The 144,179-nt window shown below is 38.5% G+C and overlaps 2 protein-coding genes across 3 annotated transcripts; one reads left to right on the top strand and one right to left on the bottom strand.

Moving 5' to 3' along the window:
* The first annotated feature begins 32,985 nt into the window (after positions 1–32,985).
* On the top strand, positions 32,986–122,964 carry FBXO11 (F-box protein 11). Of its 2 annotated transcripts, none has more exons than XM_084901000.1 (23): positions 32,986–33,999; positions 96,966–97,093; positions 97,227–97,308; positions 99,293–99,434; positions 100,983–101,112; positions 102,441–102,524; positions 102,601–102,733; positions 104,103–104,209; positions 104,292–104,403; positions 104,488–104,594; positions 104,678–104,815; positions 110,802–111,019; positions 112,622–112,707; positions 113,585–113,679; positions 114,675–114,797; positions 114,885–114,970; positions 115,853–115,929; positions 116,020–116,163; positions 118,879–118,989; positions 120,624–120,731; positions 120,848–120,956; positions 121,406–121,504; positions 121,617–122,964. In XM_084901000.1, exons 1-23 carry the CDS (start codon positions 33,777–33,779, stop codon positions 121,744–121,746), a joined length of 2,772 nt encoding a protein of 923 aa, XP_084757126.1. In that variant the 5' UTR covers positions 32,986–33,776; the 3' UTR covers positions 121,747–122,964. The 2 variants fall into 2 exon arrangements, with proteins under 2 accessions (XP_084757126.1, XP_084757125.1); XM_084900999.1 differs by having other exon boundaries at positions 99,290–99,434.
* On the bottom strand, positions 122,930–143,636 carry MSH6 (mutS homolog 6). Its single transcript, XM_084900992.1, has 10 exons — positions 143,243–143,636; positions 136,503–136,702; positions 132,345–132,511; positions 127,505–130,043; positions 125,811–126,079; positions 124,547–124,664; positions 124,031–124,120; positions 123,523–123,677; positions 123,224–123,423; positions 122,930–123,103 (listed from the first exon to the last, which is right to left on the bottom strand). The coding sequence occupies exons 1-10, from the start codon at positions 143,485–143,487 to the stop codon at positions 123,022–123,024; spliced, it is 4,065 nt and encodes a 1,354-aa protein (XP_084757118.1). The 5' UTR covers positions 143,488–143,636; the 3' UTR covers positions 122,930–123,021.
* Positions 143,637–144,179: the final 543 nt, after the last annotated feature.

Raw genomic sequence — 144,179 nt, 5'->3', positions numbered from 1 at the left:
CAATACCCAGGAATACTAACAAATATGATGAAATAAAAGATTCAAAATAATACACACATTTTCTTTATTCAATATTATTCATGTCCACCTGAAAATGTTTATTATCCACACAAAACTATAGACTCAAATCTGTTTACAATCATTAGCATTTTCCCATAAGCTTTTACTAATATCAACCTTAGATTCCAAGGAAACTAAGTCACTGAGTCTATCCCTGCTATTTGCCTCGCTCTACTCCCATATTTTAATGTATTCCAAAGCCAATTATAATTTTTAGTGGATAATTTTGTTAATTCTCCATTCTACTGAGCCTTGGAGCAGGTAATGCAACTTTGGAACAAAAGGTAGTCTTACTTTTTAGCATTGTATGGATTGTACAGAAAAGGTTAAAGGACGTGTATAAGCTTTATTACAGCAGTGAGAGAAAAGCTTTTCAGAAAAGGAGATAGAGAAAAATACAATTCATTATGAATGAACCTTGAAAACATGTTAAGTGGATGAAACAAACACAAAAGGCCACATTTTTCATGATTCTATTTGCATGAATGTCAAGAGTAGGCAAATCCGTAGAAACAGAAGATAGGTTCATGGTTGCCAGTAGCTAAGGAAAGGGGGCTGGGCAGTGACTGCAAATGGGTATGGAGATTCTTTTTGGGGTGATGAAAATGTTTTGGAATTAGATAGTGGTGATAATTGTATAACTTTGTGAATGAACTAAAAACTACTGAATTATATGTTTTAAAGGGGTAAGTTTATAATATATTAATTAAATCTCCATTAACAAAAGAAGAAAAAGAAAAAATATGACTCAGAAAAGATTTATCACAATTATGCCTAAACAACTTATTTGGCAATTAATTTGAGGACATAGTCTTGAGATTTTTTTTTTTGTATGTATGTATAGTTCTATGATATTTAAGCTGTCCCCAACTCCAACAGAAATCTTTTTATTGGTTTTTCCACTTACAAAAACAATACATATATGTGAGGTTTTTTAATTCTGAAAATACAAGAGGACATAAAGAATAAATACCACCCACCCTCGCCAGTTTAGCTCAGTGGATAGAGTGTCAGCCTGAAGACTAAAGGGTCCCAGGTTTGATTCCTATCAAGGGCACATGCCAGGCTCAATCCCCAGTAAGGGGCATGCAGAAGGCAGCTAATTAATGATTCTCTCTCATCATTGATGTTTCAATCTCTCCCTTACTCTCCGATATCAATAAAAATATTTTTAAAAATAAATAAAAAAATAAACACCTCCCAAAGAGGATCGCTATTACATTTTGGTCTATATTTTTCCAGATTATTTTCTGGTGCATATCCAACAGGGAAAATATTTTTAAAGTATATTAATGTGTTTTCCTCTTTTATAATTCCTTGTATGTCACTACCCCTCATTCTGTATGAAGCATACTTTTTTCTTAAATCTTTAGCATTCTTTTTTAAAATATATATATATATTATTGATTTTTTACAGAGAGGAAGAGAGAGGGATAAAGAGTTAGAAACATCGATCAGAGTTATATGCCTTTGACTGGAATCGAACCTGGGACCTTTCAGTCTGCAGGCCGACACTCTATCCATTGAGCCAAACTGGTTTCATCAACCTTTAGCATTCTTACAGCAGAAATACAAATAGTGGAAAGAGCCAATATTTGGTTTTTACTTCTAAAATAAGATTTTTTTTATTTCTTTAAATACTTTTTTTACTGATTTCAGAGAGAGGATGATGGGAGAGGGAAAGAGAGATAGAAACATCAATGATGAGAGAGAATCATCAATCAGCTGCCCTCCCCCTCCCCCCGAGGATCTAGCCCGAAACCCAGGTATGTGCACTAAGCAGGAATCCAACTGTGACTTCCTGGTTCATAGGTCAAAGATCAACCACTGAGCCACACTAGTTGGGCCTAAAATAAGATTTTTGAATAGACATTAAGAGTTTTGAAAGCCCAACCTTGAAAATAGAGAAAAAGATATTTCAATGACTTTATTTCTCATTAACAAAAGAAGATATAGAGCCAGTCAACTAAATCACAGAGTTTTGCTAAAAGCCAGGAGTAGAGAAGTCACAGGATGAGAGAAGTGTACTTGAGGAGAGCATGGGGCTGAGAGTAAGAGAGGGAACTTTCACTCAGAGGATTATTGGGGGGTGGGGGCGACACACAAGGAAATTGGGCGAAGGGAAGCAGATGTCAGATAGGTGTATTCTGAACCACTACTCTCTGGACAGAGTTCCCAGAGGATGAAGCATACTGAATAGTTGGAGGGGCGATCTGAAGGCAAGGGAGCCTTTGCTCTGCCTCCCAAAAGAGACCTAGAAGGAGACTGTGCTCAAGGAGATCCCCCCCTAAGATGTGTTGGGTGTTGAGCAATAGCAGAACAATAGTAGCATGTGACTAGATAGACTAGGCAGAACAGCAATCCCAAACTGGTCTTGGCTCCCCTGTAACATAGAGAAAAAAAACCTCCGGGGGAAATCCAAAAATTAGATAAGCATTAGTTGGGGGGAGCAGCTAGTGTACATTGACCAGACCAGCTACCTGCAGTGGAAACCCACCCCCACCCAATGTCATGAGGAGAGTGAGTATCCCCATGCATAAGACACTACCTTGGGAAGGAGGAGGGTAGGGGAGAAGTCAGCCTTGGTAGGAAACTGAACTTTGAATTTATTAATATTTACCTGTGAGAGATCATTTGAAATCGAAATAGACTGTTAAATCACTAAAGACTATTTAATCTGGAGGTCACTGAGATAACTTAATTTATATAGAAAGTAAAAGAAGAAAGAATGAGGCCACATGCTCTTGCTTTTCAAGAGAGCAGTATCCTCATTAGATCTTATGATTCTAATAAAATTTAAAAAATAAAAACGTATAAATATTTTTAGCATACACACTTTTGTAACCTGATGTTTTTCACTTTACAATGCTGAGGGGGGGCAGGCTCTGAGGGGCTTAAATTTTCTTTCCCCCAACTAGGCTATAAATTTCTCAAGGACAAAGACAGTATTTTCTATTTCTTTGTATCTACTTCACTGCTGAACACAAAGCAGACACTCCATGCCATTGCCACCTAAAACATTTCTAATTCTCTCCCTATGCACTTGCAAAATAAATATATGTAAATTAATTTAGGATTAATTTCCAGGTGGCTATTTCCTAAAGAGAGACTATCCAGGTGCCCTTGAAGCCCAGAAGCCACCATTATCCTGACCCCAGGAGCCTTCACTTCTTATTTACACTTGAATTTTCCAATCTGCTGCCCACAGTTAATCCACAGAAATGGGCACTTCTTTCTTACACCTACACTTCTTTGCACCTATCCCAGAGCTTACCCCACTTCAGCTTCTCCCACCCCTTGTCAATGGCTCATGTTAAATTATTTCAGAACTGATTACATCCCTCTCCTACCTCCTGCCCCAACTTGATGCATAAAAATACTTAACAAATCCAGGATGTGAATATGTTGTCTTTCTACCTAGCCATGCTGCTGGTGGTTCAGAATTCATGCCCCAGGACTTGGCCTTTTCTTACTACCAATGACTTAATAAACTCTTTCCTTTAAAAAGAGACTTTCCACCCTGGTTGGTGTGGCTCAGTTGGTTGGGTGTCATCCTATGCACCAAAGGATTGCCACTTGGATTCCATCCCTGGCACAATCCTGGGTTGTGACTCAGTCACCTGTGGGGGGCATGCAGGAGGTGGCCACTGGATATCTCTCTCCCTCCCTCCCTCTCCCTCTTCCACTCTTACTCCCTCTCCCTCTCCCTCTCCCACTCCCACTCCCATTCACCCTCTCCCTTCCTCTATATCTCTGAAGAACCAATAAAAATGTTTAAAAAATAAAAAGAGAGACTTTCAACACTGAAAGTTAAAATTTTTTGTTTAATAAAATGTACATGAAATCACTAGGAAGAGAATGCAAAATGATCAATGTTTAATTACAATCTAATTGAACAAGTAATTCAGTTTAGATATCTCAGGATGAGATCAGGCTTTCTTCACGTTTCCCTCCATACACAACCTTCCTGCAAAAATCCATTGCTACATCACCCACAGCTTCACTCAACCCCCACCGCCAGCTCCTTGTGCAGCAGCCAGACGGAAGTCAATGATCTCCCAGTAAATACTTGTTTTTAAAGAACAACTGAAAGATTTTTACTTAGCTGGTTTGTGACTGTTCCCTAAACACAAGTGGGAAAAGGTTATTTAGAGACAGGAAAACAATAAGGGCATTTTTCATTCTAACAGTGATTAAAGATCGTTAATTCTTTCTACTTCACCAATTAGCAGGTCTTACGGGTCTTGATTGCAAACAAACAAATAAAAGTAAGGATTTTCTCCACACACCAATAGTCTTAACTTGGCATAAACAAGCTGTGAGGCCAGGACACCATCAGACAAGGCATTGCACTTTTATTCCTCACCAGGAGACTTAGGTATCGTGCTGTGTGGTAGGATGTAATATGGTTCTAGAGCCTCAGCAAAGCCCACAGCTTTCCTCCAGTGGTTCCAGATTCTCAAACAAGCATGATCCTAAATATTTCTGTGGGTTTTAAATCCAATTTCAAATTGAGTATCTATCATTCACTATTTTAAACAGATCTCTGATAAATATCTTCTTGAAAAGTAAGGAGTATTTTTTTTTATGTTGAACTATTCATTCACTTAGGAAACATTTCATGAGTATTTGTTATGTGAGAGGAGCTGTGCTAGGCACTAGTATACAAAAATTAATCCATTTCAGTTTAGTAGGGAAAACAAATATATCAAACAAGTCCTTGTTCCACACTGTAGTAAGTGCAATCGTAGATGTTTGCTGGCCTGGAGGAAGGAGGACTCAGAGCACCCAGGTAAATGTTGCAGGAAAGGGTTTTGTGTGTGTGTGTGTGTGTGTGTGTGTGTGTGTGTGTGTTTAATATATTTTTCACAGAGAGGAAGAGAGAGGGATAGAGAGTTAGAAACATTGATGAGAGAGAAACATTGACCAGCTGCCAAGGTACCACAACCAAGGTACATGCCCTTGACTGGAATCGAACCTGGGATCCTTCAGTCCACAGGCTGATGCTCTATCCACTGAGCCAAACCAGTTTCAGCTGCAGGAAAGGTTTTATGGAAGAGGTCCTTGCGCTGATGTTTTCATTCATGCACTATGCTACAAATACTGCGTGCTCTATGTAGCAGGCATTAAGTACTGGGAATACAGTAGTGAACAAAACAGATGAAAATCCCCTGATTCCTGACCTTACTATTCTTATATAGAAAATAATAAAGATAAGTAAATACATGACATCTATGTTAGTGAAAACTGCTATCTTAAATAAGAAAACTTAAACAAATGCAAATTTGAAATTGTAAATGACAAGGTCATGGAGATCTCACTGAGAAGGTGACTTTAAATATCTAAAGAAAGCGTGAAAACAGCCCTGGGGATACAATGGGACGGTAAGGCAGAAGTAACAGCATGCACAAAAGCCCCGAAGTAGACAAGTCTGTGGAGCGGTTCAGAAAGGGCAAGGTCAATTCCCCCAGAATAGAATGGGTGAGAGGAAGAGTATTGGTAAATGAGTTGAAGAGGCAATTCGATGATGAGGGCAGACTTTGGACAGAAAGTCATTGAAAGGTTCTGAGTGAGGAGTGACATGATCTGAAAAGATGACACTGCATCATATGTTCACAAAGACAAGGCCAGTTGGGAAGTCATTATCATGGTCCAGATGAAAGATAGTTCTTTTGGACCAACGTGGTGAGAAATAGTCAAATTCTGGGTATATTTTGAAGATTGAGCCAGCATAACTTGCTGACAGACTGGATATGAAATGTGAGCCAAACAAATCAGAAAAGCACCAAACTGTTTTGATGTTTGTTTTTTTGCCTCATCAACTATAAGGATAGAGTTGCCATGAACTGATACGGGACATACTGGATCTATCTAGGGCAGTGTTTCCCAAACTTTTGACATATGTGTACCCCTTCTATAATTTTCATAACGCTCAGTACCCCTCATACTCATGAGAACATAGAATTAGGCGCAGCTAAGCATGGTGCAGTGCATATCCCCACCAAACTCTTCCCGTACCCCTGAGGGTATGCGTACCACACTTTGGGAAACACTGATCTAGGGGATAGATCTAGAGTTCAACTTTGAAGACCTTAGGTTTGAGATTGTTATGATATATAATTAGAGATATCAAATAGACAGTTGTACTATTAAATCTGGGGTTAAGGGCAGAGTAGTGGAGACATAAATTTGGGCACCATCAATATATAGATTAAATTTAACCGCACTTAGAAAAAATAACCTAGAAAGAATGGGGATAAAAGAGAAAGTAAAGAAAGAAAATAAAAGCATTCCGATAGAGGGGAAAACATATGTGATGACAAGAAGGAAAGGACAGAAATTAGTTAAGCTAGAACAGGAGTTGGCAAACTTTTCTGTAAAAATAAATGTTTCAGACTTTGTGGGTCTTACTGTCCCTGTCACAACTACTCATTCTGCCATCATAGCATGAGAGCAGCCATAGACAACACTAAAATGAGAGTGGCTGTGTTAAAATGAAAACTTATTTGTGGATACTGAGAGTTGAATTTAACATAATTTTCACATATCACAAATATCATTCATCTTTTGATTCTTCTCACCCACTTAAATATGCAAAACCCGTCTTAACTCACAAGCCGTACAAAAACTAGCATCAGGCCAGATTTACTAGTAGTCCATAGACTACTGTTTGTCCACTTCTGAGCTAGAATATAAGGTACAGCCAGTGGAAAATGAAATTGCAGAAGTAGTCAAAGTTAATGTCATGGATTAGAAATATTAGGTATAAAATGACTGTTATATGGTATGCACTCAATAAACTGTAGAAATCATCATATATATATATATATATATATATATATATATATATATATATATATATATATATTACTGATTTTTTACAGAGAGGAAGGGAGAGAGATAGAGAGCTAGAAACATCGATGAGAGAGAAACATTGACCAGCTGCCTCTTGCACACCCCCTACCAGTGATGTGCCCGCAACCAATGTACATGCCGCTGACCGGAATCAAACCTGGGACCTCTCAGTCTGCAGACCGATGCTCTACCACTGAGCCAAACTGGCTTTGGCAGTAGAAATCATTATTGATTTGATGGGTCCTATATAGAGAACCAGCAGACAACTTTAAGGAAGTGATATATATAATCAAAATTAAGACCTAAATCACAGGATTTAACAATAGCTACAACAAGATAAGAAAGAGGATAAATGCGGCCTTAACAGCCTTGATGATAGGTATTACAGAAATGCACACCTGGATAGCAAGATGTAATGATACTTAAATTTTACAAAATATATGGAAAATCATTGTCAGCATGACTTATTTGCAGTCTATGAATTATGACTTTAAACCATTAATAAAAAAAATTTGCTTCTGAGCAAATGAACCATATTTCTCTGATATCAGGCTTCTTTAATTATATGCAAGTTTATCAGACAGAGATAAACCAATGTCTGAACTTAAAGTGTTCCCATCCCACTCAGAATTACCAGGCAGAATGTAAGCTGTGTAGTCAAGTGAACTACCAATCTTTTCCATCAAACCACCTTCCTACTAGCAGGACAGAAGGTCAGGTTTGCTTGTTCTCCTGCTGCTTACTAGCTGGATGAACTTAGCCCAAGCCTCACTCTTCTCTTCTATAAAATGGAAGTAATAATATATTCACCCATTTGAAAGCTAATGAACAAACTGTTTACCTTTTGGTTCCTTTCAGGTATCATTTAAAAAAAATAAAATAAAAAACTGCCCCAGTGACCTAGCCTGCAAGATTCTCTAATTACCATTATTTTAAAATAAATTTTATTCTATTGCATTGTAAATGTAAGATATGCTCATTGTAGAAAATATGTAAAATACTGAAAAAGAGAAATAAAGTCATATGATGTAGATAAATCCCAAGAATATAACTATTACAATTTTGAAGTAATGCCCTGGCAGGGTGGCTCAGTTAATTAGAGTGTCATCCAGGACACACAAAAAATTGTGGATTTGATTCCTGGCCAGGGAACATACCTAGGTTGCAGGTTCAATCCCCCAGTCAGGGCACATACCAGAGGCAACTGATCGATGTCTCTCTCTCTCTCTCTCTCTCTCTCTCTCTCTCTCTCTCTCTCTCTCTCATCAAAACATTTTTTAAATGAAACCAAATAAACTAAAGAACAACCATCATTCAGAACTACCTGAAGTAGCTGAATAGAAATCCTACAGCTAAGGATATATAAGGATATAAAGCCATATCAAAACAGAGTTAGCAGGCAGGAGCCATATCTGAATCTCTATCAACCAGGCTCACATTGTCCCCTGCCCTGGTGATTCCCTGAGACCTGGCCCCACCAACTAGCAGGTTCACTCACGCTGTCTCCATTGGCTTTTCCATACAAATGGCCTCTCTTGAGTTATACTTTAGACTTGCCTAAAATCTCTCAAAAAAAAGTAGCATCTGGCCTCAGCATGTCCTATGTCACTTGCTATGTGGCCCCAGGCCTGTCGCTAATGGCAGCCAGCCTTAGTTCTCAGCTTGGCCTCTCCTGGGCACCTCCAAGCCCAGCACAAGTAGCAACCATCTGTGGAATGCTTTATAGCTCATGCTACGTGTCCTCAGGCAGAACACAAGCAGAGGCTGACCTTGTCCTGAACCTCCCAGGAGGCCCCAAAGCCAGTGCACCCAGTGGACAGCTTCAGACCACATTAAAGTACCACCCAACCATCTTCATAGGTGGACTCAGTGGGCACCAGAGCCCTGAGCAGTGAATCCTGCTCCATGGGGTGGGCTCCTGCACAACTGGTCCTCCACAGTTGCAGTCAGTCAGTCATTTCAACAAATCAGTCTAGGGATAAATCCCTCCTATTTATGTGCCAACAACAATCAAGGCTCAACCACAATAGGAGGGTATACACAGCCCACATAGGAGGACACACCTGGAATGCCCAGCTACGGTGAACTGGGAGGCTATGCCCATGGACCCTACAGGATACTTACTACATTAGGCCACTCTACCAAGCCCAAGAAATGTGGCACTCTATTTAGTAGTTCATAGAAACAAACACAGGGACGTTGCCAAAACAAGGAGACAAAGAAACATGCCACAAATTAAAGAAATGGAAGCAAGCAAACTATTGAATACAGAGTTCAAAACAATGATTATAAGGTTACTCAAGGATCTTAATGAGAGCTTCAAGGGACTTAATGAGTAACAAGGGACTTAGTGAGACTTTCAAGGATCTTAGTAAGAATGTCAAAGACATGAAAAAGGACCTGTCAGAAATTAATGTAATATTGTATGTCAACTATAATGGAAAAAAATGTTTAATGATTTAAATAAATAAAATTCTGAAATATTTTTGTCTTTGTATAATTATTATTATATTGTAAATTTCCAAACTTTTTAGTACCACAAAATTTCAACTCTCAGCCTGCCGTGAAAATAACCTTAAAACACTAGAATACATTAATATTATGTGACAGAAATTCCTCTTCAGTACACAAAACAAAACTTCATAGTCCACCAACAATATATGATTAAGACTCTTGAGGATGTGCTTCAGAACTGTTTGCTGAATACTTAAAAATAAAAATCAGCGTTCCATTTTTAAAGAACAGCTGGCTGTGACTCCTCTGCAGTTTTGAATTTGTGGCCCCTTCTGATTCTTAGCAGTAATTAATTTACTGGAAAGATTTTATGAGACTGAATTAACAATGCAAACATGCAGTTGTATGACAAAAGTCTGTTTTATTATTCTTCATGTCTCTATATTTTTTAAATCCTAACTATATTTCAAAGAGGTTGTTAGATACAGATCAAATTGTATTACATGGCAACTATAAAGCTCCTTTTAAGCCATAATAAAAACATTCTCAAGAATCATCTTACAGCCTACAAATGAACTTTAAGGAATATTTGACATGATAAAAAGTCCAGTCTAACATGGAGTCCCTTAAAAATTATTTAGAAAGGAACTAGAGCTATGATTATAAATTAACACATGGCTATTGAGCATTTCCTGGCTATTGCTTCAGTTCTCATATTTCTGTCTTGCCCTTCACAATATTATTGTTGTGATGGGGGAAAGTTACACATTGTTAATGATTTCTGCGCCTGTTGTTTTGCCCACATTCTCCAGAAAGCCCTTTCCAGACTGTTCTTTGTATTCAGGCTTTCTATGTCCACTTCAAGTGAAAGCTGGGCATTTGCCAGTGACTTCAGTGTCAGTGTCAATGTCAGGGTCCAGAACCATTCGGTGAAAGGCAGTTTGGTACCGAAGAAAGAGCACTCTACTAAGGTTCTGGATTCTAACTCTGACCCTACCACTTAGTTTTGTGTGCATTGGCTATTTACTTAAACCAGATGAGCGTTCATTTCCTTAACTGTAAAATGAGGATAATAACTGCCCTGCCTATTGCTCAGGATTGTCGTGAAGAATACATAAAATACTGCGAGTGAAAGTGCTTTAAAAAAAAAAAAAATACTAGCCCTGACTGATTTGGTTCAGTGGATAGAGCGTCGGCATATGGACTGGAAGGTCCCAGGTTCAATTCCGGTCAAGGGCATGTACCTTGGTAGTGTGCACATCCCCAGTGGGGGGTGTACAGGAGGCAGCTGATTGATGTTTCTCCCTCACTGATGTTTCTAACTCTACCCCTTTCCCTTCCTCTCTATAAAAATCAATAAAATATATTTTAAATAAATGTTGATTTTTTTTAATTGTGCTAAAATATACATATAAAATTTAACATTTTAAGTGTGCAGTTAAGTGGCATTAGGTACATTTACAGTGTTGTGCAATCATCACCACCATTTATCTCCAGATTGTATTTATCTTTACAAACTGAAACTCTAACCATTAAACAATAACTCCCCATTCTTCCCTCTCCCCAACCTCTGGCAACCACCATTCTATTTTCTGTCTTTATAAATTTGACTACTCTAAGAACCTCATATAAGTCAATCATACAATATTTATCCTTTTGTGTCTGGCTCATTTCATTTAGCATAATATTTTCAAGATTCATCCATGTTGTAACATATATCAAAAACTCCTTTCTTTTTAATATTGAATAATTTTCCATTGTATATATATTTTGTTTAATATCTAGTAATCTGTTAGGGGACATTTGGGTTGTTTCCCCCTGTTGGCCATTGTGAATAATACCGCTATGAGCATTGATGTATAAATATCTGTTTGAGGTCCTGCTTTCAATTCTTTTTTTTTTTTTTTTAATATATTTTTATTGATTTTAGAGAGAAAGGGAGAGAGAAAGATGGAAACATCAATGATGAGAGAGAATCATTGACAGATTGCTTCCTGCATGCCCCCAACTGGGGACCAAGCCTGCAACCCAAGTGTGTGCCCTTGATCAGAATCAAACCCAGGACCCTTCAGTCTACAGGCCAATGCTCTATCTACTGAGCCAAAGAAGATAGGGCCAATTTTTTTGGATAGACTCCAAGTAGTGGAATTCCTGGAACATACAGTAATTGTATGTTTAATTTTTTTAGGAACTTCCAAACTATTTTCCACAAAGGCTGAATCATTTTATATTCCTATCAACACAAGGATTCTAAATTCTTCCACATCTTCACCAATACTTATTTTATTTTATTTTTCATATATATACATATAGATGTATATATGTGCTACGCTATGATTGTGAAATAGTATCTCATTGTGGTTTTGATTTGCATTTTCTTAACAATTAGTGATGCTGAGCATCTTTCATGTGCCTATTGGATTTCTGTTTTCTTCTTTGGAGAAATGTCTAGTCAAGTGCTTTGCCCAGTTTTTAATTGGGTTGTTTGAGTTTTTTGTTGTTTTTCATTTGTAGGTGTTCTTTATATATTCTAGATGTTAATCCCTTCAGAGATATGTAAATATTTTCTCCCATTCCATGAGTTGCCAAATATTTTTATTTTTATTCATGTACTAGATCTTATTAAAAAATACATATGCTCAATTTCTACCATGGAACTTTAGGAACTGAGAACACTTTCCCAACGAGAATTCCTCTATAATAACATAACATCATAGTTTAAAGACCAGATTTTAATTGATAGTTTTTCCCTTCCTATTTAAGTACTAAAAAAAAAAAAAAGTATTTTAAACTACCCCTACACACAGCCTGACTCAGTAATGTATTTAATTTAGCAGCAAGTTGTGATTTTCTTTACCTACTTACACAGTATTTAGGTAGAACAACAGATTTGACAACAGAAAGCCTAAAGCTCTATATGCCTGAGGAAAGAATATAGAAACACTTTTTTAAAAAATATATATTTTATTGATTTTTTTTACAGAGAGGAATGGAGAAGGAGAGAGAAAGTTAGAAACATCGATGAAAGAGAAACATCAATCAGCTGCCTCCTGCACACCCCGTACTGGGGATGTGCCTGCAACCAAAGTACATGCCCTTGACTGAAATGGAATCTGGGACCCTTGAGTCCTCAGGCCAACACTCTATCCACTGAGCCAAACCAGTTAGGGCAAGACACTTTTTAAAAATAACACTTCCTGCCTGGCCTGTCTACCCACAAATCAGGAGACCACAGTTCGATTCCTGGTCAGGGCACATGTTGGAGTTGTGGGCTTGATCCCCATCTTTGTTAGGAGGCAGGCTATCAATGATGCTTCTCTCTCATCATTGATGTTTCTTCTCTCCCTTCCTCTCTCTGAAATCAACAAAAGCATGTAAAAATATTTATTTTAAGAAGTGGAAAGAAAAAGAAAGTCCTCTTACTAAATCCAGTAAGCACTTGAGTGTTGGGTGTATATAAGCAGAGGGCAGAAGCACCAAGGTAGTCCTGAGTGTACAGGAGAATGGGCAAAAAAAAAATCTGGTTTGCATGATTAAAAGAGGACTATACTCATTTTCATATTAATGTTTGCACTTCTTGGTGCTTATATTGCTCTAAAATGTAAGCATTCCAAAAATCTCTGCTTCTCAAATATGCTCCCCAAGTTTATGTTCCCAAAGTTATACTTAGTACCTTATACCTAGGTTAGGAATATGATCCTCACCCATTGGAAGATTTATTCTGTATTACTCAAGTGAACCTTTGCCTGGAAGAAGATAAATCTCCAGTTTCTGAAACATTGGTCAATAAATATATATTGGTCCCACATGGACTTAACAGATATGAAAGAACATATGGTTTTCTAAAAAATTCATTGTCCCATATTTGTTCCCTCTTCTTAAATCCAAAGCGTTTTAGCCCTGGTCTGTGTAGCTCAATTTATTGAGCCCTCCCCTGTGCACAGAAAGGTTGCTGGTTCAATTCCCAGTCAGGGCACATTCCTAGGTTGTGGGCTCAGTCCCCCAATAGGGGGCATGCAGAAGGCAGTCAATCGATGTTTCCCTTACTCTCTCTTCCTCTCTCTCTAAAAGAAATCAATTAAACACCTTTAAAAATTAAAATCCAACGTGTCTTAAGGCATAAAAAGGGTTGGGAAGCAACCTGTCCAACTGTCAGGTCTCTTTGTATTAACAACATTAAGGAGACAGCATGGTAGAACAGAGTTCAATAAGAAGACCTGTGAATGGAGGCCTAGGTGCTACTCTTAGATCTACCACTAATTAGATGTATAATTTTAGATAAATCACTTAACCTCTCTAGACCTCTCTCATCTCTAATTGCTCTATGTAGTCCATGGGTTATTGTGAAGATCAAAAGAAATCATAAATGTAGAAGCACTTTAAAAAATGTAGCACATGCATGTTATAAGGTATTATTAATACACTATAGGCCCAGTGCATGGATTCATGCACCAGTGGGGTCTCTCAGCCTGGCCTGTACCCTCTCGCAATCTGGGACTCCTGGGGGATTCAGAGAGCCAGTTTCAGCCCAATCCCCGCAGGCCGAGCCAAGGGACCCCACCAGTGCACAAATCTGTGCACCAGGCCTCTAGTATGCATATAAGATCTTTGGTTAATCTCTTCCCATTCTCCTCCCTCTACCCTTCCCTCTGAGATTCATCAGTTTGTTTCATGTTTCCATGCCTGTGGTTTCCGCCCCTGCATTGAGTATTTGCCCCCTGGTGGTCAGTGCACATCATAGCTACTGGCCAGTCAGCTGGTCAGCGAGTCAGCTTATCAGCTGGTTGCTTAGGCATAGATAGATAGATAGATAGATAGATAGATAGATAGATAGATAGAGATAGATAGATAGATAGATATAGATATATAGATATATATAGATATATATAGATATATATAGATATATATAGATATATATAGATAAATATATTAGAGGCCCAGTGCACAAAATTTGTGCACAGGGGAAGGGTCTCCTCAGCTTAGCCTGCACCCTCTCTAATCTGGGACCCCTTGGGGGATGTCCAACTGCCAGTTTAGACCCGATCCTGGAAATCGGGCCTAATCCAGCAATCAGACATCCCTCTCACAATCCTGGACCACTGGCTTCTAAATGCTCACCTGCCTGCCTACTTGATCACCCCTCACTGCCCCCCCTGCTGACCTGGTCGCCCCTAACTACCCCCTTGCTGGCCTGATCACCCCTAACTGCCTCAGCCTGCCAAACTTATCACCTCTGACTGCCCCCCACACTGGCTTAGTTGCCCCTCACTGCCCCCCCACCCCTTACTGGCCTGGTTGCTACACACAGCCTGCTGCTCAGTAGTTTGGTCATCCCTCATTAACACCCCTGCCGGCCAAGTCGCCCTACACAGCCTGCTGCTTGGTTGTTTGGTCACCCCTCACTAACCCCTTGTGGGCCTGGTCATACCACAGCCTGCTGTTGGTCGTTTGGTCACCCCTCACTAACCCCTCTGCCAGCCTAGTCACCCCACGCAGCCTGTTCAGTCATCCATTTAGTTGCTATGGTCGCTTAGGCTTTTGTATAGATAGACTAGTGGCCCAGTGCACGAAATTCATGCACAGGGGGGTTCCCTCAGCCCAGCCTGCACCTTCTCCAATCGGGGACCTCTTAGGCTAAGTTCACCCACAGGAATCAGGCCTAAACCTGCAGTCGGACATCCCTCTCACAATTTGATACCACTGACTCCTAACTGCACACCTGCCTGCCGCCTGATCACCCCTAACTGCCCTCCCCTGCCAGCCTGATTGCTCCTAACTGCTTGCCTAGTTGTAGGCAGCCATCTTGTGAAGGCATGAGGGTTAAATTGAATATTACCTCTTTATTATATAGGATGCTGGAGGCCCAGTGCATGAATTTGTGCACAGGTGGGGTCTAGCTAGCCCACCCTGATGAGGGCCAATTGAGGGTGGGGCCAGCTGGAGGGAGGGGCTACAGGAGATTGGGGGGCTGGTCGGGGCCCTGATCAGGCTGGTTGGCCACTGCAGTGAGTGTCATAATAATCGGTCATTCCAGCACTCCATCGTTCCAATTACTTAGCTTTTATATATATATATATATATATATTAGAGGCCCAGTGCATGAAAATTCATGCACTGAAGGTGGGGGGGTCCCTCAGCCCAGCCTTCCCCTTCTCATAGTCCAGGATCCCTCAGGGGCAGGAGGCAACCCGGCAATCAGGGTAAGCGAGGTCCCATCAGACCTCTACTGCTGCCACTACCAGCATTACAATCCTCAGCCATCCCTGGGCGGCTGGGCGGCTGACATCTGAGGCTTGCCTGCACCTTGGGCATTGGCTGCGCAGCTGCCATCCAAGGCTTGCTTATACCTTGGGCCAGCCCTGGGTGGCTGGTGGGCTGAGGAGACTGGGGGACTCTGAAGGTGGGCGAGCCTGGCCTTGCTGAGTGCCTGCCGCCCCGACGGGGCTGAGGAGACTGGGCCCCATGGCTGTGGGCGCCACCATCTTTGAGGTTGTGGCAGTCAATTAGCATATTCCTTCCTTACTGGCTGCGGGTGCTTCCATCTTTGAGAGTGTGGCAGTCAATTAGCATATGCCCTCCTTATTGGCTCTGGGTGCCACCATCTTTGCAATGGCGTGAGGGTCAATTAGCATATCCCCTCTTTATTAGGTAGGAGATAGATAGATGATAGGTAGGTAGGTAGATAGATAGATAGATAGATAGATTTTCTGGCTCTGACTCAAATTAAACATCAAATTTGACTTCCCAAGCCACTCTGGGTCAACAGTGGAGATGCCATTTAAAATAATGTTAGAGCAGCTTAATTTAAACATGGGAGTGAGATGCACTAGGATAGTTAAATGAAACAACAGAAGATCCTCAAATAAGGAATTGTGGTCTATGGTAGGAAATAATTTTTTTGTTTGGCACTACAAACATTTTAGAAAAGCATTGTATAATTTTTAAAAATTAATCCTTACTCAAGGATGGAAGGTATTTTTTCCATTGGTTTTTTTTTTTTTCCAGAAAGAGTGGAAGTGGAGAGAGAGAAACATTGATGTGAAAGAGACACATAGATTGGTTCCCCCACACACCCCAACCTGGGACAGGGATCAAAACTGCAACTCAGGTACACACCCTAGACTGAGACTCAAACCCCAGACCCTTCGGTTCACAGGCCAGTGCTCTAACTGCTGAGCCACGCTGGCCAGAGAAGCATTGGATAATTTTGCTAAACATCACATATGGGGCTCAGACATATCTGAATATTTTACCCAAGACAGGAACCACGTGTGTTCATGGTTGTGTTGACTCTGCCCCTGCCACAAACCAGTGACCAAAAAAGCCATCATCTCTTTAGCAAGAATAAATGAGATCAAGTAACAACCCTTTCAAAAAAGACCTTAGGAGTATTTTGAAATAACTGGTCATCCATAATAAGGATGTTCTATAGAGAATTCTGTTTATAGCCCCAACCACTCTTATTCAATATAAATATTGGGCTTTAAGACTATTTGTGAAGAGAGAAAGTTTAAGATCCCCTGTCTTCTATCTGATGGGAACATATAGCTTCATATTTTCTTTGCATCCAATCTCCAAACAAGAAAATGTAAAGGGTGAAGGGATTAAGATAATTATTTAGACAATGGTCCAGATAACCAACTAACAATTATTTTTTATTTAAATTTTTTATAGTTGACACCATTGCAGATGGTCCCCTATTTTCTCCCCCTTTGCCCACCTCTACCCAGTCCCCACTCCCTCAACAATTATTTTGTTTTGTCTAAACTATTCATATATTCCTATCCCAAAGTTCTTTGTCTGTTTGAATTAATTATGTATTAGCTCAAATCTCCCCATGAAGCAACATTTTCTGACTCTTGAAAAAATTTATCTCCAGTAAAGTATATTTATACCACATTCTTCAATTCTGACACTTTTTACTGTAGGATTGACTAAAAACATGGTAACCACTTTTTTAGGGGGGGAAAAAAGACTCTCAAGTTAATTCCAATCTCAGAAACATTGAAGGGGTAGGGGGGTGATGAAGGAGTATGCCTGAGAATTGAGAAAATGCTAAAATTAGCATTTTAAAAGTGTACTTCAGAATTAAGAAAGTTATTATCATTCTTATGGGATGCTGAGGGAATGACAAAGTCAGAAAAAGTTGGACATGTGAGTAATTATGAGGGAATAGTACGGTGATTCTCAGTTCTGGTCATAAAGACACAACATGAGAAATTAGGACTTAGCAGAGAGGACACCAAGAGTGGAGAAAGGGGTCTTGGCAGCAGTCAGAGGTCATTCTGCAATGGAGCATAAAGACATATTACATCAGGAAACTTGCCTATAGCTATCTGCACTTCCAAATAATCCTAAATAACCAGAAACCCATAAGAAGTTATTAAGATGAGCCCTCACTTCTAGAACTTCTTCCCTTAGTTTATTGTCAAAACCTAACAACCAGCCCAGATTTCATGGCTCAGTGTTGAGTGCCCGCCTATGAACCAGGAGGTCACAGTTCAATTCCCATGACCAGGTTGTGGACTTGATCCCCAATGTAGGGTGTGCAGGAGGCAACCAATCAATGATTCTCGCTCATCCTTGATGTTTCTATCTCTCTCTCCTTCTCCCTTCCTCTCTGAAGTCAATAAAAATATATGTTTTTTAAAAACACACACACAAAAAAAACCTTAACAACCAGGCAAAGCACAAGACCTTTCAGTTAGCCTTTTTGAGAAACAAGGCTGAGTGTTGTGCCTCCTGGAACATTTAAAATTATATTTAATAGCATTTCAGTATAATGTTAAAATATTTTTAATTTAATTGTGAAGAAATGCAAAATGTTTTGAGACTAAAATACCAGAGGGTAGAGTCATTAGGTGTTACTGTGTTTACCCAATAATTGGCTCCTTTCCTATACTGGATGAATGTCTGTTTCAGAAAGGGAAAATAAATTAAACAGAAAACAAATTCCCTACATAAAGGTCATATGAGCTCTTTGTAATGAGGAATGAAGTATTACAGTAACTTTACTGAGCAACTGGTATTTTAATTCAGGTGATTTGCTTCATTCTGTAAATGCCAATAACTAGCATTTGTAAGTCTGAACTATTATAATGGTCACTTGCAAGCAATAATCGCATCCCGATTCTCTGACTTGAAAAAAACAACATAAAAATTGTAAAAACTATGTGACTCAATAGGGAAAATAAATATAAATATCCTCTAACAGTTTGGGACTAAGAACAGTGTTTTAAGACAGAGACTAGAAAAGAAAAAGAGGCAGTCAGGGCCTTCTTGGCAGTTCTGATTCTGTCTTCAGCACTTCTAGCACTTCTGAAGTCTACATGGGTATAAACTGCTACAAAACATATTTGATTTGTGTTTCTATTCCTCATTCTTAACTCTTTCTTTCTAGGTAAAAGAAACACTTTGGTTTTTACCTGTTCTATTTCCTAAGCCCTGGGTAAGAATATAGCAAATAGGTAGCCAAAGGAATTGCCTCCTTCATTCATTGAGCTCCTATTATGTGCCAGACACTGTGCTGGGCACCATAGAACCAAAGATGACTGAGGTCTAGCCCCTACTCTTCTCAAGGGGATCAGGGATCGGGACCAGACAAGTAAGCAAATCATTAGGCTACTGGGTATTGGTTACAGATAAGGAGTACCTAACAGCATTACTTAAGTCAGCCTGTGGTATGTGCCTTGGGGTGGGAGGTGGTGCAACAATGGTGTTCTGGAAGGCCTTCCTGGAAAGGAAGCACAGAATTCAAAGTCAAACCAATGAGTAGCAATTAGCCAGTTGAAATGCAGCAAAGGAATGCGGAAGAGACTTTTTGGCAGAAGGGACAGAAATAAAACTGGCAGAAATTGGTGAGTCATTAGATAGGGGCTGAGTCAAAAAAAGAAAGAGGAATATCATAGATGATCAGGTAAAAACTTCAAAGGAGCAGGCAGAGCAATCAAGAGGGGGGATGGAGGGAGGTGGTTTTTGTTAAACCTCACCCAAGGATATTTTTCCATTGATTTTCAGAGAGAGTAGAAGGGAGAAGGAGAGACAGAGAAAGAGAAACATCGATGTGAGAGGACAAATCGATTGGTTGCTTCCCACTGGGAATTGGGCCTGCAACTGAGGTACATTCCCTTAACCTGGAATCTGTGGGTCTGAGCAAAACAGGCCAGGGCTCAAGATCAAGTGTTTTATTTTTGTTTGTTTGTTTTTTAATATATTTTTATTGATTTCAGAAAGGAAGGGAGAGGGAGAAAGAGATCAAAACATCAATGATAAGAGAGAATCATTGATTGGTTGTCTTTTGCATACCCTCAAGTGGAGATCAAGCCCAAAACCCAGGCGTGTGCCCTTGACTGGATTTGAACCCAGGACCTTTCAGTCCTCAGGCCGATGCTCTATCCATTGACCAAACTGGCTAGGGCTCAAAATCAGGTTTTAATCAGATCTTTCTTCTGTCAACTCTGCTTTGGGAAATGCCCCCTCTCCTTGTTAATTGGTCCCTCTGTCCTGACTTCTACCTTGGCTTCAGTCAAGGACAGGCCAATAACTAACCTTATCCTTCTGTCTGGGTTTGACTCTTTATCAAGTCACCATCTTTCTAGCTTCCTTCCCGCTCTCCATCCCTGACATTATTCCTCTGAAACCTCTTTATTCAGTACATTTTACTGCTTGTTTGGCTGTTGTTCCAGATGCCTAACATGCAGTTAAATTAAACTTGGCTTTATGCTTATTGATCTTTCTTTGCTAGAAAGAATACACTTACTCAAAATAAGTACTAAGTTGTTTTTTTTGTTTTTTGTTTTTATTTCCAAAGAAATAGCTAAGAGCCCAGGGCTAAGGGCCAAGAAAGCCAATGATAATGATAATAGCTATGAAAATAGACTTTTTCTTGTTGGTTTTCTCCTCATCGTCCTAGTCCTGTCTTCTCTTCTCCATAGTACCTTCATTTTCATTTGAGGAATCCACCCCACCCCATGCAACCATGTGCTCCCAGAGAAGCTAACTTCCTGCTGGTTAGTGTAAGCCAAGCATCACATTCCATCTTCTCATGCAGCACTTTTGGTTCCAGGACAGACATGTGATTTAAGCAAATAAATATAAGGATACTTGCTGGACTGTAGGACCAGGTCATTCTCTCTTAGGTGTGGATGAGGGAACAGGTACTTTTTGGAGTTGCTGGCAGCCATCCTGTGATCATGAGAGTTGCCAGTTTTGTTTTGTTTTGTTTTTATAAAGCTGGTGTTGCAGAAGGCAGAGTGGAAAGATGGAAAGAAACTGAACCCTTAGTGATTGAAGATTTAGAGAAACAATCCTTAATTATATAAAACTAACCAAAAACCTGCCCTACCCCAGGCTTGAACTTTCAAATGTCATGAACCAGTACATTCTCTTAACGTTTAAACCAGTTTGAATTGTGCTATATTTGTTACTTGCAACTTAAAATATTTTATGGTATATAGCTACTATTTATTGAGAGCCTACTATGTGTCAGGCATTGTAAAGAGTGTTCTACAAAGACTAATTCTCACAACCATATTTTTTTCTTTTTTAATTTTGGTAAAGTATACTTAATATAAAATTTCTTATTTTAACATTTTAAGGGTACAATTCAATGGCACAATGTTTTGCAAACACTACTTATTTCTAATCACAACCATATTTTGAGATGGGTATGAATATCCTCATTTTATCAAAAAGGAAGCTGATTTTCAGAAGGGTACATTACCCAAATCAGACCACCAATTAGTGAGATTTAAACCCAAGTCTATCAGATTGTAAAGCCCAGGTTTTTTCTACTTCATTATAGTGCTAAGTTAAATTATCAAGCAAGGAAACAGGAAATATTGGTCAAATTACCAGCCCAAATTAAGACTTTGGGAGTGCAGATCCAGCAAACAGGAAACCAGGCAAGGAACAAAAAGTGATCAGAATCCCAAAGGTAGGACCCTAGAGATTGGAATCAAAAGGGATAAGGGAAACCACTTAGGTTCAAGAAGTAGGGTTTGAAAGAGGCTCATCAGTGGAGATGCAAGAATATCTGGCTGTATTTGTACACCCTACCTTGGATTATAGGCAAACAGTTCTTGCCGTGGCAACTTACTTATCCAAAGGATTCTGGCCTGAAGACTAATAGCAAACTATATTTTAAAACAAAAGTACCCTCAATTTTGTGTTAAGCATTCATTAAAGTAAGTCACATAATAAAGTTGATCCATATCAAGAGGGAGAGACATCCTATGGTGGGGCCTGGTCCTTTAAATGAGGTCTTTAATGACTGGGAAACTCTATTGCCTTCTTGTTAGAACAAGATGGATTCCAAGTAGGGTTCCCTAAAAAAAATTACAAGCTTCTATGCTAAAAGCTACCCACCTTTGATGAGTATCTCTTGTTTACATTTTAACTAAGGGTTTTTAACTAGGGCTATTAGAACTCTACAGGGTGTTTAATCTGTTGATCTGTTGTTTTAAAAAGTCTGACTCCTTTCATTTGTGTTCCTAGGTAAGTAGTGGCTTGGAGGGTTTTACTTACATAAAAAGATCAGTTCCCTAATTTTCAATTTCCGTAAGTGAATTTCTACTGTGTCAGAGGCTGTCTTGAAGTAGAGGATGGGAAGTTATGAAAATGGATTAAGGACTCCTCATTGTTTTCACACCCCAAAATCTGGACCTCCATACGAAGGTCCTTTCTCCAACTGTGTAGTGAACAAAATATTAATATTTTCTCAACAAATTTTAATATATAAATCTAAGTGCTGACCTTAATGATTCATTACACACTGAATAGAAATAAGTCAGGAGCAGGAGCTGCATAGAGCCAATGTCTTTTGACCTGGTTGACACATGTATGAGGTTTATCACCCTTCTTGCTCTTGAATTCAGGGGAGTGAATGTCTATCATATGTGTGGACAGTATGGTTGGCTATATAGTTTTTTGGAAAATAAAATATAGAAAACTGAAAATGTTTTCTTCTTAAAAATATGTTTGAGTTGTGTGTGTGTGTGTGTGTGTGTGTGTGTGTGTGTGTGTGTGTTTTAATAGACTTTCTTTAGAGCAATTTTAGGTTCACAGCAAAACTGAGCACAAAATACAGATATTTCCCATGTATGTCCCTCTACATGCCTAGCCTCCCCCGTTATCAACATTCCCCACCAGAGTGATACATTTGTTACAATTGATGAACTTACATTGACATCATTATCACCCCAAGTCCATAGTTGACATACATTAGAGTTCACTCTTGATATTATACATTCTTTGGGTTTGGACAAATGTATCATGACGTTACTCCACCATTATGATATCCTACAGTATAGTTTGACTCCCCTAAAAATCCTATTCATTCCTCCTTCCTCCCTAATACTTGGCAACCACTGATCCTTGTCATAGTTTTGCTTTTTCCAGAATGTCAGATAGTTGGTTTCATATAGTATTCAGCCTTTTGAGATTGGCTTTTACTTAGTAATATGCATTTAAATTTCCTCTGTGTCTTTTTGTAACTTGATAGCTCAATCCTTTTTAGTGCTAAATAATATTCCATTATTACTTATTTATCACACTTTACTTACTCATTTGCCTACTGAAGGACATTTTGGTTGCTTCCAGATTTTGGCAGTGAATAAAGCTGATGTAAACATATGTGTGCAGGTTTTTGCATGAAAATAAGTTTTCAACTCCTTTGGGTAAATACCAAGAAGTGTGATTGCTGCATTATATAGTAAGAATATGTTTAGTTTTGTAAGAAATCTCCAAACTGTCTTTCAAAAATGGCTGTACAATTTTACATGCCCACCAGCAATGAATGAGAGTTCCTGTTGCTCCACATCCTTACTAGTGTTTGGTGGTGTCAGTGTTCTGAATTTTGGCCATTCTAATAGATGTGTTTGTACGTCTCCTTATCTGTTTGGGTTTTACCCTTAGCCTCCTCCCTCACCCACCATCCCTTGCAATAGCTTATCTTTTCAGAAGGAGCCATGGAATTTGAGAGCTGTGTGGTGGATGGCACAAATTAAACAACATAAGATTAATAATAGAGTGAAAAGCAGTAACCTGGCATCCCTTCAGACCAATATTCTTTGAGTAGCTGGGGCAAAGAGAAATTCATTTTCTATTAATATAAAATGTATAGCTCTTTATAGTTAAAATAAAGAGTTTATTACATGCATTGAATATAACAATATTTCCACTTATTTGGAACTGTCTTTTATTTTACATTTTTCACATCACTTATAATTTGAACAGCAATAGTTAGTCACCAAACATAGAAGTAAATTACAACTATAAAATCTTACTCCAAATATATTTATAAGGTATTTTTCTAGTTTATATCTGATAAAAAAAAAATATTAAAAAAAACAAACACAAAAAACAGTGCTAACTTTTTTTTTAAAGTTCTTGTTCTTTCTTCATTTTTCTTTTGGGAGTATCTGAGCTAGACAACCTCTTTTGAAACACTCATGGCTTTAAAATGTAGAAAATAAGTATAGGTCCCTTAAAAACGATGTTAGAAATTTGAAGTAAAATTCCAAACTCAAGTCCTACTCTCAGTCCTTCTCCCAACTGGAGAACCCCAGTACCATTTTATGAGTAAGCAAGCAAATGTCCAAAGTTAAAGTTAAGCTTGAGTCAAGGCTAGGTAGAGGTCAGGAGGTCTAAGTGAGGCCTCTGACTTTCCAACCCCAAATCTAAATCCTGTGACCCTCTCAAGTGTGCCAAAAGAGAGAAGAGGAAGAGTGGAGATAAGAACAAGACTCATGTACAGCTGAAACCGGTTTGGCTCAGTGAATAGAGTGTTGGCCTGTGGACTGCAGGGTCCCGGATTCAATTCCGGTTAAGGGCATGTACCTTGGTTGCAGGCACATCCCCAGTAGGGGATGTGCAAGAGGCAGCTGATCGGTGTTTCTAACTCTCTATCCCTCTCTCTTCCTCTCTGTAAAAAAATCAATAAAATATTTTTTTTTTTTTAAAGAAAGCCTATCGTATTTTCTGGCGTATAAGATGACCCCTAATTTTACAGTTAAAACATAGGTTTAGGCCTATGTTCGCTGTATAAGACTACCCCCCACTTTCGAGGCAACACCAGTTCTTTTTTTAATAGACCGCCTCTCTGACTCTGGCCAATCTGAGCAGGCTTTTTACTAGAACTCAGTGTCGTCTTATACGCCAGAAAATACGGTACTTAACTTTCATATAGTTGGTTTCATATAGTATTGGGGAAAAAAAGACTCATGTACAGAGGTAGTAATAGCTGAGCATAAGTCCACCTATCTTACCAGGTACCAGGATAAGGTTGGCCTGACAGATCCATAGAATTGGGAACAAAGAGAGGAGGAGGAAGATAAAGTTTCCTTACCAGAAGTAGCCTACCCCCATTTCCCTATCCTCACGTACCTCTCCATTTGCTTACAACATGGAGAGAATATGTGCAAAACAGCCTGCTGCTCCTAAGGGTAGAAAATTAAAAGTAGGCATTGAGCCTGTAAGAAATGAAAATTGAGTCTTTCAATGTCATGATCTCTCTCTAGTGAAGTGTTCGCAGTGTCTCATACCAGACTAGTCACTTCTATGAGGACGATCTAATAGGAAAGTAAATATAGACAGAAACTTGGGTGGATATTTCCTCCTTCATGAACTCTGGCAGAAATGCAGGTAGAGAAACTGAACAACCCCCCACATACCCCATCATTTATTTTCTCTGTTAACAACTGGACTTAGTAATCAAAACATTGTTCAGCCCAGGTTGTCCAACTAGGAGAGGTTAGCAAATCCCTGTTATTATCCTGCTCCTCACTAACTTCCTAGGACCACTAGATGCACAGTTTAGGTGGTCCTCTAAGACTTTCTGTAATGGGTCATAGCAGGTCATTTATCAGCTTAACTTCAAGGCCACACTGCAACTTAGACCGAAGTGAACTCCCTAGTTTATTTCCCATATGAAAGCATGCCTAGTTATATTGTCCAAAATTGGTCAACAGAGATTACTCTTTTAAAAGTCCAAATAAGCCCTGACTGGTTTGGCTTGGTGGATAGAGCGTCAGCCTGAGGACTGAGAGGTCCCAGATTCAATTCTGGTCAAGGGCATGTATCTTGTTTGTGGGCACATCCCCAGTAGGAGGTGTGCAGGAGGCAGCTGGTCGATGTTTCTCTATCATCAATGTTTCTAACTCTCTCTCTCCATTCCTCTCTGTAAAAAATCGATTTTATATATATATATATATATATATATATATATATATATATATATATATATATATATATATATATATATTTTAAGTCCAAATAAAACAATACAGAATGGCTGAAAATGGAACAAGGTGAAGCCCTTCCCGTTGTTAAAGCCCTTTCCACATCCAAAATGAATTTCTCTTTGTTCTATACACTTAACTCCAAAGACCTTGAAGTTCAATTACTATTCTCCCTGATTTATTGACCTTGCCAGTTCCTGTAGGAGGATTCTCCCTCAAATGCCTTGTGGCTTGGGTTCCTTCAGCAACCATTGCACCTTGAGCCTTCTTCCATTACATGGGGTGCAGCACTTCAGTACCTTCAAAACTGAAGTAATCCACTTAATTCTCTCTTATCATAAATGTAGAAGCAACTATGACCCCTGCAGTAACAGCATTTCGCAAACAAAATTATGTTCATAGAGCCCAGTATATAGACCCTGGTTGCTGTTTCCTATTCGTATGCAACAGACTCGGTGTTATCTGGGGCAAGGGGAATAATACACAGGGAAAAGGTGAAGAGCAAACATCTTTTCTGTTTGTTTCAGCCTTGCCAGGATGCCTATTATAAGATGTTTTCCAACAATGTGAATTTAAATTCAGTTGGGATAAATTTCCCATCAAGAGGCTAACCCTGGGCATAACTTTTAATAAGGACGTAGTTGACTTCCTACAAAACATCTTCCTCCTTGTCCCCCACCAAAAACTCATTTTTTCTAGGGACCCGTATTTCCTCTGTCCGGCTGACCACATTTGAAGCTACAAAGGCAATCCTGATTGGTCTAGGAGGAATCCCTTCACTTTGGCCAGAGATTAATTTAAGAATGGGCGTAAGGCCCAATTAGGTACAGAGAGACATGCGGGGTTTTCAGTGGTAGTATCTCCAGTCTAGATTACACCCAAATCTTCCTTCTTTCTCTTGGTATCTTTCCCATGTTTTGAACACTTCTATTTCCATTTCCCTTTTGAGTCTGGTGTTTCTGGCCTGGAAGCCAGCCCAGTGTTAAAATGAGCCTGGTCTCTGTCAAGTCATATAGCTCCCTTTTCCATGTGTGAACACAGCACCCCACATTTAGATGAGGCAGCTCTTCAGCCCATGCTTATATCCTTGCAGCTGATCTCCTCTGGGTATTTGTCCATCTCCAGCAGGGTCTGAAAACTTTTTTTTAATATCATAATGATTTAATTTAAAAATGATGTGATGACAATCAAAGACTTTGGACAAACTAGGGCAAATATATGATCAATCGGTACAATGATAGAGAAAATAAAAAGAGCTAGAAAGAAATTTTATTTTTTACTGTTCACTGAAAGTGCTTTTTAAAAACTTTTATTGTTGACACTATCCCCATTCCCCATCCCCCTTTGCCCACCTCCACCCAGCCTCAGTTCACCTTCCCTTTGGCCATCACCACACTGTTGTCTGTGTCTATGGGTTATGCATATATGTTGTTTGGTTAATTTCTTCACCTTCTTTCATCCAGACCCCCCTTCTCCTCCCCTCCGACTGCTGTCAGTCTGTTCCAGGTATCCATGCCTCCGTTTGTATTTTGTTCATCGGTTTATTTTGTTCACTAAATTCAAAGCTGCTGTCCCTCTTTCCTCCTCTAAAACTCCTTAGGTCTATTAACCTTGCTTCCAAGATCCTCTTTCCTGAAATGTATCTTAGCTGAATTATCACTCAACAGATTCCTGAATCTGAAGCTTCTGAATTATCACTCAACAGATTCCTGAATCTGAAGTTTCTAGTGATGCTTCCAAAAGCCATAATCTTAGGATCATAGAGGGGTCTAATATGTCTTCCATGTGCTTCACCCTAAACCCCACTGCCTTTAGATTTCAGATTCTTCAGTGCTTGAGTAACTTGTGCTACTTTGTGTATTACTTACTGCCATTTTTTTTTTAATCTCCTCCTGTTCTACTGCTTTCTGTCATTCCTATTTCTTTCAAGGAGAACCACGTGAGTTTTTGAATTTTAACCTGCTACTTAAATGCACTTAATTTTTCTATAACAGATAAACCTCCAACAGATGTCTTTTTTCTTTCTTTACTTCTCATTCTTTCTTCCTCAGCCTATATATTTGTTTCCTGACCTATGCCTTAGACTCTCTCTTGAGAGGCTCCCATAGTGGAAAAAACATCACCTGCCACAAGATCTTCAGTTCGAATACAGAGGAAAGCAAAAGTAAGTTTTAAGTATCCACTTTCATTGGGTGTTGGTTAAATGACCAGCCATCATCACCAAAAAGATAAATCATGAGAAAAGACATGAAGTAATAATAAGATAAATAATAATACATTAATTAATTAATAACATAAGAATAAACTGTTTCGTGTACTCACAACTGTAAGTCTACTTTTGCCCATCCTGTATTGCTGAGCACAGGCCTTCTCCCATCAATTCCAGCACATGCCTGATCTCTACCTATTGTCCTGCTTGATTCTTTCCTTTAGGACTGTCTTCCCTATACCTTTTCAACATTTTTCAAATACCTTTCATTTCCTAGGCATTTTTCCTTATAACAAAAGCCATACCTGCTTCCTTACATATAATGTCTGTGTGACCTCATTAATCATCAAGTAAGGCCTGAAATAATACCAACAGCAATAACAATATGGCTAACAGTTTACTGAGTGCCTGCTATGCACCAAGCACTGTTTTAAGCATTTTATAAGTATTAATTTACTTAATCGTCACAAAATCCCATTAAATTATTACCCTCATTTTATAGATACAGAAACTGAAGCACAGAGAGATTATGTAATTTGCTCAAAGTCAGGCAGCCAATAAGTGGCAGAATTCCTTTGGTCCTCCACTCTGATATCTGCCCATACTTCTGTTCACCTACCAGTTTTCCACAATATAACACGGTGCGTTTTTTTGTTTTGTTTTGTTTTTTGTGTTTGTTTGTTTGTTTTTGGTTTGGCCTAGTCTCCTCAAAATGTTTGAAAATTGGGTTCTATTTAAAAAAATAAATAAAATAGCCCTAGCTGGTTTGGCTCAGTGGATAGAGCATCAACCTGTGGTTCGGGTTCAATTCCGGTCAAGGGCTTGTACTCAGCATGTACCTCGGTTGCAGGCTCCCCCCCAGCCCTGTTGGCTATTTGTGGGAGCAGCCAATGTCTCTCTCACATCAATGTTTCTCTCTGTGTGTCTCTCCCCTTCCCTTCCACTCTCTCTAAAAATCAATGGAAAAATATCTTCAGGTAAGGTTTAACAAAAATAAGTAAGCAAAAATGAAGATTTACAGATACCACAGCCCATCTTATATCTTGAATATAATTAATTTATTTTAATAGTGCTATCTCTCTATTATTCTACAGGGACTGGTATTAAAGTTCAATTCTATAATTCTTTAAAGATAACCTCTATTATGAGTATCATTGGACTGTATGCTTACCAGGTTTCCCCCCATATACATTAGATTTAAATCCTTAGTTCCACGTTAATTTTCACTGCCTAACTGATAAAATATTACCCGAGCATGTACTAAAGAATGAATTTTTGCAGCTTAGTGAGATAAGCCATTCATACTCTAACAAGGATATTTTAAACCGAACTGGTTATTCCTGCAGGAAAACCATATTCAGATCAAACTAATTTCCTAAATGACATAAAAGGAGTGAGCAGCTTTGAGGTGTCTTATGTAACTGAGTGCTGACAGCTTGGGACTAGATGATGGAATGACAGTGAAAGGGAAGCTGAATCTTTGAAATAGTAAAAATTATCATTTAAAAATCACAGTAAATATCACCTGCCAGGTATTAAAATGATTAAAGGGCTTATTTTTTCCACACTCCTATTGTGATAGGTTTTATAAACAAATAATTTTAAGTACACTAACCTGTTAAGCACCAGTAATTAGTTGAGAAAAACAAACACAAATGTTCTTGAAGAGAGAGCAGACCCTAAGGGAATTTAGTCCTCTGAAATTATGCAAAGTGTATACTGAAATCATTCTGAGAGACTCCTACCCCAAAGAAAAATCCCCTTTGTTTTCTCTCACACATAGATTCTATGACAGCTAATTGACAGGAATATTTGCTAACACAGGTGGACCTGCGATGGGTAAAACCATCTGGAATATTTTGGGTTTTCACTAGAAAAAATAAGTCTATAATTCTTGTGAATAGAGAAGATACTGGATTGGCAGGCAGTTAACTAGGTAGTTAAGGGATTTGGTTTTGTCATCTCAGCTTTTTGAATTTTAGTTTCCTACTCTAGCCAATACAGAATGATCTCCAAGGCCTGTTCTAACAACTCCTAAGTTCCACAATTTTAAGTTAATATGGCTTTGAACACTTTTGCATAAAGAAAATTCTAACATTTAATCTCGTAAGATACAATAAGAATATGTAGAAACCAGTTATATGAAGTTAGGATTATATATATATAAAACCCTAATATATGTATGCAAATTGTCCCCTTAGGAATTAGACCAGGAAACCGGGGGTTTGATCACTCACTATGACATGCACTGACCAGCTTGGGGCAATGTGGAATGAAAGAAGGCCCTAGCCAGCAGCCAGTAGCCGGGGAAGGAAGGCCCTGGCTAACAGCCAGAAGGTCCCAATCAGCCAGGTCTAGGGACACTACCCGTGCACAAATTTTATGCCCTGAGCCTCTAGTATTTAATATTTCCCAATAGATGTTCCATTATTGTTAAACTAGTCTCTTGAGCACCCCAAGAAAGGGAGCAGAGCAAATGCCATCACAAGAATGAAGAGGATAAGGTAAAGAATGCTCCTGACATAGTACTAGAGAAAAACCCATCTCTTGTAGCCCTGAGGAATGATGGAAAGAAGAATATGGGACAGGGAAGAGGTATCAGAGCCAGTGTTTACTTTCTGTCCTTTCTCAGGGTGAAAACTAGAATTGGAGGTATACAGTTAAAGTATTCACATAGAAATGGGGTATGGTTGTGAGAGGTTGAATCCTCAATGAACTCTTTCAGCTTGACAGCATGCTCTGCATGATGTAGGGAGGATGATGCAACATTGATGGAGAAAGGTGGCTCGATAGGAGTCCAGGGCAAGGCTCCTAGTTCATCAAGGACTACATGTGTTGTTGGGGAATCCAGAAGTTCCCCTGTGTCTCACTGGAAGAGAGAGTGGCACAGTGAAAATCAATGGACCTGCCAAGACCTGTGGTCAGTACAGAGGCTGCAGTGTATAGGGCAAAAGAACCGGTCTGACATCTGTAAAGGGCAGAAATGACTAGTTTTACTTTAGGGGCAAGCAGTCTTGCTTTCAGACCATACCAATCACTCCATATAACTGGACAACACAAGGGCTGGCCCTTCCCTGATGCCATATAACTTTCCCATCCCTCAAGTCTGCTACCAATCCACTAGTCATTGTGTGAATTAGAAAAAAGCACTCACTTTCTGAAGACACTTTTCTTCCATTAGGAAACTGTCTTTATTGGTTTTATTGGAATAAGGTATCTTACTACTGCATGCCAAAGAAGTGTCATAATAACTTAGAAATCTAAGGTGCCAGAGATGTGAAAGACACTCCATTTATACCTCATATAGCAACCTTTGATCCCATACATATCTTGGAATGCGAGGAAGGTAGGAAAATACAATCTAAAAGACTCAGCATTTATGTTAAAAAAAAAAAAAAAGATAATGTGAGGACTTAAGGTTAAAAATTACAGAAAATACAGTTTTCTTTGTACTTGAATAAAGTAAATCGGTCATACCAAAATATGAACTCTTTATGACAAAGATTTTGCCTTTTATTTTATTTTTTGGTATTTCCCAGAGCATCTTAAATAGTAATACACCAAAAGTAACCAACAAGTGCTTATTGGATAAAAAAATAAATTTTACAAATTCACTTATATGTATAATCTTCCTCTTCCCCCTATATTTATTTGAACCAAATCTAAAATTGTACCCATTTGTACCTGGTTAACAACCATAAAAACCCAGAGTTCTTCAGTTGTTGTTTCCTAACAGCCCTCCTTTTCAAATATATATTTTTTTAAAGGAAACTTAGATTTAAGTGGCCTCCATCTTCAGGACCAAAGAGAAATCATCTGAAAAATTACAGAATTTTTTTTTAAAATTAGAAACAGGATTATATACTCCAAAAATAAGTCCTTATTAAAGGTGGAGGCCCCCTAATATCCCTAGGTCAAGTAATTTGCCTAGCATCACATATCAAATCAGGGATTCAAACACCCTACCCAATACTGATTCACACTTCCTTGCCCTTCTCCTCCCTCCCAAAATACACTTTCTCCCTCTCTGCCTTACGTTATCTTACTTTGTAACCGCTTAATTATCTCAGAGACAACAACTGATCAAATTCACATGAGAGAGACATCACCCAAAGATCTGAAAACCAGAGCCAGGTGAACTGCCCGTTTTACCACATTCATAAATAATGATAAACAAAAGAGAAAACAGATCATTGAGAAAGAGTACTTTTGTCAGTCATCACAACAACAACTAGGGAATAAAAATGAGTTTTCCTTAGGGAAAAAGATCATACTGATGGGACCAGATACAGATACAAAGTATAATTCCTCGTGGCTTTTTTAAAAAAAATTTCCTTTGAGTTTGGGGGCTCAAAAGATTTTTTTTTAAACCACATCAACACATAATCTACACACCTTTTCTCACCTAGTCCCCCGGAACATTACGTAGACCACGTTTCCAAAAAGTAAACTGACCCAAGGTCTAACTGTTCATCAAAACCTTTTCAAGACACAGACGACTCCTGTTAAGACTCCCAAACTTCGGTCTCCATGCTCAAACTGGATCTCCGAGGTTTGTAACCAGCCTCAGCTCGGCTAAAGGGCACAGACTCTCTAGCGCTCCCTATAGCTCAGACTTTGAACCTACCTACCACGGAAAACCCAAGTTACCCAAAATCGGCTCCTTCGCTCCACTTTTTATCCCCCCCCCCCCCGCCCCCGACTTAAAAAAATCGGGTGAAGGTGGGGAGGGGGGGGGGAGGAAAAGAAAGCCGAAACGCCGAACCCAAGGATTAATCACTTCTCCCCATTACATCAGCAGCCCCCGCCCTTTCCTCCGAGAACCTCCTCTCCTAGAATCATCGCTATGCACTAGCGCTCCCTTCGTCCACCCCCTGCTCTATTATATGCCCCATACCTCCCCATTATCACCCGCCCCACCACACTCCCTCTTTCCTCCCTCCCTCAAGGAGGGGGGTGGGGGGGAAGAGGAGGAAACCCGAGAGAGGAAGCCGGGCGTTGAAGGAAGGGACTTGGCGATAAGAGCGGCCTCCCCATTGGCCCGGAGGTTGTGTGGGCGCGCCCCATTGGCTCCCTTGGCCGGAATCCCCGCCCCTCTCCTCCCCGCCCATCCGCCCCTCCCCCCGCCGGCCCGTGGCCCTCCCCCGCGGTCCTGGCCAGCCCCGCGACGGGGAGGGACCGACTGGGCGAGTGGAGGCTCCGGCGGTGTCAATGGCTCCTCCTGCCACGGAGCAGCAGCAGAAGCCGCGGCGACGGGGCTGAGGAGGAGGAGGAGGAGGAGGAGGAGGAAGGTTCCTTTAAGGAGGAGGAACGACGCCGCCTCTTTTTTCCCCCTATCTCCTCCTTTCATACTCATTTCCCTTCGCCGAGGAGAGAAGGGGGGGAGGAGAGAGAAGAGGCCGAAGAAAGAGAAAAATTCCTCTCAGAAATCTCTCTGAGGGGGTAGCGGGGGGAGGAAGAGAGAAAAAAAGCCGGGCGCCCCCTGCTCCCTCCCTCCCTCCCTCCTCCTCTCCCTCTCCTTCCCCCTTCCTCACCCGCCCGCCCACTGCCCCCGCCGCCCAAGACGCCGCTCGGGAGTCGGCGGGCCCCGGGTCTGTCTCCTCTGCCGCCGCCGCGCTTCGCCTCCGAGCCGCAGGCGGGCGGACGCCCTTTCTTTCTCTCTCGCTCTGCCTGCCTCTCCGTCTCCGTCCCTCGCGGCCGCCCCGCCCGGCGGCCTCGGCCTTCCCCGCGCGTCAGGCCCGCCCGCCCGCCGGCCTCGCTCGGTCTCCGTCTCCGTCTCCGTCTCCGCGGGGCCTTTCTCTGTCTTCGGGGGCTCGCTCGGCCCCTCCGCCCTCACCGCCTCCCCTGCCCCTCGCTCCCTCTCCTTCCTCCCCTCCTCCCCACCCCCTCCTCCGGCCCGGGAGCTCGCTGTGCGTGTGCGTGTGTGTCCCTCCGCCGACGCCGCCACCTCAGCCCGGCAAATGAACTCCGTCCGAGCCGCCAACCGGAGACCCAGGCGAGTGTCGCGGCCGCGCCCGGTGCAGCCCCAGCAGCAGCAGCAGCCCCCGCAGCAGCCGCCGCCGCCGCAGCCGCCCCAGCAGCAGCCGCCGCCGCAGCAGCAGCCCCCGCCGCCGCCGCAGCAGCAGCCTCCACCGCCGCCGCCGCCGCCGCCGCCCCAGGAGCGGAACAACGCCGGCGAGAGGGGTAAGGCCGCCCGGCGCCCGGCCGTTGGGGAGCCGCGGGGAGGGAGGCCGGGCGAGCGGGCTGGGCCGGCCGGGGGACGGACGCCCCGGGGTGGGACACGGAGGCCGGCTGGAGGCGGCTCCCCGGTGCCTGCCGCAGTGTCCGCCGCCCCGGGCCCGGCCGGCAGGAAAAGCCGCGGCTTCCCCGCTCGCCCGGGCTCTCGCTCAGGCCGCGCTTTGTTTGGTTTCGGGGCTCGGCACCCTCTCCCCCCACCCTCCCCTATGGCTCCCGGGCCGCCTCACGGACCCCCGGAGTCTGTTGGAGGTGGGGGGGAGGCGAAGGTGGAGATTTCCCTCCCTGTTCTTGCCGCTGTCCCCGCTTCGGTCTCCCCCTTCCCTGAGGGGCGGCGGGGGGAAGCGCTGGGAGTGCTCGGGCGGCGGGGCTGGCCGGGGAACTTGTTTTCCCCCTTTTCTCCTCTAGCCTCCCCCTTCCTGTGGAGGAGGGGAGAGGGGGGATCCGAGTGGTCCGTGGTGTGGGCCGGGGAACTTGTTTCCCCCGCCTTTCCCCCCTCCCCCCGCCCTAGTCACGGGGTAGGGGGAGCAGCGACTCCTCTCCCAACCCCACAATGTTTGCTGCGCAGTTTGGCTTTAGTTACAGAACCCCTTGGCAGGGCCCGTTAAATGAAGACCTTTAAATAAATAAATATAGAACCCATCGGCCATTTCCAGCCCCCTCCCTCGCGTGCAGTGCAGTTACCCTTAACGTTCTGCCGACACCCCTCTCGCCGGCTCTCCCTTAGCGAACCCCACGCCGCCGCGCTGCCCTCCACCTCCTGGCGGGGTTTGAACGCCCCTTCCATGGAACCGGCCGTGTGTGTGTGTGTGTGTGTGTGTGTGTGTGTGTGTGTGTGTGTGTGTGTTGTGTCCAAGGCCTAGTGAAATGTGTCATTTGGACCCAACTGTGTAGCTCTGTCTGGTAACCACCATTGTCTAAGGGCTGAGGCTCCCGGGGGTTGGATTCTCGCTTTAGCAAAAATAATGTTCAGTTCCACTTTGACGATGTGGGAGGTTTACGAGGTTGGGTGTTGCACCTTGGTCTCTAAACGTAACTATTCTCTTTTATTAATTAGCTGCTCTCAGTGGGGTGGAGGTCAGTACCGTATTTATGTGCCCGGTTGTTGTTTTTAGGAGGAGGGAATTGTTAGGAGACATTTTGCGTGTTTTCGTTGGCAGATTAAGGTTAATTTCACATGCGTTGGTTGTCACACCTCCTTGGATTAAGGAAATTGGGATTAAATGCTTTTAAAAAATTATACATTCTTTCCTTAACTGTTTCATTGTTGTGCTTGATCGGAATAATTAACAAATGGAAGGGAGATTGTAATCTGAAAAATAGTTTAAAGGGCTTTCACTAGTCACAGTTACAGTCTTTTAGAAAGCAGTTTGCTGTATATTGCTTGAAAGAATGTGATGTTTCAAGCCAGGTAGAGGTTTTGTGCAACAAATACATTTTATTCCTTGATACATTTACCAGTTTTTTGTAAGTTAAAAATATTTGTAGTTTCATCATTTCCTTTCTCATTTGCATATTAGGGTTCGCCTGTGTTCCATTCAAATAATATTCAAGTCTCCTAGAATTGGCACTATCCATAATAGAATTGAGAAAACAATGACACTGGGTTAAAATCCTAGCATAATACTCTATTGCTAGATGAAAAACCTTTTCAGGATGTACCGATTTGTTAATAACATTAGCACTGGTTCACTTTCTTTCTGCCAAACTTAATTTAATCCCATTATGTGTTTATAAATGTTTGTTCTGAATCTCCTTTTCATAATTTGTAATGTCAAACTTAGCTGAGGTACTTTTCTCTTGGACACTTTTCATTTGTTGAAATTATTAGCTACTAAAGTCTGTTTCCTTTTGAAGTTGACTGGGTTGTTGAGAGTCACATGCCAGAGTGTCAGTTTTCTTTTCATTAATGTCCATAAGCTGACTAAGATATTCATGAATCAAAATTTTAGTATGTATCTAACCAAATGATAAATCAAATTCACTGTAGAATTGTTGCTTTGCTGCAGCTAGTAGAAATTGTTCTGGAGATTCTATGTTGGCACAGAAGGGAAAAGAACTTGCTGATTAGTCTTTAGGGAAAATGCTATGGATCTTTTAGAGGGCAAATAAATGCCCTTAAAATGAAGAAAACAAAGGTGAATTAAAAGACTAAAAATAATATTCTGCTAACTTTATGTAAAAATGTATTTCTTTGAAAAATGGTGTTTTGTTTACATTTTTTTTATAATTTTTTATTTAAATTATTATCTATGTGCATATACCATTGCCCCCCCTACATGCCCTCTCTCCCCAGAGTTTTGTGTCCATTGGTTGTACTTATATGCATTGTTTACATTTTTTTAATGTACAGTTCACATAATGATCAGAAGTTAACAAGAATACTTTTTATTTTTAAAAGTTTTATGGAGCATGCAAAGTGTCACTATTCCTCGTTTGGATAGGAGGCTTTTGTTGTTTGAGAATGTGCTGGGTTTCATAATTTTGACAAGGCAATTAAGGAACTACAGCTAACATGGTGTGTGTGTGTGTGTGTGTGTGTGTGTGTGTTTACTAGCTCTTAATGGATATGTAACTCTTGATTAAGAGCTTTGAATGGAGTTAATAGTGGATCAGACAACTTTTCAGGAAGGGAATTGAATAAGTGAGACTGTTTTAAGACAAGTTAATTCAATATATATAAAATCACTTATTTTACATAAAATACGAGCTTTTAACTCTTTAATGGTAATAAAATAGTTAAAAGATATAATATACTTTTCAAGCAAAAATCTGTCAGAACTGGTTTTTAGTTGCTCCTTTGCCCACAGGTTAATTGGCCTGAAAACTTTCTTGACATATCTTTATACACACACACACACACACACGCACGCACGCACGCGTGCCCGCGCCAATGTTTGAAGAAGAAACATCCTCATAGAGTGAAAGCTTATGAGGACTTTTCAAAGCGTTCCATGGAAGAGAATTTCTTACAGTAATAGTCCACCAAATCATTGATTCTTTTAATTTTTTAATTCAAACTCCTGAATTTAGGATTTTACATACCATTTTAAGCTAATAGAAAATAATTTGTATTCCACATAGGGACACTTTGATAGTATATTTCAGAGTCAATGAAACTGAAAGTAGTATCGGGTTGAATATTTTATATTTTTCTTTTAAATTAAATCTAGAAAGATTTTAGTATTTACAACTTATTCTGCTGAATTTCTCTTGATATCTATTTGGTTGGTAGTGATTTTCCAGAAGTATAAGGAAAGCTTACAAGTCTACACAAGTGCTATGTAATTTTTAGTTGTTAAAATTGATTACTCTTAATAAGTAATAAATGCATATTCCTGCCCTCCACTACCAAATTCTGCTACCTGGAATCAATACTATTAGATTCTCATTTATTATGTTTTAATAAAAAAAAGAAATTTGGCATCTGAAAATAATCTTGATATGGAAGTTTTTGAAAACAAGTGTGATTTTTGTTCCAGTTATTGGAAAATTCATAAGATTGTTTTGAAGTGCTGAAATTTTAACTGTGATCATTTATAGTTCAAGAAGTTTAATACATTATATAAATGGATTTTGCTATTAATGTTTAGTCAGAAATAAATGTAGAGAGTAAAAACTTAATCAGTCTCTCAACCCATATGTATTTGTAGGATAAAAAGGTCATCTATGAGTCTGAAATTAAAGAGGTTGTGTTTTTTTTAACTAAATTTTTTGGAAATAATTCAGTTTATAGTATTACATGAAATATTTCAGATTGAGCTACATATTTATAATATGCAGCAGCCAGGAAACTCCTTAGTGTTCTAGTCATACATGCTAATTATACTTTCTGTGGGATTGTTCTGGCCCATGATCATTTACCTTCAGATTTTCTTACTACTTCTAGAATAAGGAACTTCTGCAACCTTTCTCGATAGATTTTTGGGTAAGGAACATGATTTTTCCTGTTTAGGAATTAAGTATTGTATGTTACTATTCTCCCATCTGCTAACTAAACCTTCAAAATATTTACTTCCCATTTGAGGAAAGATGCTGCTTAATGGTGTGGTGTGTGTGTGTGTGTGTGTGTGTGTGTGTGTGTGTGTAGCCTGTTTTCTCAAAACTTATAAGTTATTTGAGGAATACAAATGGGATAATGGCATTGCTGATATCAAAGTTCTGCTGATTAGTCCTAAGGGTTGTGCATGTACTGCTTTTCTCTTTACTGGAAATTCTGGCTAGCAACCTTGGAGATAACAGGTAAGACAAGAACCACTAATAGATCCTGACTTGTTAGTGAGGACCTTGGACTTATTATAGATTTGGCAGAATTCAAGGCTAGTGAGTATTTTCTTAGGTGGGTTTGTGTGTTTGTTTGTTTTTTCTATTTGGTTTAACTTTGAAAATTTATAAATGATCTATGGGTTATTTGAACTTGAGCTATCTTATTGTTTCCTGTCTATTACTAAAAGATTACTGTTATTGCCGAAACTTATTTGGCTCAGTGGATAGAGCGTCGGCCTGCAGACTGAAAGGTCCCAGGTTCGATTCCAGACAAGGGCATGTACCTTGGTTGCGGGCACATCCCCAGTAGGGGGTGTGCAAGAGGCAGCTGAACTATGATTCTCTCTCATCGATGTTTCTAACTCTCTATCCCTCTTCTTCCTCTCTGTAAAAAATTAATAAAATATGTATTTTTGAAAAGGTTACTGTTATTTTGTGTCTGTCTTGTCCCACGGATCCCTGAAGGGTTATTCTGATTTAGATTTTCTAATTTCACTAGTTAGCCCTTTGAATTGCATCCTTGCCTTCCAGAGAACTCTGGTTAATCTGAGGTTACTAGCAAAATACTACCAAATTGTGGTTGGTACCTTTTGAAAATAAAGTTAAAAAGAAATAAAATATAAGGGATGAGATATTTGGGTGGTAGAGCTCAGAATTAGACCTATCTAGACCTAGGTTCTAATTCTAGCTACACTACTAACGAGCTGTTTGACATGGAGTAAACAATGTATTGGAGTTTTCCTTATCTTTTGGATGTGCCCGCAACCAATGTACATGCCCTTGACCGGAATTGAACCTGGGACCTTTCAGTCCGCAGGCCAACGCTCTACCACTGAGCCAAACCGGTTTCGGCGGATTTTATATATGTTTGGCCAATACAAGATATGTACTTAAACTTAATCCTTAGAAAATAGGGAAATGAAACCAACTAACTTCCTTTACATAATTTATTTTAGTTGAAGGCAAATATAGAAAATAATTACTTTGAAAATGAATTCATTTTGTGTGTGTGTGTGTGTGAGTGTGTCTGTGTTTTCATTTTAAAACACCCAAAATAAGATAGCATGTATAAAGCAAATGTAAGTTCTGTATGCTAGTTGCTTACTCTCCCAATTTATAAAAATACAATTGTCAAATGTTCTGTCCTTCAAACAAATTGAAAATTGTGTGACTGTTTAAAAGAGAAAAAAATGATGCTATTCTATCAAATAGTGACTAAGCCTTAAGAAACAATAAAGAATACTTCCACATCGCATGAGAGATGAGGTGTCATTCATCTATTTTTTTTTTAAGAGAGCTACTTTTCTATTTCCTCAAAACTCAAAATTTATTTAGTGATAGAAATGGAGTAGCAGTCCGTATTTTAAAATTATTTTTCTAGTAACAGTGATGATCTTCGTTTCCCTATTTTCCCTTAGTGTACCACAACACTCATTTTCCAGATGGTCGAGTTGGGTTGTGTCAAAATCTTTGACTTGAAACTTTTTCATTAGTATGAAATTAATTGACTATTAAGTGGGTTCAAGCTGTGGTATTGGTTTCTTTAGTTCCGGGTATTGATAACTGACTTGAATCAGTTTAGCCTTTGCTAGCTTGCCAACTCTGTTTGGGTTTAGATCTGAGAATTCTTTTTACGTTCAAGTATGATTTTGCACACATGGTCTATACACAGTATAAATTTATAAGATGTGGTTTTATGAGAATCTAACACTTGAGAGGAAGGCTGTGGGGAAGAGGAAGAGCATATAACTTATATTTTGAGATGGGCAGGGTTGGTATACAGTACATAATAATGTCACTTGTAATTGTTCCTTCACACACTATTGATCATATCTTGTTTAAAAAATAAAAACAAGCTTTAAGGAAAATTAGAAGTTAGTACAATTTAACAAATGAAAAGTAGGAGTCTTCCAGGTTAGGCAAAGAAGAATGATAACTTGTTTGAAAGAAATGGCGATGGGTGAAGAAAGTAGCCAAAGAAGTAATTCAGTTGTGCACAAATGACTGATATCTTCATAATCATTTAAATTACATTTGCAGTTTTCAGAAACTGATTACTTAGTAAAGTTTTGGTATTTTAGGACCAGTAAAAGATAAGAGAAACTAGTTGTTTGGATAAAGACATTTTGGGAAGAGTACTTCCTCATAGGCAAAATAAGCATGTCAAGGAAGGAGAAAGTAGATAATTCTTGCAAGAATTACCTTACACATTTATTGTTTTTCCTTATCTACTTCTGAACCTAAAGTTTTTCTTAAAGTTTCACTCTTTTTCCCAAAAAAGACTTAATTTTAGGTAAGAGTTGGGATAGAGAGAAGAGAAAAAATTAGATCATGTAGGAGTGCCAATATTATGGGTCATTTAAATTAGTAGTGGTCATTTGAATTAGAAATAGTCTACATATAATTATTTCTATATTTATGTGTATATATATATATGTATATAGTTACTTAAATAATGGCAATAAATTTGGTCTTTTTTTTTTAATTTGGTATTTTTAAAGGTTGTAATGAAAGTATACATATGCACAAATTGGTGTTCTTAGCTTTAGAACTTTTTTTTTTTACAATGTAACCAATAAAACCTAGATTAAGAAATAATGCCCTGCCCTAACTGGTTTGCCTCAGTGGATAAAGCGTTGGCCTGTGGACTGAAGGGTGTCCCAGGTTTGATTCCGGTCAAGGGCACATCCCCAGTGTGTGTTGGGGAGTGAGGGGGTGCAAGAGGCAGCTGATCAATGTTTTTCTCTCATCGATGTTTCTAACTCTGTCCCTCTCCCTTCCTCTCTGTAAAAAATCAATAAAATAAAATAAAAGAAGAAATAATGCCCTAGTTTGTTTGGCTCAGTGGTTAGATCATTGGACTTCCAACCAAAGGGTTCTATTCCAGTCAAGGGCAAATACTTCAGTTACAGGTCTTGGTGGGGACAGGGGGGATGTGGGAGGCAACCAATGTGTTTCTCTAAAATATATGTTTCTCTCTGTCTCTCCCTCTCCCTTCTATTATCTTTAAAAGATCAATGGAAAAAATATCCTGGGGTGAAGATTAACAAAAAAAAAGGGGGGGGGGGGATAAAACACTATAAGCATATGCCCCACCCTTCTCTACCCCCAACTCTGTCTTTCTAACAGCTTGGGTTAGTTTTACCTGGTTTTGAACTTTATGTAAATATCACCCAATATGTATTCCTATGTGTCTGACTTCTTTCTCTAGTATTTGTGAGTTCCATCCATGTTGTTGCTTGTAGCAATAGTTTGTTCATTCTTGTTGCTATATGATGTTGTATGAATATATTATAATTTATTCATTCTACAGAGTTTTCCTATTTGGCTCTCAGGAATAATGCTACTATAACCATTTTATATATATCTTTTGGTGCAAACATGCACACATTCCCTACCATAGTTTATGTTTTCCCAAAGGCAAAACTTTCATTTACAAGAAATGGAAGATAAAATAGCTCTAAGACAGATATCAATATGACTTCTCATGATTATGTTGCTGAAACAATTGATTTTATTTCAGATATGTATTGGGTTTTGTTTTATTGTTTTTAAGTCTTTCATTATGTCCATTTGCATCCTTTAACAGTTCAGAGTTAGTTAGGAAGTTGACCTATCAGCTTAATATATTTTATTTTTCCCCAGAGATTATGGTTTGGGTTTTTTTGAAGACGAAGGAAATTTCTTTCTATACTATGGAATTTTTAAAACACTGTGGCATTTAATATGTGATTCTGAGCCTTCATTTAAACACACACACACACACACACACACACACACACACACAGAGAGAGAAACTTGTTTCTTTTTACTGCTGCCATAAATATTTTTGTTCCTTCATTTCAATTTGGAGCCATGTTTCTGACTACATTTAAGCTTATCCTTTTAACTCATGAAAATATTTTGCTATTGTTTGGTTGGTTGTTTCATTTTATTTTTCTGCATACTTTGGTTATTTTTATTACCTTACATTCAGTTTATTTCAAAATTATAAAACTTTCACAGAAAAAATTGGAGTACATTTTGTTCTCAAAATTGTTTTTCTATTCCTTGACCAGATCTGTCAGTTACCTGTGTATAGGAAGAATGTGTAAGAGTGCCACTGGCAGCCAAAATGGGTTTGGCTCAGTGGATAGAGCGTCGGCCAATCGAAACCTTCCAGGTTCGACTCTGGTCATGTACCTTGGTTGTGGGCACATCCCCAGTAGGGGGTGTGCAGGAGGCAGCTAGCTGGTCAATGTTTCTCCCTCATCAATGTTTCTAGCTCTCTGTCCCTCTCCTTTCCTCTCTGTAAAAAAATCAATAAAATTTATTTTATTTTATTTTTAAAAGAAGAGTGCCACTGGCAGCATCATAAGTTCTTCCTCAAGTGAAAGCTTGTGCTTAAGTGCTAGTGGCTTGTATCCCCTGAGAATGACAGCTGGAACTCTGTTCTTAAGGAACTCGACTTGCTTGAAACTGATTATATGGTAGCCTTAGATACCAAAAGAGTAAGATTTCAATATTTTATGTGTGCTCTTTCAGCACTAAGCAGTCCAGTGTTGGTGCAAGTAGTTCTTTCTTGTCCGTGACAAGCAGTGTGGAAGAGACTGCCACCTTCTTTTCTTTTTCTTTTTTCTTTTTTCTTTTTTTTTTTTTTTTTTCTTTCTTTTTTTAGAACATAGCCACGTTCAGCAAATGTTGCTGTAAAGTTTGGGCATAAGGAGCCAAAGCTTTTTTTGTAGTTGCTTTTTTATTTTCTTCTAGAGTGGTATCTTAATCTCATTTCTAAATTAGGGGATTTTGAATAAGGTGGAAACTGAGTTGTTCTAAATCTCTTCCTACAGATAGAGTTGTTTTCCTATTTGGCTGCCAGGAATAGTGCTATTTGAGTTATGAGTATAAATCAGTGAAATCTGATTTTGTAGGCATAGTTCTTGCCTTTTGGAACTTATACTTGAGATAGAAACTGCATTTATCAATAAATAACTTTGAAGAGCAAGATGAATTGCACGTAAGTGTGTTGGTGTTGTTTTCATTGTCTTCTGATCAGAGAGAGAGAGAGAGATTGATTTGTTGTAACCTTTTCCTTAGTCTGTTACAGAGTTTTCTGTGAAACACTATTAAGATGGTTTGTTTAAACTCCCTGTTGTCTTGTATGTTTTACCCTTTAATTGTTCATTGAATTACCTTTATGTCACACTTAGAAACTTGTTTCAGCCCAAAGATTAAGCTAAGTTATAGCATGCTTATATAAGTGATTAAGAAAGAAACATGTGTCTAATAAAGGAATTTATCTGCAGAGATGGGGGTCATTCATCTTGTTTTCATAATATCATCCTTCTTCATTATAGTCATTGTTTTGCCCTTACAACCAGAAACAAAGTAGGGGGACAGATTAAAGTTAGATTACTACATGTTGCTAGAATCTAAACTCCTCAGTTGCAGAGATAAAACAACACTTTTAAGATTCTTCATACCAAATAATTAAAACTCTCAGGGTACCTTTATGAATATTTCTAATTCTGTTTTCCTGTCTTTATTGCTACATCTATCTGGGAACCTGTTCTCTATTTCTGAGTCATTTGATTTGAGAACCACTGAGCTGGAAGTTCTGGATGTAATGAGTTTGTATAGGGTCTGCAAAGTTGGGTGATTTTAGAGGTGTAGAAAAGTGTCAAAATACCAACCATTGGCATGCATTGATCACACACATACACACACACACACACACACACACACACACACAGAAATGGAATATGCACTCTTGATTTTGTAAAGTATCTAAAAAATTTTGAAATATTAGCAGTAGTGCCTTGTGATGGTGGAGGTAAGGCAATTTTTTGTTCGTATTTCTACGGTGTGTTTTTTTGTTTGTGTTTTTCAAATACTATATGGAATCTGGAAGAAGGGATGTTTGTATTTTTTAAAAGAATTTAATAGTTCTGATTGTGGTATGAACATATTATTTCTTGGTTTGATGACATAGTCTCCACATAGGTCATTTTAAGTTTGAATAAAAGCTTAAAACTCAATTTTTCAATGCTATTGTGTTTCAAGTGGTTATTAAAATTCTTAATGTATTCACAGTAATTTTAGGGTAATAGTTGGTGCTATTACTTGTAGGTGATGAAGATAATTGGTGATCAAAAAGTCAGAATTTAGAATTAAAAGAAAATTTTATATTTGAACTTTGAGCCAATGATTATGTCTTTCTAGGATAAGTTTCTGACTGTAGATTATGGTAGTAAGTACAAATAGTATTTTAATTGCATGCCTGACTGAATGATGAAAAATGAAAGTTTATTGTGCAAACAATTGGATAATTAGAAAAGAGAAATTTACTTGATCACACAGGTGGCTATTTCTTTTGTATCGTGGTATGGTATGGACTCAGATCAATTTGGTAATATGTGGGAATATTTTCTTTTCATAAAACTGGAATTAGCTGTTCAGAATGTAATGACTAAGTTTATTAAGTCGAAACAAATTGCTAAGGGAAATTTCTTTGTCATTATCAACTTAAAAGAGTCACACCCTTTACTTTCTAATATACTATATTTATATTCTAAAACATTTTGGATTGTGGGACCTAATGTGTTTGGGAATAAATAAGAACGTAACAATGATTATTTAAAAAATGGGCTTTTGAAGCTTAAATTTAGTTATTAGATTTGTAATTAATTTATCTCACATTCAGCTAGTCTTCTGATCATCTTAAAGACTATAAACCTAATCAAAGTGAAAACAAGCATTTTTCTATAGAAAATACATTAAAAATCTTTATTAAAAGAGGTGAACTTTTTTTTTACTTTGTTTTTAAAATAGGGACTGCTGATATAGTTTAGGCCAAATCAGTCACTGATTTGATAGTAATTCTAGATAAAAGTAATCTAGATAATTTTAGATAGTAATAACATAGCTTTATGAAGAGCTGATAACAAATGTATTTAAAGTATTTTTCTGAAACTGACTTTTTGGTAGCTGAACAGGGAACAAGAGCAAAATATGCCAGATGTAAATACAGTTTTTATTCTTTTTGGAAGCAGTCATCTTGCTGTTGTAACAGTTGGCAAAAAAAGTTTAAAGTTGTGTTATGTGGAAACTACAACTTACAAAAACAGTGCTACCCATTTGCAAAAAAACATTTAGTAAATAGTTGTTTTTGTTTCCCTTAAACTTCTCTGTATCTAGATTTGTTCATATAATTGCTAATTTGTTATTAATCAGATTAACTTTCATAGATTTTTTAAAATAGTATGAAGTTAAGTGCCTGGAAAACTAAGATCATGGACAATAATTTTTAAAAATAGTATCAAAATCTAATTATTTTGAATAGCCTGTTTTTTAAAATAAAATAAAAAAGCAAATGCGCTTTAATCTTTGTAGAAATAACAGCAAAAGAGTAGTCATTTAGAAATGTTAAGCCAGAACTAAATATAGCAGCAAGAGATATGGGCTATAGTTAAAAATGGATCATTCTAAAGTGTGAGTGTCCATGTAAACATATGATACTATATCATAGTAATAAGACTTGTAAAGAGAAAATATACCTATTAGGAAAAATGTGTTATCCTAAAGAGGGCCAAGCTATTGATAGCTGTAGCTGGTGGTTCAGTTGGTTGGAGTGTCATTCTGTACACCAAAAGGGTTATGGGTTCATTTCCGGTCTAAGCAAGTGCTGGAGGCAACCAACTGTGTCTCTCTCACAGTTATGGCTTTCTCTCCCCCTCTCTCACTCACTTCCACTCTCTCTAAAAATCAATGGGAAAAAATATCCTTGGGTGATGATTAGCAAAAAAAAAAGGAAAAAAAAGAAAAAGAAAAAAAGATAATTGCAAGTTGATTATTCATTTACAGAAATATTTAGTTTCCTACTTTGTTCAGTACCAAGAAAAACATTGCAAATGATTCAAGAGCTAATTTTTTTTTTTAGTTTTTTTAATTGTAACATGTAAGAGAACATGTTAAATTAAAATTGTAAATTTTAATTTAACATGTTCTCTTTTAACAAATTTTTTAGTATAACATACTAGTAGTATTGATAACTATAGGTGACATATTATAAATCAGGTCTCAAGAACTTACTGATCTTGCATAACTGAATCTTTATGCCCATTGAATATCAACCACCCTTTCTCCTTCCCCCAGCCCCTGGCAACCACCATTTTACTCTATCTTTATAAATTTCACTATTTTAGACATCTCATATAAGTAGAATCATGTGGTATTTATCTTTTTGTAACTGGCTTATTTTACTTAGCATAATGTTCTCCAAGTAACATTTCAACTGTGTGTGTGTGTGTGTGTGTGTGTGTGTTTAATATATTTTATTGACTTCTTATAGAGAGGAAGTGAGAGGAATAGAGAGTTAGAAACATCGATGAGAGAGAAACAGATCAGCTGTCTCCTGCACACTCCCTACTGAGGATGTGCCTGCAACCGAGGTACATGCCCTTGACTGGAATCGAACCTGGGACCCTTGAGTCTGCAGGCCGACGCTCTATCCACTGAGCAAAACCGGTTAGGGCCACTCAACAGTTTTTGAAATCATAAAAGAATTAGATGAACGTACTTTTTCCTAAGCAAGATAAAAAGAAACTTAAAAAATCATTAAAAAGTGATCAAGAAATTCACTTATTAGGTGCTAATAAAGTTAAGGCAAATGGCAGACTGGAAGAAAAAATTGTACCTCATCAAACATACAAATGATTAACATAATACATGAGTTTTCATGAACATTTTAGAGAAAATATTATTGAGCTAAACTTTACTCTCTTTAAAGAAGTACCTTCTGCCCTACCTAGTTTGGCTCAGGGGATAGAGCGGTCAGCCTGTGGGCTGAAGGGTCCTTGGTTCAATTTCAGTCAAGGGCACATGCCTACTTGGCATGCAGAAAGCAGCCAATGATTCTCTCTCATCATTGATGTTTCTGTCTCTATATCCTTCTTCCTTCCTGTCTGAAAAGATAAAATAAAAAAGAGTAGAGGGGAAACTAGTCTAAGGGCTGAAACTGAGGTTTAGAAAGACTTCCCAGAGAAAATGGATAACTTAGATCTTGAAGAATGAGGATGTCACAAATGGCTTGAGGAATGGGCGGGGTAGCGGGGTGAGAGGGAGCACATTCTTAGTAAGAGGAAATGGGACAGACAAAGGGCATTGGAAGAGTTACCAGAGCAGAATTTTTACTATGTCATCATGCTCTGTTCATTTCTCAGTCCACTTTATGTTGGTGTTTCTTTTCCAAAAAGGAAATTATAGTTGAATTTGGGCACTCTTCTGTCTTAAAGGCTTTACTCTACCAATTGTGGAACAATCTAAAATCTTTAGCCCCAATTCATAGTCTTCTATAATTTGGCTTCCTGTTTTAATTTTACATGATTTTTATTTTGACAGACTATATATTGTTCTTGAATGAACCATACACATTGCTGTTACATATGTGTGTGTGTGTGCTTGCATGTAGTTGTTGCTTGACCTCAGTATTTGGTCATTTCCTTTTGTGTCCCCATTCCTTCTTGATAGCTACCCACATCCCAACCTCGGTTGCTTGCTATCATTTGCAGTTGTTGGTAGGTCCATTTATGCTTAATGTGTGAAGGATTATCAGTAAATATTTAATAATATTTTATATAGTAAGTTCTATATTCCAAATGTTTTGTTTTTAATACTGTTTGGCAATTAAGTTTCTGAAAATTCACCAGAATATGGTTTTTTTTATTAATAGCTATCTACTATAGGTATATGGACTTGTAATATACAATAGAAATGGTGTGTAATTTACATATTAAGGATAACAAGGAGAAAATATTTTTGTAAGCTTTTAAGTACCAATTAAGCTATCTAGATATCCATGGGAAAGGAACACAAGGAATTCTGTAGTAATTATAATTTCTGCCCTACTCAGTTTGTCTCAGTGGATAGAGCGCATGCCTGCGGATTGAAAGATCCCAGGTTCATTTCCAGTCAAGGGCACATACCTGGATTGTGGGCTTGATTCCCAGGAGGGGACGTGCAGGAGGTAGCCAATCAGTGATTCTCATCATTGATATATCTCTCCCTTCCTCTCTGAAATCAATAAAAATATATTTTTAAAAAATAATTATAATTACTACTTAGTAGTTGTAATACTGTCAAATTTATTGATAACTCTGTTCTAGGTAGACACTAAATGCTCATTTTATTCTTACAGAAGCTCCCATATGTAGATAATATACCCATTTCACATATGAGGAAACAAGTTTATAGAGAATTTAAGTAACAAGAGCTAGTAAATGGCAACTGTAGGGTTAGAATCCATGTATTCAGTATCGTTATCTCCCATGTACAAGGTTTTTTAAATACATAATTTTGGGGAAATATTTGTTGCATGAAAATAAATGCCAATTGCACTACAATTACCTGCTTTTAGAAGGCAGGAGTAAGTAAATTATGTTTCCCAAGAAATTTTTCAAAATTCAGAAAAGCATAAAAGAAATTGAAAATTAGCAATAAACCAGAGAAAATAGGCGTTTCTTTTGCTGTAAAAATAATATGTAGAAACATACGCAAAATTACATATAATACTTTCATTGGAATCATGCTATATGTCATTTTATATTTTCTCCTTGTTAATATATATTGTTTTCCCACTAGAAATACATATGCATAAATGTATGTATTCTTTTTAAATGATTCTCATTGGCTACATAATATATTTTATGTATGTACTTTAGTTCATTGTATCATTTTCCATTGACTGACATGGGGGTTATCTCTAAATTTTCTCTTATACACTGCACTGTAAGGAGAAGTAATCAGGATGGGTGCTATGAGTTCCAGCATTTAAGTTCCCCATCTCTCCAAAACAACTATGATTAAACAAGCACACACAATTGATAGACTTTCAGCATAAATATAGCTGCATAATTCTGCATCTCTCCCCGCTTAGAACTCGTTTAAAAAAGTAAGAAGAAAAATGTTTCAACTTCCCATTTTCAGTGAACTGAAAGACATTATAAGTAGTTTCTAAATTTTACTTAAGGGCTGTCAAAAGCATCTGAGAAGGAGCAAAAGTTGTGAGCTCAAATATACTTACTAAAAGTAAGGTGTTCAACTTGAAGTTCAAAAGCTAAATATCCTATTTATAATGGCAGGATTGGTGACAGAAATATCTGGTTTGAAAATGTAGAGCTACATGCATACAGAGCCATGTGTGTAAGAACCAACTTTTCTTTGTATTCTCTATATAGCATCAAAGGAGGAGTCCTTGGACTGTGAAGCCTGTCCTTCCTTCACTCCTCATTAGTAAATAGCTGGTTCAGGAAAATCCAACTTATTTTATTATTAAAAATACAAAAGAAAATGACACAACAGCAAAACTTCCAGAGGACACTCATTAGAAAAATGTTACTACAGAGCAGATGAAAATTGTGACCCAACATTTTACCATACACTTATTTAGAGTTGAGGAAAACTTTTAAATGTTCTCTACAAAAGGAAAACATTAAGCAGAAATGCAGGAACTGGGAAGAGATGAGAATTTTTAAAAGAAATTGAAGAGCAAACACTAGCAAATGCAGATGAAATTAGAAGGAGCCCAAGGAGCAGACTAGACCTGAGGAAAGCACAATAAAGGACATAAGGCTAAAATAAGGAAGATAGACAAAATGAAATGGAAATGAGGATTTTTTGAGTTTTAGAAAATGATACAAAAGGATATAGATTCAACACACTTAAAAGTGAAACCCATGTAATAGAAATTCAGTGCAACAACAAATTGTTATAAGTACAATGAAAATGTCTCACACTGAAATATATATATTGAAAGGGTACCTGTTCCAGATAAAACTAATCAGAATGGTCATGAAGATAAACAAAGATTCCTATGGGCAACCAAAAATCTTCCTCATCCCCTGCACAAAATCCTTTATAAAGGGGGGGGGGGGGGGGGGTGTTTGATACCAGGCTGGCCTCAGAATTTTGCCACAACATTCAATACCAGAAATCAGTAGAGCAATGTTTGTAAGATAAAGAATTAAAGTGGGAGCCAGATATTTCATATCCAGTCATGCCATTCTTCAAGTATAAAAGATAACAAACAGAACTCAGGGAATATTGTTTACATGAACACTTCTGAGGAAACTACGAAAGGATAAACTTTAGCCAACCAAGAATGGGTAGCATCCCTGAGTAAAGAACAGAATAAATACTTGTGGAGGCCAGGTGCAATATGGAGCACACTATCAGCATTCAAGTATTCACTGTCAAAAGCCAATGGAAATAAAGTGTAATACTTTCCTACTCCCCAGAATTATGGGAATTTGAAGCAACATCACCTTCTATGCCACTCAAGGAAGACAATTTTCATCCAGGGGTCCTCAAACTTTTTAAAGTGGGGGCCAGATCACAGTCCCTCAGAGAGCTGGAGGGCCGGACTATATGAACTACTAATTCCTACTGTAACACCTTGGCTGCGCTCACTGCCCAAAAAACCTGGCGGGCCGGATCAGACTCCTCTGCGGGCCGCATGTGGCCCACGGGCTGTAGTTTGAAGACCCCTGGACTACACTTTCATTCAAATACATATACCACATTTTATAAAGGCTATCTTTAAAAACAATATATTTAAGTATTTAGGACTTTCTTACACATTAAAACATAAGACTAGGGGATTTTGGAACCTGAGAAACATAGCTGACCATTGAATAACTGTAGGTTAAGGGCACCAATGCCCACCTCCAAATATCCAGGGATAGCTTTTGATTCTCCCAAAACTTAACTACAATAGCCTACTGTTGACAGGAAGCTTCACTGATAAGATAACCAGTTAACACATATTTGTATGTTATATGTATTATATGCTGTGTTCTTATAATAAAGCCAGAGAAAAGAAAAAGAAAAAAACTTCAGCCAACAAAGAGATATCTGAAGACAGGATTGGTAGTAAGCATTGAATAAACATACATACATACATACATACAAAATAGTCCTGAAGTCTAAAACAAATGTAAAGATCATGATGACAGGACATGTTATAGACCCTGGTGTTATAGAACTAATAAAACCTAATAAAATTTGAGAGAAGGAAATTTGTGAATTATACATTATAACTACTGGTAGTAAAAAACATATGTACTAGTAAAGATTACAAATCAAGTAATAGAAGTATAAACATATTTGTCATTTCAAAGGAAGCCCTAAAGATAACACTTTCTTTAAATATATATTTTATTGATTTTTTTACAGAGAGGAAGGGAGAGGGATAGAGTTAGAAACACCGATAAGAGAGAAACATCTATCAGCTGCCTCTGCACACTTCCTACTGGATATGTGCTAGCAACCCAGGTACATGTCCTTGACCGAATTGAACCTGGGACCTTTCAGTCCACAGGCCAACACTATCCACTGAGCCAAACCGGTTAGGACAAGATAACACTATTGATTGAATCGGGTGGAGGGAGAAAAAGGAAACATGTTAATTTTGACATTGTTCATAATAAGGAACTATAGTCATCTAAAGAGGTGGAAATCTAGGGGAATTCTGCTAAGTTATAATTATAAGAACAAAAGTATAAATCTTACTAAATTATAGAAAGGACTATAAACCAGTCAAAAAGAAAACATCATTTGGTAAAAGACTACTGACAGGCATACATGAAACAAAACATGGCAATCCTAAGGCCAAACATATCTTTCATATAGCAAGATATAAATAGGCCTAAGTCACGTTTAAAGATTCAAGGCTTATGTAGGATGTACACCTAAACAAAATGATTGTAAAATGTTAACATTTTAAATGATGGGCAAAGTGCCTGGCTAGTGTGGTTCAGTGGTTGAGTATCAACCTATGAACCAGAGGATATGGTTTGATTCCTGGTCAGGGCTCATGCCTAGGTTGCAGGTTCAATCCCCAGTGTTGGGTGTGCGTGAGGCAGTCGTTCAGTGATTCTCTCTCATCATTGATGTTTCTATTTCTTTCTCCTCCCTTCCTCTCTGAAGTCAATAAAAATATATTTTATAAAAAAGGTAATGATACCCTAAATTCTGTTCACTTTGCCTATCTTTTAAATATACTTTTTATTGATTTCAGGGAGGATGGGGGGAGGAAGAGAGAAATAGAAACATCAGTGATGAGAGAGAATCATTGAACAGCTGTCTCCTGCATACCCCACACTGGGAACAGAGCCCCAACCTGTGGCCCTTCAGTCCGCAGGCTCATGCTCTATCCACTGAACCAAACCGGCTAGGGTTAGGGTATCATGATCTTAATGTACAAGATGGATTTAACATTAAAAAGAAGATACTTATTTCTTAAAGAGTTTAATGTAAGTTCAACAGCTGTGTCTGTATATCAATAGCAGCAACCTAGGCTAAGCCAAAATTCACAAAAAGTAAGAGGAAAAATGGAAACCTCATTAGTAGAAATATTGAATTGCATCAAGCCTTGAACAAATTAAAAGACATACCATATTTTCTGGATATAAAGAATAACATTGTAACAGTTTTCATTGAGGTAATTTACAAAGTAGTTTTAAAACTAGATAAAGGAAGGAATAATAGCCAAAAAAGAAACCAAAATTGCCCTGGCCGGTGAGGCTCAGTTAGTTGGAGCATCATCTGGACACAGAAAGGTCTCGGGTTCGATTCCCAGTCAGGGCACATGCCCTAGTTGCAGGCTCCATTCCCAGTGTAAGGTGTACAGGAGGCAGACATTCAGTGATTCTCTTTCGTCATTGATGTTTTCCTCTCTCCCTCTCCCTTCCTCTCTAAAATCAATAAAAAATTAATTTTTAAAACAGCAACAACAAAAACAATTCACTACTTCTTGTATAGCAACCATACAGCTCCAAATGGTACTCTCTGAAGGATACCAAGCCATCACTTCCACAGAGCAGACTCCTTAGTTTTTTTTAAAAAGAGAGAAAATTAAAATTAAAATTAAAATTAATGGAAAAGAGAACCAGTTTAGGCCTAGGTAAGCGCCTAAACTGCCTCCTCGCACAACAATTTCAAAATAAAGCTAAAAATTATGATCAATAAATACACATATATCAAGTGAATCTAAAAGTCAAGTGAATTAAAAATCTGATGAACAGAGAGATCCAAGATGGCTGCGCCCAGGTAAACACCTAGCCACAGCCGCACACAACAATTTCAATAAAATACAACTAAAATATAGAATAGACATTACCCAGAACTACAGGAAGGTCGACTGACTGGAAGTTCTGCAACGAGAAGCAAGGAGAAAACCAGAAGGAAGTGCGGAGGAACTGTGAAAGCCCAAGGTACGGAGACACGCAGCACGCAGAGAGGACGGAGCCGGAGAGGAGGGAGGCTGAAGTGCTGGCTGGCGTTCCCTAGCGGGAAGGAGATAAACGCTCCGACTGTGCTGGGCCCGTTCTGACTGCTCTGAACCCCAGTTCTAGGCCAGACCCCGGGGACCCAGGCTCATCCGGGGGAGCGGCGAAAGGAGGTCCCGGTGGTGCGCACATTGCGCGCAGAGAAGGGACGGTCGGCTGTGCCGCGGGATTGCCCTGGCCAGAAGGAGACTGGGGCTCCAGTCTGCTCTGAACGCCACCTTCAACTCCACTTCCAACTGAACTGAACCCCAATACCAGGCTCATTGGGGGAGAGCATAGGCTGTTTGGCAGCAGGTGAAAATCGAGGGCACCTATCTCTCAGAGGCGCTTTGCAGCGAGTACTGAAGGACCTTGAGACTCAAGAGTGGCATAGGGCGGGGCTGACGGAAGCCAAGGCTGTAGGCTCCACCCTGAAATCTCGTCCCATCTGTAACTGCGAAATGCGACAACGAAATAGATCACAAACGAAAGAAATGGAGGACAAAAAGCGACTAGATAAAGAGTTCAAATCTATGCTTATAAGGTTTTTCAAGAATTTCCTAGAAAAGATGGATAAGACCTGTGAGGATATGAAAAGAGATCAACTAGAATTAATAAGGAGTCAACAAGAAATGATAAGTGATCAACAAGAAATAAAGAATTCATTGTCTGAAATAAAAAATATTATACAGAGTCCTAAAAACAGAATGGAAGATCGCAAGAATCAAGTCAAAGATTTGGAACATAAAGAACCAGAAGACACTCCTCCACAGAAGCTAGAAGGCAAGAGAATCCAGAAAATTGAAGATAATGTAAGAAACCTCTGGGACAACTTCAACCGAACCAACATCAGAATTATGGGGGTCCCAGAAGATGAGAGAGAGCAAGATACCAAAAACATACTGAAAGAAATGACAGAAAACTTCCCCCACATGGTAAAAGAATTAGATTTACAAGTCCAGGAAGCGCACAGAACTCCAAACAAAAGGAATCCAAAGAGGACCACACCAAGACACATCATAATTAAAATTCCAAGAGCAAAAAACAAAGAGAGAATATTAAAAGTAGCAAGAGCAAAGAAGGTAGTTACCTATAAAGGAGCACCTATATGACTATCAGCTGACTTCTCAACAGAAACCATGCAGGCCAGACGTGAATGGCAAGAAATATTCAAGGTGATGAATAGTAAGAACCTACAGCCAAAGATAATCTATCCAGCAAAGCTATCACTCAGAATCGAAGGTCAGATAAAGAGCTTCACTAATAAAAAAAAGCTAAAGGAGTTCATCAACACCAAACCAGAATTATATGAATTGCTGAAGGGGGTTCTTTCGGAAGAGAAAGTAAATAAAGATAAAAATTATGAACAACAAATACGTAACTACCAACAAGTGAATCTACAAACCAAGGAAATTAAAAAAATCTGATGAACAATATTAACTGTTGAATATAATAGAATCAGAGGTATGGAAGGGGAGTGAACTGACGATTCTTGGGGAAAAGGGGAGAGGGGGATGTGGGAAGAGACTGAACATAAACTGTGCACCTATGGATGAGGACAATGGGGAGGGGGGAAAGGGCAGAGGGTGGGGTGGGAACCTGGTGGAGGAGAGCAATGGTGGGGGGGGGGGAACATTTGTAATAATATGAACAATAAAAACTTATTTAAAAAAAATTAAAATAAAAAAATAAAATAAAAATCCGATGAACAGAATAAACTGGTGAATATAATAAAATCAGGGGCAAAGAAAGGGAATGGATTGATAATTATCAGGAGTTTAGGGGTGCAGGAAGAACTGGACTAAAATCGTACGCCTTTGGATTAGGACAATGCGGGGGCGAGGGGGAGGTAAGGGCAAAGGGTGGGGTGGGAACTGGGTGGAAGGAAGCTATGGGGGGGGAAAGGAGAAACAATTGTAATTAAGCATTAAAGATTTATTAAAAAAATAAAAATTTTAATTCCTCCAAAAAAAATCAATGGAAAAAATAACCTTGGGTGAGGATTAACGAAAAAAGGAAGGAAGGAAACCAAAATTAAGTAGATGTTAATTAACAAATGGATATTCAGAGAGAACACTGAAATCATTTACTGAACTCAGGTGAGACATAATAGACTGAACACAGTCAATAAAAATTTAGTGATTTGGTACATATTGAGTTCACACCGAATATAGCGAAAGAGAAGTGAAAGAAAATAGATTGAGAAATGCAGAGATGTCCAAAAGAAATTTTAAGAGCAGATGAGAGTAGTACAGAAACAGTACTTAATAAAACAATTAGGAAGTTTTTCAGAACGGAAGTAAAACTTATGTTTCCATATTGAAAGTGTGAATTACTGGACAATTGCTTAGCAGGATAAATAAATTAAAAATATTCTAAATGCTTAATGAAGTTACAGAACATAAAAAAATAGTTTGTTAAAATGATAAAAAGGCAGAATGCCTCCACCAAAATACCAATTATACTAACAATATAGTTACCAAAACAATTTCAAGAAAATAACAGGATACCTTTTCCTCAATATATAGAATAGAAGGAATATAACTTTTCCCTCAATTCTATACCTATTTAAACTATCAACAAGAATGATACCTACAGTAAAAATAGACACATCATTTATAAAAACTTATGCAAGAATCAAAGGGTTACTTGAGTAGGAAGAATAGTAAACTAGAGAAATAATTGGGTTTAAAAGAATACATTATGAGCAAATAATTGGTTTTTTTAAATGTTACTAAATCAGGTTTATTATTGATTGTAAATATGTATATATATTTTTAAAGTAAAACTAAAATATTAGAGAATAACGAAAATTGGAAGGAGGGAATGATTACGTTGAGTTAATTCTTTTATTCACAAGAAGTGAGTTCAGAAAGAGATACTGACTGACTTTAGGGCATCTTACAAAAATAAATACTGTTTTTGGCTCTGCAGTCAGACTATCTCAATAGAATCCTAGTTTAACCCTTACTAGCTGTGTAACATTACAGTAATCTCACCTTCTTGTATGTAAATTTCCTTATCTCTAAATGGGGCTGATACCTCCTCATAGTGTTGTGAGAATTAAGTGAAATACATATAAAGCCATTAGAAAAATATATATAGGCATTTGATACATGTTTGCTGGTGCTGCTTTTTTTTCTTTCTTTCTTTCTTTTTTAACTTAAGGATAACCACAAAAAGAATAGAAATAAAATCAGTGGCTTCTAGGCCAGCAGAACTAAAATTAAAAATTTAAAAAGGCTTAACCTTCAGGATTAGACTCATTTTAGTTTATTTTCCTTTTTGAGCAGTTCTAACTACTTATCAATGTTGGTATTTTTAAGACTTATTCTTCCATAGAAAAGAGCAGGAAAATTTTACTTTTTTGAAAAATTATTCTATCTTGCAATTACCATATGAGTTAATCAGACTCTTTCTATAAATCTAAGGTGCATTAATAGGGTCTTAGTGATCTTACTTTTTCTATATCTTCAGATATGTTGCTATTTAATTTTAGGGATTATATCATTACCACCACTTTCTACTATGCTAAAAAATAAAATAAAATAAAATACTAAAGTAACAATGGTGGGCCCTAGCCAGTTTGACTCCATGGATAGAGCATCAGTCTGCGGACGTAGGGGTCCCTGGTTTGATTCTGGTCAAGGGCACGTACCTCGGTTGGAGGCTCCTCACACCAATCAATGTATTTCTTCCACATCAATATTTCTTTCTGTCTTTACCTCTCTCTTCCAGTCTCTCTAAAAAATTAATGAGCCGAAACCAGTTTGGCTCAGTGGTAGAGCGTTGGTCTGGGGACTGAAAGGTCCCAGGTTCGATTCCGGTCAAGGGCATGTACATTGGTTGCGGGTACATCCCCGGTAGGAGGTGTGCAAGAAGCAGCTGGTCGATGTTTCTCTCTCATCGACATTTCTAGCTCTCTCTCTCCCTTCCTCTCTGTGAAAAATCAATAAAATATATTTTTAAAAATAAAATTAAAAATTAAAAATTAATGAAAAAAAATCCTTGGGTGAGGATTAAAAAAATAAATACTAAATTTAAAAAAAAAAAAAAAAAGGATGATGGGATATTTTAGAAAATAGTCATTTTTCAGTTTTTAAATTGTATTTGTCAAGTATTGCATCATCCTTTGAAATGGTATAAAAGAGGATGAGAGACATGCAGATCAGAAAATAAATGCAAAGAAAAAATTAGCACTTCAGACCTGACCTGTCCAATATGGTAGGCCACTTGCCACATTATGGATTACTCAAAGTTTACTGTTTTAATCTTGTTCAAAATACCTTCCAACTTGACACACAAAACCATCACAAGTTCACCTCTTGTCAAACTGACACCATAAACATCTCCTTAAATCATACTTAGTCTCCAAATAAAGACAATAACAACGTCATACTTCTACCTAACATAATACATCTATCCTTTGTACAACCAAAAACACACACACCCTTTCCCCAGAGGAAAATGCAAAGTCCTTATATGGTGTTTAACTTTTCTTGATATCCCTGTAACTTAAATATTTTTGACACTTATATGTAGCTTATATACTATGCTATAAAGTCAATACATCTTATGTTAAGTGATAAGAGTCTAAGAAAGGGAACGAAAACAAAGGTATTTACTTTATGCCACATAGACGTATTCATAACAAAATAAATAACTCATGAGAGTTAAGATCCTGATTTCTGTAACTTGGTATTTATAACTACTTTTATACACTATCCATTCTTTTTTTTTTTTTTTAACCTTATTCAAGAACATTTGCATTAATTTTTTTAGAGAGAGGAGGGGGGCATCCATGGGAGAGAGCAACATTGATTGGTTGCCTTTAGTACACACCCTGACTGGGAATTGAATCTGCCATCTTTCAGTGTACAGGATGATGCTCCAACCAACTGAGCCACATCAACCAGGGCCATCCATTACCCATTCTGCATTATCTTGGCATTCAACTCAAGCAACTCAGCTGATCATGGTTCTTGGTACAATGACCAAAACTTTAATTTCTGAAGGGTTTGGCCCATTAAGTAATCCTGTCTGAATTGTAGTTTTTCAATAATTTTAATACCAGGGCATGGTAATACAAGACGTGCCCTTGAGGATCCTCTGTATTTTAGATATACTCTTCTTTACCTTCATTGTGGAGTAATAGTCCAACTTCCCATTGGCTCATCCATGCCAGCAGCACAGTAACTCCTTTTATCTGTTAATTCAGAGGCATGAAGGGTCCAAAATGTCTGGGTGGCAGTTATTAGTGAAATCATTATTATGTCTCCTGATAGTTCTTTTGAAACTAAAACATCTAAGCCAATCTATAATAATAAAAGTGTAATATGCTAATTATACCGGATGTTCTTCTGGAAGACCTTCCACATGAAGCCAGGACTGCCAGGAAAGCCTGGGTCCCGGGTGCTTGACAGTGGCCAGAGGGAAGCCCAGGTCCCGGGTGCCAGAGGGAAGCCGATGCTGGCAGCCAGAAGAAGGAAGGCCTACTCTTGCACGAATTTTGTACATCGGGTCTCTAGTAGAGCATAAAGTTATGGGACAGGAAGCAAAAATTTTGCTTATGGATTAGTATGGTGATAGTGAGGGCTGCCACTTTGATTTCCACCCCTTGATTCCTGGATTTGTGAATCCAGGCTATGGGAGAAATAGCAACATATATTGGATACTGATTTAGAACATTTACAGCCTCCTGGAGAACCTTGCCCCAAACTTATAAGGTATTGACACCTAGCTGATGCTGTAACAGTCTTCAAAAGGCCATTCCACCATTCTGTCAAGCAAGATGCTTTGGGACAGTAGGGCACGTGGTACAAGTGAATTCATGAGCATGGGTTCATTGCTACATTTCATTTGTGTGAAATGAACTCTCTTGATCAAAAGTAACACTGTGTGAATACAATGAGGGTAGATAATGAAAGTCCACAGATGACAGTTTTGGCAAAATCATTCTATGTAGGGAAGGCAAATCCCTACTCAGAGTAAGTGTATTTCAGTTAGAACAAATGCTGCCCCTTCTATGATGAAAGTAGGTCCAATGGAATCAACCTGCTACTTACCAGGTTGATCACCCTTCAACAGGGGTCCTCAAACTTTTTAAAGTGGAGGCCAGATCACGGTCCCTCAGAGAGCTGGAGGGCCAGACTATATGAACTACTAATTCCTACTGTAACACCTCGGCTGCGCTCACTGCCCAAAAAACCTGGCAGGCCGGATCAGACTCCTCTGCGGGCCGCATGTGGCCCGCGGGCTGTAGTTTGAAGACCCCTGCTTCAGAATGATACCATATAGGGATCTTGGTGTTGGTCTCTGCTACTAGCAGATTGGGCAGTTAACAATGGTTGTAGCCAAGCTGGCCTCAGTGAATGTAAGTCCATGTTGCTGAACCCATGTATAACCTCATCCTTGCCATCATGACCATGTTTATGAACCCATTGGGCTGATGGAGGTGGCTGGAAAAAGAGGCTGACTGATACCCTCAGAATGCTTATCCTATACACTTGATCACTCAGATCTTTCTCTGCTGAGATCACCTTTTGGTGGGCATTGAGACGGGACATAAATATATTAATGTTTTTCACCCATTCAGAGATGTCTATCCATATACCTGTCCCTCAGGCTTCCTTGTCAATAATTTTCCAATGTCCCTGACCATCTAGCCTAGTGATATTCAACCTTTTTCATCCGATGGCACACATAAACTAATCATTAAAATTTTAACACAAAAAAAATTTATATTTTTTGCCAATGTTACAAAAAAAATAGGTGTAATTTTTATTTATTCACACTGGATGGCTATTGTTCTGTTGGCTGTCATTTTTAAAATATTTTTATTGATTTCAGAGAGGAAGAGCGAGATAGAAACATCAATGATAAGAGAGAATCATTGATGGGCTGTGTCCTGCATGCCCTGCACTGGGGATCGAACCCACAACCCAAGAATGTGCCCTGTTCAGGAATCAAACCATGACCTCCTGGTTCATAAGTCAATGCTCAACCACTGAGAACCATGCCAGCTGGACTGTCATTTTTTTATTTGACAGTCTAAAGGAAAAGAGGTCAGTGACCCTAATTAAATAGTCAGGTATTGCATGTTACAAAAATTTTTGCAACACATGGGTTGAAAAACTCTGATCAACCTAGTTAAACTATTGACCACAGCCAATGAACTAGTAGATAATTGCATGTCTGGCAATTTCTCCTTTTAAGCAGAATTAATCTGGTGTACTGCTTGAAGTTCTACCCACAGAGAAAATTTTTCTTCAACATTGTCCTTTAGAGATGTCCCAGAAAGAGGTGTAGTGCCACAGCTGTCCACTCTCAGGAGGTACCTATATATCCTATATATCATGCAGAACCATCTGTAAACCAGGCCTGAGTTTTTTTCTTCCTCTGTCAACTGGTTGTAGGGGACCCCCTCTCCCCCAAATGAGGCTATAAGTGCAGGCTTGCGGAGAAAATAGTGTGGCGGGGATAGGCACCATGACATTTGGGCCACATCTTCATGTAACTTGTGTCTTTAGGACCTGCTCGGGACCAATCTCATAAATACCACTTCATTTGATGATAGAATGCTGCTACATACACCCAGTGTTATAGCTTGGTGGGTCAGATAACACCCAGTTAATGATGAGCAGCTCACATTGCATGGTAACTTGATGATGCATGGTTAAGTGTTCAGTCTTTAAGGCCCACTAGCTGGCCAAGAGCTGTTTCTTAAAAGGAGAGTAGTTATCTGCAAAAGAAGTCAGGGTTTCACACCAAAGGCCTAAAGGCCTGTGCTGCAATCTCCTGTAGGGGCCTGTAAAAAGTTCCAAACAGCATCCCTGACTGCCACTTCAAGCACTGTTGAATCTGCTGGATCATAGGACCCATGTCAGAGCAGATTCCACAGCAGATTGGACCTACTTCGGATCTTCTCTTGTTTGGGGTTCCACTCAAAAGCAGCTTTTGGATTTATTTAGTAAGTTTGTGAGAGTAACACACCCAAATGAAGAATATGTTGCCTCCAAAATCCAAAGTGGCCAACTAAGAGGGACCAGGTGAAAAATTTATCTTTTACCTTAGAAGGGATATGTCAATATTGTTGCACCACTGAACCCGTAGAAATTTCAATGAAGTTAAACAGCCCCTGAATTTTCGGATTTATTTCTTACCTCCTGACATACATGTTTAACCAGTAAGTCGAGGGCAATTGATATTACTTGCTCAGTAGGTCCAGTCAGTATAATGGACCAGTGTGATATCTTGTGAAAGGGTAAGGCAATCAAGATCTTTCATCCATCCGTAAATACAAACAAATGTTCATTTTATGATATTCGTGATTTTAAAAATATATTTATTGTTGAAAGTATTACATACGTCCGCTTTTTTCCTCAATGAGCTCATCTCTGCATCCATGGGTTATGCATATATACATACAAGGTCTTCGGTTGATTACCTACCTCTCACCCACCCACCCCCGCCTTCCCTCCAAGATTCTGCACTTTGTTCCGTGCTCCCATGTCTCTGAATCCATTCCATTCGTTAATTTATTTTGTTAGATTCCACATGTGAGTGAGATCATGTGATATTGTCTTTCTCTGACTTATTTCAGTTAGCATGATACTCTCCAGGTCCCTCCATGCTATCTCAAAGGGTAAGAGATTTCTTCCTCTTTTTTACTGCTGCATACCCTGTTTCCCCGAAAATAAGACAGTGTCTTATATTAATTTTTGCTCCCAAAGATGCGTTAGGTCTTATTTTCAGGGGATGTCTTATTTCTCCATGAAGAAGAATACGGTACACATTTATTGTTAAATGAAAATAAAGGAAACTTATTACCTGTATACGGTACGGTAGTACGGCAGTTGTCAACACAAACCAGACAAACTGTGAATCCTATAGTATCAAGAATTTACTCATTTATTCAATGACAATCATATCATCCTCTTCTGGAATATCATCATAACAATCCAATTCCTGAATTTCCTGGTGAATTTCTTGTGACTCCATTTCTTTCAGAATCAGTGGACCAAATCTCTCATGTTTAGCAATAGCACTGTCTTTAAATGAGTACTTCTTGTCAAGGTAGCCTGCTCGCAGTGCATTTGCAATGCATCTGTCAGTGATTTTCTCCCATGAATTCTTCACCCAAGTCACAACTTCTTGCAGTTTAGGTTTCACGAAGTTTCCACGCTGATTTCTCTCCATTCTATTTTCAATATAGTCATTAATTTCCATGCGCAAATTGTCTGAATGGCTTGTTTATTGCAAAATCAAGAGTCTGGAGATAGGCTGTCATTCCTGCGGGAATCATTATCTGATCTATTATATTTTTCTTTCGTGAAGAAATGTCTTCATGTCTTTAGCGCGGTGAGTGCTGGCAGCATCCCAGACTAGTAGACCTCTTTGGCTCCTTCACATAACAAGCAGCAGCATTAAATCGACCCACTTCCTTATAACTGCTTGTGTGGCCCAGGCTTTTTCAGTTTCAAGAATAAAAACGCCCATAACACGTTCAATCTTTTCCTTCTTGCCCTTAGAAATGATTAAAGGTGGGATTTTAGTGACATCCAGACGAATTGCCAAAATACAGGAAACACATGCACTTTGGTAAGCAATGGAGGGAATGTACACTAAGGAGGCACCCCACTGTTCAATTGTTGTTTGAGATGATTGGCCCATAAACACTGCAGTTTCATCCATAGCAATCGTGTTGGAAAGATTGTATTTAGAGAAGTCAGCATCATCAATAAAGGACTTGAATGCAAGTGCTCGCTTAATAACTTGAGTATCTTCCAACCTAAACAATGTTGTAGATCTTCTTAAAGACAGTTCACTTCGCTGAAGGAAATTATCCAGCCAGTGTTGTGATGCTTTGAAATCTTCGGGGGCTATGTCAAACTGTGGTGCCATTGCAAGGACAAATTCTTGAATCTGAGCCCTATTCACAACCAAAGCCTTTGCTCTCCTATCAACAACCCATTCACAGATCAGGTCTTCCAACTCGGAAAATAATGGTTGCCGACCTGATCCACACTTGCGCTTTTTAGCATTTCCCTTGTCCACTTGTTCAATGAGGTTACCATACTCTGCTCGCCATTTTCAGACCAATCGAATACTCAACATCTTCTCTTTGCAGAAAGCAGTAGGATTTTGGCCCCAAGAGTCTTCCATGATTTCTTTCTTGTACTCCATGGAGTAGCTTTTTCTTTTTGTGCTCATTTCTAGGGGTAAAAAAAAGGAATTGGGATATCAAGGTGGGGGGAGGAGGATCACTTAAAATGACACAGTGGGGATCAGAAGGGGGAATCAAAATGGCACAGGAGAATCAGAGGGGGGATTACCATTTTAGTAACCCCTTTTGATCCTCCTGTGCCATTTTGAATGCCCCCTCTGATCCTCCTGTGTCATTTTAAGTGATCCCCCTCCCCCCACCCCTGTGCCACTGAACACCTTCACCAGACATCCCCCCTACCCCTTTATCAGACATTTACCCCCTGGGGCCTGCCTGGGGACTGTCACTGGGCTTGCTGGGGCCTGGATCTGGGCTGGAGCAGGGTCTGCCACTGACTGAGAACCTTCAGTCATCATGAGGGTGGCCGTAAGCATCAGGCAGTGTCACCAGAGACAGACCAGCACTCACCACCTTCACTGCTTCCCTTCCCATCAGCTCTAATCCTCCTGTTCTTCTACACACGTCTGCGGAAGTCTCCTCTCTCCCATCCCGCGCTCACCGCTTCGACCTCCGCTCCACCTCCACACAGCAGTGACATCAGGACACCGCGTAATGTCACTGGTTGCTAGACGCCAGTTGGGGTGGCCCTAGCGACCAGTTTATGGTAAATTAATTTTCATTCTGAGACAGAGCCTAGGGGGGCCTTATTTTCGGGGGGATGCCTTATATTTCACTCAGAAGGAAACCTGTAAGTAGGTCTTATTTTCGGAGGATGTTTTATTTTCGGGGAAACACAGTAGTATTCCATGGAATAGATGTACCACAGCTTTTTTATCCGCGCATCTACTGATGGGCACTTGGGCTGTTTCTAGGTCTTAGTTATTGTAAATTGTGCTGCTATGAACATATATGAACAATTTGAACTGATTGGTGTTTAGAGTTTCTTAGGGTATATTCCTAGAAGTGGGATCAATGGCAGTTCCATATTTAATTTTTTGAGGAAACTTCATACTCTTTTCCATAATAGCTGCACCAGCCTGCATTCCCACCAGCAGTGTACTAGGGTTCACTTTTCTCTATATCCTTGCCAGCACTTGTCATTTGTTGATTTGTTGATGGTAGCCATTTTGACAGGTGTGAGGTGATACCTCATTGTTGTTTTAATCTGCATCTCTAGATGATCAGTGACTTAGATCATCCTATGTAACAGTGGTCGGAAAACTGAGGCTCACAAGCCACGTGCGGCTCTTTGGCCCCTTGAGTGTGGTTCTTCCACAAAATACCACGTGCATGTACAATGTGATTGAAACATTGTGGCCCATGCGCAGAAGTCGGTTTTCGCTCTCGAGAAATTTCAATTGTTGTACTGTTGATATTTGGCTCTGTTGACTAATGAGTTTGCCGACCACTGCTATATAATAATCCTATATAATAAAAGACTAATATGCAAATTATCCCCTCGACCAGGAGTTCAACCAAGGGGCGGGGCCAGCTGGGGAATTGCCCGTGCGTCAGCAACCCTTCCTCCCGGTTGTGCATGAATTTGTGCACCAGGCATTAAGTTTATGAGTTTCTTATATATTTTGGATATTAACCCTTTATCAGATGTATCATTGCCAAATATGTTCTCCCATACTATGGACTCCCCTTTCATTTTGTTGATGATTTCTTTTGTTGTGCAGAAGCTTTTTGTTTTGACGTAGTCCCATTTGTTTATTTTCTCCTTATATCCTTTGCCTTAGATGTATCCATAAACATATTGCTATGAGAGATTTTGCTGCCTATGGTTTCTTCTACAATTTTTATGGTTTCCCAACTTACATTTGAGTCTTACCTATTTTCAGTTTATTTTTGTGTATGGTGTAAGTTGGTGGTCTAGTCTCATTTTTTGCATATATCTGTCCAATTATCCCAACAACATTTATTGAAGAGACTCTCTTGACTATTGTATGCTCTTGCCTCTTTTATCAAATTAGTTGAACATAATGGCTTGGGTTGATTTCTGGGTCCTCTGTTCTATTCTATTGATCTATATGTCTGTTCTTGTGCCAATAACAGGTTGTTTTGATTATGGTGACTTTGTAGTATAACTTGATATCTGGCATGGTGATAACTCCAACTTTGTTCTTCTTTCTCAAGTTCGCTGCAGCTATTCGGGGTCTTTTTGGGTTCCAAATAAATGTTTGGAGTAGTTGTTCTAGGTCTGTGAAATATACTATTGGTATTTTAATAGGGATTGCATTGAATCTATAGACTCTTAGGTAATATGGACATTTTAATGATGTTGATTCTACCAGTCCATGAACAAAGTCCTGTAATTTTCCACGTACAAGTCTTTTATGTTCTTGCTTAAGTTTATTCCCAAGTATCTTACTTTTTTTGTTGCTGTGGTAAATGGGATTGTTTCATTTCTCTTAGAATTCATTTTTAGAGTATAAAAAAGCCATTGTTTTTTGGGTGTTGGTTTTGTATCCTGCTATATTGCCAAATTCATTTATTAAATCTAGTAGTTTTTTTGGTGGAGTCTTTAGGATTTTCTACGTATAATATGTCTTCTACAAGTGGTGAGTTTTTCTTCCTCCTTTCCAATTTGGATGCCTTTTATTCTTTTTTTTTTTAATATATATTTTATTGATTTTTATACAGAGTGGAAGGGAGAGAGATAGAGTTCGAAACATCAATGAGAGAGATGCCTCTTGCACACCCCCAACTGGGGATATGCCCACAACCAAGGTACATGCTCTTGACCGGAATCGAACCCGGGGCCCTTCAGTCCCCAAGCCGACGCTCTATCCATTGAGCCAAACAGGTCCCTGCGGATGCCTTTTATTCTTATCTGAGAGCTGTGGTTAGGACTTCCAGTACTATGTTGAATAATAGTGGTGAAAGTGGACATCCCTGTGCAAAAATTCATAATTTTTGTAATAGGTGTCTTTGTATAAGGAGATTTAAAATGGATAATAAATACAAGAATTTACACAATTAAAATTGAGGACATTTCCAAGAAACTAGATCAAAAGACCAACAATATGGAATTTGGTTAGGAAAAGTAGAGAATTGTCAGTCTGAGAGGTCTAGCTCTCAAATACAAGAAGTTCCAGAAAAATAAAATGAAGAGGAAGTAAGTTAAACAAATATTTCAAGAAAATTTCTTAAAACTAAAGGATATGAATTTGCAAATTGGAAAGGCCCACTGAACATTGGTGACAGTGAATAATATTTACATTGTGGATACGATGAAATTTCAGGATATCCAGGGATAAAGCAGAAAACCTAAGTGGTTCTTAGAGGGGAGAAAAAATGATCTGGAGTCAAAATATCATTGAACTTCTCAAAAGCAAACCTGAAAGACACTTGACCAATGCACATTTATGAGTAAAAATTAATTCTATCTTACAATTCATTATTTAGGCATGCTGTCAACAATGTATGAAGTAGAATAAATATAATATCCTTGAAATATATGAACTATGAAGCCAAAAAGTACCGAAAATTGGACAAGTCCACAGTTGTAGTCATATCTCACAAAATTACAGTATAGAAGATTAAACAGTACAATTGAAAGACTTGGTTCATACAAGTAGAGCAGATACATTATTTCCAAGCATACAAAATTCAAGTTACAAAAGTTAAATTTGTATTAAGTCAAAGTGAAAATATCATGATTCCATGGAATCAGTATCATTTAGAGCAGTGGTCTCCAACAGGTGGTCCTCGGATCACTGGTGGTCTATGAGGTCCAAAAGGTTGGCAATTGCTGTTGAGAGCATATTATTGAACCTCAGTTCAACTAAATGAGAAATAAGCAGCAATCGGTTGGTGTTTTTTTTGGTATTTTTTTTGTTTTTTAATATATTTTATTGATTTTGTACAGAGAGGAATGGAGAGAGATAGAGAGTTAGAAACATCGATGAGAGTCATTGACCAGCTGCCTCTTGCATACCCCCTACTGGGAATATGCCTGCAACCAAGGTACATGCCCTTGACCGGAATCGAACCCGGGACCCTTCAGTCCCCAAGCCGACGCTCTATCCATTGAGCCAAACCGGTCTGGGCTTGTTTTGTTTTTTAACCCTCATTTAAGGATATGTTTTTCATTGATTCTAGAAAGAGAGGAAAGGAGAGTAAGAGAGAGAAACATTGATGTGAGAGAGAAATCAACCAGTCGCCTCATGCACGTGCCCAGACCAGGGATCAAACCCACAACCTGGTTATGTGCCTGGTCATGCCCTGACTAGGAATCTAACCTGCAATGCTTCAGTGCACAGGATGATGTTCTAACAATGAGCAACATCACCCAGAGCTGTTATCAGAAAATCGTTTTAGAAATTACAAATATTTTGACATATAAACATTACATATCAGAACTTATGAATTATAACTAATGTGGTATATAGACAGTTGATGCCTTAAAATATTGATTTGTAATAGATTGAGTATAAAGTGATTAAGTTTTCAACTCTTAGAGCTAGAAAATAAAAGAAAGCTAAAGACAAAAGAAACAATAAAAATAAAGTAGAAATTAATGAAATAATTATATCAATATACAGACTAATAGACAAACCTAACAAGAGTGATGAAGGAAAAACATATAAATAAGCAGTTCTATATAATAAAAGGCTAATATGCAAATTGACCGAACAGCTGAATGACCAGTCACTATGACGTGCACTGACCACCAGGGGGCAGATGCTCAATGCTGGAGCTCCCCCCTGGTCATCAGTGCACCCCTACAGGGGGAGCACTACTCAACCAGAAGCTGGATTCATGGCCAGCCAGCGCAGCTGTGGTGGCGGGATCCTCTCCCACCTCTGAAGCAGTGCTAAGGAGCGAGCCTAACCATCAGTCAGACACACACCAAGGGCTCCTGGGCTGTGAGAGGGCGCAAGCCTGGCTGAGGGACGACACCCCCCTCCCCATCCTAATAATAAAGAGAGAATATGCTGCCCCACTGGCATGGCAGGCACATAGCATGCCCTGGCCTTGCCATGCACCTCCCTCCAGAGTCCCCCAGTCTCCTAAATCCCCCAGCTGCCCAGGGCCAGCCCAAGGGGCAGGCAAGCCAACGCTCAGGTAACCAGGGCCGCCCGAGGCTTGCGCTGTCAGCAGTGGCAGCATCAGAGGTGTGATGGGGGCATCACCTTCCCCTGGTCACCCAGTGTCCTCTCACCCCTGAAGGCTCCCAGGTTGTGCGAGGGGGGAGGCCAGGCTGAGGGATCCCCCCTCCAGTGAATGAATTCTCATGCACCAGGCCTCTAATATTAAAATAAAAGGAAATATAATCACAGATAGAGTAAGAATTTTAAGAATCCTAAAATAATTCTATGCATACTTTATGCCAATAAATTAAAGAATATGAACAATTCTTTAAAAAATGTAATTTGTCAAAATTGACTTTAGCAATTGGTAATACTATTGGGTCGGCAGCTAAATAATTGCGGATTTTTTAAAGAAAATCAAAGACAATTTTTTCATGGAACTAAATAACTTTATTCTGTAATGTATTGCCCATTTTGATCAATGACCTTTTGCCATCTTTCAGGCAGCATCATAATCCCACGTTCAAAAAACTTCTGGTTTTTATTAGCAAAAAACTGAATCAGGTACGATTTGACATCATCATCATTATTGAAATTTTTACCATTCAAGGAGTTTTGTAAAGATCGAAACAAAAAGTAATCAGATGGTGCAAGGTCAGGACTATATGGTGGATGTGGCAAAACATCCCAACCAAGCTCCATTAATTTTTGCCGAGTGACCAAAGATGTGTGTGGCCTTGCATTGTCATGATAAAATACAACACCTTTTCGATTTGTCAATTCGGGCCGCTTTTCTTCAACTGCATTGTTTAATTTCGTTAGTTGTTCAATGTAGACATCAGAATTGATCGTTCGGTTGGGTGGTAAGAGTTCAAAGTAGACAATTCCTTTGTAATCCCACCAAACTGATAACAAAACCTTCTTTTGATGAATATCAGCTTTTGATGTTGTTTGAGTTGGTTCACCTGACCTGCTCCACGATCTTTTCCGCTTGATATTGTTGTAAACAACCCATTTTTCATCGCCAGTTATCAGTCGTTTTAAAAATGGATCATTTTCATTACGTTTCTTTAGCAAATCGCAGCTGCTAATGCGTTGCGTTAACTGTGATTCTTTCAGTTCGTGAGGAACCCATGTATCGAGTTTTTGAACATAGCCAAGTTGTTTTAAGTGATTTTCAATGCATGTATGTGATACATGAAGCTTCTCTGCAATCTCACGTGTTGTACTGTGACAGTCCGAATTGATTATTGCTTTGATTAGGGCGTCATCAACTTCAACTGGACGACCAGAGCGTTTTTCATCTTTGAGTGAAAAATCACCAGAACGAAATTTGGCAAACCAATTTTGACACTGCCGTTCTTTTAAGGCTTCGTCACCATAAACAGCACATAACTTTTTATGAGCTTGCGATGCGTTTTCCCTTTGCAGAAATAAAAAAGCAAAATATGACGAAAATGTTCCTTTTGATTTTCCATTTTTCAACGAACGCCAAACGAAAACTACAAAACAGATCAAAAAACTTTTTTTACTGATTAACAGATGAATAGCCAACTATCAAATACAAAATGTGTTTTACATTTGTACTACGTCTGCAAACCTAAAAATTCAACTGAAGCCATATATGTGTGAAACCCGCAATTACTTAGCTGCCGACCCAATAATAATCACCAGTAAATGCTAAGCTAAAAACCAAACCAAATTATCCTGTACTACCTTTCTCACCAAAAGAACACCAAACCCCAAAATTTTATAGTTACAGAAGAGAAAAAGGTGTCTTTTATTTTTAAATATATATGTTTTTATTGATTTTAAAGAGGAAGGGAGTGGGAGAGAGATAGAAACATCAGTGATGAGAGAGAATCATCAATCAGCTGCCTCTTGCACATCCCCTACTGAAGATCAAGCCACAACCCAGGCATATGCCCTAACCAGGAATCAAACTGTGACCTCCTGGTTCATAGGTTGATGCTCAGCCATTTAGCCAGACTGCTGGGCAAGAATTGTCTATTTTAAAAGACTAATATTCAAGAATTTGTAGAGCATTTATACTATATACATTAGTGAAATAATATAATATTTGATGCCCAAAACAACCAATGGCAGTATAGGAAAAGGTCTTTTAAATAGGGATACCAAAATTTTTAAATATTAGCAAGTTAAACCCAGCTTATGTTAATGAAAGAATACATCACAATCAATTGGTATTAATTTCAGAAATACAAAGTTGGTATAATACCAGAAAACTTCTGAATGTAACCTGTCACTTGCAACAAATTAAAGGGGATGAAAGCATTTAACATATTCATTGAGTAAATACTATAATAAGTATCCACCATCTACCAGGAAGTAGACATTAATACCGTTTCCCCGAAAATAAGACAGTGTCTTATATTAATTTTTTTCTCCCAAAGTTGCGCTAGGTCATATTTTCAGGGGATGTCTTATCTTTCCATGTGCCAGGTCTTATTTTCGGAGGATGTCTTATTTTCGGGGAAACACAGTAGTATAGCAGTGGATAGCCCTAGCTGGTTTGGTTCCATGGACAGAGCATGGGCCTGTGGTCCAAAGGGTCCTAGGTTTGATTCTGGTCAAGGGCACATACCTTGGTTGCAGGCTCCTCCCTGGCTCAGGCCCTTGTCTGGGTGTGTGTAGGAGGCAACCGATTGATGTGTTTCTCTCACACCAATGTTTCTTTCTGTCTTTCCTTCTCTTCCACTCTCCCTAAAAATCATTGGAAAAATGTCCTTGGGTGAGGGTTAACAAAACAAAACACACACACACTCACGCATGCACTCATGCATGCGCGTATGTTCTGCTTTCATGGAGTTTACAGTGTAGTGTAAGATAAATGATAACTGCTATGAAGAAACAAAAATCAGGTAAAGAGGACAGAGTAATAATTATTAATAATTATCATTCATACATTAAACATAGACCCTCAGAAGAAAAAATAACGCACAGCACACTATTTTTAGCCAGACAGTTCAGATCAAAACTCCAAAAGTGGAGAGATGCCCATTCCTAGGGTTCCCTCTGGAGAGCCTTGGTGTTTGAGAAACAGAAGAGTGGTGATTGCTCTGCCCGGAGCAGCTCCTCTTTAACTCCTCCTCTCTTGATGAATTTCTTAAGGCTAAAGGAATGGAGAGAGTGGGACCTGGGGTAATCTTTACCCCTTTTGTTAAAACAGCGGGGCAGTCATGGGCTAGGAGATCAGGGCTCTTCTTAGGTGTGATCCTACTCACTGCCGGGCCATAATGATTATTACTGTTTTGTAATTTGAAATGTATTCTGGTTGTTTTTTCTAAATATGAAGACATCAAATGAATCTTAGATCCTTCTCCAAAGGAGATTTCTTCCTTATTCTTCCCACCTTCTCTAACAGTGTTATGCTGTTTGTGGGGCTGAGGTGGAGAGAGGCTCACCTGTGTCTGTTTGACAGGCAGCCCAGATCTATGAAGCTAGAGAATATCTCTTAAACTCATGGGAGCCAGCAGATTCTTGCCTCGGTGAGGCCACTGCTGTGCCACGTGGCCTGCCCCTCTCTTCATGCAGAAAAGTTGGGGATGGGGGCTGTATAATCCCTCTCCTCCCCATCTCCAAGAGTTGCAGTTCTCCATCTGATCCTCCCACTCCCTGTGAGGAGAAGGGGCCTGGCATCTCAGGCAGATTGTTGAATTCCCAGACTATCCTCTTCATCCCACCCCACCTTGATAGTAGGTTAGCCCACAGCCTGAATAACTGTCTATATTAGACACCCTCAGCCAGGTCTGGCTGCCTGTCTTTGCTGCCATGTTCTTTTTTATAAGAAGGAAAGAAAGAATTCTTCCTGTGTTTTTTTTTCTTCCATAATTTACTATTTATGATGTATTTAAGTGTTTTATTCAGGACAAAGTTCTGTAGAGGGTGGGAGGGAGTATTCAAGGGAGGCTGGGTCGGAGGGAAGGGAATGGGAACGAACATTTTTATGAAGTGTCACTATTGCCTCTACTTTGTATTGTTCAGAAATGGCAAATGCAATATAAGTGATAACTATCTGGTTTTGATGTATTAAACTTTCAACACTTAAAAATAAATAAATAAATAAATAAATAAATAAATAAATAAATAAATAAATAAAATAAACATAGACCCTCAGCCTCCTCTTTTCATCTCTGTTCTACTTCAGTCTCTTTGGCATTTACATTTTCCTAAGCACAATTAGAAGAACTCTACTATAAAATAATCAGATAATTAAAATATTCCTGTACAGAAAATATGATGACATTTGCTAAAATTGACTTATTGGCCAGCAGAATCTTGTAATAACTCAGTTTTTATTGATTGAAATTTAAATTTGAAAGTTGTGTCTGAGGGTGGTAATATAAATGTATGGAATATAAATATACTTATAATGCATGACATATTTATAATCTAATGTAACCACTTGTTTACATAAATATATAGAATAAATACAAATGTTTGGAAGTTGTGTTTCTTAGTAAAGCATGAGATTCAAAGATTCCCGTATATAATTTATTTGTTTGCATACAGCAATTTGCATCTCTCATAGAAGGATTAAAGGAAAAAATAAGCTGTTTCCCTAGTTCATTAAATTTTGTAGCACAGTATTTTTAGTATAGTTCTAAAGTTATGATGAGTGTATTTCTGGGAGTTTTTAACTTGAACACAGAGCTAAATAAAGCAAAAGTCATGTAAATTAATTTCATATAGGAAAAACCTTATTATTAATTCTAGGTAAACAAGCTCTCGAATACATCCCTAGCATCATTATTAACATGAACTGTAAAATACCTACAGCTTTACCCCGACCCCCCCCCCCCAAAAAAAAGCCCTAAGCCATGCCTATTAGGGTTCTGTAGTGTAGGACTGTATTTGAAGGACAATACTTCAGAAAAATCTGAACTCTTTAATTGGATTTGGAGATATCTGTTTGAATATAAATTACCTTTATTTAATTCCTGCAAAAGAACGAGACTCTCATACTTTTACTTCATTAAAATAGTACTCAACTATGAGCTTCTAAAAATTTTTCTTATAGTAATTTTTATATTAATGTATTTTAAATAACTTTAAAAGCAGAATTGTATAAAATTGGTCTGTTCTGTCAGACTCCTAGTTTACCTCAATATCCTCCCCAACCCCTTGCCTTAAAGTAAGGGTTTATTTTTCTAAGATGCCTCTGAGTCAACTCAAAATTGGACAGCTTCCCAAAAGATGTGTGCACAAAGATCTTTGATTTTGCCTAGCCCAAGATTTCAGATTTGTATCCAGTAGACTGATGTGGTCAGTATACTATTTTATTTGTTCTACATAGTGTTTATTAAAAATTCACTTGGTTCCCAACATTTTAAATGTGAAATTTAACTAGTACATAATCTTGATTCCCAGGTTCCTTTAACATTTCAGATCATCGGATATCACTAGCTTGAAATTGAACATAGCAACAGTTGGCCAGGGTTTAACATTATGTAAGGATTGTATGAGCCATAATTTCTCCAGTTCTCTGCATCCTCCACCATTTCTTACTGTTTCACTTATTTACTTTATTTTTTCTCACTCACCCGAGGTGATTTTTCTGTTGGTTTTTGTTGTTGTTGTTGTTATTGTTAGAGAAACTGAAGGAAGGTGGAGAGACAGTGAAAAACATGGATTTGAGAGACACACATTGACTAGTTGCCTCTTCCATGTGCCCCTACCAGGGTCTGTGATTTAGTTTGCAAGCAAGACACATGCCCTTGACCAGAATCAAACTCTGGACCCTTTCAATCCAAGGGTGGATGTTCTCTCCACTGAGCCAAACCTGCGAGGGCTCAAAGCATTTAATGTGGATTCTCCTGGAATCTAGTAGTTTCTATAACAATGTTGATAAACTTAGTGTTTTTTAAGGTCCTAATTTTGTTAAGTGATGATATGACTATAAGAGTTGATTTCTGGGAGAAAAAATGTTTATTTAGCATCTTTCAGTGATATGATGGGCACTTGGGGCATTTATACTTACTAAATATGTTTGGCTCTCTTCTATCTGGTTCTTCCTGACCCCTCTGTCACTGGGTCATGTGAATAGTTCTGACTAAATAGTTGTAGATGAAAATGAACATGTCATTTCCAGGCCAATCATTTAATTTCCCAGTATGAAACCTGCCAGGCCCCTCTTTTCTTCTGCCACTAACTGTATTTCAGAGAGTAGTTGCTTCCTAGTTTGAATTCCAGAAAACAATTTTACAGAGCAAAGCTCTTCAACCAGTGACAGTGAGTGGGCAAGAAATAAATCTTTATTGTTTTAAAACAGAGATTTTAAATTGTTTCTTACTGCAACTTAATCTAGCCTATCTGATACTACAAAGTACCAATAAAGTGAAGAATGGTGTGTGATTAACCAATTAATTGAAGCAATTAATTAAAGGCAATTACGTTAAACAATGTGTAATCTGTAAGCTACTAGAAGATTGTTTTACTTCTTTAGGGTAACTTACAATATTTATAAGTTGTGTCATCAATTCTTAGAAATTGCTACTCTGAGAATATACGTAAGACAAATCAGATCATGGGACACTTTGCAGAGTACATAAAAATAATCAGAAGAGGCCGAAACCTGTTTGGCTCAGTGGATAGAGAGTCGACCTGTGGACTGAAAAGTCCCAGGTTTGATTCCAGTCAAGGGCATGTACATCCCTGGTAGGAGGTGTGCAGGAGGCAGCTGGTCGATGTTTCTCTCTCATCGATGTTTCTGGCTCTCTATCCTTTTCCCTTCCTCTCTGTAAAAAATCAACAAAATATATATAGTTTTTAAAAAGGTAAAAATAAATAATCAGAAGAGCCATGGTCAGGTGGCTCAGTTGGTTGGAGCATCATACCATACACAGAAGGTTGTGGGTTCAATTCCTGGTCAGGATACATACCTGGGTTGTAGATTCATTCTCTGTCATTGGGGCACATATGAGAGGCAACCAGTCAGTCTTTCTCTCTCTCCCTCCCTCTTTCAAGCCTTATGGAGAATTCTGCTTGTTATCAAAGGGGTGAGAGAGAGAGCGAGAGCGAGAGAGAGAGAGGTTTGTTTGTTTTTTCAAGTGGCTTGGAGCTGACATTTTTAGGCAGCCTTGTTAGATAGATAATATATATTTTTGACATAACACAGTTTTATGAGGTAATCTTGAATGTGGAGATTCCTTAGATATCATGTAATACAGTACCCTTATTTTATAGATGTTATGTTATAAAAGACTAGAGGCCCGGTGCACAAAATTCATGCATGGGTAGGATCCCTAGGCCTGACTGTCAATTAGGACCAATCAGGGCCTTCCTTCCCTTAGCTGCTGGTTGGGGCCTCCTTTTGTTCCATGCTGCCCCCTGGTGGTCAGCACATGTCATAGTGAGCGGTCGAACTCCCAGTCAGTCATACTCCCAAGGAGACAATTTGCATATTAGCCTTTTATTATATAGGATGAAATAAAGAACATGTTGGAATTACCTACTGTGTACATTACTTAGAGGTCTTAAAATACCCTTTTTTAGGATATTTTTTTCATTGCTTTTTCAGAGAGAATGAAAGGGAGGGAGGAAGGAGGGTAAGAGAGAGAAACATCTACATAAGAGACATCTATTGGTTGCCTCCTGCACATGCCCTAACTGGGGGTGTAAAGGAGGAGGCGGGGGTAGGAGCAAGCCTGCAACCTAGGTACTTGTCCCTTGATGAGAAATCTAATTCAAGACCTTTTGGTGCTCAGGCTGACACTTTATAATTACTTAACAACACCAGCTAGAGCTAAAATACCATTTTGCTTTCCCTTTCCCACCTAATACTTTTCTTAGCTCTCTTTGTTGACATGTGTGTTTTTTTGTGTGTTTTTTTTGCTTCTTCATTTGCCCCTTTATTCATTATATTTAGTCCTCATAATAATTCTAAGAAGCAGATATTTTTTCTGCCCTTTTACAGCTGTGGTGAGTGAAGCAAAGTAATCTGCCCAAGGACATATATCTAACTAAGCAGAGCAGGGATATGAACAAGTTCTATTGACTAATAGCCCATGTTGTTTCCACTAATATCTTAAATGCATTTAAAATTCCCACAAATGCAAAGAATTTTTTGCTTTGTGTGATTATTAGTTCAAGTTAGGTTTTTGTCATTGTGACAAGAAACCCAAAGCAAAAGTTATTTAAAAATTTATTCATCCCGCCCTAGCTGGTTTGGCTCAGTGGATGGAGCATCGGCCTGCGGACTAAAGAGTCCTGGGTTCAATTCGGTCCTGAGTCCTGGGCATGTGCCTGGGTTGCAGGCTCGATCCCCAGTGGGGGGAGTGCAGGAGACAGCTGATGAATGATTCTCTCTTACCATTGATGTTTCTATCTCCCTTTCATTTCTTCTTTAAAATCAATAAAAATAAAAATACTTTTAAAAATTAAAAAAATTTTATTCATCTCTATTGTGATAGAAGTCTAGAGGTAAGCATATAAGGTTGTTTCAAAAGCTCTACCATGCAGAATATAAGAGACCTAAGCTTTTACTTTATTAGTCCATTATCCTTAAACATATGCTTTTGATTTTATGCCTCAAAATATGTGCTCCTTTTCCAACATTGTACCTAGCAGGAAGCAGAAAGGGTGAAGAAGGGTTCTCTTCTCTTCCTTCTCTTTAAACCTACCCCAGAAGTGACACCAGGAAATTTCTGCTTATTATATCCCTTTGGCCAAAACCTAGTCAGGTGGCAGCAACAAAGGAAGCTGAGAAATGCGGACTGTATGGTCATCTGCTCAACTGAAAGTGTAGGGTCTGTCAGCGGAAGAAGTAAATAGATTTGGGATAATAATAGTTTCTGTCACAGCGATTTGTTTCAAATTATTTATTCAGCCCTAGTTGTTTTGGCTCAGTAGATAAAGCATCAGCCTGCACACTGAAGGGTCCCGGGTTCAATTCCAGTCTTAGGCACATACCTCGGTTGTAGGCTCCTTCCAAGCCCAGGCCCTGGTCGGACTCGTACAGGAGGCAATCAGTCCATATGTTCCTCTCACATCAAATTTCTCTCAGTCTTTTCCCTCTTTCTTCCATTCTCTAAAAAACAATGGAAAAATATTCTCAGGTGAGGATTTAAAAACAATAGTTTATTCACAAGTATTTGTTGGACTTTTAATGGTATCACACACTGAAAGTGTTAGGTTAATATTTTACTTAAAAATATTGTTGGTGCCCTAACTGTTTTGGCTCAGTGGATAGATAGAGCATCAGCCTGCAAACTAAAGGATTACAGGTTCGATTCCAGTCAAGGGCACATGCTGGGGCTGCAGGCATGATCCCCAGTGGGAGGCGTGCAGGAGGCAGCCAATCAATGATTCTCTTACATCATTAATGTTTCTCCCTCTCCCTTCCGCTTTGAAATAAATAAAATATTGTTGGCAAAAAAAAATGAGAAATGAGTATTCCTGTCTCACATAGCAAATAGAGTATGATTAATAATAATAATACCTTTGAATTCATTTGGGAATCTAAAAAGTAGAATTAAATGTCAAGGCTTTGCCTCCTTTTCTTTTATTTCCACCATTTGTTGGATAGAATAACTAATTGATAGGCATATCATTTCCTTAGTACAGTGGTCGGCAAACTCATTAGTCAACAGAGCCATTATCAATATTACAATGATTGAAATTTCTTTTGAGAGCCAAAATTTTTAAACTTCTAACACCACTTCTTCAAAATATACTCTCCCAGGCTGTGTTATTTTGTGGAAGAGACACACTCAAGGGACCAAAGGGCCGCATGTGGCTCATGAACCACAGTTTGCTGACCATGGCCCTAGTACATATGAGTTAGTGATATACCTGACCTATATAAGGACTTTTATTCAGCTTGACAAAAGACTGTTGCTTATACATTACATAAATAATTAAATCCAGATACTTAATATTTATACTGTTACTATCTTTAATTATGGGTTATTCAAAGGCTTCACTATCTTTATATGTTTCACTATCTTTATATGGCTTCTCATGAAGTAATATCAGTCCTTAATAAAAGTTTTTTATATTTATATGAGTAGGCTCATTTATTTAGTTATGGTGGTAGTATTAAAAACTGAAAATCAGCGCAGTCACATGCCTTTGTAAACATGACCAATTTACCAACTTTTAATTTAAATGGATATAAAAATTATAGCAAATATGCCAGTTTGCAAAAATAGTAGAATAAAATCATAAATTTATGTTTACAATATCTTTATGCTATAATGGGAGATGCTCTATTTTTTCAGTCAGCCAGTATCTTTTAAAATTTTTGTGCCATCCCAAAAATACTAAGTGGGGGATGCAGGAAGACACTGGACAAAAATCATATACCTATGGATGAGGACAGTGTGGGGAGGTGGAGGTAAGGGCAGAGGGTGGGGTGGGTTGGGGACCAGGCAGAGGGGAGCTGTGGAGGGGGGGAAGGAGAAACTATTGTAATAATATGAACAATAAAGATTTATTAAAGTAAAAATAAATAAACCTATCCATAAATGTCATTAAAATTTATTAACCAATCGTGAAATATAGCCAATTTCTAATGCACTGGCTGTTGTCAGGGATCCTTTAGTTTTGTGCTATCTGGCAAATGAATTAACCACTCAGGACACAACATTAAAAAGAAGTGTTTAGCCAAAACCAGATTGAACCTATCTACTTTATTCTTGGAAAATTCTCCTAAGCTCCTACTTGGTGCCTGTTTACCCTTACATTAAAACAGATATACCTGACGTGCTATTTCTTTGGTTTATCAGAGAAAAGAGGAGTCTATAGTCTCATGGACAGCTGGAAATGACAGTTAACAAAATGACAGCAAGAGGGGAGGGAAAAATTCTATAAGCTGCAGAAATAACACCAGAAACCCAGCAGTTTAGGACAGCTTATTCACGAAAATTGCTTTGTACTGATAAAAGAGCCCTCAGGCTCTCATCATTACCAAACAATAGATTAATTTCATGATCCTAATTATTATCTTACTAGAGGCCCAGTGCACGAAGATGCGTGCAAGAATGGGCCTTCTGCTGAAACCAGTTTGGCTCAGTGGTAGAGCGTCAGTCTGTGGTCCCTGGTTCGATTCCGGTCAGGGGCATGTACATTGGTTGTGGGCACATCCCTGGTAGGGGGTGTGCAAGAGGCAGCTGGTCGATGTTTCTCATCGACGTTTCTAGCTCTATCTCTCTCCCTTCCTCTCTGTAAAAAATCAATAAAATATATTTAAAAAAAAAAAAAAAATGGGCCTTCCTTCCCCTGGCTGCTGGCACTGCCTTCGCTCTGGCTAGAGCCACCTTTCCACACTGCCCAGAGGCCTTGAGCAGAATGCCTATGTCCCACCCTACACACACACCCCCTCCCTGCCCGCTCGGTGCCTGCATATGCAAATTAACTCACCAGCTTTGGTGGGTTAATTTGCATACACACTCCTGATTGGCTGGTGAGCATCGCGAAGGCATGGTCAATTTGCATCTTTCTTTTTTATTTTTTTTATTTATTTAATTTTTTTTTTGGAACTGATACATTTTATTTTTTTTTGTTTGTTTTTTGTTTTTGTTTTTTTTGTTTGTTTTTTTAATAAGTTTTTATTTTTCATATTATTACAAATGTTCCTTCCCCCCCCCCCCCCACCATTGCTCTCCTCCACCAGGTTCCCACCCCACCCTCTGCCCTTTCCCCTCTCCCCATTGTCCTCATCCATAGGTGCACAGTTTATGTTCAGTCTCTTCCCACGCCCCCCTCTCCCCTTTTCCCCAAGAATCGTCAGTTCACTCCCCTTCCATACCTCTGATTCTATTATATTCAACAGTTAATATTGTTCATCAGATTTTTTTAATTTCCTTGGTTTTTAGATTCACTTGTTGATAATTACGTATTTGTTGTTCATAATTTTTATCTTTGTTTACTTTCTCTTCTGAAAGAACCCCCTTCAGCAATTCATATAATTCTGGTTTGGTGGTGATGAACTCCTTTAGCTTTTTTTTATTAGTGAAGCTCTTTATCTGGCCTTCGATTCTGAGTGATAGCTTTGCTGGGTAGCTTATTTTTGGCTGTAGGTTCTTGCTATTCATCACCTTGGATATTTCTTGCCATTCCCTTCTGGCCTGCATGGTTTCTGTTGAGAAGTCAGCTGACAATCGTATAGGTGCTCCTTTATAAGTTACTACCTTCTTTGCTCTTGCTTCTTTTAATATTCTCTCTTTATCTTTTGCTCTTGGAATTTTAATAATGATGTGTCTCGGTGTGGTCCTCTTTGGATTCCTTTTGTTTGGAGTTCTGTGCGCTTCCTGGACTTGTAAGTCAAATTCTTTCACCAGGTGGGGGAAGTTTTCTGTCACTATTTCTTTCAGTATGTTTTCGATATCTTGCTCTCTCTCATCTTCTGGAACCCCCATAATTCTGATGTTGGTTCGCTTGAAGTTGTCCCAGAGGTTTCTTACATTATCTTCAATTTTCTGGATTCTCTTGCCTTCTAGCTTCTGTGGAGGAGTGTCTTCTGGCTCTTTATGTTCCAAATCTTTGACTTGATTCTTGCGATCTTCCCTTCTGTTTTTAGGACTCTGTAGAATATTTTTTATTTCAGACAATGTATTCTTTATTTCTTGTTGATCCCTTATCATTTCTTGTTGACTCCTTATTAATTCTAGTTGATCTCTTTTCATATCCTCATAGGCCTTATCCATCTTTTCTAGGAAATTCTTGAAAAACCTTATTAGCGTAGATTTGAACTCTATATCCAGACGCTTTTTGTCCTCCATTTCTTTCGTTTGTGATCTATTTTGTTGTCGCATTTCGCAGTTACAGATGGGGCAGGGTTTCAGGGTGGAGCCTGCAGCTTTGGCTTCCGTCAGCCCCGCCCTATGCGGGTCCTTCAGTCCTCGCTGCCAGCACCTCTGAGAGAAAGGTGCCCTCGATTTTCGCCTGCTGCCAAACAGTCTATGCTCTCCCCCAATGAGCCCGGTATTGGGGTTCAGTTCAGTTGGAAGTGGAGTTGGAGGTGGCGTTCACAGCAGTCTGGAGCCCCAGTCTCCTTCCCGTCAGGGCAATCCCGCGGCACAGCCGACCGGCCCTTCTCTGGGGGCAGTGTGCGCGCCTCCGGGACCTCCTTTCTCCGCTACCCCGGGGTTCCGACTTACAGCCCAGCTCCCTATGGCTGAGCCTGAGTCCCCGGGGTCTGGCCCAGAACTGGGGTTCAGAGCAGTTGGGGGCCCAGCACAGTCGGAGTTTTATCTCCTTTCCGCTAGGGATCGCCCGCCAGGCACTCGGCCTCCCTCCTCTCCGGCTCCGTCCTCTCCGCGCGCGCCACGTGTCTCCGTACCTTAGGCTTTTACAGCTCCTCCGCGCTTCCTTCTGGTTTTCTCCTTGCTTCTTGTTGTAGGATTTCCAGTCAGTCGACTTTCCTGTAGTTCTGGGTAATGTCCATTTTATATTTTAGTTGTATTTTATTAAAATTGTTGTGTGCGGCTGCGGCTAGTTGCCTACCCGAGCAGCCATCTTGGATTCGGAACTGATACATTTTTTCTGCATCTTTCTTTTTTATTCATGTGAACTAGAGGTCTGATGCATGAAATTCGTACAGGGGGCTCAGCCCTCGCAGCAGCCCCGTCTTCGTCTGGAAGGTTGTCTGACAGTCATTCAGCCGTCCAGTCTAATTAGCATATTAGCTCTTTATTATATAGGATCATCAAGAAAGGGTTACATTATTTTGTTATTCTTTTATTTTTATTTATTTATTTGGCATATTCTTTTAAAAGCTAAATTTACTTTAGAAATATTTTCAAACCCGGTGGCATTACTCAGTGGTTGACCACCTATGAACCAGGAGGTCAGGGTTTAATTCCTGGCCAGGATACTTGCCCAGGTTACAGGCTCAATCCCCAGTGTGGATTGTATAGGAGGCAGCCAGTTAATAATTCTCCCTCATCATTGATGTTTCTATCCTCTCTCCCTTACTTTTTGAAATCAATGAAAACATCTTTCAAAAAAAATATTTTCAATTAGAATAATTAAAATTCTGTTTTGGGTGCTTAAAATTAATGTAAAATCTTCAGCTATCCTGAAAAAGTTGCTGTGAAAACACTTTGAGGTTTATAGATATGAAAGACACAGTAAAGCTTTAACTATTTGTACCCAAGGAATTGGACCAGAATCTTTCTTGAGGTCTCGTTTGTTGATTAATTTATGAAAATGTACTGTTTTTCCCCTCTGTGTAAATCATCTAGTTCCTATCACTTTTAAATATTGCCAAATTTTTCTCCCCCATTTCAGTGCAAATTACTTTGGTCTTAACCTAATCTGGACTGATTCAAAAGAATGTATGCAGCCCCTTGTTCATTGCAGTGTTATTTACAATAGCCAAGATTTGGAAGCAGCCCAAGTGTCCATCAGTAGATGAGTGGATTAAGAAGTTGTGGTACATTTACACAATAGACTACTACTCAGCCACACACAAAGAAGGAAATCTTACTCTTTGCAACAGCAAAGATGGACCTGGAGAGCATTATGCTAAGTGAAATGAGCTATTAGAAAAAGATAAGTGCCTTATGATTTCACTCATATATGAAATCTAATGAACAAAATTAACAAAATAGAAACAGACATATAGAGAACAGACTGACAGCTTCAGAAGGGAGGGAGGTTTGTGGGGCTGGGTGAAAAAAGGCGAAGGGATTCAGCAAAATAAAACCCATAGACAACAAGCAATATAGTGATTATCAAAAAGAAAGGGGCTAAAAAAAAGAAAAAAAAAAAGAAAGGGGCTTAGGGAGATAGAAGAGTTATAGAGAGAATACATGGTGATGGAAGGAGACTTGACTTGGGGAATACAAAATACAATATACAGATGATGTATTACAGAATTGAACACCTGAAACCTATATAATTTTATTAATGCCACCCCAATAAAGTCAGTAAAAAAGAAAAAACAGTACACCATGCAGAATTATTTTTTAAAAAGTAAACCATTGATGTTGATAGAATGTTCCCCAAGTCCCCCTTTTTAAAAAAATTTTACATTTTAATATTTTGAACCATAGATGAACTTGAGATCAGCGCTTATAATTTTATTGAGGTATTGTTCCCCCTTACACATCTTAGAATCAAGAAGGGAAATACATATCTGTGAAGGGTAGTTTTAATTACCCAAATTATTGATCAATTTCATTAGTGTCATTAATTAAGAGTTTATTATGTAAATGTTTATATCAGTACCTTTAATTTTTTAGATAATTAGTACTTTTTCTAGAGTAGTAGCTCTTTTGTAAGAAGTATAGTTATATTTTTAGTAAAGCCAAAAGTACTTTTCAATAGTTTTTTTTAATAGTTTTTTGTTTTTAATGTATGTATCCTTGTATTTTTCAGTAAGTATTCGTGCTCTAGTCAGTGTTTCCCAAAGTGTGGTAAGCATACCCCCAGGAGTACAGGAAGAGTTTGGTGGGGGTATGCCTTGCACCAGAGTTTGGTGGGGATATGCACTGTACCGTGCTTATTTAGCTGCGCCTAATTCTGCGTTCTCATGAGTACGAGGGGTACTCAGCGTTATGAAAATATGTCAAAAGTTTGGGAAACACTGCTCTAGATCATTGTTATTGACATCAGTAAATGTTTTTATACTCTTCAGTTCTAATATGAAGAGTTTTTCCTTTTGATTTCAGTTAATCATTTATGTGACCCAAGGCAATGTGGAAAAACATTTTGGCGCCATCTGCTGTTCTCTAATGTGATATTTTATTTACTTCAATAAAGCTTGTAGATCAAGCATGTCAAATTCTCGGCCACATGCGGCCCACAAAAAATATTTTTGCAGCCCAGCCAATATAACGGTATGTAAGAAATGTCTTAATAAAAATTTCGTAGCAGACTACAACATTTGCTAATGACTGATTACTATAAATCGCATTGCATTCAGTTCCCTTAAATAAGAGAAATAGATTTATTTGCATTACGCTTACTAATTTGTGCAGTGCAGTGTCTGGTAAGTTGATATTCAGAAAAAATACTGATTTTTTTTTAAATGTTCTATTTTAACGATTGCTCATTTATTTCAGCCCTTTGTATTCAGCATGTCTTTAATAAACCTATGTTTCTATGAAAATTTAAGTTGCTTTTTTTTTTTTTTTTTTTTTTTTTTTTGCAGCCCACATAAACTTATTTATTTGGCCCATATTAGCCTTTGAGTTTGACATGCTTGTAGATAGATTTTAAACATATTTTCTCTTCACTCATATGAAGTATAATAATGGGACTTTTTAAATAGTCTGCTGGAGAAACCTTATGTTTCTTGTACTTGTAACTGCCAAGGCTATCTTTTAATTTTGATGGTAAAATATATTTTCATTCAATGCCTATGAGTTCCTGAACACTTCCTTCTCTAGCTCCTTTTGTCTTCCCATAAAAGCTCCTGAATAAGACAGATTCACTGGACTCCTTACTTAGTTTTCTTGTTATTTTTTATGTCCCTTCCTCTCTGTAAAAAAAATATATTTTTTTTTTAAATTTTTTTCAAAAAAAGTTTCTGAGATAAATTAACATCAGAGATTAAGCATTTAATGTTTGTAAGAGTATAATAGCTTCGTTCTCGTTTTTAAAAATGTTTCATTGATATTTTACAGAGAGGAAGGGAGAGGGATAGAGAGCTAGAAACATCAATGAGAGAGAAACATCTATCAGCTGCCTCCTGCACACCCTCTCCTGGGGATGTGTCCGCAACCAAGGTACATGCCCTTAACTGGAATCGAACCCGGGACCCCTCAGTCCGCAGGCCAGCACTCTATCCACTGAGCCAAACCAGTCAGGGCTTCATTCTCTTTTGATCTTCATGCTCTACCTTCTTATTCTTTCCCCATAAAACTGAACTAATAAAAGGCGTTTTTTTAAAATTTCTGAATTTCATGTGAAAATAAAATTAGGGGCACACTAAATTGTGTTCTCTTAAGCCCTGTGCATATGTTCATTTGTGTGTCCTGTTTTATACTTTCCTAACACTTTGTGGGTATCTTTAATAATAGCACATATTGTATTGCTTCATTTATTTGTTACATATCTAGCTTCCCTACTAGATCAGGTCCCTCAGTGGCAAATGTTTATATTGACTAGCAATTGACTTATATGAATCCCAGGTTAGACTAGAATTAGATTTGTCATAGTTGTTGATTGTGGCCATAGTTATTTTTATCTTGAATTAATGACGCACTTGATACTCTGGTCATATTAGCTCCTACTTTGGATGTAATGCTACTTTTGAGTTACAGTGTTGTTCAATTGAACTTAAAATTTTATGAAAGCCGCCAAAACCGATTTGGCTCAGTAGATAGAGTATCGGCCTGCGGACTGAAAGGTCCCAGGTTCGATTCCGGTCAAGGGCATGTACCTTGTTTGCGGGTACATCCCCAGTAGGAGGTGTGCAGGAGGCAGCTGATCGATGTTTCTCTCTCATTGATGTTTCTAACTATTCCCTTCCTCTCTGTAAAAAAATCAAAATACATATTTTTTTTTAATTTATGAAAGCTACTAACTTTAAAAATAATTTTTTTGTTTGTTTGATAAAGTAGGGAAAATAATTGTATTATTTTGTGAATTTTCTCACTTTAGGGAATACTAAAAATGAAAAACTGCAAGTAAAAATATGAGGCTAGAAGAAAGAATTTTAAAGTTCCATTTTGGGGTGAAGTTATTTTATACTCCTCCTGAAAGCAATGGGCAGGAGGAATGTCTTAGAATAGAATGTGATATGTAGCAGGAAAGAATGAAAATAAAGCTAAGCTATTCCCAAAGGATGTTAATCCTTGAATTAGAGTTGGTTTGTTTTCTTTTATTTCTCATCAAGCAAGAGTTATGAATTTTTGTCAATTCTGGTACTACATACAGACATTTTTATATACAGCACTAGAGGCCTAGTGCACAAATTTGTGCGTGGGTGGGGGTCCCTCGGGGTGGCCTGCAGGAATTGGGCCAAAACCTGCAGTCTGCCGCTGCTGCTCATCCTGGCCCCCCTGCGCCTGCCACAGGCTCATACCACCGCAGCTGCACTCACCAGCTGTGAACCCTGATCCCAAAGAGGGTGGGGAGCAGGAAGCAATCGGATACCCTTGCCAGACAGGGACCTGGATCCATCCTGCTGAATGTTCATTCCGCTTTTATATCATTTCTTTCTTACGAAGCGTCTAAGGATGGGAAGCAGTTGCAGTCCCCGAGGCTGACTTCCAGGAGGCCAGCAGTGCTGGTAGCACTGGTCATCAATGCCTGGTGCATTTTCCAGAGATTGGATCTACAGGACTACTGAGGGAGGGAGTTGCTGCTGCTGGGCTGGTGGGCTGCTGGGATGGGTCAGTCAGCTTAACGGCACTCCTATGGGAGCACACTGACCACCAGGGGACAGCTCCTGCGTTGAGTGTGTGCCACCTGGTGGTCAGTGCACATCATAGTGACAGGTCAACTGGTCATTCGGTTCAGTCGCTTAAGTTTATGTGTGTGTGTGTGTGTGTGTGTGTATGTATGTATATATATGTATATATATATAGATAGATTGATAGTTTTGACATCAATAGATAACAATTATCATTACATTATATGGCTGTTTCTCAAGAATCGGATGGCACCTCTACCATGACACATCAATAAATATTGTACCATAATTAAATGATGATTAGTAGTGGCGAGATAGTCAGCTAATTACACTTTCTGACTATCTCGCCACTCCTAATATAGTATACTTTCATCACTCACTAATCCTTAAGGTTTACTTTTGTTGAGAATCTCCACATGAATGTCCACAGGTATCTCAAAACTCAAAATCCAAACCTGAACTTAACTTATTTTTTCCTATCCCCCACAAAGGTCCCTGCCTTAATGCATGACACCACCATCCATTGGATTGCTCAAATTAATATTCCTAGCTCTATCCTATTCTCTTCCCCAACCCACATACCTGGAATTCAGTCACCAAGTTTAATTAATTTATCTTGTGACTATACTTCAGATCTAATCCATTCTTCCAACTTACTACCATAGTTCAAGCCATGTTTGCCATATACTCCTAAGTGGTCTCCCATCACCAGTACCATCCACTTTCAATTGTTTTTACATTGTTCAAGTAATCTCCCTAAAACACAAATCAAAACTTGTCACTGTTCTAGACTATCCTTGGCCTTCAAGATAAAATTTAAATTCTTTAAAGTGTTTATAGTAGGTACCCTTCATAATCTGGCCCCTGCTACATGGTTCAGGCATACAGAGCAACTTGCAATTGCAGTTCCTTGTGAGTACCTTCAGATTTTCACACACTACTCCTCCTCCTAGACTGATTCCCAGTTGTCATTCACCTCAGCTTGAACTTTCTTCAAGAAACTTTTACTCATATGTCAATATCATCTAAGATATGATTAGATGTTCTTGTGTGTTCCCATAGTATCTTCTACTTATCCTGCTTATAACATGTGGCATACTGTTTTACTATTTATTGACTGTCTACATCTCACATAACCTATTAAAGGGTAAATATTCTGTTTGGTTCGGTTTCACCAGTACCTCATACAGTGTGCACAGTACATTCATTTATTTTTCACTCATTGAGAAAATATTAAAAATTGTCTTAAACGCACGTTAAGACAATTTAAATGAATTTGTTTAAATTCCTTCTGTTGAACTGAAGCCTCATGTGAGTTTTATAATATCAGAAATTTAGCTTCTGAAGATTATTTATTCAGTGGCTGAAATGTAAATATATTTTCTTTGACTAGTCTTAGATAATCTCTCTAGTTTATGTTGTGGTGAAAATTGGGTAGAAGAGTGTGTGTTAGTAATAACTGAATACATTAAGGCAGTGGTCAGCAAGCTGGCTTGCAAGCCACATGCGGCCCTTTGGCCCCTTGAGTGTGGCTCTTCCACAAAATATCACAGTCTGGGTGAGTCTATTTTGAAGAAATGTAGTTAGAAGAAGTTTAAGTTTAAAAAATTTGGCTCTCAAAAGAAATTTCAATCGTCTTACTGTTGCTATTTGGCTCTGTTGACTAATGAGTTTGCGGACCACTGCATTAAGGGAAATGTAACACAGTCTTCTCAATAATTAGATTTTTTTAAAGTTTGTAACTATATATAACACAAAAACATCTGTTCATAGCAAGTCAAACTTTTATAAAGGAGATTTTTACAGTGGCTTTACTACTGGACTCGCCACCTTAAAATCTTTAAGTAAACTTTTAAAGTAAAATATTTAAGCCTTATGTAAAATACCTTAAAAGCATTTAAAATAAACTTGATTTCAGTTTATTTTTGGATTTTTTTTAGTAGTTAGAAAAAAGTTGTAGTAGTTCCCAACTGTGTTAGAAACAGTTGCCAAGTGTGGTGTTTTACACGGTGAGACTGGGAGCTGTTTCTAAGTACAGTTACTAGCACAGATTTGTCTAAGTTTCCAATTTGATCTGTGGCTATGCGTAAGTAATGTGGAATATGTATAATATTTGGGGGAGTGGGAACCACTGTAAATTAAAATCTATAAACCATTCTCGAAGTTTAGATTACTCTATACCCTAAAATGTATAGACTTTAATTCTTACCCAATACTACAGCATTTTGTAAATCTTGGAGATAGTTATAAAGGTATGTAAAAATTAAGGTATTCTACTATTAGCTTCAGAATGTATAGAATTAGCCTGGCTGGATGGCTCAATTGGTTGGAGCCATCATCCTATACACCAAAAATAAGAATGTATAGAATTAAGTAGCTTATTTTGATAAAATGAATCCTAATGTAATTTTTCAATGTTATTAAATATCAGATTTCAAATATTATTTTTTAAATAAAGGAAAAATGCTTACTCTCCAGAAGCCTTTGCTTTTCCATTGTGGTTCATAGTAATAGTGAAGACTCTAGGATATTTTTACAGGATTTATATTCAAACCTAAAAAAATCGAAAATAAATTTTGAGATATATATATATATTATAAAATCCATTTAAATTGCATGGTACTTTTTATTATTTATGAGGACCAATAAGAATTTAGTAAAGGTGTGTGTGTGTGTCCATCCATTTAAATTAGCCACTAGTCGCATGTGGTTATTGAGCACTTAAAATGTGGCTTGTCTGAATTTGAGTTATGCTTGTGTTAAAAGTACATAGTTACTTTAAAGATTTAATAGGAAGATAAAAGAATGTAAAATATTTCAATTTTATATTACATGTTGAAATGATAATTTTTACATAAATAGTGGGTTAAATTATATTCAAATTTACTTAGCTACTAAAAATTTAAAAATTACAAAATATGGATCACATTCTGTTTCTATTTGGAGATATTGGGTTCAAGAACATTTTTAACTGAAAATTAAATTTTCTCTTAAGTTATGGTTGAAATTGAATGTTGAGTTTATTTTTATTAGTCTTATATTATAGCTTAACATCTAAATATTAGCATTCTAATATAATGTGTACCAGGTTTATCAGTCAATAATGCAGATTTTGTAATCAAAGAAAACACGATAATTTCAAGAGAAACATCAAAAGTGTTTATTTAAAGTAATGTCCATTGTTAGCTACACATTTCCCCCATCTTTCAAGTAATTTGTGGATACCATCCCTATAGAACTTTTCTTACTTTGAGGCAAACCATTCAGAAATCCAGTTTTCCACTTCTTCGTACATTTTGAAGAGCTGCTCAGAAAGTGCGTGTGTCATAGATTCGAACAAGTGGTAATCTGAAGGAGCAGGGTCTGGTGAATATTTAACTCTTTATATTAGAGTTTATTTAACTATGTAAGTAGTCACTTAGCAGGCAAGATATTTTAATGTGTCTTTAACTGGTTTTGAAGTGTGTGATGGTGTGTTATCATGAAGCAAAATTACTTCGCCATGTCTTCTGGCCCATTCTGGTAGTTTTACAATCAAAGCGTGGTTCGGATTGATTATTTGTTGTCAGGAGTGATCATATTAAGGGTTTCACCTAGTTTTAGAAGCTCATAATACCACACCTTCCTGATCCCACCAAACGTAGAGCATTGTCTTCTTTCTGAAGCAATTTGGCCTTGCAATTGATGTTGATAGTTGACCTGGATCAACCCATGATTTTGTGTGTTTGGGATCCTCAAAATAAATCCACTTTTCGTCGCCAGACACAATTCAAGGAAAAAAGGCTCTCATTCATGCCTTTGAAGCAACATTTTACTGATGACTTTTCGACTTTCCATTTGTCTTTCATTCAGTTGATGTGGCACCCATTTTCCTTCCTTTAAAATCTTTCCCGTTGCTTGTAAACAATTGGAAATTGTTTGCTGAGCAACGTTTAATCTTTCTGCAAGTTGTTTTTGAGTTTGACATGCATCTTCATCCAATCATGCTTGTAATTGCTGGTCTTCAAACTTTTTTGGTTGACCTGGACATTCTTTGTCTTTCACATCGAAATCACTTTTAAAGCATTTAAACCAGAGTTCATAAGAATTTTGAGATGGTGCTTGTTCACCATAAGCTTCCCAAAGTATACGGTAACTGTCAGCAGCACTTTTCTTCAAAATAAAGTAATAAGCCCAAACCGAATAGACTGTAGGGGTGTCGAACTCAATCAGAGAAGGGGCCAAAATCTAAAATCCAGCCTAAATCGCGGGCCGAATGGTTTACTGAACAGTCATAAACTGACAGCGGAGTGCAGTGATGACAGCGCGGTGCGGGCCACATTGCAAGGCCTGGCGGGCTGGATTTGGCCCGCGGGCCTTGTGTTTGACATATGTGGGATAGAGCCTCGGCCTGCAGACTGAAGGGTCCTAGGTTCAATTCCAGTCAAGGGCACCTGCCCAGCATTTGGGCTCAGTCCTCAGTCGAAGGCATGCAGGAGGCAGCCTATCAGTGATTCTCTCTCATCATTGATATTTCTATTTCTCCCTCTCACTTCATCTCTAAAATTAATAAAATATAAATAAAAAAATTAAGTAAGTAAATAAAATGTAAGGGCCCAAAAGTAAACATTGAAAATACAGGTTTAGCCCTGACCGGTTTTGGCTCAGTGGATAGAGTGTCGGTCTGTGGACTGAAGGGTCCCAGGTCCGATTCCAGTCAGGCATATCCTTGTACCTTGTTTGCAGGCAGTAGGGGGGGTGTGCAGGAGGCAACTGATCGATGTTCTCTCTCTCACTGGTTTTAATAGCTCTCTATCCCTCTCCCTTCCTCTCTGTAAAAAAAAAACACAAAAACAAACAATAAAATTATTAAAAAGAATGAGAATAATAATATAAAATATTTATATGATATTGAGGAGGAAAAGGCCTTGCTAAACTAAAAACAAAGAAACAAAAAACAAAATAATGAATGTTTCTTATCAAATACCAGTAAGTAAGAGTCAAACAACAAACTAGGAAATAATATTCACAACAGATGACAAAAAAAAAATACAGGTTTAAAAAAGTGCTTATATAAAACAAAGCTAAAAGCTGTTAGGAAAATATTATCAGCCCAAAATAGATTTCTGAGGCAAAAGGCATTATTAAGCATAATGATGAAAGGAGTAATTCACCAGGAAGAAATAATAATCTTGCCCCTGTATTTCCAAATAACATCAAAGTTTATAAAGCAAAATTTACATACTAAAATTAAATGGATTATCTACAGATAGAGCAGGAAGTTTTATAGGAAATTTTCTTCAAAAGACAATAGACAGCCAAAACTGGTTTGGCTCAGTGGTAGAGCGTCAGCCTGCGGACTGAAAGGTCCCGGGTTCCATTCCGGTTAAGGGCGTATACCTTGGTTGTGGGCGCATCCCTGGTGGGGGGTGTGCAAGAGGCAGCTGATCGATGTTTCTCTCTCATTGATGTTTCTAGCTCTCTATCCCTCTCCCTTCCTCTCTCTAAAAAAATCAATAAAATATATATATTTTTTAAATGTTATTTTGCCAAGGTCTGCTATTGGAAAAACCTCTGTTTTTTAATATTACGCTGTTATAACCCCTTATCTTTTAAAAACACCTCTATATTGTAAAATATAGCTAGGTAGAGAAATTTCACATAAAAGGATTATTATTAAAGTTTAGAATTATTACTAAGATTGGTATTGTAATACCAACCGGTCAAGAAATAGAACTTAGCCACTGCAGAAACCTTTTATGTGCCCCATTCCAGTCATACCTCCATCTTTCCCCACCACCACCACCACCACACACAGACACCAAAAAAAGCATTCATATGATAATCATTTTCTGGCCTTTTTAAGGTAATTTTAATGCCCAAGTGTACGTTAAACAGAATGCTTTGGTTTTGCTTATTTTTTCCCCATGATTTCCCATGCAATTTATTAATTTTCTAGCTCTCCCTCTCCTTGTCTCTCTGTAAAAAATCAATAAAATATTTTTTTTTTAAAGAGTATGTGCCGAAACCAGTTTGGCTCGGTGGATAGAGCATCAGCCTGCAGATTGAAAGGTCCTTGGTGTATTCCGTTTAAGGGCATGTACCTTGGTTGCTGGCACATCCCCAGTAGGGGGTGTGCAAGAGGCAGCTGATCAATGTTTCTCTCTCATTGATGTTTTTAACTCTCTATCCCTCTCTCTTCCTCTCAGTAAAAAATCAATAAAATATGTTTTTTAAAAGAATATATTTTTTAAAAAAGAATTCTTTATAATGATATAAAGAATGTGTATCATTAAACCACACACACAAAACACTGTATCTTTTGGTTTTTAAACTTACTGTATATTAAAGATAGTTCCTTATCAATCTATATAGAACTGCTTTATATCTTATAATTACCACTTAATAGTTTATTGTATAGCTAGGCCATCATTTATTTAATAAACACAATTAAACATTTAATTGTTACCTTTTAGTATTGGAAACAGTATGCAATAAAAATCTTGGTCCATACTACATTTCCCATATGTGTGAATATAGCTGCAGAATCAATTCCTAGAAATGGAATTGCTAAGTAATAATAGCTATTGCCAAATTGCTCTTCTTAGAGCAATTAAGAACTCTTTTTCCTTCACATTATCTTTTCATAATACTAATATGTGACCAAACTTTATCTTTAATAATTTGTTATGTGAAAAATATCTCATTTTCATTCCTATTAGCATTTCATTTCTCATTTCTTAATTCTGAATTATCTGCTCATGTCCTTGCCTTGGCCCAATTTTCTATTGAATTATTGATCTTTTCTCTATTTGTAGACAAAGAAATTATTACCCATTTGTGTGACATTTGTTGCAGGTTTTTTCCTAATTGTGTTGCTTCTTTTAACTGTTTATGGTGTTGATTTTCCAAGCAGAATTTTTAATCAACACTAACAAAAGAGGAAGGTGCAAATTGGCTCTACCTTTGTGACGCCCAGCCAATCAGGAGTGTGTATGCAAATTAACCCTACAAAGATGATGGGTTAATTTGCATACACAGGCCACCCGATGGGGTGGGCAGGAAGCTTGCATCATTGCATGGTGACAACGCAGGTGTTCCACACTGCCCCAGGAGCTCCGGGCCTCTGGGCAACATGGGAAGTCGGAAAGGCAGCTCTGGGCCGGAGCGAAGGCGGTGCTGTTAGCCAAGGAAAGGAAGGCCCATTCTTGCACAAATCTTTGTGCGTCAGGCCTCTAATGGTTTATATATTACTCAAATGTATTAGTATTTAAAAACAATCTAACTTAGAAAAGAGTTTTTTCCCCTGATTCTTTCTAGAATTATGGCCAACCTATTATCCTGTCACCTCCTAATTTTTAGTCTGTATTTCTTACAAAAAATGATATTCTAAATAAACATACTATAGTTATAAAAGTCAGAAAGTTATCATTGACACATTATTGTCTTCTAATCTTTAGACCCCGCATTTAAGTTTCACTATTGGTCCTAATAGCCACATTTTAGCAAAAAGGATCTAGTTCGGATCCACACATTGCATTTAGTTGCCATATCTCTTTAGTATCCTTCAGTTGTGAACTGTTCTTCAGATTTTCCTTGACTTTCATAACTTTGACAGTTTTGAAGATGACTCAAAACAAGTTAGAACAAATTTGGTTTGTCTAATGTTTCCTCACAATTTCGATTTAGGTTATGCTGCAGGAATATAGCTGCTATAGGGTGACACACTGTTTCAGTTTGTCCTACTAATGACGATATTCACTTAGATCTCTTTTTTTCATTTTTCTTTTTTTTTCTTTTCTTTTCTTTTTTTTTTTTTTTGACGTGGGACAACCTTTATTGCTGAACGTGAATGCTGCCAGGGAGCCTGGCTGGTGGCCCTGTGCCAGGTGGGAGTCCTAGGTGAGGCTGGGGATGCAGTGACCACTGCCCCACCTCAGAGGGCGGGCGTGTGCTGGGTGGGAGGTGCGGGGTACAGAGGGGCCGGCCATCACTTAAATCTCTTGATTAAGGTACTATCTGATTGACATCTTTACTATAGAGTTACTGTTTTCCCCTTTCTAAAGTTTTTTTTTAAAAACATCTCATTCTTTATTAAACTTTCCATTCATTTATTTATAGCTGTGTGAATTTATGGGTTGCTGTTCATTCAGTGGGTTATAATTCCTTTACTATCATGTATATTGATGCTCAACATAATTTTGTTAGTGGGTGAGTATTCAGGCTGACTTCTGTGTCCTTTTGACATGTCCTCATCATTCTTTTAGCACTTTCTTATTTCTACCACAAGGTATTTCAGACTCATCTTGTATTTCCCCCAATCTGGAAACTATCATTTCTCCAAGGAACCTTTATTTCTTTTATAGAAAATATTATTCAGCCCTGTCCGGTTTGACTCAGTGGGTAGAGTGTTGGCCTGTGGACCAAAAGGTCCCAGGTTTGATTTCTGTCAAGGGCACATACCTGGGTTTCAGGCTCCTCTCCAGCCTAGTTCCTGGTCTGGGCTAATGCAGGAAGCAACCAATCGATATGTTTCTCTCACTTCGATATTTCTGTCTTTCCCTCTCTCTTCCACTCTCTCTAAAAAAATAAATCAATGGGAAAATATCCTTGGTTGAAGATTAAAAAAATAAGAAGCCCAGTCGGTTTGGCTCAGTAGATAGAGTGTTGGCCTCTGGACTGAAGGGTCCTGAGTTCGATTCCTTTCAAGGGCACATGCCCAGGTTATGGGCTTGATCCCCAATAGGGGGCATACAGGAGGCAGCCGATCAATGATTCTCTCATCAGCAAATGTTTGTATCTGTCTCTTCCTCTCTGAAATCAATTTAAAAAAAAAAAAAAAAATTTTTCTTTTTTTTTAAAGAAGAAAATGCTATTCAGAAGCCAAGCTCCAACTGCTACTCACGTTCATTGGTATTGGAGTGTCACTGCTTCTAGGTTCTCTCACCAGTCTTCCAGGTCTACCATCCCCATTGCTATGCAACACCCTTTTCCCCCTCCTCTGTCTGACTCTTCATTCCAGGGCTACCCTACCTTCCACGCAGACTTCTTTTCCCCCCCTCTTGAACTCCAAGACCCTATGCCTGACCACTCTATATGTGGATGCTCTTTTCATCCTTCTTGGTATCTGATATTTTATACCAACCTGTCCCTCTGTCAGCATTGTCCTTAGTCACCTGACTTTGACTCTGACTCCCCTTGCCTGGTTGCCCTTCCCATCCTTCTTGGGCTCTAACCATGACTCACTCCCCTTCTTTCAAGCCCCTCATCAAGTAAACATCCTCCTCACCTGTTGTTGTTTTTTTAATGCCTTCCAAGTTTTATGTCAACCTTGAAAGAACTTCTCTAATGTAATAAAAAAAAAATTTTTCCTATTTTCTTGTGATTTTGTTTCCTTTTTTATATTTAAATATATGGTGTATTTTGGGATTTATTTTGAAATAAAATAAAAAGCCAACATTTCATTCAGATGGTTATCCAGTTAGCTAGAATTTTATATAAAAGTTGTATTTTTCCACCACCACAAAAAAAAAATGTTTAGGAAGTTTTTAAAAAGTTCACTGCAGCCCTAGCCGGTTTGGCTCAGTGGATAGAGCGTCAACCTGTGGACTGAAAGGTCCTGGGTTCGATTCCGGTCAAGGGCACATGCCCGGGTTGGTGCTCAATCCCCAGTAGGAAGTATGCAAGAGGCAGCTGATCAATGATTCTCTCTCATTTATGTTTCTGTCTCTCTTCTCTGAAATCAATAAAAACATATTTAAAAATAAAAAACTTTACTGCATCCATAAGAGCTCTTTTTTTAATGATACCATTTTTCATATTCCTTTTGTTTATAACAGATGATGATGTACCTGCAGATATGGTTGCAGAAGAATCAGGTCCTGGTGCACAAAACAGTCCTTACCAGCTTCGTAGAAAAACTCTTTTGCCGAAAAGAACAGCGTGCCCTACAAAGAGCAATATGGAGGTAAATTAAGTGTCACTGCTTTTCTTTTAATAATGAAAGAATTATTAGGAAACAAACAAAAAAGGAAAGGGAATGTCATCATTTTTTAGAAGTAAATAAAAATATTTGCTTAATTTTATTTTTGTTTTTGAAGGGTGCCTCAACTTCAACGACAGAAAACTTTGGTCATCGTGCAAAACGTGCAAGAGTATCTGGAAAATCACAAGATTTGGCAGGTATTTCCTATGGGAAAACTAAGGAACAGGGTTAAGTAACTTTTTATTTTGTTTGATACCACAATATTAAAATTAAATTAAATGCACTTTAGTATTACATTTGGGATTGAGAAAGTGATGGTTATAGAACTAGAGGCCCAATATATGGATTCATGTACCAGTGGGGTCCCTCAGCATGGCTTGTGGGGATTGGACCGAAACCCACAGTCCAACGCCTTCTGGCACCCATCAGTCAGCTAAGCCGCTCCTGCTGTGGGAGTGCACTGACCACCGCGGGCAGCTCCTGTCATTTGGTCACTTAGGCTTTTATATACATATATATATATAGATAAACATGACAACTCTGACCTCTCCCTCTTTGACTTTATTATATAAAAACACCTTGTGTTGCCCTAGCTAGTTTGGCTCAGTGGACAGAGTGTCGGCCTGTAGACTGAAGGGTCCCAGGATTGATTCTAGTCAAGGGCACATGCTCAGGTTGCGGGCTCAGTGATCCCCAGTGGAGAGTATGCAGGAGGCAGCTGATCAGTGATTCCCTCTCATCATTGATGTTTCTGTATTTCTCTTCCTCTTCGTTCCTATCTGAAATCAGTAAAAATATACTTAAAAAATAAAAACACCTTGTGGCCCAAATGATTTGGCTCAATGGATAGAGCATATACCTGTGGACTAAAGGGTCCCAGGTTCAATTTTAGTCAAGGGCCTTTTCTCCAGGTTGCAGGCTCGATCCCCAGTAGGGGGTATGCAGAAGGCAGCCAATCAATGATTCTGTCATCATTGATATTTCTATCTCTCTCTCCCTTCCTCTCTGAAATCAATAAAAATGTGTTTTAAAAACATAAAATATGCCTTGTGCCCTGGCCAGTGTTGTAAAGTGGTTAGAGCGTTGGCCTGCCTACGTAAGGATTGGATTCCCAGTCAAGGATGCACATATTTGGGTTTCAGGTTCAATCCCATCAGGGCTCTATGAGAGGCAACCAGTCGATGTGTCTCTTTCACATTGATGTCTCTCTCCCTCCTTCCCTACCTTCTACTCTCTAAGGTAGGGGTGTCGAACTCAATCAGAAAAGGGGCCAAAATCTAAAATCCAGCCTAAATCGCGGGCCGAATGGTTTACTGAACAGTCATAAACTGACAATGTCATAAACTGACAGCGGAGTGCAGTGATGACAGTGCGGTGCGGGCCACATTGCAAGGCCTGGAGGGCTGGATTTGGCCCGCGGGCCTTGTGTTTGACACATGTGCTCTAAGGGGTGGGGGAACCAATGGAAATAAAATATCCTCAAGTGAGAATTAACCCAAAAAATAAAAAACCTTTTGTATATTTTCACCAGTTTCTGAAATGGTACATAATAGCTTAAGAGAGTACTAAATGTCAAGATAAACAAAACTAAATGTGTCATCTATGAAAGAAAATGTTTATAAAATGATTGTCGCCCTAAGTCAGTTTGGCTCAGTGGAAGGAGCGTCCACCTGTGGATTGAAGGGTCCCAGATTTGATTCCGGTCAAGGGCACATGCCTGGGTTGCAGGTTCAATCCCCAGTGTGGGGGTTGCAGGAGGCAGCCAATCATTGATTTTCTCTCATCATTGATGTTTCTTTTTCTCCTTCATTCCTCTCTGAAATCAATAAAGGTATATTTAAAAAAAGGATTTATCATCACAAAATAAAAGCTATTGGTTAAATAAAATGAAAATTATGCTTTTTTATTTATTTTACTTTTAATCCTCACTCAAGGATATGTTTTTATTGATTTTAGAGAGGGGCTGGGAAGGAAAGAAACAGAAAAAACATTGATTGGCTGTTTCCTTTATGTGTCCTAACCTAGAATCAAGCCCACCACTCTTCTGTGCACAGGACAATGCTCCAATCAACTAAGCTACACTGGCCAGAGTGAAAATTATGCTTTTTAAATAATGGGGAAGTCATTACTAACACGATAAATAAGTTGTTTATATTTTATTTGTTAATTTCTTTATAGCAGCACCTGCTGAACAGTATCTTCAGGAGAAACTGCCAGATGAAGTGGTTCTAAAAATCTTCTCTTACTTGCTGGAACAGGATCTTTGTAGAGCAGCTTGTGTGTGTAAACGCTTCAGTGAGCTTGCTAATGATCCAATTTTGTGGTAAGTGAAATTTTATTTCTTATTATCTTGAGATATATTATTTGGTGCCCAAAATGCTTGAAATGGTAGGGAGATTGAAGTGTTAATTATAATAAGAATAAAATTAGATTGCTTGTAAATTTTAAGTTACCTGTTTATCACAAATGTGAGTTGTCACGTTAGGTGATATTTATAAAACAATAAGTGAAGTGCTTTCTCTGCTATTTATCAGTAAATAGCAGTTGAGTGTGTAAAATGTTTTTCATTTAATTGCTTTTAAAAAACAGAACTAAGCCCCGGCCGGTGAGGCTCAATGGTTGAACATTAAACCTATAAACCAGGAGGTCACAATTCAATTCCCTCATCTGGGCATATGCCCAGGATGTAAGCTTGATCCCCAGTATAAAGGCATACAGGAGGCAGCCGGTCAATGATTTTCTCTCATCATTAATGTTTTCTGTCTCTTCCTCTCCCTTCTTCTTGAAATAAATATAAATATATGTATGTGTGTTTTTTACAAACTAAGGTAAGGCTCCTGGCCGGTTTGGCTTAGATAGAGTGTCAGCCTGTGGACTAAAGGGTCCCAGGTTTCTTTCCGGTCAGGAGCATGTGCCCAGGTTGCAGGCTCAATCCCCAGTAGGGGGTGTACAGGAGGCATCTAATCGGTGATTCTCGTCATTGATGATTCTTCTTTCTCTCTGAAATCAATAAAAATGTATTTTTTTAAATAAAAAAAACAAACACAGAACTAAGTCTAATTTAAAACAGCTAACTAATTAAATTTGATAGTTTAGTGAGAATGTGAATTTTATATATCACTTTTGGAAAATACTTGGATAGTTTATATTTATAACCTTGAAATATGCATGCCCTTTGACCCAGTAGTGCCACTTCTGAAAATTTTTTGCCTTATGTACAAATTTTTCATAATGTCATAGTTAATAGTGGGGGGAATTAGAAATTAGATCTAGCAGTAAGGAAGTGGACTTAAATGAACACAATATAATGTCTGCTTGGAGTGTTGGGGTATAGTCATGAACAGTGATTTTTACAGTTTTCAATAGCATGAGAAAATGCTATGTTGTAAAAAAGTGAAAAGTGCCCTGGCTGAGTACTTCAGTTGATTAGAGTGTTGTTCAATATATCAAGATTGCAGGTTTGATCCCGTCAATCACATACATGAAACAACCAATGAATGTATTAATGGGTGGAGCAGCAAATCTTTTTCTTTCTCTCTCACTCCCCCTCCTTTTCTTCTTTCTCTTTCCCCTCTTTCTCTAAAACCAATAAGTAAAAAGTGAAAAGAGCAGGATACAATATTTTGTTTTTATATGCTATATAAATCAAAACTGTAACAAGTGAAACTAACTGTACATAAAAATGAATAAAAGGAAATATAGTCAACTGTTAATAATGTATTGAACGTATAGGTTATCTCCTTTCTTTGTACTTCTCTATATTTTGTAATAGTTTGTATGGTGCTAAAGGTAAACTAGTCCTCAAATAATTTTTTGTAGTTATTTAAAAGGCTACTTATGAATAACTCTCTAATTCTTTTTCCACCTTCAGGAAACGATTATATATGGAAGTATTTGAATATACCCGTCCTATGATGCATCCTGAACCTGGCAAATTCTATCAGATTAATCCAGAAGAATATGAACATCCAAATCCTTGGAAAGAGAGTTTCCAGCAGTTGGTAGGAAGTATAAATAGAAAATATTACCTTATGTATATTATATATTTGGAGATAAAATTTCCTTTCTAAAAAAGTTAAACTCATGCATGGAGATATTTATAATGTCATACAAACCTATCTTGTGAAACTTATGAAAAGGGGGAATGTTCCAGGTATTCCATGACTTACTGGAGAGACATTTTGCTGCATTCATGATGACAGGTGTAATGACCCTGATGAAGTAATACCGTGTTTCCCCGAAAATAATACCTAGCGCATGGAAAGATAAGACATCCCCTGAAAATAAGACCTAGCGCAACTTTGGGATAAAAAATTAATATAAGACACTGTCTTATTTTCGGGGAAACAGGGTAGATACTACAAAGGAATATTTATTACTGAGCAAACAGACATTTAACCTGACTTCAAATAAAATAATTAAGGGATTTTTTTTTTTTTTCTTATTGATTTCAGAGAGGGAGAAAAAAGAGAGAGAGATATCAATAATGAAAGAGAATCATTGATTGGCTGCCTCCTGCACACCCCCCACTGGGGATCAAGCCCAACACCCAGGCATGACTGGGAATCGAACCATGACCTCCTTCCTGGTTCATAGGTCAACGCTCAACCACTGAGCCAAGCCAGTTGAGCTAATTAAGTTTGTTGGTATGTTGTGGTTTGTTTTTTTTTTTAATTTCAAGAATAGGTTTCAAGCCAGTGCGCATTTATCAACCAACAAAATACTCAACAATTTCACTGCTGACATAATCTAAACATTGGCAGTAAAGATCAGTAGCCTAGAAGCAGTTATAGTTTCTATGGGTCTGTTGAACTTTTATTTAAATTATTGGTGTTCAATAGTTTTAAAAGGCGAAAGATTTATGCGGTCTGAAGAGAAACCAGAGCATGGTGTTCAATAGTTTTAAAGTTTTACTTTTAGCATAACTTTTATGTAGTCCTTTACAAATGGCTCTCAACTAGGATGATTTTGCTCCACGGGGGACATTTGACACCTTCTGGAGACGTTTTTAGTTACTGCAACTGGAGAAGAGGATGCTACTGGGTAGAGACCAAGAATGCTGCTAAGCATTCTGCAATGCACAGGACAGCCCCCACAACAAAGGAACTGTCAGTTCCAAAGTATTAGTAGTGCTGAGATTGAGAATCCTTGCCTTTTCTTACTGAATAGTACTGAATAATATAAAATCTGGAACACCTTTTACATTGCACTATGCAACAACAAATTAGTTGAAATAATTGTTTTTTTATGTATTATTTAAAATATTCATAAAGTACAAAATTAGTTTAAAATGTAATGTTCTTTTCTTTCCCTTTTTTTGGACATTAAGTATAAAGGTGCACATGTAAAGCCAGGATTTGCTGAACATTTCTACAGTAACCCTGCAAGATATAAAGGAAGAGAAAATATGTTGGTATGTTTGATCTGTATTTTTATGAGATTTAAAATGGTAATTTTTCAGTTCTAAATTGACACTTATTTTTTTCTAGTATTATGATACAATTGAAGATGCCCTTGGTGGGGTACAAGAAGCTCATTTTGATGGACTTATCTTTGTTCATTCTGGAATATATACTGATGAATGGATATATATTGAATCTCCAATCACCATGATTGGTGCAGGTATTTTGAAATGCATTTTTATTACAATAGAATTTTACCAATTTTATTTACATAATGGTTTATAAAATGCTACTGACTTAAAATTTAGGTAACTTTGATAATACCTTAATGGTAGGAAAGAATAAGAATTAAATATCATGAATATTTTATGTGATAGAAATGAGAACAGAGTTCAGAAACTGCGGATATGTCTTACTTCTTTTTAAGATGTATATATTTCTTGCCCAGCTGGCATGGCTTAGTGGTTGAGCATCAACCTATGAATCACAGAAGGTCACATTTTGATTCCCATTCAGGGCATATGCCTGGGTTGCGGGCTTGATTCCCAGTGTGGGGCATGTAGGAGGCAGCCAATCAGAAATTCTCTTTCATTGATATTTCAATCTCTCTCTCTCCCTCTCCCTCTCTGAAATCAATAAAAATATTTTATATTTAAATGTATATGTTTCTTGGTCACTACTTTGTCCAACTGCCTTAGTTAATCATTAAGGAAAGAAAAGTGTTAGCTTTATCTTAAATATTTTTGGACTATATAAAAGCTGCTTTTATGCTCAAGTCTCTAAGAAAAAATGTAGGTAATAAAATATTTATTGAGCACTGATCAGTTATTTGAAATTTATGCTATGGTTTTTTTTTTTAAGAGAGTAAGAATAAGACAGGAGGGGAGAGGGAGGAGGAGGGGGAAGGAGAGAACGAGGGAGGGAGAAAGGAAGAGAAAAAGAGAGATCAACGATGAGAGAGAACCATTGATCTGCTGCCTCCTGCACACCCCACACAGGGGATCAAGCCCACAACCTGGGCATGTGATCTGACCAGGAATCAAACCGTGATGTCTTGGTTCATAGGTCAGTGTTCAACCACTGAGCCACACCAGCTGGACTCTCTGATTTTTTAAGGATATAGTACATTGCATTTACAGTCCTTTCTGCTTTCCTCCCACATTTCCATCATGAAGAAAAGTGAGGAGGGAGGGTGTAGAAAATTTCTGCCTATAGATTTTTATTACTTTCCAAATTAAGGCCAGTTTGGAAATAATTGTAAATAAATAGGTCTCTTTTGCAATTGAACCTTCTTAGAAGTATTATACATGGATTTCAATAATATCTACATTAAATATGACTGCCTGTGATAAAGGCCAGTGAAATATAGTTATCAATTAAATGAGTATTAGTACTCTCAATATTTAAAAGTAACATTTAACAGTTCTTCCTCCAAAAAATACCCAACTTAAAACAATAAAAAAATTATATATTACTAGTTTTATAGCAAAGTATTACTGTATTTTTAAAGTATATTTTTTAAAGTTATTTTTAAATTTTAATTTCATCTGTCTGATAAAGATAATATATTTTAAATATCTTCTCCACAGCACCCGGAAAAGTAGCAGACAAAGTTATAATTGAAAACACTAGAGATTCAACCTTTGTTTTTATGGAAGGTTCTGAGGATGCTTATGTTGGATATATGACAATAAGGGTAAGAAATTTTAAGATTTAAAATAATAAGTTGAAATCATTAAAGCAGTGGTGGTTTATTTAACAAAATTTCTACTTTTCAGTTTAACCCTGATGACAAATCTGCTCAACACCACAATGCACACCACTGCTTAGAGATTACAGTAAATTGTAGTCCTATTATTGATCACTGTATCATCAGAAGTACATGTACAGGTTAGTGTTTCTTTATATTTTGTTATAAAATGAGTCTCTGTGTTGTGGCCCAATAAGTTTTTAAATAAAGTATTTTCCTTACAGTTGGCTCTGCAGTATGTGTTAGTGGTCAAGGAGCATGTCCCACTATCAAGCACTGTAATATCAGCGACTGTGAAAATGTTGGACTTTATATAACAGATCATGCACAGGTATTTCTTTAACTTTGTGGTTTTATTCTTTTAAAATATTTTTTCAAGTTTTACTAATGTTTATTTCTGATTATTTGTTGTAGGGAATATATGAAGATAATGAAATTTCCAATAATGCTTTGGCTGGGATTTGGGTTAAAAATCATGGAAACCCAATTATCAGAAGGAATCATATTCATCATGGACGTGATGTTGGTGTGTTCACATTTGATCATGGCATGGTAAGAACATTTTTAACAGAAAAGCTGACCTCATATTAGTTAAATTTCAAATAGGTTTCAAGATTTTATAGCCACCCAATTATTTGTTTCTATTCTATGGTATAGGTTTAAAAGCTATTTCAGCATTACATTTTTAAATCAATATGCAATACTCTATAAATTCATGGTTCTCACACTATAATAATGTAGAAAAGATGTAGTCCTTAGGAAATTGATGTGACATTTGAGAGGATTCATGTCTAATCCAGTAGTTCTAAAATGTAAGTGTACAGAAAATTCATCCATATATTATAAATCAGAATTTTCAATGATCAGACCCAGAATATGCATTTTTAATAAGCATCACATGTGAGCTTAATACAGGTTGTTTATCGACTACACTTTGAGAAGTAATGGCTACAGTATTAATTTGACTTCCATTTTACTCCTCTTAAAAAATTTTTTTTAACTGGCAGAACGTTAGTAAGAGATACAGTGATAATAAAATATCAGCTATAATATTGTTATGCAGCAGTTAATTAGGCATCTCTATAGATGATATGTTTTGAATACTATGTCATTTTACACATTTTTCTAGGAATAGCCTTTTGAGCTCTTACACTGTGATTTCAAAATAATATTCTTGGTTGTCGTATATTTTTTTCATTTAATGTCTAATTTTCATTGAGGTAATTTTCAAGTCCTACTTACAGCATTGGCAACATTTTTTATGAAATGGGAGAGGAGGGGGTGGTGATATGTGGTACATAGGATTATGGTGAAGTTTTGTTTCTATTATGTAGTATTAGTCAAGCAACTTGGGAACATTGGATGTACTTACACAAATTAGTCAACGAAGGAAATTTTTTTATTTTCAGCATTTGGACTTAAAACTCTAATGCAGAACTCTTTTTTTTTTTTTTTTAACTGAATTGAGAGTATGAGGAGTTACCCTTTTATCAAGTTCTGATTTGAACTACTGGTAAATGGTTTCAGACCATTCAGTTCTTCATCATTTGTGGGGTAACTTTAACCTGAGAGAAACTGTTCACTTAACAACTTGGGTTGTAGCATAGACCTGTTGATAAAAAAACAGAGTGGAGATGACCATTTGCCCTTTCCAGCTAGAATAAAGAAACTGACATTTTGTTGCAAATTGTACTGTTTTCTCCAAGGAGGTGGGAATTGGGGAATTTGAGCAAATGTTTGCAGGTGTCAAAACATGAGAATCTTGAGACTCTGCCCTCCCTTAGAGGCCTGCACTGGTTATAGTTCCTAAATGGTTTTTTTTTATTTTGGAATGGAACTATACTATGCTAGAATTTATTTGCCTATGTTGCCTTAGACTGCCCCAGAGTTAACATTCTATTCAAGTACCATATTTATGCATGCCCCTGGTCTCATTCACAAATGATTTGAGGTACCAAGATAATTTTAACCTGGGTAAATTCCCTCATTTTTAAAAGACCTATGATGATATTTACTTACTAAAGTTTATCATCATCATTTATTCCTCGTCACACACCCCATACAGTTTATTTTTTTACAAATTTGGGTTTGAAATTTTTATAACTTTTTTTTAAACAACTCTAGTCATTGCTACAGATAAATATTCCCATTAAGGATTAATGAAGAGATTTGTTAAGGTAATATAAATTTGTAAGGGAAGGGTCAAAATAAAGTAGACCAGGAACCAGGCTGGAGAGTTAGAAACATTGATGAGAGAGAATCATCGATCAGCTGCCTCTTGCACACCCCCCACTGGGGATGCGTCTGCAACCAAGGTACATGCCCTTGACCGGAATTGAACCTGGGACCTTTCAGTCCGCAGGCCGATGCTCTATCTACTGAGCCAAACCGGTTTCAGCGCTTTCTTTTCTTAAAAGTTACTCTAAAACAATAGAGATTACAAACTCCATTGTTGATAGATGTGGGGATTATTTTTAACCATAATCTGAATTAAATATGGCCCTGACTGGGTAGCTCAATTGGTAGAGAATAGTCATGATAGACCAAGGTTGCGGGTTTGATCCTAGGTCAGGGCACATACAAGAATCAACCATCAGCCAGCCCTGGCCAGTTTGGCTCAGTGGACAGAGCATTAGCCTGCAGACTGAAGGGTCGCAGGTTCAATTCTGGTCAATGTCATGTACCTTGGCTGCAGGCACATCCCCAGTAGGAGGTGTGCAGGAGGCAGCTGATAGATGTTTCTCATTAATGTTTCTAACTCCCTCTCTCCCTCCCTCTCTAACAAATCAATAAAATATATATATATTTTAAAAGTATCAACCAATGAATGCATAAATGAGTGGAACAACAAATCCATCTCTCTTTCTCTCTCATCAATAAATAAAATAAAAATAAATATGGTAAGTGACCTGTGCCTATGACCAGGGTAACCAGTCCACATTAGAGCGGGTTATAAAACCTGCTTGTATTTAGGAAGATAAATTGGCAAACCTAATGTGGAATGTAAATATGTTAATTTAAACAACTGGTAGCAAGTTTAGGATAGATTATCACAAGAGATTTAAGCAAAGGAGAAGAACAAAATAACTACAAGGAAAATAAAAAATTGTACAGCAAAGAATATATTGTTATACTTGACAGCTCAGCTCTGACTAACACACTAATCTAACTACATTATGATATAACTACATTGGAAGAGCATATGAATGTTTGTGATGAGGAATAGAAAGTAGGAAAGTTAAATTCTCATCTTCCATAACAGGAAGTCAGTAATACCTAATACTGAAAACTCAAGATATATAATAGCAATACAAATCTTTACTTAAAAATATAATGCTAGATTGACTAGCCAGTTTGGCTCAGTGGATAGAGCATCAGTATGCAGACCAAGGGTCCCGGGTTCAATTTCCATCAAGGGTTCATACCTCGGTTGCAGGCTCCTCCCCGGCCCAGGTCCTGGTTGGGGCCATGCAGAAAGCAACCAATCAATGTGTTTCTCTCACATCAATGTTCCTCTTTGTCTTACCCTCTCTCTTCCACTCTGCCTAAAAATAAATGGAAAAATATCCTCGGATGAGGATTAACCCAAAAAAATGAAGGTAGCTGAAAGAATTTATAAATTTAAATATGGGCCTCTGGCTGAGGGAAAATAAAGAGAGTGGTTTGCTCTTTGCCTAAATAAATTTGTGAATCTAGTTGTCTCTCTCATTGTACAAAATTAAAGCCTAAAGAAAACAGAGAAAGAGCTTTCCCACAGTTGAATAATTTGTAGTAGATATACAGCAAAGCATACTTGTAGTATTACTATATGTTTAACTACGATAGCCAGAACATAACAATAGCCTGCTATTGGAATCTTCATGGAAGCCCAATAAATAGCAAACCTTTCTTCCCTGACCAGCATGGCTCAGTGGTTGGGCATTGACCTATGAACCAGGAGGTCATGGTTTGAGTTCCGGTCAGGGCACATGCCTGGGTTGTGGGCTTGATCCCCAGTGTTGGGTGTGTAGGAAGCAGCCAATTAATTATTTTCTGTCATTGATGTTTCTCTCACTTCCTCTCTCAAATCAATGAAAATACTTGTGTATTTTTTTAAATAGTATACCTTTCCTCGCTACATTAACAAATTAAGAAATAAAGCCATACAGTAGCAAAAGTAAGCTGAAATATTATCTTTACTGCTCTGAAAAGTTAAATTGGAAAATACAGCTTAGAATGAAAACCAAATTAGGTCTGTTTAACTGAAACCCAAAATTAGAGAGATTTGCCCACTTATAATATATTTTATTGATTTTTAACAGAGAGAAAGGGAGAAAGATAGAGAGCTAGAAACATCGATGAGAGAGAAAGATGTGCCCACTTAGTCATAGACAGTGTTTGTGAGTTGTAGCAGAGGGCATACTACCTTCTCTTTTCCACAAGGAAAGGGTGATGCTGAATTGAGCATACCCAGTTTATTCTTTCCCAGGTTTACTAATCAGGTAAGTCATTTAACTCTAGGCAGAGAGACCAGTTGAGCTCCTGTCTCAGTGATAAAAACATCAGAAAAATGTTTGTTTCAAGAGAACATTAAGTTCTTTTAGTTTATCCTGTTTTTGAATTTGTTTTTTGGGGGGTTTTTTTTGATGTTCGTGTGTAAAGTTTTGTATACTTGGATAGTTCTCTTCAGGAGCTTATTATCAGGTACAAATGGATATGACAAAAGTATAGAAATAATACAGGCCAGTACATGGAAGGTAGCATAAGGAAATTCTTAGTGTTAAAGGAAGCACGTTTAGTCTATGTGTGCGGTGAAAAGTCACAATTTTGCTATTGAGTGCCATATATTTCTTCTGAGCTAATCAAAGGGTGTGAGGATGTTGGGGCACTGCACAAAATATGGAGCATTTAACAAATCTATACTAATAATAGAAAAAGATGCAAATTGTCCATACCTTTGTGATGCCCACCAGCCAATCACAAGTGAGTATGTGAATTAATTTGCATATGCAGCCACCAAGTGGCTGGGGTAGGGCAGGGTGGGATTCTTGTGTCGTCACCATGGCGACAATGCAGGTGTTCCACACAGCCCCAGCAGCTCCAGGCCTCTAGGCAGCATGGGAAGGCAGAAAGGCCACTCGGGCTGTAGCAAAGGCGGTGCCAGCAGCCAGAGGAAGGAAGGCCCATTCTTGCATGAATATTCCTGCATCAGGCCCCTAGTTTGTATATAATCATTGTTCAGGACCCATGCTATGATTGGAATAGATTTTACATACATAAAAGCTATGTATTCCAGTTTTAGTTTTATTTTTTTTAATATATTTTATTGATTTTTTACAGAGAGGAGGAGAGAAGGATAGAGAGCTAGAAACGTCGATGAGAGAGAAACATCGACCAGCTGCCTCTTGCACACCCCCTACCAGGGATGTGCCCACAACCAATGTGTATTCCAGTTTTAATATATGTGCTGCCAAAACAAGCATGAACACATTCAGTCGAAGGGATAGGCAAGGGAAATATAATTGTTTTTTAAAAATGCCATCTTAAAAGTTTTACTTTTTCTCTTAATATTCAATATTGATTGAGTCATAGAATTTAAGATATTAGTATCAGAGTACTTTTTTTCTTAAATCCTCTCCCGAGGATATTTTTCCATTGATTTTAGAGAGAGTAGAAGAGAAAGGGAAGTAAAAGAGAGAAGCATCGATGTGAGAGAAACACATTGATTGGTTGCCTCCTGCATATGCCCTGACCAGAGCCCAGCTGGGGAGGAGCCTGTGAGGTTTGTGCCTTTGACCAGAATCGAACCCAGGACCCTTTGGTCCATAGACTGATGTACTATCCACTGAACCAAACAGGCCAGGGCAGTGTTAGAGAACTTTCATTCTCATTACAAAATAAGTAAACATCCATTGTAGAAAATTTAAGAAATTAATAAGAGAGGTTATAAAGGATACAAATAAATATCACTACTCAAATGGTCATACCTTCATGTTTTTGTTTAATCCTTCAGGTTGTTTTTCTTTAGTAAAATTTAGGTCATATTTAATGTATACTACATTGAAGAATATACTATTCTTTTCATTTAACATGATAGTGTGTATACCTTGAGCATAAGTTTTCAAAAGCATTTTATGTAGTTAGATCACTATTATGTGGCTAGAATGAAAATTATTTTGTGTGTCTTTTTCTGTGGGCTCTGCTTATATCCTTATGTCAACTTTTTAGAAGTTAATTTCTTGGGACATTTTTAAGGCTACAAGGACTTAGTGTCTTTAATACTTATAAATCTTTTGTTGAAAGAAATGCATACTTACCTATTTTTCTTTCCTGGCATTGAATATATTCAGACTAATTAGAGTATTTGTAGTTTGGTTGTACTGAAATTAAAATATTTCCTTCCATGTATATCATTTGAAATTTAGTGAATATCTTTGTTCCTACTCTTGAACATCTCTGATACTTAATTTTGACGTGTACATTTAAAAATGTGGGGGTTTTTTATGTTTCTTCTAGAAAACTAGCCTTACCTACAGTTTTAATTTCTGTATTTCTTCAGGGTTACTTTGAAAGTTGCAACATACACAGAAACAGGATAGCAGGCTTTGAGGTAAAAGCCTATGCTAACCCCACAGTGGTTCGGTGTGAAATTCATCATGGACAGACTGGAGGAATATATGTGCACGAAAAAGGAAGAGGACAGTTCATAGAGAATAAAATCTATGCAAACAACTTTGCAGGTGTATGGATTACCTCAAATAGTGACCCAACGATAAGGTATTTATAAGTATTATGAGTGGAAATTACTTTTTTACTTTTGTAAGAAAAGTCCAAGAGCCCTAGCTGGTTTGGCTCAGTGGAAAGAGTGTTGGCCTGCAGACTCAAGTTCCCAGGTTCGATTCTGGTGAAGGGAATATACCTTGGTTACAGGCACATCCCCAGTTTCTCTCTCATTGATGTTTATAACTGTTTCTCTCTCATCGATGTTTCTAACTCTTTCTCCCTCTCCCTTCCTATATATTTAAAGAAAATATATAATATATATTTAAAGAAAAAAGAAAGGGGGAAGAGAGAGAGAAACATCGATGTGAGAGCTCAACATGAATCAACTGCCCCTTGCATGCTCCCTCTACCAGAGATTGAGCCAGCATCCTCCTTGTGCATGGGGCAACACCCAACTGACTGAGCTACAGCAGCCAGGGCTTTTGTTGTTGTTGTTGGATGATGTTGTTGTTATTGTTGGTTGGTTGGTTTTTCTTCAGACCACCAATAGAATAACTCAGGAAACTGTCTCAAAGATTTTGATCAGAGCGACTAAGAATAATAAAAAGTAAAAACTTAAACCTGATGTGTGTTTATTTCTTTTCTTTTTTATTTCAGAGAGGGAGAGAGCAATAGAAACATCAGTGATAAGAGAGAATCATTGGTCAGCTGCCTCCTGCTTTGGATTGAGCCCACAACCTGGATCAGGAATCAAACTGTGAAACTCCTGATTCATAGGTTGACACTCAACCACTGAATCTGGCCACAGTAAGGAAACAAATAGATCCAGTCTTTTTTATTTTTTAGTTAATCCTCACCCGAAGATATTTTTTCCATTGATTTTTTAGACAGAGTGGAAGGGAGGTGGGGGAGAGAGAAACATCGATTCGTTGCCTCCTGCACATGCCCCAACTGGGGCCAGGGACGTAGCCTGCAACCAAAGTAAGTGTTTTTGACCACTAGAATTGAAACTGGGACCCTTCAGTCCATGGGCCAATACTTCACCTATTGAGCCAAACCGGCTAGGGCAATAGATCCAGTCTTAACGGCATTGGTTAATTGTACAGAGCTACCCTGTTTCCCCGAAAATAAGACAGTGTCTTATATTAATTTTTTCTCCCAAAGTTGTGCTAGGTCTTATTTTCAGGGGATGTCTTATCTTTCCATGCGCTAGGTCTTATTTTCAGAGGATGTCTTATTTTCGGGGGAAAAAGGTATTATAATTTAATTAAAGACCTTGAAGTATTTTTGTCAAATTTTATTTTCCACTGGTTTTCATTGAAAGTATATGGGATTTCCATCGTGTTAGTATTCAACAAATGCGTCTAGAGCAGTTTTATAAAAGTTATTTTGAATGAGTTAGTTCTGAGGAGAATTTTTAAGAATGCTATTTTGTCTCAGATATTAGATGCCTTTTCCAAAGCTTGAGATCTTAGAACTAAAAAGGAATTTAGAAATCATCTAGTCTAAGGACCTCATTTGATGGATTAGGAAACTAAGGATCATAGAAGTTAAATAGTTTTCCAAGGTTACATGACCATGAGTGACCTTACAATTAATTGTATAAAACAAGTAAGTTTGCTGAATAGATTCTTATTTTATTTCATGTAATTATAGGGGGAATTCTATATTTAATGGAAATCAAGGGGGAGTTTACATCTTTGGTGACGGACGAGGCCTTATTGAAGGAAATGACATTTATGGTAAGCATGTGGCTTTGATCTATAAAATTTTAGAGTTTGACTTCTCTACCTCACAGTAGCAAAATGGAACAGTTTGACACTATTCAAGTAGAACTGATCCAATTTTTTAAATTCTCATTAAAGATTTTCTGTGATATTTACTCAACTACAAACGTTCACTAAATACCTACTATGTACCTGGCACTATGCCAGATACCAGGGATCAAAATATAAATAAGATAGATAAATAGATTCAAGGAGTATCTATAGTTCCCTTAAATTGTTCCATTGTTTAATAATTAATAAGTTATTGCTGTGGTAGTGTTTTATTTTGGTATTACTAGGAAGGGAAAATACTTAATCTTCATTAAACTTCAGCAAACTACTGATGTCTATGTGCTGGACACTGATATGTTCCTAGACTTTCTCCTTTGCTAACACCTGATAATACATAGGTTTACTCAGTTTCAGACGCTATTCTGAGCACCTTATCTAAATTAAGTCATAAAATATTCACATCAACCCTGTGAAGTTTATTTAATAGTATATCTAGTGATATTTAATAGTATGTAGTGATCAAGAAACAAAGGTACAGAGATGGTTAATGACTTATTCAAAATCACACAGGAAGTAGATAGAATTCCTGGGATTTAAAACTATGCAGCCTAACCAATTGTCTTTACCCTTAACCACTATACTTACAATGCCTACAATCCTTTGCGTTTATTTTTTTACACTTAGTTCCTTCATGGGCCATAAGTATCTTTTTGAATATTACATATTTCACAGAATTGTGCTTTTACTAAAATAAGAATTTTAGCCACTACAGAATATAAGACTTTTTACTATGTTTTGCTAGGCTCCATATGTTGATATTGTAACTTTTACTTTTAAATAGGAAATGCATTAGCAGGAATTCAGATTAGAACAAACAGTTGTCCAATTGTTCGACATAACAAAATTCATGATGGCCAGCATGGTGGAATTTATGTGGTAAGTTAATGAATACAATTCTAGAATTTCATACATCAAAACCAGAGGAGTAGGGAGCATGGGGCAGAATTATGTTTAGCAACTGTCTTTAATATTTAGACAATGAATAAGACACTTTTCTCCTAGCCGGTATATATAAAAAAAAAACTTTTAATTTTATAGTGTGTGTAGTGTTCTATAAAATTTAATCAACTGACTAAATTTAGGCATAGGAAGTATACCTATATATTAAAGATTTTTATAATTGGCAATATGAAGTAACAACTGATTGTCAGTTTTCAGTTATATTTGTTGCATTGGAATTTTGTCTATGTGACTACTGTATGAATCTCTGAAATTTTCCAAAAGTAATAGCACTGAAAATACTAATAACACTAGACTTGAATATTTTTATCTTCTGAAAAGGCCAGTTTTCTTTTTAATTTATGTTGCAATATAATTGAGCATCTCCCAACATTTTTAAACCTGTGTATGTCCTCTGGTCACCATGGTATCTGAAACTGTTACAACTGATTCAAGTAAGAAAATAATGGGATCCTAATTTCTGAAAGATTTTTGTGAAAGTTTTTTGTGACTAATTTTTATTTACAGTTCTAGAAATATTCGTATCTCTAATCTGCTAAAAAATAAAAATTTTAGCAACCCTGAAACCTTATTATTTTGAAGTGACTTTACCAGTGATAATGTTAACTTACAAAATGAGAGATCTTCAGTTTGCTATATATCTTAGAATGAAATAAATTATTTTGTTTTAAAAAAATTGCATGCTACTACTCTTATGATAGTAGATTTAAAAGTACATAACCACATAAAGAATAGTATAAACATTTTAGAGGCCTAAACTTAGAAACTACATAAAAATGTTATCATTGCCTTCTTACCTAGATAACAAAAAAAATTTTAATTTGTTAAAACTATCTTTAAAGAGGAATACACTATAAACTATATTTTGCTGATTCAAAATGTATATTGTAATGAATGTATCTTTTATTTAGCATGAGAAAGGACAAGGTGTAATAGAAGAGAATGAAGTTTATAGTAATACTCTAGCTGGAGTTTGGGTGACAACTGGCAGCACTCCAGTGCTGAGAAGAAACAGGATACATAGTGGCAAGCAGGTAAGATTGTCTTGGATTCCTGTATGTGAAATCATTGTTTTATTAAACACTTCGGTCATATGAATTAAAAATTTTTTTTAACTTTAGGTTGGTGTTTATTTTTATGACAATGGACATGGAGTGCTAGAAGACAATGATATCTATAATCATATGTATTCAGGGGTTCAGATAAGGTAAATGTTTTCACATTTGGCTTTTTGGGGGCAGGGAATGAGAAACGTGGAGTATGCAGAAGAAATTTTTTTATTCAATGCTCAGTCTTTATTCCTTTGGGTGTCTGTAATTCACACTATCGTAATCTTGCCTTAAATTGTCAGATTATAATTTTTCTTGGACTAGTTGAGGACAGCATTCAATGTACTCCATCATACTTGGATACCACAGAAGACTATATAAAATACTTATGAACTGTGCCTGACATGTTGTAGGCGCTCGTAAATGGAAGCGTTTTTATGCTATTTGTATAAAATTAAGTCTTTTAGACCCCTCTTGTCTATTTTTTAACAGTTTTTGGAACTATAGTAATCCTAATCATGTAACTCAACCCTTCATTTTACATAAGGGGGAGTACATAATAATATTTATTTTTACCCCCTCCATTTAGTTTACCTGTTAAGAAACTATAGTATTAACAAAGTATAAGTTAAGTCTGTTCTGTGGGAAATAAAATTAAGTTAAACAAATTTCTTTGACAGACTTTCAGAGCATTTCGAAGGACTCTATTGTATAGTTAATTATTTTATTTTTTTAAATATACTTTTATTTCAGAGAGGAAGGGAGAGATGGAAACATCAATGATGAGAAAGAACTATTGATTGGCTGCCTCCTGCACGCCCCACACGGGCTTTAACCTACAACCCATGTATGGGACCTGACCAGAAATCGAACCATGGCCAAGCTGGTCCACAGGTTGACGCTCAACCTCAACCACTGACCCACACCAGCCAGGCTATAGTTAAATCTAACTATGATTAACGTGTATTTTTTCACTGTTACCTCATGGCATTAGGGAACAGAAGCAATTAAAATGGCATTGTTCTCTATTCTATTCATAGGACTGGAAGCAATCCCAAAATTAGGCGCAACAAAATCTGGGGAGGACAGAATGGTGGAATTCTAGTTTATAATTCCGGTAAGTATAATCTTTCATCTGTTTTGCAGTGCTAATAATCTTTAGAAATATACTTTCCAAATAACATGACCTAAATTTTTGCATTTATAGGTCTTGGCTGTATAGAAGACAATGAAATATTTGACAATGCAATGGCTGGCGTCTGGATTAAGACAGATAGTAACCCTACACTAAGAAGAAATAAAATCCATGATGGAAGAGATGGTGGCATCTGTATATTTAATGGGGGTCGAGGTATTGTTGTTAATTTTGCATTAGTAAAAACCCCAATTTTCAATTCTTCTTCTATATCTTTAACAATCAATGGCATTGCCAGTTAACATGAATCTCAGTTATTTTTCTTATCAAGTCTTGAGATGGTTTAGGAGATTACAAATGTTTACAGTATTTTTCTTTTCTTTCTGTACCACCATAAGTGTGCCAGTTTATTAGTAAGGCTTTTTTAAGTTCACAACCTCTCTGGACTTTTTATTCAGAAGAATGAGATAATTATAACAAATTTGAAAGTCAAGTTATAGAACTAGGTTTAAGAACTTAATTGGTCTGTAAATATATGAAAATGTCTGTAATAAGTATTGCTTTGTATCTATTTTACAACGATGTTTGTTGGATAATGGGATTAATGAAGCTAAGGTGTGCCCGGTTTGGTATCCATAAAGGCCAATTCATTTTGTATTGAGGCAAAAGTTCCACAGTCCGTGCCCTCTGAAAATTCATGTTCATGAAGACTGGGAATGAATGTCTAATGCAAATTTATCGCCATTCCTGAAATATCAATGACTCAACATTGTGTGCTCACCTTATGTGGAAAGATAGCTAGTTATTATTATGACATACCAAGATTTAATCAACAAAATTTATTGCAACCAAGCAAAGATGATTTTCTTAAAGACATACTCTCTCCAGGACTTTATAATTTAGTAATTCATTAACCCTTTGCACTCCGAACCATTCTGGACATTGGCTACCAGCTTCTCAACGCTACTTTGCTGCGGAGTGCGTTGAAATAACTCAATTTCCCGTAATCACTAATAAACTGCAATGTCCCCTGAGAGGGGACATCCGAGTGATATGCTAGAATTCCGATGACCCCTAAGAGGGGACAGCGGAGTGCAAAGGGTTAAAGTAGCATATCTCTGTTAGGCGTCTTTAAAAGATATAATGAGAAAACTACAGAATGGTGGTTTTATTTGCAAGGTGCTAAGAAGATTCATGGAGTAAAATCATTCTTGAAATGTCTCTTGAAAATTGAGAGTTCACAGGAAAATGGGGGTGGGAAGGGCGTGTGGGAAGCAGACCATTCCAGGTATAGAAAACATTCTTTCACTCTTTCATTTGTTATTCCTAACTAAACACCTCTGTATGAACCACTGTGATATAGATACTAAAGATATAATGGTGAATAAAACAGTACTACATCCAGAAAGTTTACAGTCTAATGGAGTAGCACATTGTAAACAATCGTATAAATAAAACTGGTTTATTTAGTAAGACAAGAGGTGTACTGGAAGTTAAGGCCAGAGAAAGGGGGCAAGGCCCAAATCAGAAAAGGCTTTGTATATGCAGTATGGAGTTAGGACATCTTGGCAATGCAATGGCCCTTGAGGAGGTTAGTAGACATGTGTAGAATAGAAGCAGGATCTTGGGACACTCTTTTCAGGGGAAAAGGAATTCAGAGATCAATACAAGGTGGGTCAGATATCTATAAAAATAAGACCATGTTTCACATCTTTAGGGAGCAGAAAAACACTGGTTCACAGCTAACTATAATTCACTGTACATAAGTAGATTTTTTTTAAAATATATTTTATTGATTTTGTACAGAGAGGAAGGGAGAGAGATAGAGAGTTAGAAACATCGATGAGAGAGAGTCATCGATCAGCTGCCTCTTGCACACCCCCTACTGGGGATATGCCCGCAACCAAGGTATATGCCCTTGACCAGAATCGAACCCGGGACCCTTCAGTCCCCAAGCCAACGCTCTATCCATTGAGCCAAACCGGTCTTGGCCATAAGTAGATTTTATAGGAGCAATACTAGCTAATACTTATTTAGTGCAATGTACTTTTGTAAGTATTAATTTAATCCTCATAATAACTGTGGTAGGTGATATTGTGCCCATTTTAAAGGAAACTTGAGTCCAAGGAAGTAAGTTATTTGTCCACTCGGAGCTAGTTAAGTGGTGGAATCAATATTTAAAGACCTAAAGTCTGATTCCTGGCTGACTCTTAGCAATTGTTAAACTGCCAACAAAATTAATAATAAATTTGATTAAAGGAAACTGAAAACTTTCCAGAGGAAGTGACATTAGCAAGATATAGTACAGGACATTCCAGAAGAGGAAATAATATAAACCCAAGGTATTAAGGATTTAAATATTCAGAAGATAGGTAAATGAGATAAGTAGCTTGGGGGGAATATTTTCAAAGGCTTTGAATGGCAAGTTAATTTAATACTTAATTATGAAAGTTGGGGTTTTTTTTAGGCAGAGAAGGGACATGATAAAAGAGTTGTAGGAACCTGGGAAAATACAGCAACAGCTTAGACTGGAGTAAAGGAAATTGATCAAAGAATCATAGTAATAATGGCCAGAAATAATCAGAACTTGAACTGAAACGAAGGGTACAAAGGTTCTAAAAATATTTCAAAGGAATTAATAGTAATTCAGAGTGTTCAGTGAATTACTATTGCCAGGCACAGACGATGCAGTGGTGAGTAAACTAGACATGGTCCCTGCAACCATGGAATTTGAAGTTTATTAGTTAGAATGTATACCTACAATTTTTGGCTAAACCTTGCCTTAAATGAATAACTAACGAACTTTCCTTTTGGCTGAAAAATTAATCCTGTGAATTTTACAATGCAGTTAAATAGGAAACTAAAAAAAAATAAAAAAAGAAACCTTAATGTCACCAAAAGGCTAGTAAAATTTGTTATATGCTATTATAGGTCTCCTTGAAGAAAATGATATTTTCAGGAATGCTCAAGCAGGTGTTCTCATCAGCACTAATAGTCATCCAGTCTTACGGAAAAACAGAATATTTGATGGATTTGCTGCAGGTCTGTATTTTCTTCTGTTACCTGTAGCTTTTTTTTTTTTTTCTAAACATTAAAAATGGTTGGTTTTTAGTATGTTTTGCTTAATAATTAAGTGTGCCAAGTAGCAAAATGCTTGTCTGTTAACAATGAGAGTACCTAATCCAAGTTCTGGATTTTTCCACAAACCTGTAAGAAATACTGCTCTTTGCTGTTCAGTAGTAATTATGAAACATTAATTGGGATAGGATAAATGCAGCCTTTGTACTGCTATTAGGAAAACAGAAAAATTCTAGCCCTCTGACCTCACACTTTTTTTTTACATGTTGGTAAATTAAATCCAAGTATCATCCTATTAATAAAAGCCTAATATGCTAAGTGTCCAGTCAACCATTCAACCAAAGAGTAATATGCTAAGGCCGCTCAACCACTGGCTATAATGTGCACTAAGCCCAAGGGGCAGATGCTCCAACTGGTAGGTTAGCTTGGTGCTGGGGTCCAGCCAATGGGGACTGAGTGAGACAGGCTGGCCACGCCCTGGAGTCCTCCTGGGGTCTCTTGGCCTGGCCGGAGCCCTCTCACAATCCACGACCCCTCAGATGAGAGCCAGTTTCACCCCGATCCTGCAGGCCAGGCCAAGGGATCCCCTGGTGCACAAATTCATGCACCAGGCTTCTAGTGCATATATATTTCAACTTTTTGCTAGAGCACTTTTTTTTTCATTCATTTTTTTTTTTTATTAAAGTATATGTGTACATATCTTACCAATTCCCATCCCCCACTCCCATCCTCCCGCCCCGTTTTTTGCACCCATTGGTTATGCTTATATGCATACATACAAGTCCTTCGGTTGATCTCTTATCTCCCCCATATCTCCCTATGCTCCCCACTGTAATTTGACAGTCTGTTGCTTTACTGTCTCTATCTTTTTTATTCATCAGTTTATAATGTTCCTTATTATCCATAAATGAGTGAGATCCTGTGGTGTTTTTCTTTCAATAACTGGCTTATTTCACTCAGCATAATGTTCTCCAATTCCAACCAGGTTGCTGCAAATGATGAGAATTCCTTCTTTTTTATGGAAGCATAGTATTCCATTGTGTAGATATACCAGTTTTTTGATCCAATCATCTGCTGATGGGCACTTAGGCTGTTTCCAAATCCTAGCTATTGTAAATTGTGCTGCTATGAACATAGGGGTGCATATATCCTTTGGTTGATATTTCTAGTCTCTTAAGATATATTCCTAAGAGTGAGATTGCTAGGTCAAATGGGAGTTCCATTTTCAGTTTGAGGAAACTCCATACTGTTCTCCACAGTGGTTGCACCAGTCTACATTCCCACCAGCAGTGCACAAGGGTTCCTTTTTCTCTGCATCCTCACCAGCACTTATTGATTTGTTGATAGCCATTCTGACAGGGCATTTACTTTTAATAATCCAAATAACCATCTAGTTCCATCTTAGCAAAATTTTTAAATGTCATTATTAAAAGTAGTAAGTGGTGAACCATCTTGTATCATGCCATAATTATTAACAATGGAAAATGTTACTATCAGTGATTCAAATAAACATTTGTACTTTATTCCCTAGTTAAGAATTAAGTTTCTTTTAAGAAACTAGATAAAGTGATGCATCCGCTGTTTAAATTTTACTTCAGGTATTGAAATTACAAATCATGCAACTGCAACATTAGAAGGCAATCAGATTTTTAACAACCGGTTTGGAGGCTTATTTTTAGCATCTGGTGTTAATGTGACAATGAAAGGTATGTTGGAGTCTACATTCATTAGTTAAAACTCTTGACTTATTAGAATAATCCTATAATCTATATTTTTAGATTAAATCTGACCTCTAGAATTTTACTTTTTTTTTTTATTACAGATAACAAAATAATGAACAATCAAGATGCCATAGAAAAGGCTGTTAGTAGAGGCCAATGTTTATATAAAATATCAAGTTATACCAGCTATCCCATGCATGACTTCTACAGGTATATTTCTAAATTATTTGTTGGTCCAGAAGAGGAGGAAAATGGTGATTCTTCCTCCCTCCCCCCCCTTTAAATGTGTGAGTAAAGGCAAGAGTAAATTGGGTATTTGCCAGTGTTCACATTGAGTTCCATGATGAATCTATTGGAGGATCCTGTTTGAGGCCATAAATATCAGAAAAAGCACAAGTCATTTAAGTGTGAATGGATGTTGATTCCTCTCCCCAAAATTGTTTCAGTAGTGTTTAATAGGCAAGTTTCAACAGATTTTCTATAATTGTTTTCTTCAGCAGAGCAGACAATCCATTTAATTAATTTTAGTCTCTACAGAACTGTGGGATAGAGCCACAAAAATTTTTAGTCTCTTTTGTAAGCCAAAGCTCATAGGGTAATATATACAAACAAAAGTTATTTTGAATAACACGTTTAAGAAAAATGTTTTTACTTTCTAGATGTCACACTTGTAACACCACAGATCGAAATGCCATATGTGTGAATTGCATTAAGAAGTGCCATCAGGGACATGATGTAGAATTTATTAGACATGATAGGTATGTAGCAAACTTGCCTGTTATCACCCAATTATGCCTCCCTCCCCCTCTTTCCTATTCTGTTACCAATTATTCCCCCCTTCCTAATTTTTCGGTTTTCATTTTGCTTTAGGTTTTTCTGTGACTGTGGTGCTGGAACACTGTCTAATCCCTGTACATTAGCTGGTGAGCCTACACATGATACAGATACACTATATGACTCTGCTCCACCTATAGAATCTAATACATTGCAGCACAACTGAATTCCTTCCTTAAAAGAAAAAGTTCTGCCATTCTAACACCATAACTTAAAACATTTTTGGAAGAAGATTTAGTACTTGCCCATGCTACAGGAAGAGACTGTATTAAAAATGGATACATGAGGTCAGCTGACACTATGAAGCTCAAGCTACCAAAAAGAAAGTGGCAATATATTGACTCAGGATCTCAAAGCTGGGTGTTTTAGCATTACTGTGTAAAGACATTTGAAGGGACAGAAGTGGGGGGGAAAAAGCTGCAATTTTGTACAGATACCAACTTCTGAAAAAAAGCTGGTGTTTTTACAACTAGCATTGAATGCAGTCCAATTTGCAGTAGTACTCTCTTCAATAGACAAGCAGCTTTGTTGCTGCCTTTATGGACATGGGTACCAATTGCTTTTTGTAATATGGTAAAAAAATGTGAGCTAGCACTTCTGCGTTACTTTTGATTTTTTTTTTAACATGTATTCAGATTGAGAAATATGATTTTAATGCTTTAATCTCATGTAGTTTGTTGTTTAATTTCAAGCAAAATCTTATTGTACTTGAATGTGCCCTGTTTTGTTAGCACACCTAGACTTGCTGTAACTGTACTCATGTCCCAGTATGTACGTTCTTTCTATGAAAGAGAAAACACTAATCTTAAATTATATCCAGCAATGTTTCTGGTATCCTTTAAGAAAAGTTAAGACTATTATTTCCTTCCCTTCCCTGTGCAGCATTCAAAATCACCCCTAGAAAAGTGAGTGTTTTAATGAGACTTCCTAGGAAGGGATGCACTGTAAAACAAAAGTATTCTTGTAACTCAGTTTTGTGAAAGGTAAAAACTACTATGTTTTAAAGTACACTTTAGAAAGTCTCTTCAAAACAGTCCTGTATTTGAACTCTGTTCATAGGTTTTGTTTTGTTTTGTTTTTTTTCTTTTTGAACAGTTTAGACAACTGGCTGGAAATTAAAACAATTTCCTGCATTAAGCTGAGACAAGTATATATACAGCCCTATACAGTTTCATAGCTTCCCTCCCCCATTTATGTGTATTGGTGACAGTGGGTATAAACAGCCTGAAAGTGTATGCATGTACCATAACATCTAGACTTAATATATTGTGAAGTATTCAATAACCATTATGTAGAAGGTAGGTAAGAATTAAAAGGGTTTAATTTCCTAGAAAGAAAATGGAAAAATGGTCATTTTTAAAAAATAAAGTTTATTAGATCATAATGTTGTCTGAATTTACCACCTTTGTCAAAAAAGCCACCTCAAAGCTTCTGATGTAGTCTATAATTCCTCAATCAAAGTCAGCAACTTATGGACAGCTTCAGCATCTATAGTTGACCTTTCACTAGCCAGGCAAACTTCCCTTAAAATTAAAAAAAAAAAAAGGGGGGGGGGGTTAGTTTAATTTCTACACTGCATCACCACCCATCCCTCTGTTTTAAAAGGTCAGCTGCATGGCAAAATTATATCCAATTATAATTACCGAAATAATCTTAGTGAATGAGTTGTCTTCTCAAATTCTCTTGCTTTTCTATGTCCCTTTTGAATAACTTCCTCTGGAAGATTAGCAAGCCTTGCTGCATTAAAGCCATAGCTTTTAGGACAAGCTCCCTTAATGAATTTATATAGGAAAGTAATAGTCTCTTGACTGGGATCTTCACATTCATTTTCTACCATGCATGCCTAAAAACGAGAAATATTACATTCACATGCTAGCAATGGAAATATCAAATTTGATTCTCAGAAACCTAATCAACTTCTGAATAAGCAGTTTGCACATACCATGTGTCCTAAGCGCACTGCAACGTTTTGAGAATAATCTTCAACTAATGAATGATAGTGGGTAGAAAACAATGTACGACACTTTATATTCTCAGCAAGTTCTTTAACAACTGCACTTGCTATTGCTGTCCCATCAAATGTTGCAGTACCTCTTCCTGTGAAAGTAAAATAAGCATAAATTATGAAGTAATGCAAAAAAAAAAAAAAAAAGATAAAAGTTTTCTTACTTAGGCCCTGTTTAGCCAAATAGGTAGCTTAGCCCTTGGGGAGTGATACTACTCAAGTATCACAGGTCTTCACAAACTTCCTGTTAGTTCTCCTTAAATAGCCTCATTATCCCCATATTATAGCAACTAAATTTGAATAGGATTTAAAAATTTAATAATCAGACTTGAGGGATATCTCATCTTCAGTTGTGGGTCTATGGTACAAAGGTGAGTCCATTAATACTTTTTTAAAATTAATTTGTTTTAAAGATTGCTTTCAAATGGAAATCTTAATGACTTACCTAATTCATCCACCAGTACCAGAGAATGTGCTGTTGCATGTGTAAGTATACTGGCAGTTTCACTCAATTCAACAAAAAATGTACTTTCACCTTGAGGGGGAAAAAGTCACAAATGGGTGATCATTTCAAGATAATTCATCTTTTTTTAAAATATATATATATATATTTTATTGATTTTGTACAGAGAGGAAGGGAGAGAGATAGAGAGCTAGAAACATCGATGAGAGTCATCGATCAGCTGCCTCTTGCACACCTCCTACTGGGGATATGCCCGCAACCAAAGTACATGCCCTTGACCGGAATCGAACCCGGGGCCCTTCAGTCCCCAAGCCGACGCTCTATCCATTGAGCCAAACCGGTTTCGGCGATAATTCATCTTTTAGATTCGTATTATTCATTATCATGAGCTGTCCAGGTAAATCTCAAGAAATGGAGCAGTTTGTTTCACATAACACCAAAAATATAAAATAAAACATCAAATAACAAAGCCTTACACAGAAAAAAACAACACCTCACCTGACATTATTCTGTCTGAGGCACCAAGTCTAGTAAACACTCTATCAACTGGTGTAAGCCTACACACTTCAGCAGGAACGTAACAACCCATCTGGGCAATTACAGCTAATAGGCCGGCCTGTGAATGAGGGAGGAAAAGGTGTTTTATAACTGGTTTAAAGAATACCGTAAGATAGATAGGCATATAGAGAAACATATCCCTATACACAAAAGACAATAAGCCAAGCTAAACATTAATCTTTGCTAAGAAACATGTATAAAAACACTATAAAAAAAGAAAAAATCTTTAAAATCCTAAGTAGGAAAAGTGACACTTAGAAGGCAAAAAGCTTAGCGGCCTGACTGACTTTAAAATTTCAGAGCTTTTGTATATTAACCCACAACACTAGTTGATTCTCAACTCTGATGCCTAGAACCAATTCCAAACCAAATTCATTCATTTCAGATGATGGAATCCTCCCTGTATATTTTTGTTCAACTCTGTGATTTGATTTTTTTTTTTTTTTTATTAAAAATAAAGTGCTTTGGCAACAGACACTAAAATCTGAACAATAGAGAGAGTAGCATGGGTATCCAAATTGTCCACATTTTTTTAATGTTGAAAACCACTATTCTACACTGTATGTCTCTCTCTAGTTAGCAAACCTAGTGAACAAAAGTATAATATAGTACAGGAGAGCAGGAGGGTCAGCAAACATTTCTGTCAAGGGCTCAATGTCTTAGTCACATACTCATTTTTTCTACAACCCATTAAAAATATAAATTATCACATAGGCCAATCCCAGGTATAAAAACAAAACTACATTTGTCTTCCCTAAAAACAGTTCCCAACAGTTACTATGTCACAAATTTTATTTGGTTTTCTGTCTGAATAAGTCTGTCACGGTTCTTTTGTAAGAATTTCCATAAGTCTAAATAATAAAGGGCTTTCCTGAAACATTTGCATAATTTTCATTCATTATATGCATCTACCTTCAGGGGAAATTAATTCAAATCAAAAATTTATAAAGAAATCATGGCCTAAAATCTCCCTTGCCTTTTTAATATATTCTTCCCTTAACATCAGGCAGATAGTGACTTCTGATTCATGAGAAAAAGACAATTCTCAATTTTATAGCAAGAATTTCCCTTTGATTCCTTAAATCACTAATTGAATCCTATGTAATTCATGTGCTATTTGGAAAAGGATGGCCTAAATATGTAATACATTCATTCTTAAACTGTTACAAGTAACTTTCTGTATCAAAACCTGAAGTCAGTTTACCTGTCTCATGAGTGTAGACTTGCCTCCCATGTTAGGTCCAGTAACAAGCACACAAGAAGCTTTGCCATTTTCTTCCTCTTTCTCCTCACAGCCTATTAGAATGTCATTAGGAATAAAGTCATCTCCAAAAAAAGTCTTCGTAATGCAGGGATGGCGGGACCCTTTAAGGTCTAAGAAGATAGGAGTGTCTTCTTTTGGTAATAGAACTACTGGACGACACATAGGACCATCACCCCCTCGACTATAGTTAGCCAAGCACAATAAGACATCTGTTAAAGAGAGAGTGAGGTTCATCATTTTTGAGGTTTCTTGATAATCAGCCAACTTCTATAAAATGTCTTCCAAAAATGCTTTTTCAGTGCGGGTGGTGTGTTCTACTTCCTTCCAGTTTAGATAAACAGTAGTGACATCATTATCACTAACTGCACAATACAGTGCTTTCATTAACTGTTCATGAGTCATTAGCCAAAGTGTTAAAGTATGTGGTTTCATTATGGACTTTATAATTCTGAAGCTAAATTATCACTTTTAGGGAGAAGCAGAACATTCTGACATATGTACAACCAATTTTGAACACCTGTGCCGAGGGAGGATTTTTCTTTTAGTTGATTTTTAGAGAATGGGAGGGAGAGGAGAGAAACAAACATTAATAGATTGCCTCCCATCCATGATCCTTCAGTGCACAGAACAACAAACACTGCAACCAGCTGAACCACATGGGTTAGGGAAAGGACGGATTTTAATAATGCCCAACAAACTTTGAACTGTATTGGCTTGAGGGAAAAAATGTGGCACAATACAAAAATATACTATTCTATTCCAGACAGTTGGGTTCAGATAACAATTATGCTACAAATTTAGGTAAACTGGTAGCTATATTTTTCAAACACACACAAAAATAAAACCCTAAACTATAAAACAGAAGTTTGTCACGTACTCAAATAAGTTGGCCATGAAATACAAAGAAAAATTTATGAAGCTAAGAGATTATAAAATAGTGCTTTTAGAAATTAACTGTAGGAAAGAAAAATGACAATTTGGGACAAGAAAAAGGGAAGATTAAAGTCTTTTGAAAAGGCATGTCAGGATTCATTGAAATACAAAAAATGCAAAAGTCATGAAAAAATTAAGTGATGGGTTAAGGGATAGTTTTCAATTAACACAACAAAAAATATGAGATTAAAAACTGTATTCATGAAAAACTAAAAAATCAATGTAAATTGTCTTAAACCTGGCCAGTGTTGCTCAAGGGTTAAAGCTTAGGCCTTAACCAGAATGGTCTAGGTTCCAATTCCCAGTCAGGGCATGTGGGTAGCCAACCAATCAAGGTGTCTCTCTCAAATCTGTTTTTTCTCCCTCCCTTCCTTCCTTTCATTCTAAAAACTAAAAATCAGTGGAAAAATATCCTCAGATGAGGATTCACACACATTTTAAAAAATCTTTTTAAGACTGAACTAAGGCCAGAAGGCTACTAGTAAGTTTCCAGTGACCAACTTACATGACTATGGTCAAGCCTATTCATTTTGTCTAGTGAGGAGGCAAGTATATTTTATACTTGTCAAAATATAAATAACCTTGTGTTTTAGGAATATGCATCAATGGGCACTCTCCAATGGACTTAAATTTTAATGCACAACTGGAACACAGGAATTTATTAACCAAAGCCTTGGAAGCAAGCTTATTGAAAATCTTACCCAACACTGCGATGCATTCTACAGCAGCCTGCCAATTCTTGTAATTTTTATCAAAGTTATAGAATAGTCTTTGCATGCAGTCCTTCAATGATGCGTCTCTCCGTTCTTCTGCATTTATCAGATTAGCCAACTTCTTCTCAATAGTTTTGGTCCAGTATCGTTTACAGCCCTTCTTGGTTGATTTCAACTCATATTCTTCTGGCAAATTATGGGTAATGAAATTCTCAGGAATTTCCAACTGGTAACGGTTTCTACCAATTCCCCAATAGACTATGGTTCTACAGCCAATTCGACTGCGCTGTTTCTCCAAGTATTCCAAGAGGCTCTGTTCATTTTCTTTTATGTCGGCAAGAGCTTGGTCATAATCAGTGTCAAATCCTACTTTGGGAGTAATCACTCCAGTCTTTCTAGCCTTTTCATGGTCAAAGGCTGTATCCCATCGGTTCAGTTCTACAGTTAAATCGGGAAAATGACCTTCAGGATTTTTCGTCTGCAGAGTAATGACCTGCTTAAGAATGTTAGACTTAAAGTCATCAATGACTTCTTCCATAGTCTCTATAATTTTACATATTACTTTGAATCCTTCCAGAGCAGAAAGGAAATCAATAATCTTTTTTTTGCTGTATGTAGTTTCCTCATACATTATAGCCCTGCTATCTGGGTGGTTCTGGCTCTTCAAGGGAGACCCAACATTATGAATTTTACTCAATAACCTCTCCAGGTCTGGAAGCTTCTTTAAAAGATCTACAACCTCAGTGATTTTGTCAGGCACAAACATTAGGTCTTCAATAGCATCTAAACGATCATTGATAGCAAAAGGGTTACACAGTGGAGCACACAGCCACTGCTTTAGAAGCCGCTTACCAAAAGGAGTATGGCAAGTATCAATCTTCTCTAGTAGGGTACCTTCGGTAGAACCATTTGTTCCATTCAGAAAAATCTCCAAGTTGTTTAATGTCACAGAATCTAGCACCATTCGTTGATTGGCTTTAGAAAAAGCAGCACCAGGTCTTGTAGCACTGACCATGTCAGAATCCAAGGGAATATATTCTTCAAAATTAGCCATTGATAAAAGCTCTTGATCAATAAGGCATTTTTTGAGGTAGAAGACACAACCACCTAGAGCAGAGAGGGCCAATTCACTCTTTTCTCCTGGTGTCAACCCAATAGAATCAGACTCTGAAGTCATACCTTTAAGCACGTGGGGTAACACCACCCCACTGTCCTCATTTAACTTTTCTTTAAAATATCCTTCTTCAAGAAGAGTTCTCAAAGTTTTGGCTGCATCCCAAAACTGGGAGCCTGGTATCAGACCTTCCTGAAGAGCAGAGGATAATGAACCCTTCAGAATCATCTTGGTTTCTGTTGAGAGATTTCCTCTCTCAAACAAGACTTGTACTGGAGGATAATGTGCCACGAGAGTCCTAAACCTTGAGCAATGGCGATCATCTGAAAACTGACCTATGAAAAACTTTCCCAGTGAGGCATCAACAAAGCATACACCATATACTCGAGTGTGGCCAGAAGTATCTTCCTCTTTTTCTTTAAGACTAAGAAGATACTTACTATAGTTCTCAGAAGGGTCCCCTTCCAGCACACTGTACGTCTGTGTACCCTTAGTAATGATCCTACAAATCTCCCTCTTCACCACTCTATCATGCTTAGATATGTGTGCCATCTTTCGGCATCTTGCCTCCATCATTTCTGGGGTCTCGGTCTGTTCCACCCGTGCCACTTTATAGCCCTTCTGAACCAGAGAATCTGAGTATCGGCCAAATGCAATTTCCGGGAAACCAGAATGGGCCCAGGTGCCTTTCATGAATACCAGCCCTAGTTCACTGACTCCAGTAAGAGCATCCATGTGGTACAGCTCATAAAACTTCCCCACCTTATAAAATATGACAAGATCAAAGTTCTGAGACTTAATCTGCCACCACTTCTTCATCCCAGGAGTACAGGAATTAAGAAAATCCTCAGGCACGTAGAGTGTAGATGCATCAAAATCTGGATGATCGGGTCGCCTCCTGTGTATATCTCTCCTCTTCTCTTCTTTAAGCCATTCTAAAGTTTCATGATACCAAACATTTGGGCGACTACTATCATTCCCACTAATGTGGGCTATGGGTTCAGCATTCTGAGGGACAGAGAAAGCAGACAAGGTATTCTTGGTTTCTGAGGAAATGCCAGCTGCTCGCTTACTGACGGGGGGCATTTCCTTCTTTGAAGTTTTCCTTTTGAGGGAGCCGTTTCCAGTCACCATTCTCTTCCGCTTTGGAGCAACTTTGACAAAGCTATGCAGGCCTTCGCTGTCACTATCCCCCACTCCACTGCTTGCTTCATCACTGCTTCCTTCTTCCTTGGCATCTGGCTTGAATTCCACATCGGAACCACCGATGTCACTCTCAGAGTCTGATATGACTCTCTGTTTTTTAATTTGGCGGCTACTTCGCCTAGATCCTTGCATCTTAGGCCGCACTTCCTCTTCGCTCTCAATTTCATTATCTTCTTCATTCTTATCTGATGCATAAGTTGTACCTACCTGGAAGGCAAGGAAAGAACATGTAAAAACAAAGCAAATGTGGAAGAGTACAATACTACTGGGAATACCTCTCGTATACCAAGAGAAAAACGTGTGGCAAAGCCAGGCGCCACATGAACCGCATCCAGCATGGTCAGTGAAGGATTAAAGAAAACAACGAGAGAATATAGTTGGGGCCAGGTGGATCACTGTGCCTGGATGAGTAAACAGTGACACAGCCTGTAAACATTTTACAGTCAGATCACACAAAGCAAAACAAGTAAGTCAAGATGTTTACAATGATTTTCTTTCATATTATTGCACTTCTCTGAACTCTATCAAACTTTGTTTCAGTAGCACTTGCTGCACCTCCCACAGCCTACATCCCTCAGCCACCTAGGATCACGGGGTCGGACCTTAAAGTAAAGCTTAATTGTGCTCAAGCTGGGATTTACATGTGGCTTTGCCATAAGAGGACCATGCCCTCTCATCAGTCTGAGGCTTGAACCTGTCCAAATGCTGTAGCTGCTCTCCACAAAAACCAACCTTGAAAAATGAGAAACCATTCTCTTTCTCAAGGATTTGTTTCACCTAACATTAAAACAGGTATCACACTACAAGATTAAGCAATTCTGTCATGACAGTTCTATCCTATACAATGGTGATGAAGCATGACCATATATATCACAAATGCCCATCTACCCAATAAAAGAGTAACATGCTAATTGACCATATCTTTGTGGTGCCCACTAGCCAATCAGGAGTGACTATGCAAATAAACACAACAAAGATGGCAGGTTAATTTGCATACACAGGCACCAAAGGAGGAGTGGGAGTACGGGGGCGGGGGGGGGGGGGGGGGGGGGGGCGTGCGAGGCAGGCATTCCACACTACCCCAGCTGCTCTGGGCAGCATGGGAAGGTGGAAAGGCAGCTCCAGCCTGAGCAAAGGCAGAGCATGCAGCAAGGGGAAAGAAGGCCCATTCTTGCACGAATCTTTGTGCATCGGGCTTCTAGTAATTGATGTATTCATTAGTCATAGCTATAGAAATAAAATCTTTAAGTCTCCCTCTGTTTTACCTTCCAGGGTTATCTCTTCTACAGATAATTATATAGTTTGATTACCATTTTATATACCAATTATTTTTCAACCCAAGGATATGTCCAGATAAGGGGTAGAGAAACATCTATTGATCTGTCTCCCTTAAACACCCCTATCGGGAATCAAACCTACAACCTAGCCAGCCAGTGTTGCTCAGTGATTAAGCATCAACCTATGAACCAGGAGGTCATGGTTCAATACCCAGTCAGGGCACATGCCCAGGTAGTGGACATGATCCCCAATAGGGAGCATGCAGGAGACAGCCAATTAATGATTCTCTCTCTCTCTGAAGTCAATAAAAATATATTTAAAAAAGAAAAAAACAAACAAAAAAACACAACCTAGGTATGTACCAACTGAGAATTGAACCCACAACCTTTTAGTGTACAGGATGACACTCCAACTAACTGGGCCCCTTTTATATATTCTTTAGTATAATTAAGCAATAGGTAATCTACACTGATTTTAGGACCCTTAATCTTCCACAAGCCAACAGTATCTTAGGCAAAGCACATCTATCTACTTATGGGATCTCTGTAGTTACTATCCATCAAGTTCTAAACCTGATTAATGTTATGATCCCCTGGTCTCAACCTCAAAATTAAAAACTTTTCTTTCATTTCTCTTAAAATACTCATTATGTTAACTCACATATACCCTCATCTATAAAACAGAATAAAACAAAAATCAAGCTTATAGATGCATCTCTTTTAAACACATACATCATTAATTTACTAAATTAGAAAATGTTTTAAATAAACAAGTTAACTGTTTTAAATTAACAAATCACTTGTTCATTTTCTTAACAAGATTTAATTCCATCAAATAGTGACCATTAACATTTGAAACCAAGGTTATACTTCAAAGTTACTCAACCTCTATCCTTATACAACAAAAAGTATTAGAGCATATAAATGGATAATGAATTTTCTAAATTGGACATTCTGACCAATTTGATTACTTTGTCCTTACTGGCCCTAGCTCCCTACTTATTACCACCTCTTATAGCATGTGTCTTCCAGCAGGCTTGAGGACATTAATAAAATGGGGTGTTGGGCTGCAGAGACTCTATGTAATCTAACTTACCCTACAATCCAGGGAAGTATAAAAGTATGTGTCCATGAGTACTAAAGTATATGCAGAAGTAAAACAAGAGAACGTCACTTTAATGTGCCACCCTTTTCCATCATTCTCCTAGCAGAAATAACTGCAATGTCTCACCTCCATTTCCTCCTCCTCTGGTTCTGAGGGCTCATCACACACTGCCAATTCAAGTCTCTTAATCTTATCTTTATTCAAGGCTTCATCTGCACGCTGCATTGCTCTGAGTATTTCAGGCTTTGAACTGTAAAAATGACCTCCTTTCTGGGCTTCCTTTGATTTTGAACCTAAAAATATATATTAATAAGAATTGTTGGCTAGATAGTTGGTTCAACCTATAACACCTGCCCAAATGAACAAGAATAACAACAATCAAGTATAACTTTTGCTATACCATTATTTTCATTAATAAAACTAGATCAATAAAGCCCACAAGGAAGTTATTTTCAGGGTAAAACTACCAGCGAAACTGAAATTACCTATTTTACTTCCTTGCACTTGTATCACCCAGGACTACGAAGTCGCTATTCTAATGACCTGGGACTATAGCCTAAGCAAACTGGTAAGGCATACCTCTTCAGGTGAGGTATGAGTTGTAAAGGGGTTTGTTTTGAGACTTTTTAAAAAAATTACTTCAGGAAGGCAAAGACTACACATGTTAAATGAAGTTATGATAATTAAAAATAAGTTTACCCTGCCCAGCCGGCATGGCTCAGTGGTTGAGTATCAACCTATGAACCAGGAGATCATGGTTCGATTCCTGATCAGGACACATGCCCAGGTTGCAGGCGTGGTCCCCAGTGTGGGGGCATGCAGGAGGCAGCCTATCAGTGATTCTCTCTCATCAATGATGTTTCCATCTTCTCCCTCTACCTTCTCTCTGAAATCAATAAACTTTAATTTTTAAAACTGTAATATTAACTGAGCAAAAAGGTTAATGGTACAAAATTACTTGGTTCTTTTCTAGGAATCATAACTAGGAATGTCTGTTTTCTCCTGCCCAAACGTAACTATAATTTAAAAACAAACGTGAATCTAAATTAAAGAGATCCCAACTTCTTTCTGTATACTAAAAATAATAGGACATCCTAAATTTTCATGGATTTAGCAACTTTTATGGGCTACCTAAAATAATGATTTCCCATTTCTCTAAAAAGCTGCACCAAAGCTACAAATTGCAACAATCAAATTCATTTGTAGAGAGGCTCTCAACTTTCCTCCATGTGCCTATTGCAGTTGTACTCACCCCTCACCTCCCTAAATTCCCCATTTGCCAAAGCTGTGTTTAGAATCTCACAATTACTCCTGGAAAAAGACCTCATTCAACATAAGAGTCCAACTCACTCATTCTGTATGAGTAAACAGTATCAAAAATAAATCACTTTGGCCTTGGCCACTGTGGCTCAGTTGGTTGGAGCGTCTCCCATACACCAAAAGATGGCAGGCTTGATTCCAGGTCAGGGCATATACCCAGGTTTCAGGTTCGGGTGCATATGGGAGGACACTGATAGATGTTTCTCTCTGACATTGGTGTTACTCTCTCACCCTTCCTTTCTCTAAAAGTCAATTAAAAATATTTTTTTAAGAAATTACTTCATTGACCAAGATGGTACAGCAAATTAGTGGAACAGACTAAATTTTCTGCTTTAGCTCAATGGGAAGAAGTCAGACAAAAGGAGGTCTTGAAGACAGGATCAAGGGGTTAGCCCCAAGTCAAGCTGCCGCTGCCCACTGCTCCCCTGGCTACATGTCTTATGGGGACCCTTAGAAAAAGTTCATGCCTGGGAAGGGCCACAGGTGTGCTCTTGTGTGAGCCCACATTAAGTCTTTGCCCTTGAAGGCTTTTTATTTATTTATTTATTTTTCCTGCAGCAAGAATCTTAGGGAAGACTTTCAGTAGACTATTCATCAACTTTCCAGATGCATTTTTAATATGTTGATGCATCAAAATGAGCATATTGGGGTGTTTTGGATAATAGTTTGGTCTATTTTACTATTTCACTTTATCTTAGATCTCTCTGGCTTTAATGGTGTTTTTTTTTATTTGTTCCCCAACTTCATCTGTCCTTGGGTTTAGCTGCTACAAATGGCCTTGAGTCTTTGTTCTCTATTTTCCTAGGCCAGTGTGATTCAGGCTATGCATTTTCTGGTTAGGAAGAAGGGTACAAACCATGTGCTCTCGTGTCCTTGCTTAGGGAAGATATGGTCTTGCAACTCACAAGCTGCCCAAATTGTTGGGCCTTATTTAATTTTCTTGTCTCTTCTGATTCCACAACAATGAGTTCAAAAATGTCCTAGGCTGGCCATAGCAAGTATGATTCAGTTGGTTGGAGTATCGTCCCGTACACCAAAGGTGAGTTTGATTCCCAACTGGGGTGCATACCCAGATTGCAAGTTCAATCCCTGTTGGGGCATGTGCAAGGCAACTGATCGATGTCTCTCTCACATCAATGTTTCTGTCTCTCTCTTTCTCTCTCTTAAAAAAAAGTCCTGCCAAAACCGGTTTGGCTCAGTGGATAGAGCATCAGCCTGCGGACTAAAAGGTCCCAGGTACGATTCCAGTCAAGGGCATATACCTTGGTTGCCGGCACATTCCCAGTGGGGGCTGTGCAGGAGGCAGCTGACCAATGTTTCTCTGTCGTCGATGTTTCTATCTCTTTCACTTTCCTCTCTGTAAAAAAAATCAATTAAAATATATATTAAAAAAAAAAAAAAAAGTCCTAGCTTGGAAAATCTGAGGATAAAGACTTGTTTAGCCGAGACCGGTTTGGCTCAATGGATGGAGCGTCGGCTTGGGGACTGAAGGACCCTTGTCCCGGGTTCGATTCTGATCAAGGGCATGTATCTTGGTTGCGGGCATATCCCCAGTAGGGGTGTGCAAGAGGCAGCTGATCGATGACTCTCATCGATGTTTCTATCTCTCTCCCTTCCTCTCTGTACAAAATCAATAAAATATATTAAAAAAAAAAAAAAAGACTTGTTTAGGTTCGATGCTTGAGTGTACACTGTGTTATGCAATCATACTATGCATGCTTATGTAATTCAAGAGATTTGACAGGATGCACAAAACTAACCCAAGTGAAGCTACACACTTGTAGTCTGCTGATACCTGTGAAAAATGGCTGAGCTGAGAAAAGAAAATTCAAATTCCAGAAGTTTGATATGAAAGTGAACTCAGATGTGCTCAATTCAATGGTGATGATTTTTTTTAAACTTTTTTTTTTTTTTTTGAGACAGAGAGAGGAAGTGGAGGAAGAAAGGAAGGGGGGGAGAGGGTAAGAGAGATAAACACTGATTTGTTGTTCCATATATATATATATATATATATATATATATGCATTGCTTATTTCTTTCTTGTATGTGCCCTGACTGGGGATCAAACCAGCAACTTTTGTGTATCAGGACCTTGGTCTAACCAACTGAGCTACCCAGCCAGGGCATAAGTGAGGATTTTGAAGGCCAGGAAAGCATACATTCCATTTGTGCTAGAGAATGCCATTCATCTATATGCTATGTATCCTGATTACATTGCCTTTCTTTTTCATACTTTAAGACAGTGTTTCCCAAAGTGTGGTACGCATACCCCAAGGGGTATGGGAAGAGTTTGGTGGGGGTACGCGTTGCACCGGAGTTTGGTGGGGATATGCACTGCACTGTGCTTAGCTGCACCTAACTCTACGTTCTCATGAGTACAAGGGGTTCTCAGCGTTATGAAAATTATAGAAGGGGTACACATATGTCAAAAGTTTGGGAAACACTGCTTTAAGATATTGTTTAATTTACCATTTTCATATCTGAATTTGATATTTTGGTCCAAAGCTTAAGATTTGATTATGATATCATCTTTCCTTTAAGGGCATAATATGCTCTGCCAGTGTGGCTCAGTGGTTGAGTGCTGACCGATGAACCAGGAGGTCACAGTTCTATCCCCAGTCAGGGCAGTAGGGGGTGTGCAGGAAGTAGCCCATCAATAATTCTCATCATTGATGTCTCCCTCTCTGAAATCAATAAAAATATATTTGGGGGGGGGAGGGGAGCATGATACTGCTGTAAGTCACTTAAAGGACACAAGTATTCCATTCCACACACCAACTAGTTGAAAACCTGATGCATCTTAATCCTTTTCCCATGCTAAAATCTTTGCCCCATCACTCCTATATAGTCATTGTATAGGAGATGCTGACACTTCACATGTGTGGGCTCTGTCATTCTCATACTTACACTTACACACACACACACACACACAGTCACTCTCACTCTTCAGAGTGACTCTCTTACCTGTGTATGGCTTTAATAGCCTTCTGCTAACCCATCCCCTTGTTGGGCTGTCATCAAAAAACTGTACGTGAACTCGGGCAGACTTCCCTTTCTCACGGATGAATGTTCCATCAAAAGGGTGGTTGTAAACCAGGCAAGGCCACCAGGGATAACCCTCCATCTTGGCCCAAACCAAATCACCTGGTGAGAAGTCACAAGAACTGTTGCCAAAAGGAAATACATAACTTGATTAATATTTGGTTAAGTTTCATCCAAGGGAATTAATTACCCATGAATAAACAATTCCAAGGAAGATATTAAGAGTCCTCTGAAGTATTCTGGCATTAACATTCAAGCACAGACATTCTAGACTAAATGATTTTTCAAAATCAAATTATCAAGTATATTTTAAACAATAAGCAATGTCACAATACATAAGACATAAGCCAAACATAAGTATAATGAATTTTGCTATTAAGATGAAAAATTTTCAAAGAATCTTTGGTAGAATGTTGATGGCAAGAAAAAGATTTAGACTCGATGTACATATTGCTCTCCAAATTACAAAACATACCTATACTTACTCCAATATGTTATATGTCAGGAAGTGGCTCCAGTATTTATTAACCCCTTGCACTCCGAACCATTCTGGACATTGGCTACCAGCTACTCGACGCTACTTTGCGGCGGAAACGTGCGTTGAAATAACTCAATTCCCCATAATCACTAATAAACTGCAATGTCCCCTGAGAGCGGACATCCGAGTGATATGCTAGAATTCCGATGTCCCCTGAGAGGGGACAGCGGAGTGCAAAGCGTTAATAAAATACCAAACATACCCACTATGTAATTTGCTAATTATATTAACTGCCAGTGGCCCAGTGCACGAAATTTGTGCACATGGGGAGGGAGAGGGTCCCTCAGCCCAGCAGCCTGCACTCTCTCCAATCTGGGACCCCTTGGGGGATGTCGGACTGCCAGTTTAGTCCTCTCACAATTCGGCACCCCTGGCTCCTAACCTCTCACCTGCCTGCCTGCCAGCCTGCTCACCCCCAACTGCACCCCCTGCTGGCCTGATGGCCGCTAACTGCCTCTGCCTTGGCCCTACCACCATGGCTTTGTCCAGAAGGTCTCCCAGTATAATTAGCATATTGCCGTTTTATTAGTATAGACTAGAGGCCTGGTTCACAACATTCGTACACTGGGGGTCGGGGGGTCCTTCAGCCTGGCCTGCACCCTCTCGCAATCTGTTGGCACTGCAGCTATGCTTGCCAGCCGTGAGCCCAGCTTCTAGCTAAGCAGCAATCCCCCTGTGGAAGCACACTGGCCACCAGGGGGCAGTTCCTGCATTGAGTGTCTGCTCCCTGGTGGTCAGTGCATGTCATAGTGACCCTTCCTTCTGCCTTTCGGTAGATTTTCATATTAGCCTTTTATTATATAGGATTACCTCATTAGACTTTGCTTGTGCTCTTTAGTTAAGCTCCTCTATATCCCAAACACTACAAAAGCTACCTACCAGTCACTACTGACCACCTGCTATTAAAAATCTAGTTTTATGGGGGAAAAGTCAACAGATAAGTGCCCAAAATATAGAGTGCAAAATGCCTACAGAAGCACAACAATTTAATCTTCACAAAAACTGATTTAGCCCTAAAAGCTTCCTGCAAAAGGGAAAGGAGCAAGGGGAGAGAAAAGAGAAGAATCTAGCTAACAGACTACAGCCCCTCAATGATAGAGGCCACAATGCTGATAAACCCTGATAAAAGATTCACTGAATAACTACTAGAATAAGTACATTACAAACAATATTTTAAACTTTTTATTTTTTTAATATTATAGACATTTTAGAAAGTGATCAGTAGTCAATGGAGGCCACCTTATTCAGACCCAATCAGGAAAATAATGTGTTCCTTTCTTCACACTATGTGTGCAAAGACACGGGAGCGTAACTTCAGCTAGTAGTTGTTAAGGGCCTTTATAAGTACATATATTCTTTTCTCAATTTATAGAAATCTATAGCTACCTATACTTTCTAAATATTGCCACCAAGCATGGGTCATCTTCAAACAGGAAGCTCTGTCTGCACAATTCAAAGTTCTTATCACAGCTTCTTCCTTACTACAATAATATATCTATTAATTAATAGGAGACAAAGACCTTTATCACTGTGCCTCACTGTGAGGAACGGTTTGTTTACAGGCCTCCCCAAAGTTAAACAGGCTTTCCCTTCACTTAGGCAGATGGCCACTTAACTACAAGGCCTATCACACTATTATCAGAAAACCACAAGCTGCCCTAGCCAGGTAGCTCAGTGGTGAGAGCATCATCCCAATATACCAAGGTTTCGGGTTGGATCCCCAATCAGGGCACATACTACAATCAACCAATGTGTGCATAATTAAGCAGAATAACAAATCTGTTTTTTCCCCTTTCTCTCTAAAATCAGTATTTAGAAAAACAATTTTTTTTAAATCTAGTATCAAATGCCCATCTTTCTTAAATACTGTGGAAATGGTCCCCATAGTATAATAGGTCAAGTGTAAATAATGCTGTTTTCACATTATTTATGCTTTTAAATGTCTCCTGAGGTCCTTACTAACATTTGAGGTCAGACGTCAAAAAACAAATAGGCTCTCCCTGTCTTCTAACTTTCCCCTGTCCTTCCCCCAGGTGTGTCACCTTGCCTTTCTCTCTCTAAGCTTCAAGGGCCCTTCTTCTGCCTATGCAGCCCAGGTGGCTCACTTCTATAACTTTCTAAATAAACTTTCCTATAATTTGAAGCAAAATAGGATATGCTCCCTACACAATACATAAAGCACAACCATACAATAAATGTATGCAGGAATGGATGCAGGAATAATCTATTCATGTTCAAGCAAACTGTTAAGAAGGGTGCATATGTAGAGAAGGAAAAAATATTTTTCCCTTCTACCCTTCTGAGTTCTTGGCTAAAATCTTCAGTAATAAAAGATCAACAAGAGAAAGGCAAACAAAAGACTATTAACATGCAGACCTCGCCGAAACCGGTTTGGCTCAGTGGTAGAGCGTCTGAGGACTGAAAGGTCCCGGGTTCGATTCCGGTCAAGGGCAAGTACATTGGTTGTGGGCATATCCCCTGTAGGGGGTGTGCAAGAGGCAGCTGGTCGATGTTTCTCTCATCGACGTTTCTAGCTCTCTCTCTCTCTCTCTCTCTCCCTTCCTCTCTGTAAAAAAAATCAATAAAATGTATTTTAAAAAAAACAAAAAAAACATGCAGACCTCCTGTATTCATGGGAGATACTAAGGAAAACTCAGTAACTCCCAGGGACAGCCCAAGTCACCGCCTTAAATACCGCCTGCAGTTACAGACAAAAGAAAGATGGAGAGGCGGTTAAGGAAGGTTACCAGGAAAAGAACAGTTAGCAAGGGTAAAGTCGTTATGCAGATTTAAGTCGTGCCTTCTCCAGTAACAGTCTTACAATTTAGTCATCCTTCTTACTGACACACAAAGGAGAATATCCTTACAAATGGAGATTTCCTTTATAAATGTAAATTTCCTGTACAGATGAGTAACTTCTAGTTTTTATGTCTGCTATTTCTCAAAAATAATCAGGCTAGCCGAGACCAGTTTGGCCCAGTGGATAGAGCGTCGGCTTGGGGACAGAAGGGTCCCCGGTTCGATTCCAGTCAGGGGCATGTACCTTGGTTGCGGGCACATCCCCAGTAGGGGGTGTGCAAGAGGCAGTTGATCGTTGATCGATGACTCTCTCATCGATGTTTCTAACTTGCTATCTCTCTCCCTTCCTCTCTGTACAAAATCAATAAAATATATTTTTAAAAAAATAATAATAATCAGGCTCGGCCGAAACTGGTTTGGCTCAGTGGTAGAGCCTCAGCCTGCGAACTGAAAGGTCCCAGGTTCGATTCCCGTCAAGGGCATGTACATTGGTTGCGGACACATCCCCGGTAGGGGGTGTGCAGGAGGCAGCTGGTCGATGTTTCTCTCTCATTGACGTTTCTAGCTCTCTCTCTCCCTTTCTGTAAAAAATCAATAAAAATATTTTATTTTATTTTTAAAAAAAAGAATGTAGCTTTAAAAAAAAAAAAAAGTTGCTTAAATGAGGGCAACACTATAATTACACTTGGACTATGGAAAAAGCTGTAGAACATTAAAAACTTAGAGGACATTTCAAATCAACTACTCAGAACCACTAATCAACTCTTGGATCTTGGAGTTCTGAGAGGCCTGTATGGCAGTCTTGCAAATTCAGAGACCTCAAGTAACCACATAGGATGATCTGAAATTAGAAATTTTTTTTTTTTTTTAACTAAAAGCAGTTTATGGTGGATAGTCATGTCCTAGGCCTGTATCTTCCGATAATGGTCAATCTTTAGCTTAACTGAGTCTTCTATTATGGGTTTGTGTTTTGTTTTTGTTTTTGTTTTTTTTTCATTTACAATAACATACCTTTGAATGTCAAATTAATTTTCTTTTTCCAGACCCAAAGCACAGGCACCATTCTGTAGAGACCACAAACCCTCATTGTTATTGAGTTAATTGTGTGTGTTTTTTGGGTTTTTTTTATATGTTTTTATTGACTTAGAGAGAAAGGGAGATAAACATCAATGAGAAAAGCACCATCGATTGCTGCATTCTGCACATCCCCTGCTTGGGATGGAGCCCAAAATCCACTGGGAATCTAACCAACGACACTCAACTACTGAGCCACATCAGCCAGGCTTAAGTTAATTGTTGACTGTTAACTATTCTATACCCACCTATGTAAAAGAAGTAGGTGTCTGTCATTTTGTTTTTTATCCAATCCCACAGGTTTCCCCACTTTGCTTTCTCCCATCTCCCTAATTTTTCACCAAGGGATTTCATGTAACTCATGTGCTTAATTGCAGAGTATAAAATAAGGTGCAAATTTGCCCTTCTCTGAGCATTATTATTCAATCAATTGAGATTTTGCTTCCTGGCAATTGTGGATAGTTTTTTTTTAATAAACTCACAAAAATTTATCTACAGATTTAAATGTTTATGTTGACACTTTCTATCCCCTGAACCTGTTTCTTACTTTCAAATAGCTACCATTACACTTTATGCCTAAAACAACACCTGGGATATAGTAAATGTGAGCTTTTCAAAATATCACCCTCTACTCTGACAAAAGGACAGCCAAACCCTGGGACAGTACTGAAATGCCCAGAAAACAGGACACTTCCAGGCAGGCTGCCCCCACAATCCTGTCGGTACATGGCTGCCCAGGGCCAGATCAAATATTTATGGACTTTCTCAACTCCGAAAATATTATATGGTATCCCGTCCTCCCATGGAATACCATATAACATTTTCTTCGACTTATCGGGTGGGTAGAGGTGGAGATAAATAGTAATGGGGGGGGGGGGTTAAATTAATAAATATTAGCCCGGCCAGTGTGGCCCAGTGATTGAGCATCGACCTATGAACCAGGTCACAGTTCAATTCCCAGTCAGAGCACATGTCCCGGTTGTGGGCTCGATCCCCAGTAGGGGGCGGGCTGGAGGCAGTCTATCAATGATTCTCTCACATCATTGATGTTTCTATCTCTCCCTCTCCCTTCCTCTCTCAAATCAATAAAAATGTATCTTAAAAAAAAAAGATTCTCACCCTCGCCCATGTTGTTCAGTGTCAGACATCTGCCTGCGCACCCAAAGGTCAAGGGCGTGATTCCTGGTCTCGGGCAGGTACCTGGGTTGCAGGTTCGCTCCCGCCCAGCTTAGGGTGCGTGCAGGAGGCGACCAGCCAGCGTCTCTCTCTCTCTCACTCACAGATGTTTCTCTCCCTCCCTCTTCCCCTCCTTTTCACTCTCTCTGTAAAGCAATTACAAAATATCCTAAGGTGAGGATTTAAAAGTTTTTTAATTAATAGATTCTCAACTTTTCACTTGCTTTGGTGTATATGCTACCTACTACGGGATAACCCGTAGTAGGTAGCATATACACCAAAGCAAGTGAAAAGGCGGATCCCAGCACTTGCTGCTCCCCCAACCCCGTCCCTATAACTCACTGGGCCCAATCAGGGCCCCTGGTTTTGCGGTGGGACACACCTCCGCGCTCCCAGCTGGAGAGGCACCCAACTCCGAACTCCCACAGCACAACACAAAAACTCAACAACAACAACAAAAAAAAAAAAACAGGCCGAGGGCCCATCGCCCCGGCAGCGTCTTGGCATCGGAGCCTCATATCCAAACATTAAGTTGAGTTCCCCGAACGCCTACTGGAGCCCCGATTCATTGTTACCCCAGTTTCTGAAAGAGAAGCCTCCTCCCGACTCCCACGTTCCCCCTCCCGCAGGCACTCCTTTTCCCCCGCCACGCCTCCCCGGCCTCGGGCGAGCACCACCTCCCGCCAGGTGCTGGCTATGCATGCACCCCGAAAAGGAGCATGCAAACAAAGTCCTCCCCCTCTGCCATCGACCCCCGGGGTTCCCATCTCTCTCCATTCTCCCCGCGTCCCGTGCAGCTAGCACTGCTCTCCCTCCCCCCAGACCCCCAACCTCTTCCTTCCAGCTCGGCCGCCTCCCCTCCCCCCAGCCCCTTCCTCCTGCAGCCCATTTCCTCCGACCTTGTTTACACTCTACACACACTTCCAAGCCAAGGGTGCAGCCCCACCTCCTCCTCCGAGCCCGGGGCCCGGCCGCACACACACCCCCCCCCCACCCAAGGTCCCCAAAGCGAGCCACCCCCCCTTCCCCGAGCTCCGCGGTCTGGCCGCCGAGCCCCACCCCCACACGCCGCTACCTGGAGGAAACCGCAGGAGTCGTCGACCTCCGCAGCCCTCCGTTGAGGTTCCTCGCCTCGGGCGACGACGCGGAGCGCCCAGGCCCGACCTCGTTCCGGGCCACATCCTCGCCGGGGGAAGGGGAGGCCCCGCCGGCGGCGGCGGCGGCGTCTCCACCTGAGGCCTTGGCCGGGGCCTTGTTGGCATTATTCATCCCCCCCGGGGACTTGGGGAAGAAGCTGAACAGCGTGCTCTGCCGCGACATGGCGACAGACGGCGAGGCCCAACCGCTCCTATCGGTTCGAGCGACCGGAGGGACCGCATCCACCGCGCGGCGCCTGCTGGCGGGAAATCTGGGAGGGCGGCGCGCGCGGCGCTGGGGGAACGCCGGCCTCGGCCGCCAATCGGCGAGCGCCTCGGTGTGCGCGCGTGACGTCACGGTGACGCGCGCACCCACCCGTCTCGCCCCCTCGAGGCGACGTGGGGAGGGGCGGGGCCGGGCGCGCGCGTGCGCTGCGCGGTGTACAGTTCCCGTGTGTCGCCCCCGACCCCATCCCCGCGCGCCGGCCCCCGAGGCGGGAACGGCCTTGAGCCTGGTGCGCGGACGCGGGGGGCTGGTCTGGGCTGGAACACCTGGGCCGGAAGCTGGGCGCAGCTGCGGGGCTACGGGTCGCGAAAAGCCTTTCCGCTCTGCCAGGAGGAGAGCGGTGGTCGTGGGTGTGGCTGAGGTCTCGGGCGGGGAAAGAGACCCTTGCAGGGAAATGCTTTCCACCCAGCGCCCGATTGAAAAATCCTGCGCTTGGAACCGGAAAATGAGACTCAAGACTTTTGTCAGCAACATTATCAAATCTGTTCACGTTGGATTCGCAAACCTTTGCACATAGTAGGCACTTGGTAAATACTTGTTAAATACAAATTAACCTGGTAAAGATAGTGGGGTAATTTGCATATGCAGGC

The sequence above is a fragment of the Pipistrellus hanaki genome (genome assembly GCF_964339955.1).
Source record: "Pipistrellus hanaki genome assembly, chromosome: 12".
Taxonomy (NCBI): Eukaryota; Metazoa; Chordata; class Mammalia; order Chiroptera; family Vespertilionidae; genus Pipistrellus; species Pipistrellus hanaki.
Note: the sequence above shows the minus strand (reverse complement) of the source record. Positions and strands in the feature narration are given on the sequence as shown.

Bases quoted from the DNA above. Each gene is read 5' to 3' on its own strand.
- FBXO11 (XM_084900999.1), top strand. From the start codon at position 33,777: ATGAACTCCGTCCGAGCCGCCAACCGGAGACCCAGGCGAGTGTCGCGG. The intron at 104,816-110,801 runs GTAAGAACATTT...GTATTTCTTCAG, and splicing joins TCACATTTGATCATGGCATG to GGTTACTTTGAAAGTTGCAA. The intron at 120,957-121,405 runs GTATATTTCTAA...TTTACTTTCTAG, and splicing joins CCCATGCATGACTTCTACAG to ATGTCACACTTGTAACACCA.
- MSH6 (XM_084900992.1), bottom strand. From the start codon at position 143,487: ATGTCGCGGCAGAGCACGCTGTTCAGCTTCTTCCCCAAGTCCCCGGGG. The intron at 124,665-125,810 runs GTAAACTGACTT...CCTCATTCACAG, and splicing joins AGTCTACACTCATGAGACAG to GCCGGCCTATTAGCTGTAAT. The intron at 123,104-123,223 runs GTAATTATAATT...TTTAATTTTAAG, and splicing joins CATTCACTAAGATTATTTCG to GGAAGTTTGCCTGGCTAGTG.